Here is a 128,575-nt window from a genome sequence, read left to right on the forward strand (position 1 = left end):
GGACGGGAGGGCAGGCCGAAAAGGGAAGGAAAGGGGTCGGCTTTGGGGAGAGAGGGAAATGGGGGAAAGAGAGACAAAGAAGGGGAATACGGGGAGGAGGAACGAGGGGTAGAGAGAGGGACAGGTGGGGAAGCCTCATAGAGCCCCGGCTCCACCCCGAGCCCGCCCCGCCCTACCCGGGATGCCGCATTCGGCGGAGCTCGGCTATTACCGGCTGCATTCGCCTCTTCGGCACTGCTCGGCTCGCTTCGGCTCAACTCGGAGCCGCTCGCTCGGTTCGGCTCGGCTCGGCTCCCTGAGGGCTACGCCCCCTCATGTCCAAGGCGCGCAGCTCGCTGCGTTCCTGCTGCCGAGTCCCGCGGTGGGCTCGGCCGTCCCACGGACACCCCCCACGAAAGATTAGACAAAGCAGTTTCTATGTTAAACCCTTTTTATCCTGTAAGGAGAAAACTTCTCTACCTCCTTCGTTTTCTCATTTTTCTTCTTTGATGTCAATATCAGAGTTTCAAAAACCTACTCAAGTACAAGACTTAGTAAATAGTCAATAAAGTAGTCCCGTAAATTTCGTAAGCTCCAGAAAAAGTTATACTTCTGTTTCCACAGAATAGAAATCACAGGAGATTCCTACTCACTGAGTCAAACCTTATTTACAACCAAAAGAACCAACATAAATAGTTCTACAACCAAAACAAAACTAATAAGCAACTCTAACTAAAACCACACATCCAAATACTGTTTATTGGTCACCAATCCGAAAAATCTATTTTCTACATACCTTGTTAGTATACCTCTTAACAACTAACCTTATCCCTCACAAAATTTAAATTGCAAATCAAATAATCCAATACATAACAAACTCTTAAAAAACTATTTATACACTCTTACCCAAATTACAGCTAAACCACAAAAATTAAAATTACTAAAACCATCACCAAAAAATACTTGTATCATATTTAGTTACCAAAAAACTCAAACAAGAAAACACAAAAAGTTACCTCAAAGAATCAAAACTATAATTTAAAACAATTAACATGACTAAGACTCAACATAGTAACACATCCAAAAAATATATATAATGATTCACACACAAATTTACTTCTCAATAACAATTCCCACAACGAACAGGGAGCGACGAACCGGGTGTGTCGGCCAGTTGCTGAGGGGGTCTTGGCGTAATACCACTGGACCACCTAAAGCACACAAATGAGAACGGAGGCTAAGAGTCACACTAGAAATTGCACCAGAAATCGCACCCGAGCAATACCAACTGCTTCCATCCACTGGTCACTGCTCACCTTGCCCATTTACCCACTTACCAGATTCTGGTAGATAACCTGAGAGCTACACACACTGCTGCAAACAAGTGCAGTAATTAGGATAAACAGATTTTAGATATTCAATTATATAACATGTTTTCATGAGCTTCTAAAGCCATCCCCAACTACCCTGGTCAAATTGAAAAACAGCCACAGACATAAAAAGTAACGCTCAGTCTGTTTAAAAGTTTTAACTGCATCTTACCAAAAGGATGAAAGCATTCTGTGCCTTTTAATGATCAAATTGAAGCTCTTTCTCCCCATCTCTCCAAGTCCAATGTTCACATGTCTCTTACTGGTCAACAGCTGTAGTGCTACAGGAGAAGCCCACTATCACAGTAGCTGGCGTAAGAGAAGACACATTATAGTACCCAGGTCAACCTAACATATTACCCAGGACAACCTAACACGAACAGCAGAACTTTCAACTATCAACATTTACCAGTAGTATTATTGTCTAACATCATTCGTGTTTGGAGATATAAAAATGGGGTATGAAAAGCCCACAAAAGAAAAAGATATGCCTATATGCTTCTTAAAAAAAAAAAAAAAAAAAAGGATTAGAAAGCATACTTTGATAATGCTTTTTTGTATTTATGGAAGTGAAATATATACATTGAAAATACTTCTGTGTAATTTTTGTTATGACAGTGCCAAAAAATTATCACAAATTGAATCCTGGAAAGTGCTAGAGATTATGTATAAGCATCAGCCTCAGCTATTTAGAAGACAGAGTTTAATTCAAGACCATAAATCATTAGGCTATCAGTCAAGGCTGATCTTTGATTATAGCAGAGAAGCTTAACTATTCTTAAAGTTCTCGTTCTTTAGCTACATGTCACATTTCATCCTAGAGTCTTTGTGCACTTTAAAACATGCAATCTCTTTTCTAGGTTTAACTAGTACTTATTAGGGCTAAATTACAGTAATGTACACAGGTAAAAACATGGGATGTTTAGCTCAACAATCACACCACCAAGCCCTCTTCATAAATTTATTATCTACACTCAAAACTCTTCAGGATTCTAAAGTCTAGTGGGCCACAAAAAGAAAACATCTGAAATAAACAGGCACTTATACCAAAAAGTCACTAAATATGCTAGCCCTAGTTAACAGCACAGTTTGCTTTAGAAGGGGTCAATCCTAGTTAATAGTGTGGTTCAGAACGGGTCACAGACACTCTTCATGAGCCAGCCTTCAGCTGCTACACTCAACTTTAGTCCAACCCGACAGTGGTGAGCACCTTGGGGACAGCCCTTTTAAGGGCATCTGCCACAGCTCAGATCACCTTCAGTTGCCAACTACCAGTTTAGAGTCCACAAAGTTATTTTTCTTGGGGCTACCTGAGGTCTTGCTCAGATGCACAAAGTCCGGACACGCACGAGTGAAAGCCCTGAAGGAAAGAAAGGTCCATGACCACAAACCTCTTGACTACAAAGTCTCTGCCCACAGATCTCTTCTCCATGTTGTCTCATCTCTCCAGTCAGGGCCCATGAGCTACTCGGAAAGAGCAGTTCACAGTCACAGCAGAAATATCTATAACAGTTCATTTCACCAGCTTTACAGAAAGTCTTCAGTGGCATTTCTAGAAAACAAAAGGACACAAAGCAACAGGCCACATAGCGTACCACACCAGATACTGGGCTCCAAGTATGCTTGTACTAATTTTTAGCTCCTTATTTCTGAGAGGAATAGCAGATTTGTCTTAACAAACAAGCTGTGGGTCTGCTGGTAGATAAAACTAGCTCTGGAAGATAAAATAAACAATGGGAAGGATTCCACTGATTGATGAAGGAAAAAGATATTTGCTTTTACAAATAAACTTTAGGTTCGCGGATAAACAAAATTAGACATTGAAAGAGGAAAGAAACAATGGGAAAGAAAAACCTCCAAATTCCGTAAGAATTAAAAATTAAAAGGGAGGGTTATACATTAGAGGGAAATCTTTAGTATCAGGCATATCGGGGAGTCTGTACCTCTCAAGTACCTCAGCCAATTGGGAAAGACAGAAGGAAAATGTGGCCCGGAAATTAGGATAAAAAGGAGACCGAGTCCTCCAAAAATTTGAGAGATCCCAGGGGAATGCCCCAGGGCCTCTCCCTTTATTCGAATAAAGCCAGAAAGGACTCTTCTGTCTCCTTTTTGGACATAAACCTCTGGTGTTTGTGGATTAATTTTCTTAACATTTCTAAGGGGAAAAAAAAGAAAACCGAGCAATCATTTTTCCTCTAGTGCAATTAAAGCGCAAACCAGCCACCTAGTCGAAGACTATCCACACTTCCCCACGTAAACAGTCGCTTACGGAAAGGGTCTGCAGAGCAAAAGCTTGGGTGGACAAGGTCACTGGCCTTTGCAGCACTCCCCAGGTCAGACGGTATCCTACCTATTTCGGAGGCGTGTATGAAGAGCGACTCAGTCCAAATTAACGCAAACGAACAGTAACCAGCAGCGAGGAAGCGCTGACGGTCGGCCTGCGCTCTAGCAGCCTTAGGGAGCCCCATCCCACCGCTGACCCACCGCGGAGCGGCGTTCCGCTGCCCGCAGGCGCGTGACTCACCGCCGGTGCGGGCCCGCCCTCCGCCGGCGAGGGCCTCCCGAGGGGGGGGAGGGGGGCGGAGGGGGAGAAAGGGGAGGGGGAGCGGGGAGCGCGCTGCGGCATCATGGCGGCTGCGCGGCGCAGCCCCGGAACGCCTGAGCAGGAAACTCCTTTTTTGGGCCGCGGAAGTGCCATAAAAGGCATGGAGGAAATGCCATATATGGTCGATGCGGTTCCGGACGGGGACAGCGGGGACGGTGCTTCTGTTCAGCCGGGGCCGCCCCCGGCGCTGCCGCGGCACCGCGAGCGCTGGAGCCTGGCGGTGGAGGGGGGCTCTCCTCCGAGCCAAGCCGCGCGGCCGTTCCTGTCGCTAGTGGTCAGACCTGAACTGGGCTTTAAATCACAAACAGCTGCGGTTTAGTTCCTAGCAAATGGGTCTTCTGCGCGTAAGCGCAAAAGCGAGAGGTTTTCGCTTCCTTCCTCGCTGCTGCACTTCCTGCAGGGGGAGGGTTTTTCCCGCCAGTGACAGCACCTGCTGTTTCCTTGGGAACAAACTCCTTGAAACCGACTCATCCTACTAATTGGACTAGAAGCAAACTTTTTAAGAAACAGAAATCCTGTTTTCAGGCCAACAGCAAACGAAAGATCCTGCAGAAAATGTATGGGCAATGCTTTCTCATAAAGCATTTTTCTTCCCTGAAATATGTTTTCGTTTTGTGTGACAAAAGCTAGGAAAATAGGGAATGCAGAAGACCCATGCATTTATTTCCTTTATGTTACGCTAGCAAGGGTGCACCGGCCTTCATTCCCGTATAGCCAAAAACTACTGCCTTACTTGGACCGCTTTTCACACAATACACCAATGAGAATCTATTTTCTTTTTTCCTCTTTAGGCATGAAAATTACTAATTTCAAAATGCTCTGGAGAACCTGGGGCACCCTCAGCCTCATCAAGCAATGCTTGACAGCCTACTTGGTCAGTTTTTAGCACAATCAAAATTCCCGAAGGCTAGACCAGGAGACAGTAATTGTGGCTACCTCAAAAGAGGTGGTGATGCACCTAATGCAAGGACATGAGTCTACCATCCATGCTTTTTGCAAGCAACTGGACATAAGATTGATTTCGTCTCCTTTCTTTAAACAGGTTTTTTTTTTTTTTTTTTTCCCCAGGAGACAAGTGGTTATGTACTGGCTTTGAAGCAACTGAAAGAGTTGGGATTGCTGTGGTGCAGTCTTCCTAAGTAGTAATTTCAAGGAAAGTGTAAGTCTGCACAATGTGATGTTTTATTTATTTTTTTCTGAAGGGTATTGTACACCAAATATCCCAATGGCAGGAAAGCGCATTCAATGTGTTTAGAAGCCAAACAGTCACTTTCATTTTAACAAACACAATAACAAAGTAAAAATAAACCACAAAATAATGAACTGCATGTTCATAACATACAAAAATTGCTGCCTACTCAGTAGGTAACTACAACATTCCAACTCCTGAATATATATATATATAAATTTACATTTTTGTAACAAAAATAGACTTTGAGAGGTGGAGGGGGAGAGGGTCTGGGGTTGGTTTGTTGGTTTTTTTTTGTTGTTGTTTTTCTGATTGTTTGTTTTTGGCGTTTGTATTTTTTGTTTTTTTTTGTTTTGTTTTTGTTTTTTTTTTTTTTTTGCTTACATTCCATCCCCTGGCCCTTTCTCTTGCTCCTCTCCCCACCCATTCCCTGCTCTTCCTTACATTCTTTGAGTAACATCCCTTCCACTTTAAGGCAAGATGCAAAGCATCCACTCACACAAACGCATGACGTCAGCAAGGCTTCACAAAAAGGCACCAAGACTTGTAACTTTTAAAACAAAACTTCTGCCACATGTGAGTGTCTCATCAGATGATAATTACATAGCATCACTCCAACATGCTCAAATACAGTAAGTGCTGTTCCCAAAGAAGTTTGAAACGCATTATAGCATTGTCACTGAAATAGAATTAACATTTACAAAATATTGCCCTGCAAACTCCAAATTATACAATATGAATATGCAAAGATTTTTTCCACATCAATAGTACCTAAAGGAAAGCAAAACCATGGCACATGTACAATTTACATTAGCTAGATACTTAATCAAAAGTCCTTTCTTCCTAATAAAAGAATATTGTTTACAGGGAAAGTTATATTGAACTTATATCCACAGTCCATGCAAATTAAGTCATTCAACAGAGGTGGAAAACTTAAGCAGCAGTCGATTCAGGCAGCTGAAGTTTAAACTAAATAGCCTTGCAACGTATGGTGTTGTGGGAGTAATTGGAGACTCCGTGTCTGATAATACCAATGGAAAAGGTGAATTATCCTGTTCCAGAAGGTAGTCTCAGCAGATCTCAATTGTCCTTGGAGAAAAGGCTGAGTTCATGTCTGAAAGTGCTGAGGTTACCTGTGAGCTGAAATTGTTGGTGACTCCTGGAGATGAGAAGGAAGTGGCCACTTGGGTCTGAAAAGTGGCAGTGCCAGAGGGGTAAGTGGTTGCTATAGAAGGGGATGGGAATGTGGTGTGTGCAGGGGAGGGATAGGAAGAGGGAGCAGGAGAAGAATACGCTGTGCGCACCGGGGAGGGATAAGTGGTGGCAATGGAGGAAGGGTAGGATGTAGTCACAGAGGATGAATACGCAGGAATTGGGGAAGCAGTTGAGGCTGGAGCTGCCTTTTCCACTTTCTTGTCCTTCTGCCTAAGGTGGATTTTAGTGTGCCTCTTCCTCTCATCACTTCTGGCAAACTTTCTGCCACAAATGTCACAAGCAAACGGCTTCTCTCCCGTGTGTGTGCGGATGTGCGTAGTCAAATGGTCACTCCTGCTGAAGTTCCGCATGCAAATGCGGCACTGGAAAGGTTTCTGTCCTGTGTGGATGCGTATGTGCCGTGTTAGCTCATCAGATCGTGAAAACCTCCGGTCACAGGACTCCACTGGGCAGGCATAGGGACGCTCATGAGGAGGCGTCTTGCTGGGACGGTTGGGGTATTTCCTCATTCTGCTGGGCTTGATCAGCTGGGACTGATAATTAGCATTGAGGGTCTTCAGCTCTTGGGAGCCAGTCTGCGTAGCAAATGCCTTGATGGTGGACAGTGGTGTGAGGGAAGGCTGCTGTGCTCTGGTCTCAAGAGCTGGGAAGGGCTTCTGATCAGCTGGAACAAGACTGAGCTCACCCTGTTGCTGAGGGAACAAGTAATCCGGGATCATTGGCACCTGAAAGTTGGTTTTAGCAGTCGGATAAGCTGGAGGTGGATACTGGATTGGGGTTCCAGAGGGGTTGGGGAAAGACTGGGTCTGGGATTCAGGAAAAATGTCAGAGCTGGAATTGGGAAATGTTGGTGCAGCTGAATAAATTGGATTGTTGTCGCTGGCTTGGACAGAACAGCTCAGTGGGGAGCTCTGCGAGGAGGAGGATGGTGATGATGAAGTAGGCGTAGATGTGGGAGGTGCATTAGCCATGCCCACCAGCCCACTGACGAGGCTGAAGAGGGGCTCTGGCCATAGGGGGTTGCTGCTGTTGGGGGCCGGCTCTAAGGAGAAGCGCCCCGTATAGGTTATCGGTGGCAGTCTCGTCGTTTGGTTGGGATAGCTGGTTTCTGGCAGGGTTTTCTCGTTGTTCAGGGAGATTTCGGGAAAAGTGTCTGCAAAGAGAGGAATAGCGATTAATTCCAGCAGTTACTGCAGATGCTGCCGGCGCTTCGCGAGCCATCCCTCTTAACAGCGCAGCCCCAGATTCTGGTTAATTACTAAGTGAGCGTAACATATTGCAGCGTCGCTGGCAGGTCTCCAGCCGCAGCTAGTCCGGAGCCGCTGACGCACGCAGGAGAATCCCCCCGCGCGGCCGCCGGGACAGAGGCGACGCTGCAGCGCGGAATTCCCGCAGGCGTCGCTGCCCCCGCTGCAGACCGGGACTCCCCGCCCGCCTGGGCGAGGTCAGAGCGCTTACCTGCCGCAAGGTGCTCGAAGTGCTGCTCTCCGGGCTCCCCGGCGGCGCCGAAGCCCGCACTCTCGGGTGCCCCGGGCGGGGCAAGGAACTGCGGACCCCCGCCGCTGAGCAGCATCATCTCCTCCAGCTTGGGATAGTGAGTGTCCATGGCAGGGGGCGAGTGCGGGAAGGCGCCAAAGGGGTCGGAGATCTGCAGCGGGGGCAGGAGCTGCATCTCTGCCTTGGCCGCGGCCATGAGGGCGCCGGGCTCCGGCTCAGACGGGTGATGGCGCTGCCGCCGCGGGGCCGGCGGACGGGCCGGCTGCGGCGAGGCGGCCGTCCTGCGCCCGCTCTGCGCCCTGCGCCGCTGTTGCCCCGGCGCTGCCCGCTGAAAGCTCTCGGCTCCCCGCCCGCCCGCCCGGGGCTGCCCCCGGCTCTGCCCGCTGGAAGCGCTCGGCTCCCCGCCCGCTCCGGCACGGCCTCTATATATCGGATCTCACCGGCCGCAGCCCGCCCCAGCCCTGACGTACATGGCCATATATGGAAAGCAGGAAGCCCTTATATGGATGCGGGCCGGAGGACCCCTCCTGGCGTCAGAGCCTGGCACCGGGGAAAGCCGGGCCGGGGGGCCCCGCCCGCCCCGGGCTGAGGGCCCCACGCCCGGTGCAGGTCTGACCCCCGCCATGGGCAGCGCCGCCGTAGCGCTGCCGCACCATCGCCGATCCCGGGAGACGGGGTCCCAGGCCCCCGCCGGCTCAGGCCAGCCCGCCGGAAGCCCCCACCGTACCTTCCATATTAGGAAACAACCTTATAAGTCTCGATTCCGGCGGAGACTTCCCGTTCCTTATATGGCGATTCCGGCCCCGGGTTGGGGGGGGGGGGGGGGGGGGCGCAGAGGCCGTCTGCAGATGGGGGCGCGCCCGTCCCCTGGCAACAGAAGCGCGCGGAAAGCCCCGGGCCGCGAAAGAAGGAGGCTGCTGCCCGGGCGGGTGGCACAGGAGCCTCGGGGAGCACCCGACAGACCCCGGAGTCGCCGCCGTGTTTTCGCGGGCAGAGCTCCCCCTCGTCCCCACCCCGGTTGCTCAGCTCGCACTACTCGCCTCCCCGCCGTCTCCGCGGAGGAGCCAAGCGCCGCTCACGGCGGCTCCCGCGGCAGCCTCGATGTGGAGTTTTAGGGGTGCTGGCAGCGCGCCCAAGGCAGGAGCTGCCCACTCCCGGAAAAGAGGAATCTCCGGGATTCCAGCGGCCTGCCGGGGTCGCCCTGCTTCGCCCGCTCCCGACGGAGGTCTGCCCATAGCGCCAGACCGGGACAGACTCCGGCTCCATGCGCCTCCTTCACGTAGCGGAGAACAGGGCACTGATAAACAGAGAGCCCCAGGTAGTAAATGGCCACAGCCACCACTAACTTCAGCGCGATGAAATGTGACAGCGCTCGGGGACTCTACTCTCGCGGCCTTAGGACTGTCCCCTGACGCGGCTGCAGCTCTTTTCTGCCCTCCCCGCTAAAGCGCTGGCTGCACCCGGCACCGGCTCTGCATGGAACCCTCGGCCGTCTGCTCGACGCAACACGCACGCCGAGGAGCCGCGGAAGAACCCTGCCCGGGCCGGGGGAGCCTCCCGCGCTATAAATAGTCGCTCGCCGCGGCCGCCGCCCCGCCCCGCCCGGGCAGCCCCGCTGCCGGCGCGCGGGGCTCCCCTGGCACCGGGCCAGGCGTCTCCGGCGACGCAGTGAGGCCGCAGTGCGCGTGCGCGGACATCGCGGCGAGGGCTTCCCCGCAGTGCGCGGGGCTCCGGGGGCGGGGTCGGAGCCGTGCCTGCAGCCCGGCGCTTAGACGCGCCCGGCGCCGGTGACGGCGCCTGAAGCTCCGCGGCGCACGGTCGCCCCATCGTCGGGTGCAGCGCGGAATTTGCCGGACGGCCGACTCGCCGCTGTCTGCGGCTCCATGTTCTGCCGCGGACGGCACTCCCTCTGTCGCAGAGACGGAGCGTAAAGGCAGGCGACTTGGTTCCTCTTCTCGGTCGCAGAGCTGGCTCTTCCCTGCGGAAATCCTGGCGCCGAGCCGGCCGGGCCACACAGCGCTTTATGCCAGGCGGCCTTCTTTCGCCGTGGGAAGAAGGCAGCTGCATAAACCAGTAGCCTCTACAGCCTTTGAGATTTATATTCAAGTTGCGAGCCACGGCAGGCCTCTGTCTGCCCGCTTTTTTAGAATATTTAGACTTTTGCCATGAGTACGGTTTTTAACTGAGTTGCTATATTTAGGACAGTGCCTTGCCAGTAACACTGTGCAGTGCCTCCTACACCGGTGTTATTTCCACCTTAAAATCAGTGATGGTCTGTAGCAACACCATGCCTCCAGGCTTTGGAGGATAGCTTCTGCTTATATCCAGCTGCTGTTATTCAATGGCAGCTACTACACATCTGTTCTTTGGTACTTACTCTTTATGGAGAGAAATCATACTAGTTTTCAATGCACCAGGCCAAACCTCTTCTTTGAAAATGTGATTTGGAGCTTTTCCTTTTTTAACAGATACCTACTGCAGATTTTGTGTCGTCCCATACATAACGATTTCAACCACTCTGATCTTCATCAGCATGTCATGGATTGGAGCTCTGTTAGAAAGGGATGAGTAACAGAACTTGATGACTTTTTCTACAAACACTGCAGTTTGTTTTGGCTTCTGAACATTTTACTGACATTTCATCTTCCTTGTCCTCTTTTATCATTCTATTCCTTTTCAAGATCAGAAAGAGGTGCCAGATTCCTAGAGAATTTCATTCATACACTCTGTATGTTAGGCCCAATATGCCTTTACAGATATTGAAGTACATCACTCAGACAAATCTGGTTTTTTGTCAAAATCTGGAATCACAGATGGAAAAATCTAGTCATCTCTTCCTTTCAACTACCTTCATTTTTATCAATTTGTATAAGATAGAACAAGAGACCTGCTTTAAGAGTTGCAGACAGAGCAGTGTAACTACCTTGAGCTGCACCTAAGTTATAGCAATAAAGACTCTTTTGCAACATTGCACTGTTTTCGTGATGCTTGCTGGCTTCAGGGAAGTACTGGAGAGGCCGTGGATGACCTACAACCTGTGCACTGAGCTAGGAAATTGCCTGTTGTTACGAATTTTCCAAACTCCTCTTCTTTCTCTGAATACAACGTTAGGTACGTAGGAATTACATTAAAGGTGTTATAATTTTACTATTGAGATCCAAGATCTGTTTAGGTCGTCTAGCCAGACATTTGGGGTTTTTTCCAAGTAGTATGATTTGAAGGTCCAAAGAATTTGCTACTATTGACCAGTATTTGAAATGTCTTTCCAAAATGGCAGTATTTTAATAAATTTGTAACACTTCCCTTAATGTTCCTAGTGAAAGCACAGAAATGTAATAACATACTGCCACTGGAGCAGCCACAATTTTATTTGAAAATTTGACAGTTTTGGCTCTGACTGTCTAGTGAATAAACATGCGCAATACACTGGGTCCCCTTGAAAGTCCGTCGTTATCAAATATATTGTCTCTCCATTCATTTCAGTGACAAGAAATGTATTGACAGGACAGAGAGTGCAAAATGCTATGGGGTCAGGGAATAAGAAGAGAGAATGGTCTCAAAGTTAAAAATTACCTGAGACAAATCCTTGGTTTTGTTTTGCTTGCTTTATTAGTAGAGGCTGGTACAAACTATTTTATACTTAGCCTTAGCATACCTTTCAATGTTTAATTTTTCACTGGTTTTTTGATTCAAACTAATCTGTTGTGATATTGTGCCAATAAAAGAATCACTGTGCCTTTATGACGTATGTTTCCACACAGTGGAATTACAGTTTTATCTCTGTTACTTTTTGTTAACTGCTGCTTTCACGATGGCCTTACTTCTAGGTTTTTCCAGCTTGTACTTTAAATTATGCAAGTCACTTGTATTTCTTGTACACAGTTTTCTAGGTAAGGGGATGGTATTTTTTGTCTCTAAGTATTCCTCAAATGTCAATCTGTCTTGAAATCTTTAATTTGCAAATGCAGAATACAGAGCAGGGGGGACAGGGGGGCAAATCCTCCTTAGGAAGCAAGCTTTAGGGAAACTAAGCTTGCAGTTGCTGTGAGTGTCAGTGCTGCTGCTGGCTCAGTATCCATGGAAACTTGACTTCCCATCTTGCTGCAGGAATTAATTGAAGATCCCAATCCACTTGCTCAGGGAATCACCGTGATATTAACTCACATCCCGCTATAAAGCTCACTTTAATATCTCAGATTCTCTTGTCATCAGAACAAAAGGTTCAATTAGCTTTCACCAATAAAAAAAAAAAAAAAAAACCAACCAAAAAAAGGCCATCTAAATCTTTACTGCCTCAAAACCAGGGCAGGGAACATAGAGCTACATAGAGAGCTACATCTTGGAGATCTACATCTTTCAAATGGAACTTGCCAAAAACATCAACAATGGGAAAGGGCACCGAGTCAGAAACGCTCTATGCAAATCTCATGTACCGACATCATATAGTTACCTCTATTTTTCCACCTATGCCAGTAGCTGTATTATCTTGTGGGAAAAATTCACTGTCCATACCTCAGTATCAGAACATAACTTTGTCTTCCACAGTATGTTCTTAGGATATACTGTGCAAAGCTTCAAAGAGAATAAGCCAAAAGGGACTTTTGCTAGGGAATATTGTTTCCAGACTTCTCTTTGAAGACTTTTCAATAATTACAAACATAAGCAGGTCAAGTTCCTGCAAGGTCTGTTTCTGGATCAAACATCTCTGATTATCTACCTTTGAACTTTCTTTCCTCTAATATCCTGTTCAATTCCCTAGTTGATGCCACCATTCCCTTTCTTTTTTCCTGATCCCCAAATCATCTTATCTGCTCTGGTATCTTTTCTGTTATGACACTGATTTTCTCCATTTTCATCTTTCTGATACTTTGTATTTAGCACCTGGTCCTTCTGTAACCATGACAACTACATCATGATATCAGCAAACAATCTCACTATTATCTGAGGAACCCAATCTCATTAAATGCCAGCTTGAACTATGTTTAGTGTCCTTTACCCGGGGAACAGGTTTTGTTTGGAGTTTTCTGTATTTTATATGTGAGCCAGGAAAGGCCAATTTCTTCTGTTAACCAGTCTCCTTGACACAATTGTCATCCATCTTTCGTTTCCATTCTTGACAAACTGACCCTCTCACAAGTGTGGCCTACTGAAGAAATGTTACCACAGGAAAGATGGCAAGGATGTTATCATAGACTGAGCATAGTCTTTGGATTAGATCAAAGCAGTTGTGTTGTGTTGCTCTGTTACATCTCCAGCATCGACAGTTTATAAACAATTGGTCTCAAACTGTTAATTCCAGGTGCTGCAAAAACTGCATATACTTGTTACAGAACAGTTTTGGATTTGTGGACATAGCAAAACACCACTGTTTTCTCTGAATGGCAAATGTAGGCAGGGGAAAAGCGAAAGTAATATTTTGAACTGACTTGGTAGTAACTCAGGACGTATCAGATAAATAGTTAGGAGGATGAAGAAATACCATAGACCAGTGGAAGACTGCTGAAGTACAAGGACACCAGCATTCTTAAAGGAAATAATTTCCCCTTCTAGCTTGACTTACAAATTACATGTTGTGTTGTATTGTCACTCACCACCAGGACAGAGAAATCCATCTGTGGTTAATCACAATAACAATCCTATGAAATGCTGCGTTACGTAGAGTACAAATATGCAGCAATATGCATCTGTAGAGTACTACATGCACGCAGGACCAGGTCTGTAGCTCAGACCAGATAATGTTGCTTCTAGAATTTTTGCATTTTCCAGGTGAATAGAGAAGGGAGGAAAGAGCAGTAGTTGTTGTTGTCTTGGATTTTTTTATGCTTTACCGTAGTATTTTCAGTTACGATGTATGCTACGAAACAAATCAAATACTTGAATTGAAATCTAATAAACATGTTAATTTTAGACATGTTGCAACCACGAATCCTACAAGCTAGCAATTATGGTGTTACAGACTCGTGTCTTGGAGACAAACCTTCCAGCTCTTGCAATGAAAACAGGTCAATTCACTTTTACGTATTCCCAGACTAAGGAAGCCCAAGGAAATGATTTTTATGGAATATAAGAATTTGACAACACCTCCTCTTGTACTTGTTAAATAAGAGAAAACACAATGTGCCTATATTGAACTCATTCTGTTAACGTTCCCATTTGCACTTCCTTTTGTTTCTAGACATTCAACTTCAGTGGTACGTGAACGGAAGTTTTTTTTTGCATTGCATTCAATAAAGATTAAATCTTTTGACAAAAAAAAGTCACAGATATAACAACTACCTAATCTCCCACCCTACCTCTTCAGTAAGTTATCGTTCCTGAACATATATTTTTTTCCTTTTATTTCTCAAAGTTGATCTGTGACAAAAATTTCACACTAAAGCACAAATCTTGCTTCAAAGAAAATCTGAAGGCAAAATTTACTTCCAAGTATTGAAAGATAAACCAATGCTTAAGTATATAGTAAGCTAAAATTCACAATCTTCCAATAGGAAAAGTCTCACAGTAGTTAAAATAGTCGTAGACTTACAGGATTTTCTTCATCTTGATTGTAAAAGCTGAGGAAAGGAGTGTGATTGTAGTAACACACAAACACATCACTAGAGGCAAGGTTCCCCTCCTACTTCATGGCTGAAATAGCCCAAATCTGGACTGTGTATCCTTATCTAGATTTTGGATTTGCTAAAACTGTTCTATTATTGAATGCTAAAAACTTTTATTGGAAGCTGAGCAAGAACTTTAAAATCAGCATGACTAAAAACTCATTGCTACTTCCTCATTAATATGCCAGAAGGACTGTCTGACATTTCTATGGAATGTCTGTGCTCTTGGGACTGATGATTCAGTGCAGAGCTGTTTGGAATTTCTACAGAAGTTCAGCCCTCCTCCTTTCACAAATGGCTTAATTTTACCAATCTGTCAAGTAAAGCTAAAAATAATGAGTTTGTGTGCAATTACAAGGGGAAGGGTGGAAATTTACTGCGCAGTGTATTAGGTAACTCATTAGAAAGCAGAAACTGCATTTTCAAAAGCAGTGTGAAATATATCTCCCATGCTTAATTTTTTTGTTTTCTGCAGTTAGACAAACAAACTATGCTAAAATTTTAAGGCGCACAGTAATACACAAACTAAAGGAGGATGTAATTAAGATTTCTGTGAGGTCAATTTGATGAAGTGTTCCTTGGCTTGTCAGAGTTTTATGAAAGATAAGGAAAAAAGTGATTAGGTCTAGCAACTCACAAATTCAGTGGTCATTTCCACGGGAGCCTGCTAGCCCAGGAGAAGAAGAAGCTTAGCCTCAACAGCTGCCAATGATTATAATAAACAGGGAAACTCAAAGTCCAAACCCAGTGCAGCTGCTCCTGTAATCATTCTGCACAGGTCAACTGCTGTTGGAGCAAGCTGGCTGAAACAGAAGAAAATCTGCTTTCTTCACAAGGACATCCACAGAGTTGGAAGGATGGCAGTAGGGGTTGAACTAGATGATCTTTAAGGGTCCTTCTAACTCAATCCAATCTATGATTCTTTGATTCATTGCACTGGCAGGAAAAACTAACAGCAAGGGGGTAAAAAGAGAAATGCTCCACCTACCCAAGAGTCTACTTTGGGGAGAAAAAAAGCCTCTAAGCTGAATTTCAAAGCCAAAAAGGATTTCAACTCAATCAAAAACAGAGACTCAGTCCATTACTACTGCTATAAAGTTCCAGCTAGAGACCACAGTTCATTAACTTCAGACTTAGGTTACCAAAACACCAAATATAAAGATGCCACTAGAACCCTGCTAGCTGACTTCCCCTCTTATCCCAGCCACTACAACTGCTATCTCCCAACTACCCACTTTACCCGATAGCTTGGTCTGTGGAAGAACAACTGCTACTGGTAGCTACAGAAAATTCTTCTCCAGGCCCATTTTTACCTTGTAATTTCACATACCCTCTGCCTGTTGTCGGTACCACAGGTTTTCCAGTAAGTAAGCTGAGTTCTTGTTACCCGGCTCTGCAAGACAATTTTTATTTCCTGATCACTCTAATGTTTCATGCCTAGGTATAGTAGTTATGTAGTACTGATTAAACATTTGTGCTTCTGCACATAGACCGAGAAAAAGATATTCACCATTCTCTAACTTTGCACATATGAATGCTTTCCAACCTCTGTCCTCCCCAAAATTTATTTGCAATTACAATTCAGGTAGGTCTCCGAGATGCTCAACAGCAACAGTATTCTGCAAGAACAAAAAGGCCACCTAACAAATACACTTGTGATATGTATCCAAGTCCTCAGTTAACAGCTGGGAAGCGGACACAACCTGAGAGTGAGGAACATTTATGTTTCTGTATAATGCCAGGACAAATCAGATTCCCAAAATTTGCCTTATTTTTGCATAGCAGAAATAGCAGGACTTTGTGTTCATTTTCATATATTTATTAATTCAATAATGGAGAGGGGGAAAGGCAGAAGACTAAACACGTAAGACATGAAGATAAACTAAAATTATTTAGGAGCACAATTTCAAAAGATAACAAAACAGCATTTTTAAAAATAATATCCACAGGCATCAGTAGCAAGAAACTGGGGCATGAGGGGGAAGAAAGGTATGTAAACTCACTAGCAAAGAACAAAAAGCCATACCTTCAGCTAACAAATCTATAAGCCTATTCTGATGACACATATAGATTTAAATTCAAAGTATCTGAGACATTTATCTGTCAAAATAAACTGGAAATAAAAAGTCAATAAATAACCTCTAGAACCTTTCTCCCCTACCCACATCAATAACTAAACCTTACCACAGCAACTTTTTCTTTAGAGGTGCCATCATAGACTTGTGATCAGTTGTTCCTGGGAGTACCACTTACCAGAGAGACCCACATGAGACAGAAGCAAGAAGTAGTGTTCAAAATTTAGTCCTTAGATGATGCCTTTTTGGTCTCATCAGCAATCTTCAGCAAGTTGATACAGCCTAAATAGACACAGTAAAATGAGCTTTTCCAAATACTCTCTAACCCCAACAGAAGGGCTGTCTTTCCATGTGTATGACCCTGATACGTCAGAAGCGAACTTAGCCAGGAAAGCCGCTTCTAGTGGAAATGTCAAAATAATTTAGTAGAGAAACAATGACTAGTTGCCACCCTGTGGAATGAGAGCACATCTGCATTGATAAAACTTTTTGTATTATACTCTGGATAGAAATGGAAGATAAGCAATGGGCCCTTTAAAATAGACACTTCAAAAAAGAGACTATTAAAAGATATCTAAGAAGAGTATGGGTATTAAAGAAAGCACAACACAAGACTTAGGTTTTGTACATGTAAGTCATTAAACTGCAGCAAGTGACCAAACTTAATGACTACAAAAATTAGCGACAGAATTTCAACAACTCCTCCTCTTAGGAAAACTCCCTTAACCCAGTCATTTAACACCACTGCGCTTCAGCACATGGGTAAAAAGGCGACAGTGTCATAACGAGGCGTTTTCCAATGTGTGCTTAAATTCCAAACTACCCTCTGATCATCAAATAAACTGAGCAGTATCAGAGACAGGAGACTGCACTATTTTCAGTTTGTGTTGGCCTTTTCTCTGCTTTCCCTTTTTGGGGGTAAAAGCCTTCCTGCGCTACAATGGCTCCAGGCATCAGTTATCATATTCTTGTAGTAAATACAGAATGGTCACAACAGCTGGCTTTTACAAAAATTAAACTATTAAATGCCGCTTAATTCTATTTCATTCAATATATTCATCGCTTCAAATAAGCAAGCGATAGCAGCAATGTTATCATTTCCATTCAGTTGCCAGATTCCCCAACAGAACCTAGGAAAAAGGAAAAGCTTGGAAAAAAAATCTGTGCTTTAGTTTTGGCTAAACTTACATCAGCACACTTCCTATAAAACCAGCATTGAGTGTTGACAGTAGAGAGCCTTTATGTTAGCTCTATACAGGCAGAGATAAATACACTACATATAACGCTTAGCCACAAAAGCCCATTCCTACCTCCCTCAAAAAATAATAAGTTAATTTCTTATAACTCTTTAAATCATTGCTAAATGTTTCGTAGAATGCCCTACATGCTCTTGGGATAGGCCATGTCAGGGCAACCCACAACTTGTACTTGAAATTTAGCACCTGCCCAAAAGCACTGTGTTGGTTTACTTAAGGCTGATCATATGATGGGGAAATAGAAACACATTGAATATATTTTATTTTTCTTGTTTTTTCCCCCCCGAAGTCTGACATTGAAGAATCCCCAGGACTATTCTATATTCTGTTTCTCTTTCCTACAGAAAATTCCTGGTATGCCCTGGATCCTCCTTCAGTCTGCAAGTCTCCATCTATGCTGTTGCAAATAAAAGAATTTCTCAACATTGGAAAGAATCTCATACCGTTACATTATGTTCTAACATCAGCTTTTCCATGTAAGAATGTCAAAATCCCATGGACCCATATTATCCTGTATGGTTAACAAATATGAAAAGTCAAGGTCATTTTGTGAAACGCATGCACCATTAATTGACTAAAAAAAAACAACAACAACAACAACAACAAAAAAAAACCACCAACAAACCAACCAAATCTGTGTCTGTTCTTCAGAATGCTAACTCTCTGTTGCCATGGTCACAAATTACCATAGTAACATTAGATACATCTATATTTTTAGATTAAAATTGCTTCTCTTTTCAGAGAAAACAGACACAACTGAAAGAAAATACTCATCCTTACCAGGAAATACTACTAACATTCAGAGTATAAAGTAGAGCAACACACAGCAATTGGTTAATTGCAAAAGGTGGCAGGGGGAAAGAGGGCTGCGGGGAGGAGAGGAATCACAAACATTGCCATTTTCAGAGCTGCTTCCTACAGCTAGAAAATGGTTTGAATATACAACAAAAATCAAAAACTGAGGACAGTAATTCTGTAATGCTATTGTCTCAGCAAGCCTCACTGGATAGTGGCTCAATTAGAATGCCCAGAATAGCCTTTTCAGTCAGAGATTAATAGCAGTATTATTTCATATTTTTCCATTAGAGCCCCAGTTTGTTTTCCTCCTCACCCCCATGGAGGACCTTCACTCATGCGTAGGAAATATTGCTGTTCAACTGCCATAATTGAACTAACTGTTATGAGACGTGTCTCTGCTCTCTCATGTTCAGTGGTTTTACATTATCCTTATACCCTCTAGTGGACAAAAAGTAATTCACAACCCTTCTAGTGCCGTACTGCCTTTAGATCAGCACTGTGCTAATGGGGACTTGGATGGTAAAATGCTGAGTCAAACCCAAGCATCTCTAATTTGAGATTCATTTCAGAAATAATCTAAGAGAGGAGTCAGAAATGATGAGTTCATTAATGCAGTGCTTTCCCAAATAAGGCAGCAACACAAACACAGAAAGTTTATATTCAATACTAGGTTTGACAATCAGGAAAATTTCTCTTCATTTTATAATTTTAGTCAAATTTTCTGACTTCTTTCTTTTTGGTAACTTACTAAGCATTACTTGTGATAAAAACTTAGTTCCTTGGTATGTAAAACTTCATATGCTTGCCATCCAGACTAACTTTCCTCCCAAACCTGCTACAAAGACCATGACTGAATGCCCTACCTTTCTAAGTCAGTATAGCAATGCATTCCCACTGCTGCCAGAAATGCTTTAGTGTTTTACATAGTCTCAGACAGTTATATATTATAAAAGACTTGAGCTTTTGCTCCTTTAGTGTTCACTTATTTTTGCATTATTCCCATAAATGTTACTTCTAACATTATCTGATTAAACGCTGACAGAATGCTCTTGTCCAAAGGGTCTGCAGTAAGCACATTTCAGCCAGAATCCACTGCAAAAAAAGGGAAATTTGTCAAACTATGCTATATGCAATAGATGCTTACATTCCACCTGGGAATCTAGCCTTAGGCCTCGTTGTACCAGTAACATGTATCAATCTAGGTCATAGGTTTAAATAACAAAAAAAAAGGCTAAATTACAGCTCTAGTACAGTATATTTCAAGTCTCCACAGTCAGTAAAATGGAAGTCAGCCCTTGCTTACTAAGAGTAAACATAAAAAACATAACCAGTTCACAGAAGAACAGGAGCTCTGAAAGAGAGCAAGAAAGTAAGAGACAGCTTGCAAGGGGCTTTAGGCAAAGATTTTAGGCATATGAATAGCAATGACCTAAATTTACCTGCAAAGTTGCAAAAAAACCCAAAAAACCACCAATTTGCCACTGTTTCTTTTCACTTCGTATTATTTTAATTCCTGTTATCATCAGAAATAGAGCACTGGAAATTCTGACATTGAATTGTGGGATTCTACAGATAACTGTGTGTATGAGCATAGCTAAGTCCAGCATTTGGTTCACCCAAAAATGCAGGCTTTGGCAGGGGACAGAGGGTAGAATTTCCCAGGCAAACACATCCTCTGAAGCTTCCTGCTAGTGCTTCTCCAGTGTAACACATCTACAAAAGTGACAAGAGATACTTGATATTCATCTGGTCCTCCCTGCAGATCAGCTGCCTGCTGAGGTAAAACTTTATTGCTCTGAAGGGATGAATGTTTGAAGAATCTTAATGTATGTAGCTCAAGCCCAGTTTGAAAGGGATGGGGAGGTGGTGGGAAGCAAAGGGGAAGGGAGGGAGGGAGACAGACAGAGACTGACTCCAAGTGAGAAATCAGGCTCAAAAAAGAAATCAAGCTCTCATCTGTAGAATGCATGGTTTTAAGTGTTGCTTGAGGCTCAGAAAGTTAGCGGTATTTACTGGACAACTCTGTAACATACACAGCTCATTTTCTACTCTAATGCCATCTATCTATCTATCTATCTCACAGGAAAGGTTCTTAGCCGCTATGCAATTGTTGTCTACATTTACTGTTAAAACCAACCGTTTTCACAATTTACTCTGCATACCTCAAGATCTTTTTTGAGGGCTCTAGGCTTCTTAACAATAGCTATAAAGAACATAAGAATGAGTTATGTTTATAGTGTCTTACAACAGAGCCAAATTCCAGATGAAAAGTGACCAGGAAACATTTCTCCTCAGTAACACTAAAACACATTCCCATACAGCATATGCATTTCTGCACATATTATCAGCTCTTAAACATTAAACTCAGCAGATTCCAGACCAGAAACAGCACACAAGAACTGGAAGTGGGTGGCTCTGACTGAGTTGCGAGGTTGAACCAGATGACCCCCAGAGGCCCCTTCCAACTCTGACACCTCTATGGTTCTACAAGCTCATGTAACTTTGCAGTGATTTCCTGGTTTTTCACATCTCTGACTTTGCAAGACAACACACAAAGCAGCACCACACGATGCTTCAGCCAAACAGCACATTACAAATTCCTAGTGGCTAAAGCAAGAAAAGCTGTAGTACAGACCAGTTACATAGAGATGTCATTCAGCATCTGCACAGCAAGCAGTAATGTGACAACACAGTGTCCCCATTAGAATACAACTTTTTCCCCCAGATTTCTCTCTTAGGGAGCAATCCACACTTTCCAGCACTATATGCAACTTAGGAAGACAGAAAGGAAACAACTCAATTCAACAGCTGCTCTCAAACACACAATGACACCTCACAGTTAACTTGTGAGCCTCCTTAATACAATGCTCTGTGTAGATCAGAGAACCAGCACAGTTCTCCATAGATATCTTACTTTTCTCCTAAGGCACTAAATTTCCTGCTGATTAAGATGGCACAGAATAAATAACTATTTCTGGAAAGCTGTGGTTCTCTTGCTTTCCAAGGAAGTATATTGTGAGGGAGTCATACTTCCAAGAGCGATGTATTAAAAAAAAGCCCAGCACTGCAAAAGCACAATGAATGGAAATCAATTCACTAAAATGAGGGAAGGTGAAACTTCCCCAGAACAAGCTTTGAAATTTTAAGAACACCAGCACCCCTCTCTATATATACACTCTACCTACCAAGGAAATCATTCTAGTCTAAAGGAAATCAGTCCCAGAAATGTAAAGCTGGAGAATCACAAACTCAATTTTAAAAAAGTAGGTAACAATGATGTTTAGGTAAAGTGTAAAGGTTTAAAACCTGACAGTTGTCTCCCCTGTATTTTCATATTTCTTACCCACCACAGAGGATTACTGCCAAACAAGAAAACATTTTCCCTTTTATGCAACAAATCATTAAGTTTCTCACACAGGAAAACATATTTCAGTATTTTCTTTTCCAACAGCAGAACACTGACTTGTACTACTACAAAGCATGAAAGTAAAACATTTCTTTTCAAAAGGCAGTCATGGCTTCAACTTTGTTTGTCATGGTACAAGTATTTTAGGATAACCTTTAGGCACACAATGTTTGACACACACATACCACCCTCTTCAGCCCCCCTCTTCAAGTATCATTTTCTGTTACTGCACTTCTCTCTATGGCCAGACAGATTAGGAAAAGGCTCTAAACGTTTACCAAACACAACAGGGTTCTACTGCTAGGTGAAGATTTAACCATTTGCTTAATTGCATGATGAAGCCCACAGATGTACTGAAGAGAAACTACATTCCAGCATTTCCTGCTGAAAACACTGAACAGCAGCTGATAAAAGCATTTTATCAAAACAGCACATTCAGCGTTCTCATTAACAAGAGAATTTCTATGCAAGACAGTGCATCCAATGCAGAATTATATCTAGAAACTCACTAAGAGGTCACGTGGGTGGTGGTAGATCTGCAGTGGCTTTGATCAAGCAAAGCACAATCTAGCAGTCACATGTGTACTAGAAGAAGAAAACAGAATCCATGCTAAAGACATTGGTCTTGCTCTGGGTAAGTTCTGCTGCTTGACATCATCAGCTTCATATCACACACCAGATAGTCCCTGATTGTACTGTAGACTCCCTCTTGCAACCAAAAGCCAATTCCCCTGTATAAAGAAAACTCAGAGTAAAACTGACCTGTATTTACCCACAAGCTAATGACATCAAGCATCAATGCTAAGTAAAAGCTACTTAGCACAGACCCCAACTCAGGAAGACAAAGATAAATCCAAACACCAGAACTGAATCTTCAGAAATTCTTCCTGTGCTTCAAAGCAGAAAAGCCATTACAAATTAATGAATTCTAGAAAAGATTCTAGAAAAGATTCTGCTCTGTGGAAACCCAGTAATCATAGACTATCACAGTGCATGCACAAGGAAAGGGCAAGAAGAACAGCACACGGGGAGACTTGGCTTCCAAATCAAGTCAGTCACAATGATTTACACAAATAATTTGCTACGCACAATTTTAATTTTGAAAACAAAAAATTAAGAAACATGGTCATAGACATACTTGATATACAGAGAACAATGGTTCTCTCTTGCTCAGTACAGTTAAGTCTAGGATAGCAATTCCTCACAACTGGATCTTCCACATAACCATGAAAGATTTTTATGTGTTGTCTGGAGAGAGGAATTTCCTTTGGAAACAGCAAGTATTCCTGCTTCAGGACAAGCATTTGCATGTGCTAGTAAGACATGAATATGAAGTTTGCTAATAAACTAAAAAAGAACAAAACAATTGGGTTTTTTTTATGAAATGCAGAACCAAATCAAGGATTTTCTACTGGATTCTAGATAAGGCCTTGTGGATAATTCAGGACAAATATTCCTGACAAGACGCAAGTTTCTAACATGGACTGTAAAGTTTAAATTTTTTAAAGCTACAAAAAATAGTAAACTAAACTTAACTGGCCTCCTGAAATAACTGATGAATTCAACAGCAAACAATTTGCCACCAAGATAATGGAAAACAAAACAAAAATTCAGTCCTAATCTTCAACCTTACAAACTTTTGAAAGGCTATTCCCTAGGACATAAATACTTGTGGAGCATTAGCTGCAGAAGTGCTTCTATACCTTGTCAACAGCAAAATACTGGGCTCTGTGAAGAATTCATTGTAATTTCAAAAATGTGACAGCAAGTCACATTTGCATCCCAAAAGTATGGGATACAAACACTTGCATGTAGGAGCCAGGTTCCTTTGATAACTAATTTCAGTGAAAATTCAGACCATCAAGTATTCATTCAGACATCCATGTCTATAATGGTGCACCTTTATAGATCTTGATAACAAGAACCCTACTCCTTAATTTTCATAGGCTCAGCTGGCATGTGTACAGGGGTTCTCCCCTTAACAATGTTCAAGAGTCTAGTATGGCTTGTCATTATGCAAATTTTCTCTCCAGCACTACAATTTCCCTCCCACAATACATATTCTACATTCCTTGTAGTTTTCTGTCCCAAGTGTTAAGTATTGCTCGAGTCTCAGGACACCGATAAGCATGGCACATGTCAGACAGAAAATCTGTGCAAGGGCTGCAGCAGGATATAGCAAGAGGACAGACTAATCGGTATTCACCAGTACTGTGCCCTAGTGCCCGCTTTTTATCCCCCATAAACGAAATCCTGAAGTTAGAGGAGCTCAACTGTTAATAAATCAACTGTTTCAGTTCTTATGTCCTGAGGATTGACTCTCCTAAAGCTGAGAGGTGAGGGCTTCTGAAATTCTCAAGTATGTCTGCAGACTATTTTGAGACAGATTTTCCCCAGACATCTGCTAGAATAAAAGAATTTGTCTGAAGTAACAAGCAACACAATGACATGAGTTCAACCACTAAATGGCAAAGCCAGTATGCTTGCCATGGAACTGCATGAGATTTGCCTCATTCTGATGCTCTCAGAGGAGTCAAAGTGAGCATTAGAACCTGAAATAAAATTCAAGCAGTTTCAAAAAGAGCCAAAATCTTAGATGCCAAACTTTACTTCTCAACAGTAACTCCTACCTACTCCATCATATAATGTGCATGTAATAGCACATTTCCTTTATCACCTTTTCCAATTATCTCCCTTCCAGAAAAAATTATCACCTTCCAGAAAAAATAAAAAGAAACTCAATCTCTTAATCTTCCAGTATGAGCAGTGGGAATCTAGCATATACCTCCCCATGAGCCAGTCCTTTATGTTCAAAAGCACTCAGCATACATCCCTTCAGTCACTTTCTCAAAGGTGATGGACATATCAGGTATGGTCCATTATTAAGGAATATGACTCATGGTGGGCACTTCTTGACAACACACAGCTGCAGGAGAATACCCAGAGCAAGATAAGACATTTTAGAGAGCCACCCACCCTATGGAACTCCAGTGTCTAATATTTTTCCAGCTTCTGTGCAATGGATGTCTCTAACCCTAGTCAGTTTTTTCAGCAAAGATTCTCAACTAGAGTTATACAGTGGGAATTCCAAAGCAACTGGCTATGTACAGACATATCAGCATTCCCTCCAACAGAGAGATGAAAAGGAGAAAATTCCTGAGGATTTGTATCCTCTACTCTGCTTTCTGAATCCCAGCCTCCCCCTTGCCTTGGAATGAGCTCTGTAAAGCAGTATCGGTTATGTACAAGAATCTCAGCTCCCTTCCTTTGGAGAGTTTCCCCATAAAAGCGAAAGGCAAATCCCAGGACAGAGACAGGTGCTGAGGGGGGCAGGTCGCCTTAGGATGACTCGCCAGAAGCAAGAGAGCCAGCAGCTTTCTTCTTAGGGCGGGCTTTTACACTTCTCACTGGAAGCTGAGGAGAAATAAAAAGAGGCATCTTAGGCTAGTTTATTTTAAGATCTAAACGTGTAACAGAGAGATGCAAGAATGCAGAGTGAAAAATAGGACAAAACAACAACAACATGACCCTATTAATGTCATCTGTTGTCTCCAATGTCTATTTAACCGTTCTTTTTTTTTTTTTTCAATAAACAAATCACTCAACAGGAAAAGGCATTCTAAAACAAGGTATGTACAGTAGTAAAATCAAAGCCGACAGTCCAAACAAAAGGTCAAACACGGATATTTCTGACTGGTAACTTTCACATAACATTTCACTGCTCTAACTTTTCTGCTTCTTAACTTCCAGTGCAATTCTCTGAAAGCTGTAGAAACATCCTGAACTAATCTGCACACTTTACTTCTGTGTCTTTCATTCTAGATACCGGTAAGAAGAGCATATTTATTCATCTGTGATGCATTCAGCCCTGGCTGGCAATCTCAGAGATCTCAGTCAAAGACCTCCTACAAGTCCTGCATCTGACTCAAAGACCCAAGAATCTGAGCATAAATACCAATACACCTGCAAAGGGCTTTATCAGTACTTCCGTATTCACAACAAACAGCATAGAAGAGTTCTGTCTTTTCATAATTTCACTTTGAAAAGTCCTCACTAGGAAGCTTCCACTCAAACTCTGAGCCTCTTGTTTCCCTGCTCCTGTCTAATACAGAAGACAGGAAAGAAGAGGGGTCAATTCAGAAATAAGCCATATAAAGATCCTAGGTTAAATTAAAATGCATTTTTGGACAGAGATGTCCGTTCTTGGAGAAAATCAAAAGCCACCTGGACCTGGTCCTGGGAACTGGCTCTACACGAGCAGTGGGTTTGAACCAGGTGAACTCAGAAAACCCTCCAACCTCAACCATTCTGTGATTCTATTACAAGGAGCTCTTAAGCACATGCAAAGGTTTCCTGTACACTGTAAAATCAGGTTAACAGTACAACTTAAAATCATGCCCGAAGCAATTACTTTCCTTCAAACTATTTAATATTTAGCCTGAATAGCTCAACAATGTGAGTCAGTTATATAGCATTCTTTATCTTAGATAAAAATAATAACATTAGAAGCCCAAGTTGAATCAAGCAAATAGGACCCCAACTTCATAAAAAGGGAGAAGCACTTTATCATGTACAAATCAAACCATAAGAAACACTCAAGCAAGTGTCAAGACCTGGAAAGCAGCACCTCAAAAAGCATGTTCTACAAAACACACCTGAAAACACCTGGAAAAAAGATTGCTAAGCTCAAGTGATTCTTGGACACAACTGCATTTACTTTCATGTATGGTTTATTTTAATAATAAAAAATCAGGCATCTCATGTCCCATCTGAATGGCTGTAAATACCTTGGATCATTATGTGAACATAAGGAGACAACTGAGCAGTCACTAGTTACTCAGACTTCGAGAACAAACTCCAGGAATGGGGTAGGTGGGGACTGGTAATTTCCCATACCTAATGTGTAAAAGTCAAGGGAGGCCTAAGAGGGCACACAACTGCTGCACTCAGATTAAGAGAAAGTGGCTGTCCCAGGGATAAATGCCACTATTATGTATTTAGACTGTAGCAGACAGGAGAGAGGATATTGTCAACAAAACACGTTAAAAATACCTAATGCTCCACCCTTCAATACAAAATCCAAACGAAAGAAAAGCTGGGTTCTGACTTATGACAGAGGCTTACAGGCATGATAACAATGCAAAAGCTAGAGACAAGTATAGCAAGTAGACGACAAGTCCTCTGATGTAGGACTCAACTAGAAAAGACAGTCCAACAAAATTTATATATACAGCTTCTAAATGCTGAGACTATAATGCTACAGCCTTCCGACCAAGCTCACAAATCAATGTCAGTGCTGGAAATTATCTATATGCCAACTCACTTCAGCTTTCATCACCTTTTTAGGAGTTTTGAGACTCTGGGTACGTTTAGGAAGTTTGTCTCCTGCATCTTCATCTGATGGGTCTGTTCTAGTATCTGACGGGGTTCCATTAGACCGATGTGCCACACTGCTCTCCTCTCCTGAGGAGTAACAGGAAGCTAAGGAACAAGAGCAAAGCTTTAGCAAATACTTTTAAAGAATCTCATGAAGTTTAAAATGGCCCATCCTCAAGGAACACAGGACAAAGAGACCATCTTGAATAATGATTATGGGATGAGTATCGGATAAGTACAGAAATGAGAAGGCTCTAGGGAGGACAATGCAACTTCTCCCAGATAATTTACAATCTTGTAGTCCTTTCGGAGACCTAAGGCTCAGGGAAGCCTTCCTGGCTCACAATCCCAATTCATACAATGGCCCAGCAGGTGCTCTGTACCTGAGTCTTCAATAGTTTCCAAAAGACTCGCACCAGAGGCGTGCAGCTGTGGATCACGGCTTTGCATATGCACAGTATCTTCATCTCGGATCAGAGTGAGATCCTGCATGCTGAAACTTCGAAGCTTCTCAGACAAAACTCCCTGGCCCTAAGAGGACATAAAATTAGGGTGAAAGGCACCTCACCAAGATCATCTCACATGGAATTATTCATTCAGAAGAGGAGCAAAGGTGCCCTATTCCCCACTACGGTATTCTGAAAAAAACAGAGAAGGGAAAACAACAAGTAAGAGATTAAAGCAAAATCCACTCCATTCCCCCTCTACTTTTTCTAAGTCAAAGGATGGGATTATCTGCAGGGCGAACCGGAAGGAAGGAAAAGTAGGTTGCTGCCAAACAAGTACTAGTATCCCTAACAGACCCACAGCACCTAACTGCTGGTACACCAAAAAAAACTGCTGGAGCATTCATGAATATTACAGAAGGCACTGCATTACCTTTGCAGCTGCAGTAACTGCTGCATTGGCAGCAAGGTTTAACCCTCTCTTGCCAACTCGCATCATGGTTTCGTAGCTCTTGTCACAAGCCTGAGTAATGTATTCATCAATTTCCTAGGAATGCAACATGGAACATGGAAGTAAGTTGCTCATTACAAACATGATCAAAGTTTCCCCATCGTCACCCTTAAAAACACAAAGCTCATCTGGACACTCTTTTTTCAGACTACTAGCATCAGGTGTCATTGATCACATAACTTGAGTTTCTCTGCTAATTACAGAAAACATGTAAATGTAGCTTTAAAATACAGTATGCTATTTCCAAATTATAACTACTGAAACAAAGCAGTTGCTTATACCAACAATGTGAAAAAACAGACTGGCTACAGAACATGCTCCTCTGATCGTGATTCAAGAGGCTTAACTACTGACAGTGACTGTAAGGGCTCATGACACTGGGTTAGCCAAACATGCTTTCTAAGCATTAGGCAAACTATTGGCTACACTGCAATCTTCAGTAAGCTGCAGTATGACATCATTGTCAGACACAGAATCATTCTACATTCACTAAGGTCAGTACAAGCAAGATTCACTGATTTCAGTTTTTATTGTGGCATAACTGAATTAGAAGTCAATCAGGTCCCAGACAGGTCAGTCATCTTCCAACAACAAGCAAGTACCTTCTCCTTATTGGAGAGCGTTGGGTGCACAAACTTCCTGTAGAGGACACTGGAGCCCTTGGTGTAAGGGGAGAGCAGCCAAATCACAAATGCGATTTTCAGCTCGAAATAAAAGGGAAACCTGAGAGAAAGAGAGGAAAAAAAAAAAAAAAGAAAAAGAGAGAGAAAGATGGAGAACTGGAATCAAGATCAGCACAGAGACAGATGGAGATAACTAGCAAAGAGCAGCACAGGCAGAAAGAGTGTAGACAAGGTAAAGGCTCAGAAACAAGAGAATCAATTATTCAGGTAAGAACAGCAGAACCCTTTTTAGAATCCTAGAACATACCTTCTTCGAGTATCATTTAGTCTTTCATCCATAGCCATGAAAACTCCATAAACAGGGCATCTCTCAGCCCTGCAAACACACCAAATTACAATCTGATAGCTACTCTCATCATTCTGTCAGAGAGCATCCACCGGATGTTAATATCACATTCGTTTCCCTTCTCAATTTCCAACATTTTCAACTATGTATCTTAGTAATGTCACATTGCTGCTAAAGCTGATGGCTGTTTCTGAAACTTCCAACAGGTACTCCTCAGATAAGACTCAAAAGCAGGGCCAGTGTAAATGAAAAAGAGCAGGCAGAACGTACGCCTGTCCTCTCCAACCCTTACCCAATAAAGTCTGAGAAGATACAATAGCAGAGATTGAAACAAGTGAATGCAAATTCTCTACCGACTCAATTAGTAGAAAAAAACTTCTGTTTTCAGAAGTCCTTTATGTGAATAAGCTGAAGTTCTTATACTTTTTTGACCTTTGTCTGCTTTCCAGATTTTATGCAGGTAGAAACAAAGCTGCTGAGCACTTTTGTAAGGCATGTATAGTACTTCATGATTCTTAAGAAGATTAAACTCTTGACTAACATTGTTTCAGAGATGTATGCAAAGCTCAAACACTGAAGCAGTGAGGCAACTGAAGATATCCTGCTTCAAAGGTTCAGCTGAAGCCCTGTAACAATGAATTGTCATTTTTGGAGGCCTCCATACTACCAAACATGACACAGAGCACTGAATGGAGTAAGAATCTGCTTTCTTCTATTCCAGTCTGTCCCACCCTTCCTAGGGAAAGCGAAGTTCATCATGCAAACCACTCACAGCACCGAGATGCGTGTGATCTGTTGTTTCACATAAAAGGCTGTCAAAGCAAAATAGGTCCCTTCCTTCTACCATTTTTTTACGGTGTCTTTTAGACTATCATTTTTCAAACTGTACCAGTTCACATCAACAGCTTCTCAAAAGTATTTCAAGTTATGAATGAAGATCCTTTTACAGATACTGTGCATTTACCCTAACTTTGCAAGCAAAGGAGTTGAAACAGCTAAGATGGCAGCTGCTACCCGCAGTATCTCAAAACCTGCTAACTCTTCACAGGGACTGAAAACTCCTAAAGGAGACAGGAGTTTATTTTCTTAGCATCCTAACACTTCTCCTCTCTTCTTAAAAAAAGGCAAAAAAACAAAATAAAGACACAGCAATAACAAAAAAAAACCAAAACAACCCAAAAAACCCACAACGTGCCACTAAGGAACTCACCAAGAAAGAACAATGTCTGTGAGAGTTTCTGCAGTGGTGAAAAAGGCAAACACAATCCAGTACATCATCCACTTCACCTGCAAAAGAGCAGTCGGTCAATGGACATACATCAGAACCCAGAAAAAAAAGTAAAATGTCTTCTCAGTATAAATGACTCATCTCCACACATTAAGACGGATTCAAAAAGAAGGCATATATAATCTGTAATGGACACATACTAAACGGTACATTTTGGTCTGAGAAAACATGTAGGATTACTGTGCTCTAAATAAACACATACAGATACATTGATGAATGCATGCCCTGGAGCAACATTATGGTGCAACAGCGATAAGGTCCCAAATGACCTATCCAAAAGGATTTATCCATTCACTTTAAGAAGTTACATTCTTCCATATATCATGAATACCATAAAAAAATATATACACGCACATATGTAAAAGTTTAAGTTTCAGCTGCAGCCCCATATTTTCCTGATGTAAAGTTTTTCCTTAGGAAAAAACAAGAACAACAAACCAAGAAACATATTATTTTGTGCTAACTCACTAGTAAGCATTCTTTGCCTTAATCATTACTCCCAGAAATCACACAAGAAATTCATTTTTCTTTTTAAATAAAGGCTCACTGAGAGGTAAAAAAGCAAAGAACATGCCACATCAACCTAATCTTCTTGTTTAAGGTTTAGAGTAGATGCATGTACTATTCCGACATATTTGGACACCTTTTCTCTATCTCTCTACTTCCTAACACCCTTATCTGGAGCAGTATTTCTTTCTAAGCACAAAATAACTCCCTCATAACAAACACAGACACACACTGCTGTTTTGGTAACTCGTTTCTCAGCTACAAGCCAAGAACTCATTCAGCTGACTCCTCAAGAGGAGTCAGCTGAATTCTACAGGAAATTGCTAGTTTTCTATCCTGTTGAGAATTAAAAAAGAGCATAAGTAGCAGATAAATGAAGAGGACACCTCAATTAAAAGCAATTTAACACCCTTAGTGTCATCAAGAATAGGAAAAAAAGACTAAACTGAATCAGGGAAATGCCACATACTAAATCCATACATTAATCAATCTATTAAAATTACATGAACAATTATGTTCATATAATAATAACATGATGACAATCCTTGTTACAGAAAATACTGTAAAAGCAGGTATTTCCCCAACCTTGCATGTGCTGGAAAATTTGGTGATTTATTCTTGAAAGACCCTCCAGTTTCTCATAAAAGAAAATTAATCTGCCTCCAGCTGTTCTAACACAGTGAATGAGTGGTTAATAATCCAAATTATTTCCACTTTACTGCAAACTCTCTTTTGCAACAGAAAATAGCAAAAACTTGTATTGTATGGCTCTCTCCTGCCTTTTTTTTTTTTTTTCTTGTATCATCAGTTTGGACAAGACCAGGTGTCATTCAGCTGATCTAAAGCAACTTTTCGAAAAGAACGATTAAGTCATCGGTGCAGCAATGTGAATCAGCTCTTGTATGAAGAAATGTGTGAAAAATGATAAATCTAAGTTTGCAAAAAGGGATCCAAAAGGGTGAGAGATTTCAGAAAGCCTATACACCAGTAAATCTTACTTGAGCATTAGGCAAAATGAAAGCAATAGTAATAAAAACAATTAGCAAATACCTACATATATGTAACAAAACAAAGATTAAGGGTTTTTTCAGGAAAAAGAAATTCACAAGTACAGCAGAACTCTTAGGTTTCCATAAGACTGTGCTAGCTATAGTGCTTTCCTTACAGGGCAAGGGTATGTGAAGTTTCTAAATTAGCTTCTAACAGGTCTCTACAAACACTTAAAGAAACAAAATCATCAGGGATAAAAATGAAGGGACTATTGAGGATTAACAACTGGTTAAAAAAAAAGAAACAAAGGATAAAAGTAAATGGCCACTTTTCACAATGAGGAAAGTTACCAGTGGAATCCCACAGGAATCAGTGCTGAGATCTGTGCTGCTCATCTTCATGAAACATCTGGAAAAGGCTGTGAATAGTGAGATGACAAACTGTGCAGAAGACACTTTTCTACCCAAGAGATTAGATAGGAGTTGATGAAAGAATTCAAAAAAGGATCCTGATTGATCTCCAGCTGACATTTTGTCTCTAAATGGGGTTAAATACAAAGCAATGAATTGACAGCGTCTCCTTTTTCTTAGTGAAAACTATTGCATTTACATCTATCAGCAGATGTCACTCAAAAGGGGTCACTATAGGCAGCCTTAGTGTAAGCTTTGTGCTTATTTTTCACTCCGCTAACAGAATGCTCGGAGTATGAACTGAGAACAGAAAACATTGTTTTTTTACTGTTTAAATAAACTTCATGTTCACATCTTCGATACTGGACACAGGTCTCTTGCCTCCGTCTCCTTTTGGCACCCTTCACCCTATGCTCTAAAGCCAAATAAAAAAAAGAAGTATAGCTCCTAAACAAACTAGAAGGATCCTGCTTCTAGTTTTAGAAGTCCCTGCAGATGACCAGAAACTAAAAGAGCAGAAAGCAGATGAGAAGAAGCCCTATTTTTTTTTCTTATGACAGATTACAAACACCTTCCAAAACTGTGAGTTGAATGAGACTGCACTTTTTTCCCAATTTACTAAAAGGAGTCAGGAGTCATTTGCTGCTCACCCTGATGATGACCAGCTTCAGGCACACATATAGTCTCCCCAACTTGCACCAAGAATCTAAACAAATTCAGCAAATGCAAAAGCAAAACTGGAACGTAGACTTGACCAATGCTTAAGACGACATGTAAAAAGAAAGAAATTGCTTTTAGGACAATCTGAGCTACTAGAAGTAGTTTGCCACAACTGATCAAGGATTTATGCTGAATTTTTATCATGGTGGTAGAGAACAGTAAATTTGCACTGTACTTTGTTGTCACTGACAAACTGTTTGTGGTAGCTCTGTCTGTGTCAAGTCAAGCTTCAATACACCACCTAAGCACAGATACACCTCTAAGACCTTTCTCCACCACCAAACCTTAACCAATGCTGGTTCTTAAGCACTATGAGCAAGCAGTAGTACACAAAAGAGCTAGATTTGAAAATGGGCAGAACAGCATTCAAGTTTTCTGCTGACTTTTCACATGAAGAACATTTTGAACAGATATTGCCCCTTCTGCTATGTTTTCTCCCGTCTTTCCACTTGTGTTGAAAACAAAGAAGTGTTTCAAATGTAACTGAATTAGACAAATGGCAGTCCAAAATCTAATCACTTATTTCTGATGCAGTCCCCTCAAGAAAAAATAATTAATATGCAAGTTTTAGCAGTTCAAATAAATTTTCTTGAACCACTCTGCTGCAGCAATCCAGACTAACTACTTCAGGAAACCTATACCATTGAATCACTAAACAAAACCCAAAAATTAGTGCCATACTTTTCCACATCATAGGTCTTGTCTCAAGTGATCTACTTAGAACATCACTTGTGTAAGAAGGCAACACACTACCACAAGAAAAACATCTGGGGTTGTAAATATGGTAATTGCAGCAAGGGTGTAGACAGAGAGAGGGAAACAGTTCCAGAAGGGACAGAGAATGAAGTTTTAACCAACAAAAAACACTGATCACAAGCAAAATTGATAGGAAGCCACAAACCAAGCAGGATTATTCAACCCTTTGGAAGAAAACAAAAGCAGTACTGAAAAAGCAGTAAATGACACAAAGCAAGGATAAAGTTACAAGAAAGAACTTGTCCTGGACTTTTATATGCTTCCAGACTGCAGTGTTACCCCCACTTTCCCTTCCTCACTCAGCATCGCCTGAGAAAATACAGCCCACATTTACGGGTTGAAGCCTCCCATATCAGTAAGCACCCATCCTTGGCAGCTTTTCCAGAGACGACTGGAGCTGCTGCTCGGGCGGCCTGGCTGACCCGAGCCCCTGCGGAGCCGGAGTGCCATCGTCCCGGGGACAGGCCGGGGGCTTTCGAGGCGGCCGAGAAGGACGAGGCGGGCGCTGCGTCGGCACGGTGATCCCGTACTCACATATTCCTTTACGTTTTTCGTCTTCACGGCCTTGTAGGAGGAGTACGCGGGGTAAAGGGTGCCGAAGATCAGCCTACGAGAAGAACAGACCCCTCAGCGCCTCGCGACGCCCTGCACCGTCCCCGGCCGCAGTGGCGGGCGGTCCCCCTGGGATGCCGGTGCCGGCGTGATGCCGGGCTCCGGGCGGGGCTCAGCCGCCCTCACCGCGGCACCGCCCGTGGGCCGCAGCAGCCCGCGCGAACCCGCCCGTCTGCGGCCGCAGCCAGCCGCGAGGGTGCTCGCCCCCCAGCCGCCCCTTCCCGAGCATGGGGTCCCGCGGGGCAGCACTGACGCCACCGCCAGAGCCCCGCTCTGGGCCGCGGCCCCCGAGAGACCACCGAGGAAGGGCCCTGCACAGCGGCCCACACCTCCCTGCGCCCCGGCCGCACGCACTCACACCACGACGCGGGAGATTATCCAGGAGACCATGGCGGCACCGGGCGCGGCTCAGGGCTGAGCAGCGGCGCGGGGCGGCTCTTAAAGGACAGGTTCCTGCAGCAAGCGCAGCTCCGCCCCGTGTGCTCGCATGGGAGGAGCCGACGCGGCGGAGGGAGAGGCCGCAAGGCCCTCAGCATTCAGCCGCGCTGCGGAACAGCGCGAGTCGCGCTGCCCGCCCCCCGCTGGGGGAAAGCCCCGCGTTCACTCGCACCAGGCCGGGAGGCGCGGCGGGAACACGGGAACGGAGCCACGCCAGCGGAACGGCAGCAGCGAGGTAGACAAGTGGCGTTGTTGGAACGATGGCAGAGAAGCAACATGCGCAGCGTAAGGAAAATTACAGGAGAGTGCTGAATTGAGATCACGGGCACTTGAGAGGACGGAGTAAGACAGACCGCAGAAGAAGCCATCTTCCCTCCAGTTGCCTCCTCCACGGAAGTCAAGACAAGAGCTATTACTTGCTGCAAACAGGGTAGTTAAGTGTAAAAGCGTTTCAGAGTTCCACGGCTCCGAGTTTCGCCCAAAACAGGATGCAAAACAAAACTCAACTAGCCAATACTGACGTTTACGTTATCAAACCAGAAGAATAAAGGCTGTTACTTGGAGTTTCCAGGTAATTTCAGTGTTGCCAGATACTCTTTTTCGTAAGCTGAGAGGTCAAGAATTCCTTTGTTATCTACACAAACAAGGCTGAAGAGCGCATGTGTTAGAATATCCTTAGTGCAGGATGGGAAATGTGTATAAATGTGCATACTGAGGCATACTGGAGTACCGGAAACTGTTGAATTTTAACAGCTCACCCAGGAATACTTAAAAGATTAAAAGAATCTTCCTCCTCAATCAATGCCAGAGTTCATTAGTGGGTCCCTGGGAGCCTGTATGTATATTACAGTCATGGATTGATTAGGCCCTGTACACAGATCTCTGAATCACACCGAGATAACCATTACATAAGTTCGTTTTTAATGGAAAAAAATCGCTAGAAATCTACCATGGTTCTTCAGCTAACAAAAAACAAAACAAAACAACAAAACACCTCAAACAAACAACCCCCCCCCCACACTAAAAACCAAAAAAACCAAATCCAAAAAAATCCCCCCAAAAAAAACTCACAAAAAACTCAACCAAACAAACAAAACAAAACAAAAACTTAAGGAAGGCACTACGGCAGTCTCATTAGTTGCCGATGGTTGCTGAAGAGCCTTTATGAAAATAAATGAGACCAAGGAAAGAGTCATAACAAAAACAAAGAGCTGTTTGGGAAGAATTTTCTCATGAATGCATGAAACTCAGTATAATGAGCAATGATGACAAACACAAAACATTGACAACTTCCCATTACATGCAAGAGATGAAAACACAAATGTTTCTACAGACAGCGACAAAGAACATTTTGTCACAGTCTGCTTTTGGATATGAATGGCCACAAAATGATTGCATAAGGGACTCCACAATTCACACCACTGATGGCATAACTGACCTACTAATAGGATAAAAGGAATCTGCTTTCACACGTCCAAATAACACGCAAAACCTCCAACAAAATGACTACATTTCTAAATGCATCAGTTTCCTGTTGGTGACCAACACAGCAACAGGTCTGTTACTTCAGTAATTTGTTCATGCTTGGATGAGTGGAAGATGCAAACAGAAGAGGGAAAATGTAAAGATCTGGTGAATAACACATATGACTGTGTGAGAGCACTAAATAACTGCAGCATGGGTAAGTTACACCTAAATAAAATGTGCTTTAGTGTTTTAAGCTATTTAATGTGCCAAGGGGTATTATGAAAATCTACAGTGCATTGGACACAAATGGTGGTAAGAACAACAGAATCTCAACATCAGTAGAGAAGGTAGTGTTGTAAATGTAGTGCCAGCTCACTGTTAAGTAGCATGTTAAGCTTTAGAACAACTTCAGAAAAGGTATTTTAAGCTAGCAATTTACATTTAGCAATAAGTTGCTAATTTTTTTCCATATAATAAATAAAAATGAAAGATTAATTAATTAACTTACCTTTCCACAAGAAGAAACTACTGGTAGTTTAAGGGCTATTTTTGCAACAAAAGCCAGCTGCAGGTTAAGTGAAAATAAAAATATTTATTAGTAGTATTCTTTTTATTAATTTATTAGTAATATTGTATAATGCTTTGTAATTAAGACCTACCCAGGAAAGCAATTCATCACTTGTTTTCAAATTAAGGCTGTATGTTGTTTTTTTGGGTGTTTTTTTGTTTTTTGTTTTTTTTTTTTTTTTTGCAACTATGCTACTGCTGAAACAACTCATGATAAACTTGTGTTCTACAAACAGTCCAAATAGGTCACCAAATATCTATCAATCTGCTATGGCTAAACGAAATGATAAAGCATGGAAATCAAATAAGCTGTTACTCAAATAGAGCAGCTTAAGCAAAGCTACATGAAGAAAAATGTCAGGTCAGATCCAGAGATCCTGCTGAAGCTGAGGTTCAGGCAGAAACTGCTATGATGAAGAAGAAACAGCAATTCATCACGGCTCAAGAATCTAGGATTCCCTCTGGAAAAGTTTAGCAGACCATATATGGGTCTTAGGAATACAGGTGAAGTGGAAGAACACAATGGGAACCCTCTATGAAGCCCAAAAGTGCAGATTGTAGTGGAAGAGTATCAAAAGTTGAAAGAAGTAAGGAAAACAAAAAAAGTGCAAGCTGACAGCCAAAAATGACACTGTAAGAGCTGGAAATTGTTCTGAGAATATTTCTTTAACAGTTTTGCAACTGAAAGCTGTTCTTTTAGAAGATACCTTCCTAGAGGAAACAGCTGTATTTTGTTGTATCCAGCTCTTGAAACTTATATTACCTATTAGACTATATAAAGGAAGAGATAAATAAAAAGCTCCCCTGCCTTGCAGGGGAATGAGGGACGTAAGAGAGAAAAGATGATTTCTGCCTGGTTATTTTTCAAATACCTGGTGCAGGTGCAGCTCTTTTTCAAAAGTTGAGAGTAGGAATCTTTAAGATACTTCCAACTGAGAGGAAAGAAGCTATGGGCTGATTTTAGATTCTGAGATGCACTGGAAGATAGTAAACACAAGCAGGCATTGGCATGCATACCAGCTGTTGGGGTAAGTTTGGGGAAACACTGAAGTTGACAGTCAGAAGATTCCTTACCAGTAACCAGAACTGGGAAGATGCACTGGCAACATCTCCTTCTGTGCTATGCTTCACTCACATGCTTTGTAGTTTTACAATCATTTTCCACTGAATCAATGCTTACAGGGTGTGGTTGATGAATAAATCACTAGTATGTCATACACTTCAATCATTACCTCAACTGTAGAAGCTCAGAGTTATCAAAGGGCTATCAGGAGTGAGGAAGAAGGAAATTATACATACAGGGGAGCAATAGTTTTAAACAATATCCATGCCTCATAACTTCTTTAATTTTTTTTTGCATTGTAGGTAAATTTAAGTTACTGTTTAGCATCTAACTTCACTGCTTTTACAAAAGGCTGTCCAAGAATCTTTCACAGAAACAACACATGGAACATAACTTTAGATGTATTAGGTACTTATTTTTTTCCTATATTTATGTTGCCTGGTAGAGTTGCATCAGAATAAAGATTTAGGTTTTGTAAAATTAAACCTAGCATGCTGCTACATTTTTATTCAGTATCAAGAAAAGGGAGTGTTTTGGTTGAAAAGAAGTGAAATCTTCAGGCTGGGGACATTATGGAGACATTACACCTTTACATGGCTAAATACACACCAACTTGCAGTATTGTGAATGCAATCTAAATTCACTAGGGCAGGCCAACAGCCATATATTCCTGAATTCTTGCTTCATATTGTCTGTAGTTACAGAGGACATTGGCTAAGACATCAGAGTTTAAAGCCCATATTCAAAAATGGTGCTGCCCACTGCCTCATGCACCTGCATTTAATAATGGCAAGAGAGCATTAGATAGAATGTGTGATGACTGCAGCAAACTATATTAAGTCATGTAACTCAAGTTTTTATTCTCCCTCTGCTAAAACCCCTATGATTTATGTCTGCTTTATTCTGCTTACATTCTATGTAACATACCAGCTGCCCCTTAAAATCTTGATCTAGAAAATACTGTGATAAAAACTACTGGCTTTATTATCTTAGGTCAATTTTATAACCACTTTGGCTGGCTACTCGTGGTATAATCTCTGTATAATATATGTTAGAACAATTTGATGATCTTTAAGATCTCTTCCAACGTAGGCCATTTTATGATTCTATGATATTTTGTAATTTTAGTAATCACTCTGATTTTGGCTGAATATTCCTTCAGGTTGATTGTACTCCGCGATTAGTAAAAAAGAAAATTCAAGAGACAGAAGCAGTACTTGATAGACTCAAACTAAACAAAGGTTTAGAATGAGATGCAAAACTCTTATTGTAGATCACTGGATTCAAAATTACTCATGCTTGGCTTAGATATAGCCAAGTCTCTAACTTTTTGATCTTTATCCAATTCTAATGCTTATACACACATATACACACAAATGAGGGAAACATCTTAGCTATTATTTATCTTTATGCACAGAGTACAACAGATGTGCACAAGAAATTGTACACAACAGAATACAGTGAAGCTGAATGATTCATGCATCTGGAATAACCCTTTTTATCTCTAGCAGATAAATTAGCCCATATTCACAGGATAGCTGCAAGGGTATGAGGCAGCAAAAGCCTATGACAGGACTTTGCACCTAATACCCAAACTGAGAAGCTGCTAGAATGCCACATGTCAGTGAACAGAACTGCTGCTGCCATCACAACCTCCAAGGTCAGAGACCATAGAACTTTTACCAGCCCATCCATATCTCCAGTGGAGAGGGCATCTCTGGACCTGCTGGGAAGATAGAGACGGGGAAGCTGCTAGGAAGATAGAGATGGGAACCACAGTACAAGAGATGTTTTTTATGACAAGAAAAATCCTCTACCCAAACTACCTTGAAGTATCAAAAATTAGCAGGCAGCTTGGCAGCACATACTCCCAGCACATACTTGGGATGCCAGGCTAAACCACATGAGCCTTCCGGCCAAACACAGCAGGTCAAAATTAGCAGGCACCCTACACTAACAGGAGCAGAGGCTGAGACAACCTCAAGGCAGAAAGATCAGTGTACAGGTATGAAAAAAACTGCCCAGGCTGTTACAGTAAATGACTTTTATTTTTTAAAAAATGAAATAACCGTGAACATATTAACAGGCCTGCAAGTGGCACTACAGTACAGCTGGAGATAAGGTCAATACATTTCCCCATGTACCTGGACAATGAAATCCATTGCATCAACGCTGACATTAGTAAATTCTGAATACAGTTCTATCAAGCAGGAACATTTTACTTAAAATAGTTCTGGACAAAGCTGACACCAAAGTTAACTTTTCCTTCACTTTGGAAAGGATATATGTTTTATAGATGTTTTCAGGTAGCACTGGGTGAATATTGCCTGCAGTCACCAGTGCAGGGAGAGATGTACAACATCTCCTTGTGAGAACAGAGTTTATACTCCTATTTACTTTTCATTCCGAGGAAGCAGGGTAGTGTAGAGAGAGCAGGGAAGATAGGTGAGGTATTATGGGCAAGGGAGGTGGGATGTCAATTTCTATTCAATTCTCCTTTGGCTGTTTTTGTGCTATTTTGGACTGCTTTTTAAAAACCACTTCTTGATTTTATTGAAAGGAAGACTAAATGTAATACACCTTTCCTTGAAAATCCAGGAACGATTGTGGTACTTCAAAAATACTAAAAATATCTACTTTCATGAAATATTAACTGTTTCACTACAAACCTATTTTTTCACTAAATACACAATTCTCTTATTTCTGGAGTCTCCCTGGGGAAAAAAAAGTGGGTTCTCTCTTTAGTTCTGCAACTCTACAGTGTATAGAGAAATGGCTAGAAGAAGGGGAGTGCAGAGAATAGCTTTATCCTTTTCCTTGGCCAGTATCTCACACAGGGAGTTTGTTTGAATTTCTGCAGTTGGGCTACTGTTGGTCACATTCTTTCAGCAGTTATCAACCAAGTCTGCAGCAGGACAACCCACCTCCAGCACGTTCTGTCTAACTTTGTGGAGACTAAGTAGGCATGAGGGAAAAAACCATCCACATTCTTTCTACCACTTTTGATCATAATATGCAGGAACACCAAGTGGTTTCCATGTTCTTTCAATTTGCAAAAGGCCACAGGAAAGGGATATGGCACCTTTTAGAATCTGGAATTCTGCATTTAAGAGTGCGACCTTCCATTAGACCTTCGGTGTTGAGGCAGCGTAGAAAACAGTGGCTGAAGAGTGTAATACTGACCACACCAGCTCCCAGTGAGAAGCTTTTGCTCCTGCAGAGGCAGTCGTGTGCAGTTCCTATATATACCGTGAGCAAAAGGCCTACTTGACAGGGCATTTGGAATTAGCAATTCCTACGATCTAGCTAGTTTAGATTCATGAGCTTTCAGTGTGCCAACAGCATCTTTCACTGCATGGTAGATAATGTTCTTCACCTGCAACAGGAAAAAAAAAATCAACTTCTACAGACTAACAAGGAGAGTCTTACATAGCTATGCAATCAATTTTCACAGCTGAATTTGTAACAGTTGGCAAGTATACATAAAATATATATTATTTTGCTTTAGAATACCAACAGCACAAATTTTAACTGTCAGAGATGACAAGTATCTTAGACACCTGCACTGATCTATTAATTCATTTTCTGGTCACACAGCGACATATATTTACTCGTGTTGTTTTAAGATAATTCCTTCTCTTGTGAGAGCTAGGAGGAAGTGCAGTTATACAATGTTATACATATATGAGTTTATTTTGAAAAAGTCGTTGTGATCCAAGTCACTTAGAGACTCACGTGAATCGAATCTAAAAGATGCAAGAAAATATGGTTTAATCCTATGAAAATTAAGATGATGCAACAAATCATCCTGTTGTCTTTGCATGGAGGCTAGAAATACTTCAAATTTGTGAATCTTGCAGAAAGATAAGCCCAAGATGAGAAATCCACTAGTACTCACTGCTATCTTTTTCACAGTTACCTATTTAAGAATCAAAGTTCTGTCTAGTTTCTGATCTAAGTTTATTTGAATTCTGTTTCCAGGTGCTGAACAGAACAGTTTCACCTCCTAAGTGAGTGGCTCAATTGCACTTGCTCAACTAACTGCCAGCCACCATCATCTTTTCCTAATGTACATGTGACCTTATTTTTGGTATAATTTATGCAGCTGTTATTGTCTCTGAATATTTTAATAAAAAAATATAGACAGAGGTTTATATAAAAATATACATTAAAAATGACAGTTTTTTTAAAGAAAAGACTGAGACAAATACAACCAGTATTGCTTTTCACAGGATTACTGAGTTGCACTTTGTCTGTTTTTGTTTCTTGGGTTTTGTTTTTAATAATGAGCATTATTCATTTGCAACCTCTTGATTTACAGAAACACTTCCGCATTTTTATCATCACAGCTGAAGAGGCCAGAATGAGAGTTGATACTACTTCTGCTTTCCTTTATAATCCCATGAAAATTCACATAGAAATTTATAGCAAACTTTCACTGAATTGGTATGAGAGAATTAACACTGTAGATTCTGACATCCTTGGGTGACATTCTGGAGAGTGACCATATACTGAGTACTTTGATGAGGACAGCCATTCTGCAGATCTCCACCTTCCTTCCTTTCACATACATGTAATTACTGATACACAAAAAATGCTGACAACAAAATCTGCAAACTGAGCAGTTACTAAGGTTGCTTCAGAAGCATTAGACAAAATCCAACAAGATCTCCTATGGTCTCTCTGTAGAACTTACTGTCTTACATCCAGTGTCCTTGTGTATCTGTTATGTTCTGTGCATAATTAATTATTAGTTGAAGCAGTCACAGTTCCTCAAACCAAATCACATTTCATTTTAGGACTAACATATGTTGGATAAGGCCTTTAAGATCATCGAATCCAACCGCACACCTAACACTGCCAAGTCCATCACTAAACCATATCCCGGACTTAAATAAGCCATTCGCTTTCAGAGGAGTTTTCCTTTAGGCAATAAAGAAACAAATGTAAGTGTCCTTGGTCAAAAACACATCTCTCTTCAAAACCAAGCACTGCTCTTTCCTTTTTAAGATTTTTTTTTTTTCTTCTGGTCTGTTCTGCTGTCATTAGGATTCAGCCATTCAAAAACTTATTAATACCAATGTGTGCATTAATCTAATGGGAGAAAGTTCTCTGGAAATGCAGAAGTCTATTACTAAATTTTTTTACATAATACTGTAGACAGAAGTATTTAATTTAGTACTTAAGTAACGTACCTATCAAATGGGAACCTCCAGGTTTGTGGGAAGTCGTTACTCTTTCCTTAGACGTACATTTCTAGTACTGAAGTAAGTTGGCCAAACACAGGATGTATTTAATGTTTACTGACATAAAATGGTTACCTGCAGTTTATCCTCATGGTTTGTATGAGTATTGGACAGATGCCTGAATTCCTGTGTCAGACGGAAGCAGTGCTTCACATGTTCGGGAGATACAAAATCTTCTGCCACTTTAATGCAGCTGTACAAATTATGGACCTAAAAACCCATATCAAATGACTGATATATAAAGACAATGAACCATACAAAACAAAATAAAACCCCAAAACCCAAAAAAACCATCAACAACAACAAAAACTAAACCCCTAGAAACCCCCAATACCCCCCCACATATTTAGGCTCTGCTACATTTACTCATCAAAACCAGAAACTGACAGAGTTGTATCTAATAGTAAAATGAGAACTAAATACACGACATCTAAAAGGTTTCCTGTTCTCCCATATACATTAGTGTTCCCTAAAGCTAGTTCTCTTAACCTTTGAATTTGGTTTCCTTGGCTGAAGCTTCACTACACAGAAATGCTTTCCCTCCATTCACCCCAGCTTTTTTTTCCTCCTGTAATTTCATCACAGTTATGTACACATCATTCAGATATTTACATAACTTTTAGTAATATAAGAACTGCATATGTAGAAAAAGAAACCTTAAGTGTGCAATATTAATTACCAGTTATTTTAAAGCTGCAGCAGTTGTGCCTCCAATTCAATTAAATCTGTCAATATGGCCTAAAGTTGGTATAGTTACCTGATGGGGAGCACCTGCAGGAATGAACACGGCATCGCCAAGGAACTGCACTATTGCCCAGCCTTGCACACCATACTCATCATATAGTCTCTTACGTAAGGTCTGGTCCAAGTACCAACTTTGGTCATGAATGGGGTCATGATCTGGAGGATTTTCTTGGCCTTGTTCTTCTCCAACCTAGGGCCAAGATATGGGGTGGAAAGAAACCATGACACAGCACCTTGATATTGCTGGCTCACAAAATGGTCTGTACCTGAAAACTTAACAAACTGTTTCAAGGTAGAACATTATTTTCATTAAGGTCATTTAGGTCTTAAACAGCAACATGCATTAGTATGAAGATTCCAGACCAGGCTGGAAACCTGTGAACATACTAACTATCAGTCCCTCAAAGACAGAAGTGCAATACCTCTGCACTTGTCAGTAATTTGAATCATTCAGGTGCTATAAGCAAGCTAGCCAACGAACCCTGTAAGCTCAAGCTTTCTTTGCAACCAGCATACCTTCCGGAGAAGTTCCCGTATCTTTTCAGCATCCTTGGCAGCATAGATGTGCCACAATGCTCCAGGCTTCTCTCTTCCTTCATGGATTCGCTGCTTTGTTACATCATCAGCATCTCCCTCATCAATTGTTTTCAGAACCTCTGAAAGGGGAATCCATGTAAAAGCTGCTCATTTTTTGACACAGAAGAGAGGAAGGAGCATTTTGAGCTAGTAAATTCAGTCACACTGCAACTGTTGCATCATATAGTGCCCTTTCTAAGCCCATCAAGCTTCATTTTAACAGAATTCAGTGAATATGTCAATTGACAGCGAATCACAAAGCTCGGTCTTGAATTTAAACTAAACTACAATTATTCTAATAAAAGGAGAAGAAAGGGGAATAAGCTACTCTTTTCTCCTCTTTTCTTCAGGAATGTACCTAATTTCTTGCAAAACTCTGCTGCTCCCACAGTTAGAAACTAATGAAGCATTACTGCACTTTTAATTATGTGCTGCAAATGTATCAAACTGCCTGGTATATTTGAATTATGTATCATAGAAATGACAAGCTTAAACAATAAAAGCTACTCTTCTTACAAACACAATTGATTTTTAGTGTACAGAAAACAGCTTTCCTTAAGCATTACCATCATCATGGCTCCCTTCCCCAATGGGAATCCCAACATACACCATGACGTTAACAGCATCAGACACATCCAAGTGCAGGTTTGTGGTACCAACTCGTCTGTCTTCAGCAGTAATTAAGCCTACAACAGAGTGCAAAATAAAATTCTGTGACTAATCTCTTCTAGAAATAACCTAGCTGAAAAATCTGTCTGGAAAGCTAACTTTGTACAGCAATGAGAGCAGAAAACAAAGTCAAACAGCAACTGAAACAGGTATATTCATGTCATGTGTAGTGTAAGTAAAAAAGTTTACTGATAACCAGTATTTTTATTTTACAGGAAAACAGAAGCAAACCTAGTTTGCCCAATTCATGAGAAAACAAGCATTTTAACACCAAAGCCAGAACTTGTACTTTACAATTTTGTCTCTCTGAGAGTCTTTTATACAGCCTGTACTAGAGAACTTAGCTATCATAAGCACAAAGCAAGTCTTCCCCTGCTTGGAGGCATGAGAGAACTGCTTTAAGTGGTACTAGCATCCTACTGTGTGCAGCAAGTCAATGGTCTGTTAGAAGTATAAGCCTCCAGCCATTTTTTATTTTCTCATACTAGCTGCAAAATCCATGACCAGTTGAATTCACAGCAGTTAGTGATCAACTCATCATTAACAATTCAGATTACAATTCAGTAAGGAGAAACACCTCCAGACTCAAGTGCTTGTGCCTTTGCACTTATGTCTCTCAAGTGACTGTAAGTAATGATTTCAAATGTTTGCTTCTTAATTCTTTGACCTTCTTATTAACATGTTCCCTTTTTTTCCCTCTGGCCTTTCAATAGCACCCTCTCTTTCTACCTCTGCTTAACCATCTCTAGCAAGTAACATGTCAGGGAACCAGAATATTATTAAAAAAAAACAAAAAAAACCCCAAAACTTTGTATCAGCAAAACAGTAACAGAAGTGTGCACCCACAAGAGTTTTTAGGATCACGATCATATTTACCTATTTTCTGTTTAAAATACAAGCTTCTGAAGTTAGGAACTCAACTCACTGAACAGTACCTATCATAACAGACTAGAAACAGGTCGAAGTCCCCAGAAGGTGGGTAATTTTAACTACTTTGGTTGCTCTCAAAAACATACTAACTTTTCCTTGAACCCTGTAATGGTATTATGCCTGTTATATGTATTAATAATTGTTTGCAAACTTAAGTTACTGTATGTACATCTCTTGGATATACAAGGCAGAAAAAGGCACATCTGACAGAGAGAGGGCTAACGTAAGAATAGATTTGCAGGACTAAATGAAAAAAAAAAAAAAAAAAAAGAAACAGCAGGCTCTAGGATAAGCACTGAGTTTTGCCACAGCCACAGCCTGGTGTAATGCCACAGCCTTGTATGTGCCCTAAGTGTAATAAAAGAGTCACAAAAACCAGTATCTGCAGACCTATACGCACATACCATACGCATTGTACATTTTGGGACCCAAGTCAGGACGGACAAAGTAGCTTGGCAGCCTAGAAGCCAAATTCAGTCTGCCATCTCTCTTGGTATATTCAGGAAGAGGAAGATTTTCCATCAAGTCCTCAAACCTAGAGAACGAAGACAGACAAAGGTGGGTTATCCTCCTGTAGCACCTACAGAAGTCCTGTCAGCACTGATACTAAAGGTTACTTACCTTGTAGGCATCATATCTCTGAAGTCCTCCCCTGGAGGCCAATCCTTTAACTTTAGTACCATTGGCTGACCATCATCTGACCTGAGCCGTTCTGCAAGAAACAAATAAGATTTTTTCATGTACTATCTTTTTACCACAGCCCACTACTTTGTTAAAGCTGGAAGGGTTTTTGTACCTCTTACAATGCACAGCAAAATGGATCCTGGTTTTCTTTTGGGCTTCCAAGCAATATCATAGTATGACCAACAACACTTTAACAACTATGTAAGTATACATACACAGATATAATCACTGACAGCAGAAGTTTGACAGATCTTGCACAGCTGCTAAGTTTTAGAATAGTTTTTATTCAGCTTCAAAAGCCTTTCCAAAACATTCTTCCTTACTCCTTTTACCAAAGTCTATGGGAGTTTTATTATTAATTTCAAGAGAAGCGGTACTTCTATAAAATAATAAAGTTATTGGTTCTTGTTCTGAAATCAATCCTAACTTCAGTGTAAAGCAAGAAATCTTCGTACACTACATTTAAAAAAGCTAAAGGGCAGGTGGTCGCAAAGGAAGACAGCCTTTAGGTTTCTTTAATTCTTCTTTGTTAAAGGAACTCAAATTAGCAGGGTGCCAAAATCAAACATTTGTTCTTCACTCTAAGAGTTTTACACGAGTCCTGACTGGAAACAGAAAGCAAACAGCACAGAAAGATGGCATTACATATGCAACAGTGCATGTATGCTACAGCACTGACCATATCAACTGCTGTTCTACCTCAGATCTTAGGGCTAAGATAGCCTATCTGGAAGTGGTACACAAGTAGCTGAGAACCCACTGTAGCATTTAGAGAAAACCATAGTTCACTCTTCTACCAGATTTTTCACAACTCTACATGAAGCCACCAATTAAAAAACGAGGTGTACAGCAGTCTTAAGACTTTAGCATCCCCATTTCCTCAGAGAGTAACACCCTTCACTGCTTCCTACCTTACTGAGAATTGTCAGCCAAACTGATCTAGCAGAGCTCCTGACAGCATCAAAGAGAAAGCATATCTAAGAAATTAGGACTTGGGGACCTGTGAATCACATCTGTGTTACATATCGACAGGCTACAGAAGACAGCCTGAGTTTGCAATATAAAAAAAAATATTTTATTGAAATTAAAAGGAATTAAGAACCACAGATATGTAAACTGAAGTGACTGATTTTAGAGAGGCGAGTGAACTGAAAAGCTCAAGGACTTGAATTTCAAGATGTTTCACAACTTCCTATATTCAAGATTTTGAATTCATCAAGGATCTTTGTTCTAAAGAAGAAGCAGCTTGTAGGGAGGCTATTCAGAAAGAACAGAGTGAAGAACTACTTGGATGATAACATATAGATCTGACAAATTTCATGAAACTGGACAAACCCCAGAAAATATCTCATCAGTAAGAAGGATCAAAACAAAGTCAGACCTTTCAAAAGTCCATTTTGAGCCCAAAAATATTAAAAGAAACAGCAAAAGACTGAAATTATTTAAAATATCTTATAGAATAATCTCAATAATACCTCTAAAGTCAGTGGCTGTTCTACATCTCTTTGGTAACTTAATGCGAGGCTGGGAGCCAGCCACGTATTTCAAAAATTTAGAATTCATGTAATGCAGGGAAGTCAGAGACATTAGGTAGTTTACCAACAGTTTTCATAAGAATTAGAATGTGAAATATCTGGACTAGCAGCAAATAATATCCCTCTATACTAGGGATTGAACATGGCTGAAGAAACTCAAAATAAAATGTATTTAAAAGAAACTATCAAGAGCGATAAGGTTTTCCAACCTAGGTCGTTAATATTTCTCATGTATAGTGTGGTAAAGGCTTTGTCTAAAAGAAAAGCCAAAGGTGATTTTGCAGAAAGAAGCGTATCTGTCTGGAGACAAACTGCAAGTAACATTTCTCAAAGATAACTTGACCCATACAAATTCACTATTTTCATTCATGACCCCAGCACAAAAGTGAAGAGTTTGTGAACTTTCCCAATTACTGTCAAAACACAAAGACCACACCATGATATCCTCCAAGGCCACTTATTTCTGATTAATAGCAAAACCAGTCCGAAATTTAACAATACAAAATACAACACTCTGTACTAACCATATTAAAAAAAACAAGTCAAAAGCAGGGAGTTCATTGATTGGAAAATTACTAGGAAGAGAATATTCTTGCTCTGCAAATCTATAATGGAATGTTCATTCAACGGTCAACGAAATTAAGTCATCCAACAGTTCACTATTTCTGCAATATGCACACAGCAATAAATACAGAACACATTTTATACACAACTCTAAAATCAGCAACATTGCAATGAACTTTTACAGCTCTAACACCTGTAACTATAAGACCACTCAGATCTAGGTATATACAATCTAAAATGGAGCACTCAGCTTTTCAGAAGCTGTTTAACCTGACCTGTTATGTCCTCAGAAATTTTAGGTGCTTAGTTTCCCCATCCACACTTGACAGAAGGTTTTCTCAAAGAACTCGAGCATTAAATAATGTCTTATGTGAGGCACGCATATAGCATTGCTATTCATAATAGATATAAATTTGCATTTGTATGTCAAATTTACTTGACTGATGTATTTCACCAAATCCAAATTTTCATATCAAAAGTCTCCATCTGTTTTAGCAGAGCAGGTTCCCTTTAGTTTTACAATAAAAACTGAGGTTGAAAGGAGAGCGAAGGCAGACACATTACTTACTTTCTTAAAAATGGTAACTGAGGATTGATTTCACTGGGAAAAGTTAGAAAAACCAAACAAACTGGCAGTTTCCCATGAAACGGAGCATTTTTTGACACATGAAAGTTACACATACCAACACACTGCAGTACAGACAGTTCTCTGGGACAGTCCTGCCCTAATCTTCACCAATAAAGTATTTACCAGGGTGTGAGCAATGGCTTCTTTGGATGAGACTGATAGGTATTAAGATTTTTTCTTAATTTATTTTTTTGGAAAATAGGTGGAAAATGAAGAGTTGAAGACAGCAAGACAGACTGCTCAGTAAACTAGTCAGCCATAAATATTACTTACTAGATATTATCTCAAAGCCATCCCAGAAGTCACGCACTTTCACGTCTGAAATTATGGCACAGTTCCTGCAGTTCACCAAATCTACATCTTGATCTCCAAATTCCAGGCTGAAAGCTTCTGGTTTCCAAAGCTCTGACTTCAACTTCTTATGGACACCAGATACCAGCACGGGCTGAGAATACAAAGATGAATGCTTACTCCACCATAACCAATTATCTTACATATGCAGCCAAACTTTCTTAAGAGAGCCAAGACTCCTGGCTACCACCATACAAAAGACACCACAAATCTATTTTCATCATATCTGGCTTTTGTGCATCAAGCAAATAACCAGAGTCAAAGCAAACTTTAGTTCCACGCCATGTGCAGTTGCCTTAGAAGTGGCGTTGGATTAGACTTGCCGAGGCAAGTGCATTAGGTCTCCATGGCAAGGTGTTGGCAGCAGGTATAAGCTCTGTCAGAGGAGGCTGGGAGCTGCCCCATGGTGGACACAGATGGTTCCACCTGACTCAACAGACCCATCACTGGACAAAGCTGAACCCATAATTGATGCTGGTAGCATTCTCTGTAATAATGAGAGAGTAAAAAGTTCTCCATAGCTGATGCTCGTGCACATGTGAGAGAGAGAGAGAGAGAGAGAGAGAGAGAGAGAGAGATACAGGGGGACACTCAACACATGGATGGTGGGCAGGAGGAAGGGAGAGAAGCAGCTCTGCATACACCAAGGAATATCATGAGGCAGGCTGTCCCCTGCAACCTGTGGAGGACCACAGTGAAGTAGAGATCCACCTGCAGTCCACAGAGGATCCACTGCAGCAGAGGGATATTTGCTGGAGGAAGTCCATGGAGAGCCCATGATGGAGCAGGCTCTGGCAGAAGCTGTAGGGAGAATCCCACTTAAAAGCAAACTTTCTGGCAAAAACTGCCCACTGGGGACCCACACTGGAGCAGCCCATGGACACAACTCATGTTGGAGCCATTTGTGAAGGACACTATCCTGTGAGAGGACGCAGCAGGAAAGTGTGAAGAGGAAAGGGCAGCAGACACTGTGTTGTGAACTGACCACAACCCCCATCATCCCCGCTGTGTCACTCCAGCAGTTGTTGCAGGAAGGAGGTAGAATAGTCAGAGGTGAGAGAGTAAAGCTGAGCCTTTAGGAAAAAGTTGAAGTGGGCGGGGAGAGGTAAGGTGTTTACTGATTTGTTTTTCTTCTCTCCTAGCCTACTCTATTTTTAATTGGCAATAAATTCAACTCCTTTACCACAAATTAAACCTCTTTTGCCCATGACAGCAATCCCTAAGGGATCTCCCTGGCTTTATCTTGATCCAGAAACTTCTTTACCTGATTTTCTTCCCGTGTTCTGTTGAGAAGAGGGAGTGAGAAAGCAGCTGAGTAGAGGGGTCTGGCAGCCAGACAGGGTCAATCCACATGTGGCAGGAGAGTAGGTTTAGAATCCCACCACTAGTCCCTTTTCTTAAGTTCACATGCAACTACCACTAGAAACAGCATTTGTACTAAAGCCTTCTCATGTGAGATTTTTGTATTTTAAAATGAATTGTTTAACTATTTCACTTGTTATATATGTATAATCACAGATCAACATTAACTCTGTAGGACAAAACCAAGTAGTGGAAAAAAGGCTGCTCACTTGCAAAAGGGGTTTTAAGATGCTTAGGCTAATGATGTACATATATTCCAAACAGATATTTCAGTGGCCTATCCCCATAAAAGCATTTAAAATGCTTTAATTAATTAAATTAATTAATTTATTTAATTAACCTCAAAGCATTTGCTAAACTGACAACAATTGGGAAAGCTATACCAGACAATCCTCCCAACACTGCCAAAACCTTTTCAGTTCTTCTCACCCTGCCAACTCAAAAGAGAGTCACTAAACTTGAGAACACAAAGAGGGTATGAAGTGAACTTGCACATGGACTATTCCCACCTGAACAGCTTTAGCTTTTGTAAATGCTACCTACGTTAAAATGGCACCTCCCATGGCTACACAAGTTTGAATTAATTCCAAGCTGTGCCCTAACATTAAAAATGATCTGATGGTGGGTCTTGGTTTATTCACATGAAGAGCTTAGCACAACCCTGAGGAGCACACATCCGTAGATGTAATATCAGTGTGCTAGGCAAGGATACCTACAGAGCTTATACAAGCAACTTCAAAGTTACGCTGCCTAATCACGCTCCAGTAACTAACAGCTGCTTTTTGTATTGTCCAATAGCCTCTAAAAGGCCTAGTTTTGATTTTAGTCCCTAAGTGAGGACAACTATCGACTCAGAAATGAATGTAAAAATCCCAAGTCTGGGGATAACAGAAATGGCATTGGTTTTCAAATACAACACAACACAGCCATTAAGTTCTAGAAGGCAGCAATGAAACCTCAACTTCAGAAGAGTGAGATTTAAGAAAACAAAAAGGGGTTGTTTACTTTACTCCTGTGAATTTCAGGGGAATTTTAAAAAAGCAAAAATCCCCACAGAAACATTTAGACTGGAAATGACTACCCTCACACCAAAAAAGAGTATTTTCTTGTGTTGAGGCTGAACTGTCTGCACCCATTCCCACTTCTCCTGTCAGTGGGCACTGACAAGAAGAGCTTGGCTCCTTCTTAAGATTTCCTCCCCACACTCTCCTGAGCCTCCTTTTCCCTAGGCCGAACAGTCCCAGCTTGCTCAGCCTCTCTTCAGCTAAGTGATGCTCTAGTCCCTTCATCATCTTTGTGACCCTTTTCTGGGGGTCCCCTCCCCTCCTTTAAACTGGGGAGCCTGGAACTGAACACAGTAAGGGGAACCACCACTTCTTTTGACTTGCTGACAACTCTCTTTGTCGTGAGGACACATTCTTGGCTCATGGTCACTCCCTTGCCCACTGGGATCCCAAGATTCTTCTAGGCAAAACTACCTTCCAAATGGTTGCTTCTCAGCAACTGCTGTAGGATGTTATTCTTCCTTGATGCACAGGACATTACATTTTCCCCTGCTGAACATCACCAGATTCTTCTTGGTCCAATTCTCCAGCCTGTTCAGACCCTCTGAATAACAGCAGAACCCATCTGCTGTATCAGTCATTCCTCCTAGTTTTGTATTGCCTGTAAACTTGCTAAGGGTGTATGAACCCTATCCCATCTAGGTCACTAATGACATGATAAGTACTACTCATTGCAGAAGTAACCCCCTATGATACACCACTAGTGACAGTGCTGTCACACATGGTATTTCAGTCAGTTTTAAGTCCATCACACTGCTCACTTACCAAGTCCCTTTGATGACATTATGACAGAGTAAAAAGCCTTTATTAAAGTTAAGACAAAAAACATCCACTACTTTCCCTTCATGTACCAAGCCAGTCATATTATCACAGAAGGCTACAAGGCAGGTTAAGCATGATTCAACCAGTATTCCTGAGCTCCTGTTCTCTTCATGACCATATCCCCACGGGATTCTTCCAAGCAAGTATCTGAAAAGGCAAAAGCCTGCTCTCCTAAAGCCCAAATTTGTGATCATGATTTTTTGTTTTGCTCCCTCCTCTCAGAATCTTGACCTGAATGCCACCATCTAACAGTCACTGCAGCCAAAGGTGCCCCGTATCTCCACATCAACCACCAGATCTTCCTTGTGTAAAAGCACAAGGTCCAGAACAAGCACCCTTCCCTAGCTGTTTCCTTGATCAGCTGCCTCAGAACATTGACATCAATGCACTTCAGAAAACTTCAGGACTGCTTGTAACCTGTTGTGTTGCCCCTCCAGCAGGTATCAGGGTGGTCCCATGCAGCCCAGGAAATGTGAACACAGGGCTTCCTCCAGTTTTCTGAGGCCTTATCACATTTTTATGGTGCGTTGGTCTGTAGTAGATACTTGCCATAATGTTGTCCATAATTGCTGCTCAATAATCCTGGCCCCTAAGTTCTTGGATGGCTCATCATCAGTTCCTACACAATTTCAAGCATTCTAGGTTCTTCCTCACAAAAACAGCAATGCTCCCTGCTGTCGTGGCTTGTCATTCCTGTGTTGTCCTTCCTGAACAGCCTCTACCTATTCCTTCCCATACTACAGCTGCATGAGCTATTGTACCACTTTGTTAAACCAATGAGAACACGGCTGTGCTCTCATGCACACTAATTCCTCCTCTTTGTTCAATGTTCTGCATGCACTAGTGTACAGGTACTTCAGAAAGACATCTAGTCATGCTGATTTCCCAGAAACAGTGTGAGAGCTTTCTTCACAATGCTGTGATGCACACAGATCCTTACTTACATGCATATCCTTTAGGTGGACATCCTTCATCCTTGGTTTCTTGAGTACGGGATTATTCCTGTTCACATCACCTCACACTGCTTGCTTGCCAAATCAATCAATTCCTTCCTTGATCACTGGTCATACTCTCCCTCCCTTGTTCCTGCTTATAGCTTTCCTCATAAGGTTAGCCAGCCTGTTGGCAAAGATGCCTTTATTTTTTTTTTTCTTTTTGCTTAGTGGATCCTATCTTCCACACAACCCTCAGTCCTCAAAGAGGTTCCCATGATCACAAAACCCTCTTGGTTAAAACCAGCCGTGCAAACTATGGTTCACATGCAGGATCTGTCCAGTCCCCTATCCTTCACTGGCAGGAGTAAGAAAACCATGAGGGCTTCACTGCCTTGATTAACACTTCCAGAGCCATAGAGCCACTTTTGATACTGTCCCGGTCTCCCCAGTACTATTCTGAGTGCCAATATGGAAAAGCAGCAGAGGGTATATGTTTGAGGGACAGATAAGCTTTGGTAGTCTTCCCACTATGTCCCAAATGTGACACCCTGACAAGCAGCAAACCTCCCTAAGATAACAAAGCAAATACAGCAATCTCAAATCTGAATATACTCCCTTATCCCAGCAGAAATGGTACATTAAGGCAATTTAAAAGCTTAAGCATATTCTACAACAAACACTAGGGACCACCTATGAGTAAAATAACCTTTCACAGTACCTCTCACAGGATATGTAGAAAGCATTGCCTGGTAGACTTTAAGCTGATAGCTAAACCAACTGTCTCCAGTACAGAAAAATGACATTTTGATCCTTGCTGTATTCACTTGACCACTTGTAAACAGCAATTAAAAGAAACCCCAAAACAACCAAACTACTTAACTTAGTAGAACCCTTCTGGCTATTAAGCAGCAAATTTGCAATGGAAGAAAGAAAATATTCTCTCTAGTGAATAACACAGATAGGGCTCCAAGATAAAATGACAGTGGACTTGCCTGGTAGACATCTCCTGCCAAATTCGCTCTCAAACTACAGGGAAATAAAAATAACAAAAAACACACACAAAAAAGCTCTAGTACTATACCATATTTTCATTGTCTCAAAAAAGAGAAATCCTAACATGAAAAGTCAGAAAATACCAGGCTGTTATAGGATGAGAATCCTAACAGTATACCCAGATGAGCAACAACCATTTTCAGGAGAACAAAATGCTCTTTAGAAACAACTTCAAGAATTACTCTTACGGTCTCAGTGAATTCTGGGATAAGACAAAGTTTAACTTATTTCTGACAATTTCTAAGATGGACTCAAAAAATGTTGCTTTTATTGAGTGACACTGAAAGAGTGGCATTTATTATCTAAGGATTAAGGGAAAAGAATTTTCTCTTTTCACAATTTAAGATGCCATCATATCCAACATCTTCATATGGCACAGACCTAGTGTCCAGTGTGCATTTATTGTGCTGGGGAGGGTGGCTAAGGGTTTTTTTCCAAATAACATTTCCCAAAACACAAAACAGGAAGGGGATCTGGGGAATAGTGGTAGAATTAATGTTCTTTCACTTCACTTTTAAAGATGCAGCTGGGATGTACAGGAGGATGTAAGCCAAGGAAGAACAGTGACAGAGAACAGTTTCTTCAGAGAGTCTCTGCTTGAAGAAATTCTGTTTAAAATAACCTTGTTGAGACAGTAACACCTGCCTAGGTCACATGCTCTCTCTTATGCAGGAACAAGGGAGGCTGTTCAATTCCTTTTCACATTTCAACAGGAAACTCCAATGACTGCAACATCACCTTGAGGATTGCTGAATGAGCAAAGGACTTGCCCAGTCTGTTCCTATTCAAGGGGTCCTCTGAATGATAAAATAATCTGGAAGCATCAATAGCATACCTTGGGGCAAAGGCTAAAATAGCAAGTCACAAAGAGTACATGAGCATGGCAATTGCAGCCAGAGCCTCAGGGTGTACACCAGCTTGGATGGCACTGCACACTGCAAGCTACACATCAGACACAAGATCCATAATCACGTCTCTAGATGTGATTAGACAGTCTCTCAAGACTCATTGCCAGTCAAGAACCCCACGGTCACAAGCAGCATCTTGCACATGGTGATTAACCAGTTTCATTGGCAAAGAAACTGACAAGCACATTTTTTGTAGGCATTCCCAAGATGTTTAGGATCCTCCTAGGAGAGGCAGTTGTATTTCCTGACAGAAAGTGTTGAGAAAATTATCAAAGTATGCTAACCAGAAACTAAGACGCTCTTAGCAAAGAAAAGCAGATTATGGACAACACAGCACTGCAAAAGAATGATCTGAAATCTCTCGTAAATCAGAAAAATATAACAGGATGAAAAATAAAATTAAAAAAAAAAATATATTCTTATGCAACCCAAAAAAGTCAGGACAGGAAGGCAACTGCACTTAGTGGGAAGCTGGCAGTGAAGTTTCTAGTCAGACAAGTGAGGGTGTGCTGCACAGTACCTTCCTCCAACTATTAGGAGCTGGCCAGAGGAATCATGAACAGAAATGAGGCTTGCGGCACAACATCCATCTTTGCAGTTCTCACGGCTATGTGCTAGCTGTGCTTGTGCCCAGGCAACCCAGAGAATGTGCAGTTCCATGGGACAGGCTACATTTAAATGAAAAGTACTTCTGTCAGGAGTAGGCTCTGAGTGCCAAAAGAGGTATATGCAGCCTGTTCCTCCACCACACCTCAGCATCTTGTGAAAAACCACAAATAAGTATGGAATATGACTGCCAAGTGCATTAGCACTGTAACAATAAACTATCTGACAACAAGCACTTCTCCAGAAAAGATGATGATGGACCTAATGGTCTAGCACTAATGGCCTCAATTCTCAGTAGTTAGTGAAGGTAACTGTGTCAGATGCTAAGGTGCACTCAGGAAATCAGAGTGGATTCACTACTGGGCTGTAGTAGAGCAGAGGAGGTTCAGCACAAAGCACACTACAACTAAAAGGGCTGTCACAGCAAACACTCTCATGATGGTAAGAGAAAAGCTCAACATGCAGGAGCACATGGACCCAAATAAATATAGCATAAAGTGAACAGGGCTGTTGTGTCCCCTCTTTATAAACCTACAGTTGAAATATTAATTCACCATATTCACTCAGGAGCCAAAGTTTGAATAGTCTGTTTTTACCAACATACAGACTGCAACTCCAGGACACTAATAAGCAGCAAGGGTTGGATACTTATCACCCACCTGGCCTTGCTTCCAGCATTCCCTGAAGATCTTCCAGTTGTTTTTGTTGCTGGGATCATGAAGGCAAAGAAGTCTACCATCACAAAGCCAAGAGTGGGAAGTGTGTGGATCCAGCACATTTAATCCCATTACCATTTCCTTCACCTCTCTCTGTGTGTCAGCTAAATTACTAGCTCGTTTTGCAGCATCAGATGTCTTCTTATTTTCCACCACAGAAGCAATGATATGGTCCAAGAAGTTTGGCAGGCTGGCTTTACTCTTGACCCCCTAGAAGACGTAAATCCAGAGGTAAGTTTAGTCTTGCAACAGTATAAGTACTAAGGTATATCTGCTCTCCTTCAGACTTTAGCACAGACACCTTGCTACTAGGAAAACATGCATCAGAAACAAAGTGGGTCAGAGACAGACATGTATCCAACTAAGAACAGAAATGGCTATGGCTCTGTTTTACAATCGTAGAATTTAAAATAACCAGCTAAAGGCTACCTAGAAAAATTTTATGCAGACATAAAATAGAAAACTTAGATGATCTAAATTCAGTTACTTTATATTAAAAATAGTTCATAGTTTTTTCGACTTCATTAATATCTCAACTCTATTTCCCCCTTTTTCCTCATCCCATTACTAAGGAAGTGAATTCAACCTTGGGGCACATAAGCTGACGGATATGTGAATACTAAGTAAACACGGACAGAGAAAGGAGAAAGTGCTTCCTACATGTTAGTGGAACCACTAGTAGAGAGACTCTCTGGTTCTGGTTGCCATGCTCCTCGAGGGACATTTAAAATTCAAGGGGTGTTTAAAATTCATAACAGGTTATCAACACAATCTTAAAATTTCATTTTAACTTTAAAAAAATAAAAAGCCTGCCTATAGGCCTTGTTTATAGCAAAATACTTAAGACACTAAATAGATTTCATATATTCAACAGAAGTTAAACACTTATTGGACCTTGTGGGAGAAGGCAGGGCAGTGATAGATTTCTGGTAGAAAAAACCTTCCCATTCAAGTGAAAAACAAAACAAACATAGCAAACCAATCAACACCACTCTCTCCTCCCTCCCAAAAATTCCCATCATCTTAAAAACTAAAGTTCAATAGATAAAAAATTCACCATATATAGAGCTATCAATCTAAAACATAACATTATTCATTAATGGTCTTAAAAATGTACCATTACTCTGACTCGCTAGAGGCTGTAAGATAGATAATATGCAGCTTAACTATTAAAGACAATGCTAATTATTCTTCACAAAAGACTATCAATGCTCCAGAAAGATCAAAATTATTCTCTCTATGAGCAGCAGTCTTGCTTCTCTCTATTTGAGTAACACACCTGTTTCTCAGGTTTGTTTTGTTCATTTTATATGAAGCATCCAGACATTTAAGTCAGGATATGGACCAGAGTTCTCCATAAGTTCTTTAAATCTAAATTACTCAGTGAAGATCAGAAGTCAGGAAAGTGAAAAAACACATTACACAATACATCTGATTAGATGTGGTGAGACAATGTATAGAGTTGCCAGGACAGGGACACAAGTTCAGACAGGCTATCTCAAGACTTGAAGGAAGAAGTTGCTTTGAAACAGAGACCACAATTTCTTTGCCCGTACTCAGTGATGAGAGGCAGAAGTATTCTTGGATTCACTTTCCTGTAGCAGCACCATATTTTCACATACAGTTCCCTCTCCCAAAACCAACCAACATGAACTATTATCGAGGTGCCAGCCAGCCAGCCTGCCTGGCAGAGAGTTAAAAAAAAAAAATCCACTATGAGACAAGCCATTTCATCTTCCTTCTTACTCTATCTGCCTAAGCTTTTGGAGAAAGTATTCACCAAAAAGAGTTAAGTGTTGATAAATTCCACAGAATTTATTCTTCTCCTTAAACGAAATGCTTCTAACCACTCCAAATAGCACTGATTTGTTCAGGGCTTTTTTTCGAAGTTATTTCTTCCAAAATGGATTAAAGTATCCTTATTCCAGAAAAGGCATTCAGAAATAGCAACTACACCTTAAACTCACAGAATCACAGAACCATAGAATATGCTGAGTTGGAAGCGACCCATTGGAATCATCGAGTCCAACTCCTGGCCCTGCATAGGACACACTAAGAATCCCTGTGCCTGAACACATTGTCCAAATGTGACTATTCAGCTGTCTGCTGGACATTTTGTCCAGAAGGATATTTAGAGAGACATCATCAAAAATTTACTTCCAGAAAGATGACATCTACTGGCTTTCCAGACGTATGAGGTGGCCCTCTCACAGAAGGAAATCACATTCAACAAGTAGGACTTTCCACCCACACAAAGCCATGCTGGCAGTGACCAATGACTGCATTGTATTCCAGGTGTTTTCAAATACTTCCCAGAATAATATTTTCCATTATTTTACTGGACACTTAAGTGAGACTGACACACCTGTGGTTTCCATGGTACTGCTCTTTGCCCTTTTAGGAAATCAGAACAATGTTTGCCAGCTTCCAGTCAGCTGGGACCACCCCAGACTTGCAAGATCGCTTGAAACTCATTGAGAGAGGCTTTGTGATGACATCAGCAGCTCTCTGAAGATTCCTGGCTTAATCCCATCAGGCCCCATAGATTTGTAGCGATGCAGCCGGAGCAGCAGATCCTGCCCAAGTATATTCTAGCTCAAATGCCTTTCAAGTATACGTAAGTTTAAGGAACTGGTTTACTCTAAAGTTTTTGTCTTTTTTTCTGTGGTATGCTCTTAAAGATGTGAAATTTAAAGTGAACTTTGCAGGGATGCTGATTATCAACTAAACAAGTTATAGGTTGCATTTTATCCACTTTCTTGGTCTCTTGAAGAGAATAGCCTCTCCTCAGCAGTAGTAAACTAAAACTAAAATTAGCATGAAAATTCTCTACAAATTTGTGGGGTGGTGAGTTTTGGTGAGGCATTACATTTGTTTCAACATTCAAGAGTAGACGACTATAAAAACATTTAGATGAAAATTCTTCCCTAGAACAGATATCATTGAAGGAATACAAAATTATTTACCGTAGAAGCTGCAGAAAAGACTGGAGGAAAGGGGATTCCTGTGTCTGATGGGACCTGAGGAAGCTTTCCTGGCCCTGTGTGTAGCAGATCTCTGAGGCTGGAGCCTTCAGCTTTGTTGCTAGATGTCACTGGGCCCAACAAGAGGCTATTAAACAGCTTTGGGGTTAGCGGGGAAACCTTTGTACTGGAGTTGAAGGAATCTAATCCAAAGGGTGAATGGGATTCTTTATTAAGCACTGATCTCAGTGATCCTGATTCTGTAAGATAAATATAAACATTACAGGGAGGGGAGAGAAAAAAAATCCCCAAGAGGCAAAGTTAAAACGATCACAAAGTTTTCTGAAATTATTTGCTCTTGCATAAAATAGGATATTAACAGAATCTTGTGGTAACGGTAAATTATCACTGTAACAGTGAATGAGGCACCTAAATGAGCAAAGATACTTCACATAGATTTTGCCCTTCATATGCTGCTAAGGTTTCGAACAGCACAATAGATCTGATCCAAAAAGATCTGACACATGTAAACACAACTTTTTAATGGATTCAGTTAAAAAAACATTTCCCTGATTTTCTGAATTAATGTTTTGATATTAAATATTTCAAATTTTAATGGTAGTCAAAATATTACAGTGACCTGCAAAACTTGCAAGTGATTCATCAACATTTAACATCAATATGTAAAGTAGTCCCTTCTAAACATATGGACAGGAATAAATCCTGTGTTAGTCATGCTACCTCTGACTTCTAGGAAGTGTATTCATTCCAGCTACTGAGTATTAAAGATGCTCTAAGCTTTCATCTAACTCTCCAACTGGACTCTAGTCTCAGTTCCCTGGAAACACATTCTTCACGTAGCACACAAAAGAGCTGTATTCACTTCAAAAGTCATAAAGTGACAAAGCCGCATCTGAAATTAATTACTATAATTTTACATCAGGATATCAGCTTCTGAGAAAATAAATACACAACCTGGCACAGAAATAAACTGTGAGACAGTATTGTCTGCAGCTGCATCATCTTTCCAGCTTTGCGTTTTTCTAAGCCTGTAGAACAAAACTGGTTCTAAGATGCAAAGGAAGAAAACTTACCTTTTTCTTTTCTATTTAGGGCTAGACATTCTCACAAAGTATAGCAATCAAACAGTATGTTATCACTCATCTTTTAATTGCAACCCCAGAGGGCATTTCTTCTGCTCACCTTTTGTTTCCTCTTTCGCTTTTTGCGTTGCTAAGTCTGCAAGCCAGTGTAAAGCTGATGATGGAGCCGTTTCTGGACAAAGTGGTCTGTTAGTCTTTACTTCCCCAGTGTTATTGGTTGGTAATGTCTCTGCTTTTGCAGATTCTTCTATCCTACTGTCAGTTACTTCAGATTTTGGTACAGTGTCCATTTCTACTTGCCCCACTCCTGCTGTCCCTGTTCCAGTGGAAAAGGTGTTCTCATTTCCAGAGACTGATGCACTAGGATTTACAGTTGGAAGCTAAAACAAAAAATATTAAAAAACTGCTAAATGTTGAATGAAGGGAAGAGTTCAACTTGGAAGACATTTTCAATATCCAATGCATTTGGTTTTGTCAGTTTTTCTTTTTCCATTTGCTATAAGCTCACAGTAAAATTCATTTATGCTTAGCAGAATACAGGAGCTTCTTTATCTGTGTGTATTCACCTTTGTACTGTGGTATGAATTCTTACCATGTCATTTTTTAGTCATCTTTTAACATAAGCCAAATCTTTTTGATTTCTTTCCTTTTCTTTCTGTTTTTTTTTTCATATTGCAGGAGGATTTTTTCTGTTGATAGTTACAGAACTGCTCTAGATTCCTTCAGGAAGCACAACAAGATAATAACACATGCTGCAAGCTACTCATAATGGTTTGGTTTAAAATACGGCATCAATATTAATGGCTTCCTTCCTAATTTCTACATAAGAGTACTAGCCCAAATAATATCTAACTTGGTAGATAACAGATGCAGTTCATGTCCCCAAAAAGTGACCCAGAAGACTTTTGCTACCCTCAGAGTACATATGGAGAAGGCAAAACTCCTGTTTCACAACAGATTAGCTTAATGGATCTAACATCATAATAGATCTTAAAAATGTAAATGTCAAACAAGGTAATTTCAGCTTCAAATTACATACCTGTGATATTCCATTAGTGACAGCTGGTCTCAACACTGATTTGTTCTGTCTGTTAATACATGGACAATTGGCTTTAATACCCCATTTGCCTCGTGCTGCATGAACCATGTCTCCAATATTGTAAAGTGCTGTAAATAAAGTTAGATCTTTAATACCACATGCAAAGAAATCTAAAAAAAGGCCAAAACTATATCTTCAAAGAGGTGGGGTTTTTTTAGTATTACTGCAACTTTTCTTTAAGGTCACATGCTATATAACAAGACATTGTCCCTGAACAGTAGTGTGGCAAACAGTGCTAACACCGCCTTCACAATGTCACTGAGGCTGTCAAGCCTGGCAAATCCTACAGATTATCATCTGCTTCTACTATTATAATGTAGGGTCCAACGATGCTGCAATGAGGTGACCTTAAACCACCACAAGAAGCTATATAACCCTTGAAGCAATGCTGAAAGGATCTGGAACACAGGTGTTCACCTCTATCCTCCTGGTACACAGACAGATGTAATGAATTGACCAGATGAACACCTGGCAGCGTGGCCAGTGCAATATTCAACAATTTTGCCTTCTATGACCACAAATCTACTTCCGAAAAGTCATGTCTCTTGGGAGTAGATGGGATTCACCAGCCCAAGCAGAGGAAGAAAGCCTCTGTCAACAAGTTGACCAGTCTTTTACGGAGAACTTTAAAACTAGATTTAGTGGAGAAAGGAGATACAGATTTGAGTAACAGCAAAAGCCCGGGGCTACCAACATATTAGGAAGCAACAGGGAAACATCTGTGAAATAACTTGAAGGAATTTGGGCATGTTCCTATCAAGAGGGGTAAGGCTGATAGCCCAGCTGGAGGGCCTCTTCTTACTAATGCATGCAGCTCAGGTGATGAGCAGGAGGAGACAGAAGTCATTGTGCAACTAGAAAGCAACTATCTAATCTTTATCACTGAAGCATGATACAATTAATTGTGGAACTGGTGAACTGTGGGGAGATGCTCTCCATGTAGAACAACATACTGACCACAGAGAGCTATCCTTGAAAAACAGTGATGAACATGTCAAGAATTTATGGGCAAAAATGGGGGATGAAGCCAACAAAGAAAACCTCACTGTTGGGGTTTACTCCAGTCCACCCAGCCAAAGGGAGCCTGTTTGAAAAAGTTACTTCAACTACAGAAAGCATCATGCTCACATGATGATTAGGGAAATTCAATCACCTTGATATCTGCTGGAAAAGCAACATAGCAAGCTGCAAGCAATCAAGGATAATTCTGGAGTGCTCTGAGGATAACTTAATCCATGACACAGAGACCAACCACAAAAGAAGCATTATTGGACCTGTATAGTATACCAACATGAAAGAACTAATCAGACATGTCAAGACTAGTGGCACCCTGGGCTGCAGTGATCAGGTCCTGGGGGAATTTACAACCTTGAGAGGTGTAGGCCAGATCGAGAGTAGTCTCAGAAGACCATATTTTAGGAGAGCAGACTTTGACTTGCTAAATAAATTAGTGTATGGGACTCTCTGGGAAACTGCCTCAGGGACAAAGGAACAGAACAGAGCTTGCAGTTCTTTAAGAACATTTTTCTTGGAGTGCGAGCGCTGTCAATTCCCCCATGTAAAAAATCAAATAAGGAAGGCAAGGGAAGAATATGGGTCAAGAAGGACCTCCTGATCAAGCTAAAATGTAAGAATGAAATGCAGAGGCAGTAGAACCAGGACACGTAATCCTGGTTGCTGCCTGGATGTGCAGAGATGTCATCAGGAAACCTAACGCAAAGACGAAAATGGATTTGACAAGGGATGCAGAGAATAATACGGGTTTCAACAGTTATCCTGGCCAGAAAAAAAAGATTAAAGAAAATGCATATGACACACACCATCTGCACTAAATAAGATCTCCAAGCAAGTGACAGCTGACATGGAGAAAGCTGACATACTCAACATTTTTATTTCCCATCAGTTTTCAGTTGTATTCCCTTTTCTCACCTCTCTCGAGTCCCTGAACCTCAAAGGAGAAACTGGGGGGATAAAGTTCCTCTTCTCATTGGAGAACCATACAGAATCTCAAGCAGGAAATGGACCATGAGGATCACTGAGAACAACTCCCTGCTCCTCATAGGAGCACCTAACACTAAGCCATACAACTAAGAGCATCATCCAGACACTCCTTGAACCTGACAGACATGGTGCCCTGAGCACTTCCCTGGAAAGCCTGTTCCAATGCCCAACCACCCACTCAGTGAAGCAGAGTCTGAACCTCCCCTGGTGCACATTCATTCCATTTCCTTGTGCCCTGCTGCTGGTCACCAGAGAGAGGAGATCAGCACCTTCCCATATGCTGACCCCCTTGAGGAAGCTGTAGACTGTGATGGGGTCACCCCTCAGCCTTTTCTTCTCCAAGCTGAACAAAACAAGTGACTTCAGCTGCTCCTCCTAAGCCTTGTCCTTGACACCTCTCCCCATCTTGGTCACCCTGCTCTGGACACACTCACACAGTTTGATATCCTTCTTGTACTGAGATGCCCAAAATTGCAGACTCTATTAGAGGTGGGGCTGCACCTGAGGAACCGGAACATATGAAAGTCCATGAAACCTGGTAAGATGCAACCCAGGGTCCTGAGGGATTGGGCTGATGTAGCTGCCAAATCACTCTCCATCACACTTGGAAAGTCCTGGCAGTCCGATAAGGTCCCTAGGGACTGGGAACAAGGAAACATTACGCACATTTTTAAAATGGTTCAAAAGAAGGACCCTGAGAATTACTGATCCGTCAGCCTCACAACAGTAACCAGGTAAGATCATGTAGCAGATTCTCCTAGAAGACATGTCAAAATGTACGGAAGTCAGAGGAGATTAGAGACAGGTAGCACAGCTTCACCAAGGGCAAATCACACTTGACTAATCTAGTGGCTTTCTTCAATGGAGCGATTGCATCATTAAACAACGAAAGACAAATAGCTGCAATCTACCTATGCTTCTGCAAGGCCTTCAATATAGACCTCACAATGTTCTTGTCACTAAATTGGAGAGACACATTTTAATGAATGGACTATTCTGTGGTTAAGGAAGTGGCTGGATGATCACATCCAAAGGTTACCATCAATGTCTCTATGCCCAAAAGGAGAACAGTAACAGGAGGTGTCCCTCAAAGGTCCTTACTGGGACCAATACTATTTTGTGTCTTCATCAATGATATTGACAGTAAGATTGAGCATGCCCTCAACAAACTTGTGGATGACACCAAGCTAAGGTGTGCAACTGATTCCAGCACATCCTTGACAAGCCTAAGGAGTGGGCCCACCCAAGCCTCATTAAGCGCAACAAGTCCGAGCACAAGGTCCCACATCTGGTTTGGGGCAACCCTCAATATCAGTACAGAGTGGGGGAGTGAAATGGATTGAGAGTAGCCCTGCAGCAAAGAACTTGGATACATGGCTGGATGGAAAACTAGACATGACTTGATAAAATGCACTTGCAGCCCAGAAAGCCATCCTGCAGCCTGGGCTACATAAAAAGAAGCATGGCCAGCAGGCTGAGAGGGAATTCTTCCCCCCTACCCCAGCCCACCTCCCCACCCGGAGTTCAGCCTTCCAACTCTGGGGTGCCCAGTACATGACAGATGTGGACCTGTTCAAGCAGGTTCAGACGAGGCCATGAAAATTATGAGAGGGCTAGAACTCCTCTCCTATGAAGAAAGGCTGAGACAGTTGATGTGGTTTGGCCTGGAGAAGTGAATGCTCTGTGGAGACCTTGTTGTGCCTTTTCAATACATCGGGGGGACAATAAGCACTGAGAGAAACTTTTTTTCCAGGGTCTCTAGGGACAGGATATGGAACAACATTTTTAAACTGAAAGAGGGTATGTTTAGATTGACTATTAGGAAAAAATTATTCCCTGTGAGGGTGGTGATGTACTGGCATAGATTGTCCAGAGAAGCTGTGTTTGCCCCATTCCTTCAAGTGTTCAAGGCCAGGTTGAATGGGGTTTTCAGCAACCTGGTCTAGTGGAAGGTAGTCCCTGCCTGTGGCATGGGATTTGGACTAGCTGATCTTTAAAGGTTGCTACAAACCCAAACCATGTTATGATTCTGTGATTTTTTAGAACCAGTTATGTAAATAGTCAGCTTGGACCATTTAGTTTCCCTCCCGGTCATCAGAGAAGAAAAAAAAAACAAAACCATCCCCAAAAAACTCTTTCTTGCTATTTAAACAAATTTACTTAAAATACGGCTTAAAACCAGCTGACCACAAGTCACAGCTAATACTAGAAGGATGCACACTTCAAATCCACAGCTTACTTGCATTACTTTCCCTTCAACACTTCTGTTGTTACAAGTGGAATTTTTTTCTATATCCATGCTAGAAGAGGTATCAGCTACAACATCACCTCTCTTTATATTTTTTCCATTTGCTTGCTCAAAATTAATACAAAATTTGCTATTTTCCTTTTGTGTTTCAAGCATTACCTGTACCAGGGATGATCTGTGTTGGCATGAGATTCTCTGGTTCATGAGACTGGCCCTTTGCACACTTTAGCCATGAGAATACTTCTTCATCACCAATCTCCTCTGTTTCTGGAATAAGAAAAAAAATTAGATTTTTGTACTAAAACTTTACAATACAGAATATTTGTGCATTGATATTGTTTATTTAGATTCTCTGCAGTGCAGGAAATTAACCTGGTGATCTCAGAAATAAACTATAAATACAGAAATTAGGATTGGATATACATCAACTTCTGTATATCCTCAGATTATACAGCTACCACAGTAATTTCCCCTCAGTCATCTCTAGCAGCTTGTTTTCAATCACCTAAAGATCTTGACTTCTAACCTCAATTTTTAAAATATGATACTTTTGTTCTCATTATGCTTTTCTAAGTTATCATAATGAATAGACAGGAGTATTCACACTTATTAACATCCATTTAACGTAACTGTCACTAATCTCACTGAGATTGCCATTTGTTTGCATCCATGCTACCAAAGTGGTCTCAATACAGCCAGGATTCTACTTTCTCATGCATCTGCCAAAAAACCCAGTCAGGATTCTACTTTCTCATGCATCTGCTTCTTCAAATTGAACTTACTGAACTTCTTCCTGAATTAGAAGCCCTGGTGTATCACAGAATTTAAAAAAAAAAAAAAAAAAAAAAAAAAAAAAGAAGAAGAAGAAAACCTTCCAATCTAACTCTTTATCAAAGACAGCAGCTCTCTGCAGTGTCTGCTTACTAGTTCCCCATACAACAATTCTGAACTGTTAAGATAGTACATAAGTTTTCTTTTATACTTTTTGAGGAAAAGAACTATACAGTCTGAGACAGTCAACTGTCTCAGTAGACACTCTATGCATGTGCCTGCTGATGCTGCGATTTTAATAATCCCACCCTGTGCAAATAGATAAAAGACAGGTACATAAGGAAATGAAGAAGGGAACAGAAGCATGTAAGACAAGTTCCAAATATGCAGCCTTCCAAGCTGATACTCGGTAACTCTCCCACAAAACCCTCTACAACTTCCCAGAAACTATTTCCTGACTAGACTCAGCTCAAAGATGACAGTGGGGGAAAAATGCCCAGTACTCACCACTACGTGGACGATTCTTCCTCAGCCGGTAACAGTCCAGACAGACACCAAAACCACACTTCCGACAAACCCAATGAATATTGAAGAGTGTTGTCTCACATACATCACACATTTCCCTCACACCACGTACTGCTCGCTTCCATGCCACCTTCTCTATAGAGAGAAGGCATACTACGAATTATTGCTTTGACATTTTGCATTTCTCCCACCTAATTTGAGAGTATCACAGCAACACTGATAAATTCATAGCAACATGACCTGAAGGCAGAGTATAGAAACACATACTTTTACATTCATAGCCCCATTCTTTGAGTTGCTAGTGCCAGTAACACTATTAAAATTCCCATTTCTAAGAACGTATAAGGTCAGGTATCAAATTGCACACTACTACAAGGAAACGCAGCACCTTACAGTGTTCTGTAATAACTGAATTTAATGGAGCACTAATGGAACTTACAGCAAAATCACAAATCTTCTGCTAAGTGATATCAATATATAAATAGAACCATAAAGAATGTGTATTTAGTTTTACTAATCAGATCTCTGTCAGATTCTAAACCAACATATTTGCCAAGGAAGGGGTTCTCCAAATGGCTGCCCTTGTACATTCCAGAAACTAATGGGAAAAAATTAGATAATCTGTTATCTCCATGAGATAAGCTAAACTGGTTACCTTTCCCCCCCACCCCCCCCAAACCCTTCCCTCCTGAAATGGAAAGCTGACAACTAGATGATCAGCTAAGTCCTTGTGGGCTCCCTACTTAGAAAACCCTGAGCTTTTACAGGAGGTCCCTGGAGCATAAAAGGATAGGAAAACATCAGAAAATCTGTTCATTAAAGCACAGCTGATCAGTGTGGTAGGTGCTTGAGCTTATTTCTATTTCTTAGGAGCATGAGCCAGCTGATTTCTGCATTTAGTTATTGAAAGAATAACTTAATGCCTGGGAAAGTTACCATTAGCTTCCTTGGTGGTAATGTTGCATTGATCCAAAAGAAAGTCTCAAATTCTGGTCCCTCAGTTACACTCCCCACCCAAGAGTGAATATGGCCTCTCTTTGGAATAGCAGGAGAAGCATTTCAACAAGAAATTTTAAGACATTTTCAATTCTATTCCACTGTGTTGTACATGCATTAAACAGAAAGGGTGGGAAAAACCATGACAAAAGCCCAACGTACGATGTGGCTCCACCATCATCATTGCCTCCTTCTCTGACATTACAAGCTGGCAGAACTGGTCCCCAACATTGGCCAGGATATATTTGGAAGTTTCCAGATCGATCCCCTCTGCAGGGGAGGAAGAAGGAATCCATAGGCTCATAGCATCAGGGTCACTTTGTTGTGGGTTCAAAAAACCTTCTACTCGTAGTATACCTTTCCGGGTAAATACCAGCCTGCAGGAAATAGGATGGAATAATTGAGAAATTGCTCAGCCACCTTTAATTAACTTATAATGACATCTATATCAGAACATAAGCCCAGAAAGGGGGGAAAAAGACTTCAGCTAGAGTGCTATATTCTACAGACAGTACACTTATAATGCAAATCCCAGTAACACAGAGAATAAGGCATACAAAGCTGTAGCTACAACACCCATTAGAATGAATCCCAAGGTCCTAGTAAACATTGGTGGGAAATTCCACCTAAAAGAAATTGCTACGGCTTGCTAAATCCCACTTCTCTATCTCATTAATAGAAAGAGATGACAAAATTCAATTTGGCCTGCTGCATGATGCTGCTTGCAAAATTCTTAATGGCTGTCATTCTCAGTTTTAATTAATGAGAAAGTTTTTCCCAACTTTTGAGAAAACAGTATTTCAGTTCTGGCTAGGGCTGCCAACACTTCACAATTCTTCCAACAGCTCACAAGACAATATATGCAAAAATCCTTGTTGCACTGGTCTCCACATACTGTTTTACCAATAGCTGTTAATCCTCCTTTTACCTTGTGTGGCAAAAGGTGTAAAAACGTTTGACAGAACACTAAGCTCTCCTGTCAATATCAAAGATAACTTAATTTTTATGCAGAAACCGTCTTATCTTTAACCTCAAGCTACATTAATTTTTAACAAGTTTTGGAAAAGAAGCAGCATGCTTACTGGATGGGTGACACCTGCTAAAAATTCAGTTCATCCTTTACATGCCAGGAAATCAACTAACTGCTTTTGGAAAAAGATGCATAGCGCTTGCTAGAATAGACAGTTAAGGAAGACGAAAAGAAACACAACATGTCGAAAAAGTGTAAGACATATAATGTAACACAGAGGGAACACAGACATAGCATTCCACTCCTAAAAATTAGTCCTGTACTCAACAGAATATGGTCGAACATTAGCCTCATGCTCGCAAAGTTTAGTTACTTGTTGGGTGGATTAAAATTTTACCTTTGTTCTGAATGCCTTATGAAGGAGGGAGAGTTGTTGTATACCAATTGCCACCCAGAAGTAAAATTCTACCCAATAAAGCAAATTCAGTTTCCCGAGGCTGTACCCAGAGGCTCACTTAGTATCTTATAGCTTTATCTTTGAAAAGCAGCTCTTTCTGGCCCAGTGAGGGAATTTCCATCAGGTGATGCAGGAAAACGCAAGACACTCAAAATCTTCGTTATTGTACCCAAGCATATTTAATAAGTAAAACATTAATTACTTTGTGCTTGGACATGGCCCAAGTTCTGCACACAGACTACATATGAAGAAAGGAAGAATTTGAGCACCTCCGGAAATGGAAGAAGCGACATGCCACTGTTGAGTCATCCTGCTCTTGCTCCTTAAATTTGCGGTACCGCTCCAGACGGCACTCCCGACACTTGTGCAGATGTGGAGCTACATTGATGCAAGAGCCATCCTGGAGAAAAGGCTCACCTGACTGCTTCAGCTTCCTCACCTTACTCATATCTTTCAGCACAGACTGGCCAACTGGGTGAGGCAAAGCAGAAGTAAAAATCTATTAGTTAACTTCAACAGCAAAAGGATACTGGCTCCAACAGTCATCTCTTCAGAGATCTGTATGTTCATACCCATATAAAACCAGTAAGTTTGCTCAAGCCTACAGCATACCACACTTCTGTCCTGACACACAGGCTTAAACATTTATCAAAGTGAACACCAAATTCACATACATGAAGCATTAAGCTTCAGCCTTGTAAGCATCCTGTGTGCTGCCTACCGAATATGAATGAGGTTTACAACTGTGGTTAGTTTACGCAGTTCACTACACAGGAGATAACCCAGTATCCCACCTCCTTGTGCTTCCAAAACATCATCTGCATTCAAGTCATCACCTTTTAGGGGAGCTGTGCGGGGCCGGCCCTTTGGGGCTTGCTTCCCCTTTCCTTTACCCAGCAGTAATTCTGCATTGCGCTCCACACTGGGGCCTAGCTTCGCCATCAAATGGTCTGGGATACCCTTCATACAAGCCTTAGCCTGCAACTGGTCTTCAGAGTCACTCAAATCTGACAGATCACTATTTGTACTGGAGTCAGAGTCCTGTTTGGACGTTAAGCTCCGCTCATCTAGCGAGAACCTTTTCACAGCTTCAAAAGGGGCTTTCTTCTCCTGTGGAAACTCTGCCTGTGAAGAGAAAAGGGTAGGTGGATGTCTGCCAAACACATTAGAAAAAGTTTTCAGAAGCGGATTGTCCTGCTGCCCAGGTCCAACAGCTGGTTTTTCTTCTGTTGGACTGGAGGACAGTGTGGGCATCTCAATAGGCTGTGTCAGGCTGCTGCTCGGTGAGCTGGAACGGCCATTCCCTATGGTGGAAGGACTCTGAACACCAGCAGCAGCTATTGAACCAGCAGCACTAGACATCATCTTTGAGGAGTCAGTTGTTATAAACAAGGTTTTCTTCTTAGCTAAAGAGTCTGTACAGGTGAGTGATTCCGGCCAGCAAGAAGTGGCCTTATGACCCACAGGTGTTGACGGAGCACAAACGCCTGTCTGAGATGAAGATGCAAAGCCACTGAAAGGACTGAGTTCTGCTTTCTCAGCAAATGCCAGGAAAGGGTTTGAGGGTTCCTCTCGTGATAGCTTTGGGGGCTGCAAAAATAGGTTTTCATGGCTATCAGAGGGACGAGTATTCAACAGATTTCGTGAAAAGGCTGGAGTAAGGGTAGGCATAGATTCCACAGGCAGCTTCCGCTCTACAGAACTACCAGACTGGGCTCCTGGCTTACTGTCCGCTGAAAGAATTTTGCCTTTACAAGTCCCAGCACTCACACTCTCTGTACACTGCTTGAATGAGTCTCGACTAGAGACATCTTCAGTCAAGCTCTCTGAAATGACCGTGAAATAGTTACTGGAAGGAAGATTCTGGGACATGCACTGGAAAAACAAGTTCTTGGATGAATCAGAATCTTTTTGAGCCTCTTGTCCAGTACCACAGCCAAAAGGAAATCCAGAAGGCTTGCTTTCTGGAGCCATCACTCCATTTGATTGGCTCCTACCAGCCCCAAATACCAAGGACTGGGAAGCACTTGGGAGAGAGACTCCAAATCCAGGAGAAGCCAAAAGTGAATTTCGGGAATTCTGAAACAAAATTGGTAAGCATTAGTCTATTATAAGATTGTTATTTGAAACAAGACTACTTTAGTTCATCTCCTAGTACTATTAGCATTCTCCTTACCCGTCAGGAATAAAAATTTCCAGCAGACTTACAATTACTTCTTTAAACATTCCTACCTACAAGCTATTGAAATTGAAGACACACAGAGAAAACTAATACTTAATGTCTCATCACACTTTAGAACAAAGGTGAGGCACCAGACAGGTAAACTAATTAATAGAAAAGTAACTTAGTAAAACTGCTGATCATTTGAATTCAAATCAAACAAAAAGGGAACCTTAATTGAAACTGTTTTTGAATGCCCTCCAATCTTTCACCCTCCCTCAAGAGAATTCTGATAAGCCTCATCTACTTAAGTAGCACCCCTGAAATAAGTATCTTAGTTTGCAAGTTAACTAAACAAAGCAAGCCCCTAGTGGTTAGCAGACAAACTATTCCGGGTCCCCACAACCCACATCTGCTGACAGGTAGATAGATGCCTAGGACGTGGAGCCTTCCAGGGAACAACTTAGTAGAGGTTAAGCACAAAAGGCCTAATTTTTATGACCATTAAATACAGGAAAGTTTTGCGAATGACATATTTCTACTAGAACCATAACAGTGAAATGACATATTCACTTGCTCTCTTCTCAACTGGTACTTGTTCAGATTTTCCAATTCTTACAGTCCAACTGTAACTGATTATATAATGTGACTAATACCTCATAGGATCATTTAGATCAGCTCTACTCCTTTTCTTTGAGTTTCCACTTAGAAATCTGCTCATCATTAACACAATTTTATTTCAAGGTCATGTTAAATACAACTACAGACTCTGTTCAACACATCCTACTGGTCACTAGTGTCCCTGCATACCAATGTTTAGCTTGTTCCTCATTATCAATCTACAGCTGTAATAACTTTAATAACCTATTAACAGTTCTTCCAGATATTAGAATTTTAGATATTTCTTTTTAGAGATAAAAATAATTTTAGAAAACTGTGTTCTAATAGTTTTTAAAGAATATGAATTTGAATAGAAACCAAGGTTGTGAAGTCATCTCAAGGACCCAGTCACACTATGATACAGCACAGTCTGAAACAGTAACACATGTGAGCTATCTACAACACTGTTACTGATTTATGTCTGGCTCCCTCCCTCAAAAAAGAATAGTTTAAAATGGACTAATGGTCTGCCTGCCAACTCTGAAGCCAAATTATTAATGTTTTAAAAAAGTGATGTGGGGTTGGAGAGAGGGAAAGAAGGGGAGGTAGTACCAAAATTTCTCAGTACAATGTACAATTACACAATCTGTAGTTCTTCCAACTCTGAATTTATTTATTGGGGGGTGGGGGGGTGGAGGGGTGGAGGATAGAAGAGTTCATATTACATTACATTATGGTCATTATGCAACACTCCTGTTTTCCACAATTCTATTCCTCCTTTACACCTTCCCATCCAGGAATCTTTATCCCAAGGTAAATATCTAACCTTTCCACCCATTCCATTATCTAATACAAAAGACAGGGATGATAACAATGCCTTCAACTCACTGGCAACCACACTGGACTCTCATAACTTATCTCCCACTTTCTTCACTTTTTTTATATAGTAGATTGCTAGATTCTTTATTTTTGTTGTACTTAACTGAGGTGGGTTTCATTTTTGTTTTGTTTTTACAAACCTTCATTTGATTTATTTTAGAAGTCTTCTATTTTGCTTTTAACAGGGTTTCCCTTTTTCTGTTCCACTCTTTTCCTTGTAAACAAAGGCATAACTAAAAGGCCTTAAAGTTTCTTCCGGACTGACCTCTCATCTCAAATATTTTATTATTTCTTTGGTTTTAGTCCTAGATAGTATACAATGCAACTGGCTCCTTTTTCTACTGTATAGGTAACACAGCTCTATCACACAAGACAGGCATCTTTTAAAGGTCCTCTAAATGCAGGCTCATTGTTTTTCTGGTTTTGAGGCTTTTTTTTCTTTAAGTAACTTGAATGTTCCATTCAGTGTACCTGCACATGCAGATTTGTTTCTATAAAGGCAAGAGATTTTAAGAAGGCTATCTTCTGTATGACACAACAAAATTAATTAAGCGCAGTGCTTAGTGTTATTTTAAAGCTGCATTTCTCAGATTAAGGCTGAATAAGCACAAGAGTGCTGCAGTTATCTCTTACTACTCCTTCACCAATTATCTCAATTTTCTTTTGAGTAATTTCTTAGGTCAGACAACAGGTTTTCCTTGGGAGGAGATGGACTCACAAGAGAAAAAGTAGTTTTTTCAGTTCCATGGACACACATTTTAACAGGAGTATGTTGCAGAACATCTGTTGCAAACATGTAAATCTTTCTAGAACCAGTGGGATCGTGAGCTACTCACCTCTCCCTGGGCTTGTGATCGGACTGTTTTCAGTTTCTCCTGTCCAGTAACAGCTGGCAAACTGGTATCAGAGATTCTCACAGTTGTCGGCGTCAAAGCAGTTGTAGTAACTGCAGATGCAGAAGTCACTGTGCCTTGGCCAACCTGTTCCAGTGATTTTCCTGCCTCTTTACACCCAGATCCAACTAGTAATGGCTGTCCAGCCACAGAAGAAAATGGAGTGAAGGGCAATGGTGCGTCACCACCAACTGGCTCATCCTGGACTACTAGTGTTCGGCCATTCTCTTTGGTGTAAGTAGCAAAACGAATATTGCGATTAATCTGAGGAATAAATGAAGGCAACTGCTTGGCCCTTGGATCCAGTCCTGTTTCACTACTGGAGATTCCTTTCCAGGGACCTCTGCTTGCCTCACCTCCATCACTACCATTGCTATCGGCCTCACCCCTCTCCTTTAGCTTCTTTGTTGCAGGATCACAACCAGGATCTGATATATTTTTCCTCCTCCTTCCATCCTTTCCCTCCAGGCTTTCCTTCTTCTTTTTCCCTTTAGACGAGGATTTAGCTGCTTTTAGGCCCCCTCCCTACAATAGACAAAGCCATGCAATCACTAAACAGAACAGTCCAGATACCCATTCAAAGAACTTTTTTCTGTCAGAACAGAATATATTACACTGCTCTGAAGTTCAGGAACACTTTATCACAAATTGAGCCATCTAAAGTGAGATGATATGTAAGCACAAAACACAAGCATTAAGCACAGTCCTGTCTTTTGTGCACTAGAGTAAGATCTGCACAAGTAATTTTTTTAGCTGAGCTACCTTGCTGTAGCACGAACCACATCCTGGCAAATTTTGAGAAATACACAATACTCCAACAAAGCTCTTTGTAATGTATGAATACCACCTGCACACTAATTTTTGGTCCAAGCATATACCCCATAATTCTTTTGAAGGGCACGCTTTCTGTCCACAACACAAAGTCTACAATATCTTACTGCAGGAGATAGCTTGCCCTTTAGCCTAGGGTAAAAATTCAGGTTCAAACATTATCATGGAACATCTCAACCGAGGCAGTGAAATGCCACAAACATACAAGCCTGCTTACAAGGCACAGCAGCCAGATGGCAATTTAGAAATGCCTTAAAAGGTCTGTGAAGCAGCACAGAGTGATCCTATTAGAAAAAGGCAGCAACACTACACCTTAAAATGGAGTACAACCACCATGGTTACATCCCTACTGATCATCTCTCCAAGATCCATGCTAAATTTAGTAAACAGGCCTGAACAAAAATAGAAGATTGCTTAAAGAAAGCTATGATCTTCAAAATGGTAAACAAAATGTTCCTGTTCAAACTTTAAGAGGAAAATTACTAAAACTATCCAAAGTCCACAGTTAACACTGCATCCTTTTTTAGTCCTTTCCAGATTTTACTTATTTCACATCAAAAATTTTACAAAGTTGCATACTGTATATACAAGACCTGAATGAACTGCTGTACTACCTCGCCTGGAGAAGTGTTATCCATCACCACGTGAATCAGTCGAGGATCCACCGACTTTATCTCACCACTCTAATTTTTAGACAGATTGATAATGAGGAAGTAGGAGAAAGAAAAGCAGAGGTTAATTTTTAAGTCAAAGTATATAGTATCAACATAAGAGACTTAAACACACTGTTACTGCGCAGGCCCTCTCCCATTTACCTTTTCTTACTATCTCACTTCCTTAGTAATACTACAGACTTCTAGTTTATCTTCTATCCCTTTGCTCCTTCTCTATTTCAGTGGTAGGAATCAGACTTGATTCCTACCACTGTCTGTATATTTGTTCCTGGATATTTGTTCTACTGAGCATTTCTAAAGCTATTCATTGCATTAAATGTAGCTCTCGCATTTCATTTAACATTGTTACATGCACGTTCACTCGGCTAGATGTAGAAAGGACTACTGGAAGAAGCATATCGGTTTAGCCTAAGGATCCTCATCAGTGTCTCCCCAAAAGAAGCAACGATTATCCAATCTCTCTAACTGTTCCTGGAGGTTCCTGTCTATTTCACAGTAAGTACACTGGAAACTCTCTGCTTCCTAGCATGTATCTGCTGAATGCACATACTCCACAATTTCTATGCTTCTCCAAAGTACCATGCTGATTTACCATACAAAGTATCCTTTTTTCCCCTGAGTGCCAGCAATAGCAGTAGTCAGAGTGCAGGATTACTGCTTATTCAGTGCATTCCATCTACACATGGAAGAGGCTATAAGGGCAGTGGGTGCAAGACACAAGATGAGATCTAAAAACCAAGATGCCTGCTGCTGCTACAGAGCACCGTGGACCTGCTCCCAGTTGCTCTGGAAAAAGGAAGCTATCAGGAGCAGGCCACTGGCAAGACGGGGCTACCCATCAGACTGCACAGAAGCACATAATAAAAGCCAGTAACTAGCAGTGCAGATTCTCCGTGCTGTACACAGGTCTACTGATAGGAACAGGGGCCCAGGGCAAAAGTAAATAGTCTGAGCTAAAATATATAAATCAAATTTATTTATATTAAGACTTCATCTGCTTTGCTACAATTGTTTCAAACCACTTGTACAGTCTGTCAGATGGAAACCAAGAGAAGCAACAGGAAAACCACAATGTAAGGAACCCAGAAGGTAGCTTTCTATGCATCAGCATGCTTTCCCTTCTGGAGAGTAATTTCCAATATTTTTTCTTACAGCACTCATTTCCAATGAAACTCTTCCAGCTTTTTTTTTTAATAGAAGTGGTCTGTGTGACATAATTTTTTTCTATAAAGTCATCCTACCACGAAAAAAAACCCTGTGAATCGCAACACAAATAATTATTCGTCTTTTAAAGCAGAAAAACAACCCAAAATAATAAGTGTTGGTGAAGCTGTCATTCTCCACATATACATATTGAGGAATGCTGCACCAAAGCACCACTTCATATTTTTACCTCAGTCACAGACACATCCATAAGACGAGTTATTGGGTCTTGGTGGCTCACAACACCACAGAGCCAGCTATTTTCATCCTCTGGTTGATAAACTTTAACTCGCTGGCCTTGGACGCTGTAAGGACCTGGAAAAGAAGGACTTTGAGGACATTTTCCAAACAAGTTTTGTGTCATACAATACAATGGTTTTGTGCGGTTAATTAGGGCTTGAAGTGTCATCTTCCGGGTGGAAAGAAATTAAAACACCAGGGCTTCTGCTGCAAATCCTGTGTAAGCAGGCACTTTATCCTAAAAAGTCAAAAGGTCCTCATTGCTGTAACTTGTGAATACAGTTTACACGTAAGAAAAACCAAACATGAAAGACCAAAATTAACTCACTCCTTTGACAAAATCAAGCTACATGGGGGCTGCTTGCTAACTAAATTCTTTTGCTTTCTAACCTACAGGTTAGTAATTATGCACCATCAATCCAGTGAACAGTCCCAGTATATTCTGACTTAGTCCAGATGTGTCAAATACCAGATGAAAAGCTATGGGTTTCAGAGTAAAAACACGTATTTGGATATCCAATGTCTCTAAACCAACCAGTCTTAGTTCTTTCACACAGATAACAGATCATCTACACAAAGGTTTCCTCTCACCCTGCCCTTGCTCTCCAGATCAGCATGCTGAGCTTTCCTCCCACCCTAAGCCTAGACAAAATAAAACCTCTGCTTATCTTGGATCATCACAATCTACATGATGCAACAATCTGTATGTGACACAGCCAGAATTAGGCACTTTAGAAGAAAGCTTCAAACTGGACAATTCTTAAGCTACTTACTCATCAAAGAAGTATTGTCCTCAGAATTTCTATGAACACACATTTTATTTGACCAAAAGGCACCAAATTGCCATGAAGAACTACATCTTCCTTCAAATGTAAGACAGTGGTCTGTCTGTAGAGTGGCTCCCTGGCACATGAACTCTGGATAGAAATTATTTTAGTACTTGACCAAGATGACCCAAATCTGACGACCAAAGCCACAATCAGGCTTAACCCTAATTCACAATCCAGACAACAGATATTAACTCTATGCTGACCAGCCACATCCACACATATATTCAACTTAAACAATTGATGTATTATTTATCAAAATGTCAAAATTTGAATTGCCATTACAAGGAAAGTTTCTGAGGATCAGCAGTTACAAAGGAACTTCACTTTTAAGTTCCCAAAGTTACAGAACAGAACCATAGAAAAGGACCAACACTTTAAAAATTCAAAACTAAAACTTAAAATAGGGAAATTGTAAATACACAGACATTGCCCTACTTTAACTACACCTTACGTGACCATTCCCAGTAGGTATTTCCAGGTTGTATGTAAGCAACTGCTTATCCTTATCGGTGATAAAATAATGTTACTTTGTAAAGGACTTGCAAAATACAGAAAATTGAGCTCCAAATGAAACAGTAACAGACTCTATTAATATCGCCCTTCACAAATTCCTGCATAGCTTTACAGCGGTTGCACAACAAAGTAGCTCTGAGAAAGAAAACACACCTCACCTCTACTAAATATCTCCTGAAGCTTCTGGTCGCTGATCAGCGCATTGACAGATTCTCTTAGTGAAGGCTGCTCCTGTAGAATCTGATTTTGACTCTCTGTTCCCATCTGCCAAAAACAAACAGTTTTAACAAAGTATAGTCTTCTTGGATAATAGAAACATTAGTTTTTACAAAACAGCTCTTCTAACTGCAGTCAGATTGACAAAAAAAAAGAAAAAAAAAAGTAAAATTAAGAAAAATATTACTGAACATGCCAGGAGGAATAAAGGAATTAACTATGCAAAAGCTGTATATATAAAATGTGTATTCATAGAAATTCTGAGGACAAAACTTCCACTGTAATTAACAGCCACACAATGACAGCTAGCTCTCCAATTGAACAATGTAGAGAGTGTCAGTACTTTTTGAATGCAAATGGAGGTCAGTGTAAGGACCTGGAAAGGCAGGGAAACATACAAATATGTGACAAAGCAGTGAAAGGAGAAAGATGGCTATGCTGTTGAAACAGTAAATAAAACCCAAAACTAATCTGACAAGCACAGCACAAGGCTAAATTTACATTTCAACTGAACATAGTTGAAATACCTGAAATAAACGTAATCCACTGGCATCAGACAGGAAACGTAAATGTCTGTCCAGAAGAAACTCCACTGGGACCACAGAGCCTAACCCCAGCTTATCTACTAGAGGAGTAAAGGTCTGTGATGAACAACAAAAAAAAAGAAGTTACCAAAATGACTGAGCACACATACAGGCTAACAACAGTTGATTTCATAGTACTCAGGGTTTTAAAAAATTAAAAATTTTCATTTCTCAACTTGTACTGTCCAGTGCTTGAGTTTTAATGTAAAATACTAGTCATTATGCCTAAGCCAGTAATTCTTGCATTACAAGCAGGAATTACAGACAACTGGATCCACTTTTTCAGCAGATCTTAAAGAGGAAATGAAAACACATGTGGCAGTGTTTGGTTTTTCACAGGTAAGCATCTTCTGATGTTCAGGTTTAAAAAAAAAAAAAGCTTTGTTTAAGGTTAAAAAAAAGCTTTGGTTAATAGTTCAAACACTCTAACATATTTCAGATACAGCCTCGTGAAAGGAGTGGTTTTATTCTTCTACAGAAGCTAGCTGTAAGGAATTTATACACTTATCAAATGAGAGCATTTTTGGCTAGTGTTTTGTGAAAAGCTAAAGTTCATAGCAAGTGTATTACTGACGTTCAAGATGCAGAGCAAATCACTAAAAAAATACCTAGTGAATTCAGAAACCTTGTAATAGTAGAATCAGACAACCATATAACACAACTTGCTGATGGAAGAGGAAGTTGCCAACCAGAGTCTTTGAAATGTGTTACTTGTCTCAGGCTCACACTCACTTGATTTTAACACAAGTATTCATGACATTTTTCCCTTAACAGCTCTCATCAAGTTTGTTTACATTCCATTCTCCCGTACACAACAGAACAAATATAAAAATTTAGTCACTCAGTTTATGCAAAACTATCTCCTGAAAGCAAACAGGATTACAAAAAAGAGACAATGAAGAATGAAAACACATTCATAAGTGATATATATCTTAAACAACAACAACAAAAAAAGAAACAAAACCCACCATCCCCCACACTCCTGAAACATACCATTCCCTTTGTAATGGTAAATAGTTGGTTTCCCATTGCAAGTATGTACTCTGGTTCTTTGACTAACTCCAATCTGCATTCCCATGCAGTTATCTGAGTAGGCCTGTAGTATCTAGAGATAGCTTCAATGCTCACATGGCTGTCCAGAGTACAGAGGATGGAAACATTTTTTCAGCAAGCCTACAGATAAAGCTTGAGTTGTAGTGGAAATAGTCTGGGATTACTACACCGTCAGCATGCAGACTATGGTAACACCCCCAAATCACTCAGATTTTGACCAATTTGGAAATTAACTGAAAGGCACTGATCCTGTGTAAAAACAGTTTCCCAGATGAAACTAACTGGAGTTCATTCCTGGAGACAAGCTGGAAATACACAAAAAGGAAAACTTCACCTATAGAAAAAACACTCTCTACAGAGTCACTGCTGTAAAGGCCTGGTCTTCTTCTGCCTTAAACCAAGCGCAATAAAAGAAACCCTCAGAGAAAGATGCAGTGATGAACTTACTGCTTTGAGCCTGAATATCCATTTAAAACACTAAATTCAAATTCTACCAAGGCACATGATCCTTGACAGGAAAAAATGTTTCAATATATCCATGTACAAAATGTATTAAAAAGCAGAGAGTAGGATCCCAAGCAGACCAAGGCCTGTGGGAGGACAAAAGAATCAAAAGAAGGGGCAAATAATAAAAACAGCATAAAAAATGAGGGAAGGATTCCCACATATAATGATCTTTCCTATTCAGAAGTCACTAAGAGAAGAAATACATAAGAAATGCTCTTCACTATATTCTACTCATCAAGATGTTTGCAGAATGGGTATATTCAGATATGCTAGCTAAAGTAAACTGGCTTTGAGGTGTCATGACGTGTAACTGCCATGTAAATAGCAATATGGTTAACCTCATCAAGAAACATGAGAAAATTTTGCATGTCATGTTAGTTAATGCTGACAACAAAACAGAAATAATTTGTTTAGATTAGGAGTGGCCAATTTATGGTTTATATATCAGGCACAGCATGCATTCTCTTCCTGAAGATTGCCTTCTGGTATACCTATTTAATTCATGCAACAGCCTTTACCATACAGAGCTCTGGAAAGTCCTTCGTAAGACCAAAAGGCTTATTCTCACAATTCAGAAAAGCCTGACATACACAAGGTTTTAAAATAGGGAAAAATAATCTTTTCAGATACATAACACTTTTCTTCAGAGACTAACTTCAAATAGTAAATATCACTTTTCTGTACAATATGTCATAGCAATTTCTGGGGTAGGAACTGGAAGCATACTGCCTCTCCAATGCCTTCCCAAAGGCACTATTAAGTACCAGTTAAGGAACTTGTATTAGTTAAAGTCCATGCTCCAAGCAATTTTTGAACCTACAAAATGGTGCCCTTTACAATATCCAAGCCCTGAGCTTCACAGTGGAGCTGATGAAAACCTCTGAGGATCTAAGGGCTTCTGGTCAAATACTCACCAGCGCAGGCCACTGTGCCTGCGAGATTCTAGTCCCCTGAAGCATAACTGGATCATTTCGAGGTGCCCAAACCAATGATCCTTCCAGCAGCAACACTATAACTTCTTCAGCATGGACTTTCACCCACGCATGTTGTTTCCAGTTACAGCCATCAAATTCCACAAAGATCTGATTTAAAAAAAAAAAAAAAAAAAAAAAAAAAAAATCTCTTTTCAGACACTTAATAGAAAGTAAGATTCCTACAATCCTTATGGAAAACAAGACTGCAATTTTAGTTAGAAAAATCAGGGTAAGTATTGCAATGTTATTACTGAGAATATATCTACATAGCTATAGGAATCGAATTAACAATCACTAACCTATGAAAAATTATTTAACCCCAAACATACATCACTGGCTCCAAATGCTGTTTTTTCCTATACAAAATTAAAGACATGAAAATTGTTCATCCCAAGATACAGATGATGACCCAGTGCAAGCCTCTTTCACAGTAGGATTTTTTTAGAGAATCTCAACAGTCTTACTTGGCACTTCAACAGACAGCCTGTATCACCAATACATGTATCAGTATGGTTAACTGATATTCACAGAACTAAACGCTTCAGCCTGCAAGGTTTGTGTTTGCAAAACCCATTCTAAATCAGAAGCTTTGTCTTGTCTTGTACATAACATTATTAAACTCCCTGAACAAATGCAAATATTTTGGATGGCATGAGATTATCCAGAATTACCTACTTGCTAGATTTTTAATAACCTTATTTACAAGTGTAACAATATAAACCACACTACACACACTACAAATCTAAATCACTATTCTGAGATATCATCCTCTTTTTTTTTCCTATCACAAAGGAAAACTGTTAAAATAATTTGAAATTACATGGCAAGATGCTAAGGTTACAAATCTCATTCCATGTCCTAAGAACTGGAGCTATTATGTGTTAGAAAAGTCACATTCCAATCTCTCATCTACAGAACTTACACACTTGACAAATATAATCAAACATATCAGATGAATAGCAAAAAATGACTAATCAGTTGAGGAACACCGTAAGCTGGATATCGAAACAGGGTTTTTTAACCATTACAAGATCACTGGGAAGCAACAAGGCTAACCAGAGACATACAACTCTCTGCTTTACCAAAACACCGCATTAAAAGAAGTATTAGAGACCACTTAACTCCTCTACCCCACTCCTCTCCCCAGACTCAAAAGCTCAAACCCCAAGGGAAGAATATGAAGTAATTCTCTTGATGAATTCTTGAACTCCATTACTGCTTAAGCTGCCCTGCTGAGAAAGCGTCAGACCTTCCAAGATATCCTTCCACCAATTAAACAATTTTCAGCAATATAGTGGAAATTAGACTGAACATCTTTCCGTTTTCAGGGCTCAGGCCCATAGCTTTCTTAATATTATATTTGTGCTACTTTGCCAGTAGTTCCTACTCAAAACACTTTGTGTCCCAGGCCTCCTAACATTTATGGTATTGTAGAGCTTGCCTATCCATTAAAAAAATCATGTCTCATACTTCTATTCCACATAAGAAAAGCAGTACTGTCCTTCATGTGACACATTGAGTTATTTTCCCACTAGCATGCACTTTTACAATATTAGAAAAAAAATTAGGAAAAAGTACCATGTACTTTTACAATATTAGGAACAGTGAGATAAAGCTCAACAGGTCTTTAATGAGCTTTTGAGAAAGACAGTAACACCTGTTTCCATTTAGAAGAGGTAAAGCTGTTTTCTAATAGCAGCATAGTTTTTCCTCAGGATTTCTTCTTGATGCTCTGAATATGGGGCAACAACTATGACTGACCTTTATACGTATTCTTTTGTGGACTAACCACAATTAGGTTACTCCACATTATATCAAAGTAAGAATGTCTAAGAGCTACTCTCTGTGACCAAAATTTTACAGGGAAAAAACCCCAAAAATCTTTCAGAGGCTTTACTCTACCAGGAAAAAAAAAAACAACCAACCACAAACCCCATACTTTTAAGTTTTATACTTCCTGTCTGTTCCCAAGATTTCTGCCCTAGAAAGGTGCAGATAGTCAACTGCACCTTTGTACTTCTATAAGCCCAACATGAGACTACAGGCTAGCAATTGATACCATCCTTACAGGAGGAGAAAGGACAGACTTACATAGACCAAAGAGTAGAAAATATACTTTTCCTAGCCTTTATCACATCTAGTCCACACTGTTACCTTAGAAGAGTATTTATTTCCTAAACAGTGGTTGACTGCTTGGTACCTGCCAACTCATCACTTCAGACAGAATTACTTTAAAGAGAACTCTTTTCCAATAGTATATCATCGCCATTGTCACAGCAGCATTCATTATGCACGGAAGAGTACATGAAAACACTGAATGTCTCACATTACCCTAAATTCTGCCTCGACTATTTTACACAGTTCACATTTTACAGTTCTTGCATAGATTTTTGAGAATACACTGTTTAGAGACAGCTACACCCCTGAAACAGTATTAAGCGAAGGGTACTGATGAAAGGAGCTGGGGAGAGAACTGCAGTGCTGAAGAAAGGTAATGAATTCACACACCAATGAAAATGCAAGACTACTGATGACACGTGTCCAATGCAGTCTGCTACAAGAGTGGCTCTTCAACTGGATCTTAGCCCTGACACACTTTCACAATTCAGATAGTCTCAAACACCTGACACATTTCCCTTTTGAAGAAACCTTTTCTGCATGGGTTTTTCCTTCCTCCTCCTTGAATAAGTTAGGCAGCAGCTAGAGTACACAACCGCGGCTCTCAACTGCAGACATAGGGTGCCAGGCCCACCAGGTTTGCAGAGCCAAACATAGCACACCGCTTCCTGCTGACAGCCATAGGTGCAGTTCTACAACAAGGACAAGAAAGCAGTATCACTAGAGGATGGATGTCAAGGAAACAGCTCAAAATTGGAACTCTGCAAACAAGCCCAAAGAACCTATGGTAACTACTAGTTTTTTAAAAACTGATCATAAAGAGAACTAAAACTCTTCACAAACACAGAACCTCATTCCTACTACCATGGGACACTAAATCAGTCACAGCCCTCCAAAGCATGCCAGCACTTAAAGCAAGTGCCTGCAGAACAGACACATGCAAAGAGACACACCACCAATACATTTCAAGAGGTCTTTTTAGGATCTCCACCCAAGCATTTCACTGAGCTATACTAGAAATAAACGAGACAAATGCTTAAGAGTGCTTAAATACATTACATGAAGCCCAAATTCCTACAACTAAAATCAAAACCTGAGAAAAAAAATCAAATGCATGAGCCTCACTCAAAAGTCAGCCCTCAATTTATATTTTCATATGTACTTGACATCTTCCCGGCGAAAAAACAAAACAAAACAACCCAAAAATCCCCAAAACAACGCTTTGAGGTTATATACATACATATCCATCAGCACCAGAAATATCCCAGACGTATTTGTTTCACACGTATGTTACTTCCAACCACCGCACCGGCGGTACCGGACCCCTCACATATCTGCCCGGTCGCTCCGCTGTTGCGATCGCCGCAGGCTGGACCCGCCGCTTCCAGCCCCGGAACGTGTCCGGCGGGCCCGGCGCTGCAGGAGGGCTCGGGCCGCCGGCACAGTTCGGTCGCGGCACTCCGCCCGCCCCCAGTCTAGCCCAGCCCGTCCGCGGCCCTCGCGGGAGGCTCGACCCGCGGCTCCCCACACGGCCCTCGCGGGAGGCTCGACCTGCGGCCCCGTCCACCGTACTGTGCGCCCCACTCCCGTGCCGGGCCTCACCGCCAGGTCCTGGGGCACCGCTCCACTCATGGCCCTCACGGTGCCGCTCCGCCAGGCCCGTGCGGGTAGCGCAGGCCCCGGCTCCGACCCCGCCGTCTCGCCTTCGCCCGGCGCCGCCGCCAGCAGCAGCAGAAGCCGCTTTCCCACGGGAGAGGCCGTCGCGTCCGCCATCCCCGCCGGGCAGAGCCGCCGCCGTCGCCCGAGCGCTCCGGCCGCAGCCGCCGCCCGAGGCACCGAGAGGCTGCTGCCCCGCGCTGGGCCCGAGCGCCGCCCGCCGCTGTCCCGGCGTGCACTGCGCGATCGACCCGGCCCCACAAGGCCCCGCGCGGGACGGGCGGGATCCGGGCGGTCCGAGGGGCCGTCGGGAGGGACGGGCCTCGCGGCAGAGCGGGAGGGCCGGTCGGCGGGCGTGGGCCTTGCCTAGGCAGAATCGCTCACGACCGCCAAGTTCAAAACCTGGAATTATCGCAGAAATGAAGGAGTTTTAACCTAAATTTTGATGTAAACACACAGAAGAACCAGTGCCCGCGTCTCAGGCTGCATCCCACAGAGAGCATGAGGAACTGCTGCCAGCCTCAGAGGACCGGCAGCACCGCAGTGTGAGGTGCTTCACTTTCCAGTGAGGCAGATTTTGGAAAGCAGGTGCATTTAGGAAGTAATTACAAAATTACTGATACAAAATCAGTAGATGAATGAATTCAGCTGTCATGATTAGCTAATAAATCTGAACAGTTATCATGTAGCACAGCATAATGTTCTAAACCTGCCTCTTTTCAACATCGACCCCAAATACTTATGCATCCTATAGTTAGAATAATGACGTGATTTTATGTCTGTTTCTGCTTTTGCAGTAAAGGTACAGTAGCAGTGCTAGAACCTAGAATGAGGAGCAGATGCTATGCTCCATACCACCATAAGGATATTCTTGTGAAAGTAGGTTGTTCTTTTGCACATATTGCTTCTTCACTCTGGCAGGGTCCCATTTAACACTGAATTAGCAATAGCAAAGACAACTTGCTTGCTTTCACTTCAATTTATTAAAATGATTGTGCCCAGTTGTTTTACGCGGATGATATTTCCTGTTACCTTCTAGTTAAAGGGATGCAATGCACTGATTGGAACATGGGTAAGGCAATGCCCAATACCAGTTGAACTACACAAAACTTCAAAGTATCAGTGGCACCAGCACTCTGTGCTCTCCTCCTGTCCTATACAGCATCTCTGAGTTTTGACTTACTACACACCACTAGATTTACTAACTCCCCTCCCCTGCTTTGTTTTATTTTTAACGTACAATACCTACATGAAACATTACTGAATGGTAGCAGAGCCATTATGTCTTGCATCTAAGTGAGTGCCATGGTAAATCCAAGATCAGTACTACATCCTTTGAAGACCAGTCTTTGTCTTCATGTCTTAAGTTTCTTTACTGAAACAGAAATATTATCAGCTGCGCAGCAGAAATAGTACCACCATGGGAAACATTCCAAGTGCTCCTATGCTCCTTCCCATTCCACCAGTTCAGACTCCCATTGCTGTGATAAAGCAGACCAGCATTTCTCATCTCCCAGGCATGGTGCTGGATATTCCAAAGGCATACAGCACCAGGTGGGCCAACAGTGATAAAATTCACCAATACTAGGGGTTTCCTAAGTGTCATTAATAATTGACCCAGACAGCCTAGGTCATAAAACATGAATTAAATTAAATGTAAAAAATACCGAACAACTTTTCTATGCTAATTCTGTTGCACCAACCTCTACTACAAGCTAGAAAAATTAATTTCATAAACTGTGTGTTAATTTCAAATACTGTTTTACTGTGAAAGGGTAAAGACAGCTACTGCTGCTAAACTACATACTTAAATGGCTGCAAAACAGGTATCACAATTTCAGTTTGTGAGAAATCAGGTAAGTAACCACTACCCTACATCCAAATGTGTCCCTTAAGCACTGAACATTGCTTCTTCTCCAGACTGCCACCTGCACAGCCTTGAGCGATGGTCAGTGCTACAGCATACAAAGAAAGCAATTTGCCAGAGTGGCTGATCCAGGGACCGATTTTGTGGAATTTAAATAATTTGAAATGCAGACACTCACCTGTACAGGTTTTCAACCCTCCCTTTCAATATTTATCTAAGGCTACCCCTTCCATAGACAGCAGCCATGTTCTTTGGAGAACTTTATTAAAATATATCCAAGAAGTAATCAAACATTTTCTAATGAGCCAGGAGAGAACTGAAGTGAGGAAAACATCTGTACAGAGGACAGTGCTGTAAATTTTTGTTTACATGCTTTATTTCAATGTTTCACAGTTTAATCATTGTCTACAAAAATATATTTCTGAAACTCTGAGTCCTCTATAAAAAAAGCTGGTCAGCAGCAGTGACCCTGACAAACAGAATGTACCTTGGGATAGTGCGAGCACCTCCTGTAAGCAGATTAGTGCGGCTAGGGAACGCCTGCCTCACCCTGGGAGATTTCTGTTCTTTGGGATTAAAGCTCTGCACTAGTTCTGAAAGAAGGCATTAAAAAAAAAAAAAAAAGTCACCCCATTTCTGTATACTGCACTAAGCTTGGAAGGGGGAGCTGCAAGTTCAGTGTATCACACAACAAAGAGTGCTAAAAAAGTACTTGGCACTCAGGGAAAGAAGAACTCAGGATGCTTTAGTTCCGGTAATTTTTTCTTTGAGCTATCCATTCAGAACAGCCTTTGTCTGATGATATAAGGTTCAGGCTGTCAGGAGAGGTACAAACAGCACACAAGCAGAGTAATCCTATAAATGCAAAGAGAATCCTTCTTTGAGGACAAGATGAGGGTTCTGTTCATTTTTACCTCAACATTTTCTGCTGTGGCCTTAACCAAGAGGAAAATTACCATCATATACAATAACAAGTGTACATTGTGTTGGACAGAACAGAGCCATTATCAATGCTGTCAGCTTCAACTCCTTGGTACCCATAACTGGAAATATTTCTTACATCATCAATCATTCAATTCCTATGCTTACTAGTCACTAGTGTATCTAGCCACCAAAAATATGAACTGAGAAACTCATGTTTCCCCCAAATGAAATTTTTCTACTCTTCCTCTGCTCAGTTATTTGACTGTCTATAGAGATACTTGTAGTAACAAAGAAAAAAAAATAAATTGCCTCTTCTAAAAAAATAAATCTATCTTGCATTGTGCTCTAGAAAAGACTAGGTCAATGTACTCTGATCCTCAAAGTTCATAACTAGAAGCCCCTTACCACGAAATAATCTTAGTCCTGAACCCCAATGTAGGGCAGGAATTTTCAGCAGCAAATAAAAAGTAGTTATTGACAGACTGCTTCCCTAATGTGGTAATAGAAGATGAGCTCTCTGAAAACTTTTCCACACCTGCCTGTCAGAAGATATTTCTGAGCCAGCAGCTGGTGAAATCTCAATTTCCTAGAGATTAGAGAATTCAGGAGAGTGCTGATGGTTATTTTAGGTACACCTGCAATCAATGGGCTTCTGAGCTCCAGGCTTTTGTTCAGAAAAAGTTCTCCTGTTAACTCATGCCTACCACCAGTCTCAGTCTGATCTGCTAGACCTGAGCAGCCAAGGAGGTATATGAATTTGAAGTAGAATCAGAATCATCCACAAAAACATAGAAGCCAAGAATCTTCACTGAGACAAATACTTTACCAAAAAAAGACACTCAGCACTAGAAAACTAGTATTATCTCACTAATACTAAACAGCTCAAGTGTAAAATTTGTAAGAAAACACCTGAAGTTTACTTCTTGACTATTTTCCTTTCTTGAATTGCTGAGGGGAGTGGAGAAGGGGTGGAGAAAGGAATGAATCACTGTATTACTAGCAAGCCACTACAGAGAAGGCAGTATTGGAAAAAAAATTTAAACCAGAAAAAAAAATCTGAGAACGTAATTATTCTGAAAGCTTTCCTTACCTTCCTAAACTAAACAGCCTAAACAGAAGATTTTGTCCACACTTCAAATTGTTTCTCCAGTCTGTTCTCATCTGTTCAGCTTCCAGTCACAGACACACAACAGAGAGAATAATCAAGGGAGGCAGAGAAACCCGCACATAGGGTATGCCTCCCATACAGCACCTACTTTAATATATCCAAACAACATTAACAAATCAATCAGATATTGTTACATCTTGTGCATGGAAAGACTATAACTGAAGTGTAACAAGATGAAATAAAAGGAAGATGTGAAATTAAAGAAACATCTTCTCCTGTGTAACTCTTTGCTGAAGACTCCATCCCCCTTAAAGAAGTGATTCATATTCAGTCATTTGTGAAATGGAGAAGACTTGCCAGCAACAATCCTGCCTTGGCTTCAGGTGAAAAACTGCAAGTATTAATTCTCCTTTTAGTATCACAAAGCCTATTCACGTAAAACAAACTGCTGTCTTGCGTTGCCCTGCTGCCCTGCCCTGCTATAGAGATGCAGTATATCACAAAATCATAGACTATGCTGAGTTGGAAGGGAGCCATCAGGATCATGGAGTCTGTCTCCTGGCCTAGCACAGGACACCCCAAGAATCCCACAATGTACCCACAAGCATTGTCCAAACACTTCTTGAACTCAGATAGGCTTGGTGCTGTGCTAGCCTCCCTGGGGAGTCTATTCCAGTGCTCAGCCACCTTCTGGGTGATAAACTTTTTCCTGACTGTTAAAAGCAGCCTCCTCCACCAGCACAGACAAGTGGGACGTTACTTCTAGCTGATGTAATTATGCAAAAAGGAAAAAAAAAAAAATCTGTATCTTAAAGCTTAGAATTCTAGTGTGATGGATCCCTTGTGGATAAACACTGCCATAGACTACGAGGTACTTATGTGTGAGTAACCAGCAACTGCAGCTGCACATTATTGCTACTTGCTGTCTCTCAGTGCATGCTTTTCCTATATCAGCATTTTCTTACCTTCTCCAAGTTATAGACTCCAGGGTGAACAATTCTGAAGCCTCACAAACATGGTTGCCACCAAAATGCATTTGATGACATTTTAATACCTTCCAAACTATTTCAAAGGCTGGCTTTGACAGTGCTACTTTTAGCATCAGGCCTAGAACTGCATAGAGAAAACTGTGTATGGTCAAGAATTAACAGTGCCTGTGCTACGCCTGTTATCACAGGAAACGTTAACTAAAACAAGCAAAGTAACACACAGAGCTTAGCCTGGCTGCCTTTTATCAAGGGCATAATGAAGACAATAGTCACAACTTCTCCAATTCACTAATATTTTTTCTCATATTCCCCATGGCTACACTTAAAAGACGTTCAGCCAAATTAAATTTAAGCTACAAGTCACAACTGAAAAATGTGCACTTAAGTTTGTACCACCAAGGACCATCCCTGATCAGGTAGCTTCACTTCCATTTTCAAGCACACAAAGACAGTTCCCTGTCACAGACAACTGAAGCAGATACATGGGAGAACTGATTCATTAAGCCAAGGGGAGGCAAGGTCACTGCTGCCATGCCTCAGAAAAGGAGAAAGATTCATCAAGAAATTATAACTAAAAGGTTACAAAATAAAGGCAAGAGCTAAAGTCTGTCAGCAAGGAAATGCATTCTCCTGTCATGTGAACAGGAAAGAGTGTCTGTAGGGTGTTAAAGAAGGTCCTAGGAGGAGATGCCCTCCTACTTTTTTCTGCTGCCAAAGGAGAGGAGAGAAACACGCTGCTATTGGTCAGCAGGAATCTCTCTGTCTGCATCCAGTTTGCTTGTCTCTCCTGGGGAAGGAGTACGTGGTGCAGAGTGAGAAACAGGAGGGATTCCATGAGCTACAATCCCTTCTACTACTGGTGGTTCTGGTAGCCCAGGGTTGGCTACTCCCACTACTCCTGGAGGAAACCTAAAACCAACAAAAACATAGAAATTACAAGCTTGTCCAACAGAGTTATTCAAAGGAAAAGGAGCCATGCCCTCAGACGTGCTGAAAACAAATCCCTCTTTCTAACAGAAACGCTCTGAGATAGATCACAGGAAAAGTCTCCAAAGCTGAGGAGTAGCAGTGCTATCCTAATGCCAAATGACACCTGTTTGCAGGCAGACCCAGACAGTCTGAGGTCACATACTAAGCATTTGAAAACAGATACAAAATTTATCTCCAGTTGAAACTATTGTGAGGCACTCTATGAAGGCACCTGGAGGCTTAGGAATTACCTCCCCATCAGCAGGACGGGTGTAAGCTGCAGTTATCCTTCATAGGGCTCCAAGGCAGAAAAACTAAGAAGCTGAACTAATAAAACTGCTAAATGTAAGAAAAATAGGAGAGTGACAGTCATGAATTGCTAATGAACGATTCTTCCATCACTTCCATTCTGCTTCCCTATGCCCTCTCCATAAACACATCTCAACTTCTCTAGATCTCTCATAGAAGGAAGGAAAATATATTTCCTACTTTGCAGATGGGAGACAAACAGAAGGGAAGCAACCGGTCCATAATCACTTTACAGGTTTGTAACAGATAAACTCAAATGCACTCTGTTTAGACTGCTGAACAAATCCACCGGACAGTGACTCAGTAATAGTCGGTATCTGGGCTACATGTAAGAACTGTGCTTTGTTTTTATACAGCCCTAAAGCTATGCACAACTTCTAATGTAGAGCTGCAGATCATTTTTAGGACATTCAGCAGACCTTCCTATATTAAGGTATCTCTTGGGCATGTCTTCCAAGGATTTGGAAATATTGACCAGTATGCAGCTGGAACTTAATATGACCAAGTACATGTTAAATACTTGTACACCTTTAGAAGTGCTGCTGTTAAGTTTCGGGAAAGAACTCATATAGAGTGTATAGGAACAGAGACATATCTGTTTGCAGGTACAAGCAGTTCTCAAACCCCCTGGCCTACTTCAGCAGGAAGATATGCTTGGATAACCTATGTATCTCACCTGTAAGCTGCAGCTCCGTTGAGTTCTGGGTGGACAGTTGCAGGATCAATATTGGACCACTGAGCTGCTAACAGCAAGTACTCCTTATTAACACAGTTTCTCAAAGCGTCAGGTATATGACCTGCAAGGGCACCAAGAATGACAAAAAACCCAGAAAACAGGTAGGAGAGACTTGTTCCCTGCAGCATTTACAAAGGAGAGTAGAAAGGAAAAGGGCAAAATCTTTTCATCCACTTCCACAGGAAAACACTGGATACAAGAGACTCTTCTCTAATCATCTGGTGTCTGGGGATGGCAAGAAACCGATCTTTTCCTCCCACTTCTATGATCAGGTAAAAATTATTGCTACAAACTGCAACTGCCAAGCCTCACCTTTTTCAAGAGACAACATGTACTACTCAAGGAAAAAAAGGTACAGTAAAACTCTCAAAGGAATTCTTGCAAAGGATTTGGAAGATGTAGGTAAAAAGGCTTTCCCAGGGAAAAAGCCACTCTGGCATTAGGTACAAGAATTCTCAGGAGGCAAAGATACAATTATCAACTTAAACTCCAATCCCAGAAACCACTTAATGAGTCTAAGTTTTCAGAACAACCAGCATAATCCTTGCAGTGAACTAATAAAATTCAGCAGCAGGGGCAAATCTTCTTCATTACCTGTAATAGCTCTGCGGATCTCTTTAGCTGCATCTTCTCTGGATTCAATGGAAGCCTGTTCACTGTACCAAGCAGTGTGAGGGGTGCAGATAACATTGGGTGCATCTTTTAATGGCCCCTGAGCAAAACTGGGGGGAAGAAGAAGGTTTTTTTCCAGAAGTGATAATCCCATCTGTAACCCAAATAACAACAAAAACAACAACAAAAACCACAAAAAAACCCAAACCCACCAAACCGCCAAAAAACACATCCAGTTTAGGTGAACCACCAGATAGCAGCAGGCATGCAGGTACAATATTACCTGAAAGGTTCAGACTCATGCACATCCAGTGCTGTTCCTCTGATTCTCCCCTCTTTCAAGGCTTGTGCTAAGGCTTTCTCATCAACCAGCCCTCCTCGGGCTGTGTTCACTAAGAAGCAGCCTTGACGCATCTGGAAGAAGAAAAATAGTACATGCATTGAGAATGAGACTTTTCATGGAAGCTAAGTGAATCTTGGGAAGTCTACTGGAAATGAGCAGGAGTCTGCAGTGACTAGATGAGGTCTGGAGGAACTAGGAGTGCTTTCACTGCAAAGCTTACCACAGGGGAAATGCCTGCAAGCAATGCTTGAGAAATTTGCTTTAAAAATCAACAAACAAAACCGTAAGACAACAAGGGCAAAAGTGGAACTCTCAAGTTCTGCACTCCATATTCATCCTACTACATTAAAAAAAACAAAACAAAACAAAACAAAACAAAACAAAACAAAAAAAAAGACAGGAACCATGACTCAACTACCCAGCTACACAAAACTGGACTACAATGTCCAAATGTCTCTCATAATAGCACTGGAAAGCATTCATAGACTGGTTTAGCCTGAGACTGGCTTTGCAGTGGGCTTGGGCAGGGAGGCTTTGGCAGTGCTGTGTAAAACAATGTACACAGTCCTAGCCATGCCACACCTAGCTCTAACCAGTGCAGTAAATTATTTTAAAGATAATTTGAAATTATGGAATCACCTAAAGTATTCTTTATAAAGGAAACTACTTTGCAAGAAGAGCCAATCCTATTCTTCTCGTAACATAAAATTCTATACAGCACAAAGCACAGGCACCCGGATCCACACGCTCCCAGCCTCCAAAGGCAGCAGGAGGCACACAACAGAGGCAGCAGGATTCACACGCTCTCAGTCTCCGTGAAAGCAGCAGTTTTGGTTTGCATTCATTTCCACAGTGCTCTGTGGGGGAAATCAAGCTCCTGCTGCACCTGTTTAATAGTGAAGTCATTGATGAGGTGATGGTTATGTTCATTCAGGCTGCAGTGCAATGTGATGCAATCGCTGTGCATTAGTAGATCCTGCAGGGTTCCTACTCGTTGTAAACCCAAGGATCGCTCCACTCCATCCGGCAGATAGGGATCATAGAAAATCACGTTGAAGCCAAAGGACTTGGCTCGCAGAGCCACTGCCTGTCCAACTCGGCCTTCACAAAAGAAAACCCACAATCATCAAGGAAAGGTAAAACAAACTTTAAAGACAAGATACTGGGGTAGACTGGGAGCCTACAGTGAAGTTTACTACCAGAGCCCAAGGTATTGCAGCCCTGGAAACCCCTAGGATTCGCATAGGGATCCAGAGGAGGCTATTCAGTGCTGCTCCTATGTAGCTAATTCTAGCTCTTCCCCATGCAATAGCCACAGCGTAGTCAAGAAGCCGTTCTGTTTGCAAACCAAATCTACACTCTGAGACAGAGATAATAATCTGGCAACAAGAACTTGGAGAAGGAATTGGTAGCCACCTTTCAGGCAGCTTTGCTACTAATAAAGTACCTAGCACAGAGGGAAACAGACACTGAGAAGAGCTGTATAAATGTTTCAATTCTTCTAACCATTTGGAATCAAAAAAAGAGCACCCAATCCCCTGACATATACCCAGCTCTTGAAGATATCCAGAATAGGGCACTAGCATTCCTTAGGAGACAGTGTGTTTCACAAAGAACAGTTGTAGAATTATCACTTTTCTCAGTATGTGACTCTTAGCTTTCCAAAAACGTTCACAGTTCTCTTTTCAGCCTAACAATTCCCATCACTTACCTAGTCCAATGATGCCCAAAGTCTCCCCACGGATACGCACAGCACCTCCAGCTACCTCTCGAATCTGTTCTACGCTTGAGGCTCGATTCCCTTCCCGCAGAGCCTGATGTAGCCAAGTAACACGGCGATAGAGGTTCAAGATGTGGCAGAGGGTAGAGTCAGCAGTCTCCTCTACTGAGGAGGAAGGGATGTTGCAAACGGCAATGCCTGCAAAGCCATAGATATCATATAAGATTTTTACCATCACAATCCTAAAACAACATAAAGCTCTTTAAGCACAAATGCTGAAAGATAATGGAGTACTCCAGAACTCAAGAAACATAGGATTCATTTCAGAACCTCATTCTACAACAACACAGATGCAACCAGCCATCTTTTCAATCCCCCAGGATTTCCCCCAGGAAATACCATTCCTTCCTTATAAATATCTATTTGATTGACACACTCACCAGAAAAACAAACAAGTTGAAATGAGAAAACTGGGCCATACAAGTGATAAAAGCAACTAACTTTTTTAAAAGACCTGCATTCAAAAAGATGCGCTCCTTCCACAGATACTCCTGACAAATTAACAGGCATTCTGTAGAAGAATTGAGACAGATGGCTGAGCTCCTCATGCCTCATGGTCCAGATGCTCACTGCGAGCATCAGCCTCCCCAGGAGCAACAATAAGTAACTAACTCATTAAATGCAGACAGAAGTCCCAGGAGCTTCTCAAAATCCATTTGAAGTTAAACTTAAAAATAACAACACATGACACTCCCACTCTAGAATAACATACAAACACAAGGACCATAAAACCCATGGCTACAACTATCAAGTAAATTACTAATGTAAACAGAGTTGAAGTCCTAGAAGCACAAATTACTGTCAGAAAAGGGAAAGATGGAACACTGTATGAAAATCTGGTTGAAGGTCTGAGCAATCTATGAAAAAAAAAAGTAGGAGGGGGGAGGCTGGAAATATACCATTTCATTCCTGCTATCCTTCGTTTGACAAACCAGGGAAGAGATAAAAATAATTAGATGGAAAAATGGTCTCTTCCCAAACATAACCCTAGTCATTTGCCAAAAAAAGGCAACTCTTCTACCTCAAAAGTCTACCACCTAGCCAAAAACTGGAAACAAAATCTAGGCAATGGTTGAAGGTGGCATTGTTTTGTAAGCCTACTCAGAGGAGATATTTGGGTAAACTCAGACCATGCTTTCCCATGAGTATTAGGAGAGCAATGGCCACAGATAATCCCAGACATCCAATTGTTTTTCTCTATCAAACTATTTCAAATTTTGCCATAATGGCACACAGACAACTCAGAGGACATGAGTAAGGGTGATAGAAAAAACCAGTTTCTCTTAATCTCGCTGGTTATCATCTCATTCAACTCTAAACAAGCCCCATGCATTCATCTGTTACACAGCCAGACACAGATTTGTGTTAACATACAGTATTATATCTAAATGTAATAAACCACAAACACAGACAACAGCCCTTTGGTCTGAAGATTCAGAACACACAAGGAACAGTATCTTACCTCTGAATGAATTAAAAGGCCTGGCTAAGGATGAAAATAGCCATTAATTGCCCATTAAAAAGCAAATCTGACCACAAGTAAGGGTCATCACACTGTCTCTCCACGGCAAAAGTGGCAAGCAACGGTCTGATGGTGGAGGAATTTTGACTCATTTCACCTTGGATTAATGAGTGTGCAGTGGAGGAAAAGGGAAAACTTTGAATCTGAATGAATCAAAGATATGGATGGTGGCCTTAAGTAGAGAAGCGTTAAGACTAGCTTAGGTTCCTAATTCAGCACAAATATGGCTGGATGAAAGGCAAGAACCTTGACAGGAACTCTTTAGACTATTCCTTTGAATCATCCAAATGAAAGGGCTCTTTTGACTTATTTCAAGCAATAGCCCAATACACACTCTTAATTTATTAGAAATTCACCTGTTCTTACAGATCTGAAAATTGCAATGTTTGCCTATTTCAATTTTATACACTAATACCTGTATTTGATTTAACCTTAACAAGACCTGCATTACATTAAGGAAGCTTTAGAATCCCTTACACTTGTAAAACTTAAAAAAGAAGGGGAAGGATACTTAAGTGATCCATCTCACCTATGAGACTAAAAGGTCCAGAAGTCTCACTACCATCTGTTTAATAAATAACATCTCTTTGTCACATGATCCAGACACTTTTCACATGCCTAGGATTCTAAAGGGATAACTAATAAAGTTTTGTATCAGAACCTATTTGCATATATAAAATTAAGAAGAAAACTCATGAAGCATTTACAAGGAGTCTATCCTGCATCAGCATTTGCGGGCAGCTTTCAGACATCAGCTTGCTCAAGGGTCACAAAAAGACCAAAGTCACCTCACCAAAAGTTAGCTAGATGCCATATTCAGATTCCTGAATTCCAAACAACAACAAAGACACCAACATCATTAGCAGAGCAATCAGAAAACAGAGAATCTTTCTTTTAAGCCGCCTACCAGCCCCTCTATTGGTCAGTTTCCTAAAGATACCTGATACTGAGCAGCTCCAAATCTCTGTACATAGAAGTTTTTAAAAGCACTCAGCTCATAAAGCACAAAAAGACGTGCAGTGTTCCATTTCACATTCAGTTTTGATCCCAACAGACACCTAACGGCGTCATCGTACCTAATTCTGCAGCGGATTTGATGTCAACATTGTCATAGCCACTGCCAATACGCACAATGACCCTGAGGGCTTTGAATTTCTCCAGATCCTGACGAGAAAGGGTAATGGTGTGATACATCAGAGCTCCTACTGCCTCATTCAGCACCTATAACAAAAACCAGTCCAAATCAATATCTGGTTTGGTTACCTAAGAAGCAAAGCTCTACTTCTGAATCTTGCACATCTTCTTGCCCACCTTTTCATGGATTTCCTGAGTTGACTGAGCATCACAAAATGCCACTGTAGCAACATCCTTCAAAATGGGCATCTCCACAGTGCAATCTCGTCCATCCAGGAGTGCAACCAGTGGCCGTGCTGGCATTGGGCCATTCACAATAGGAGGCCGTATGCCTATTAAGAAAGTCAGCAGGAGTGACTACATGAAAGACAAGAATTCTGGAACCCTCATCTGCTAGTCCAACAAGTTGATAATTGCATTTAGGAACAGATTAGGCAAAGCAAAAGACATGAATACAAAACACAGGGAAAAGACGCTGGGAAAAAAAGCACAACCACCTCTGCCACCACTTAGATGAAGGAAAATAAAGCATGCATTATCAATAATAATGTATGAGAGGTGATCTGCTCAGAAGCATGCCATCTTACTGCTGGCTCCTGAAACGAGTGACAAAGTCGCTTCACACCTCCTCCCCAATGACCGCCCCCCCCCCCCATCCTAGCATGCCCAGATAATATTTCCCCCTTAAGTGAGAACTTGTACGTCCACAGAGCCTCCGACAGTCAATAGCATCCGGCCCTTTCCAGAAGGCCGTAGGCAGCGCCTTCTCGTGCGGCGGGGCCCTGCTCGCCGCCGGCCAGGCGGACGCTCAGTCCCACAGGCGCGCAGCGGGTCCCCGCGGGGGCAGGTGCCGCCGCCCGCTGCTGCCACAGCTGCCGAGGGGCGCCCGCCCCGCCTCACCTTCACAGATCCGGTCCAGACGCTGCCGCTTCACTTTGTGCCGGTCCATAGGCCGGGCGGGGCCGCGCCGCCCTCGGCGCCACGGAAGGACCCGGGACCCGTCACTCGCCGCCCGCGCCGCTCCGGCGGAACCGGAAAGACGCGACTGGGCCCACGCGAGCGGCATTGCCGCCACCGAGGCGCTGCGCACTTCCGCTTCCGGTCCGCGGACCATGGGCGTGGGACGGGAGCGGAGCCTGGCCGGGCCGCTCCGGGCTCGCTCGGTACTCCCGGGTCACGGCCGGCTTCGGGCCGGCTGGGGCTGCAGGGAGTGGATCAGGAGGGTGGTTACAAAAAGCTGGGAGGTGGATCCTGGGATGTGGCAGGTCTTCCTAGAAAGCTCTCTGTGCATGAGACAAAACAGGGAGTCATTCACATCGGTTCTGCTTCTGTTTTACCACTATTGCAGCCGGGTCTCCTACACCTGTCCCGTGCTTCTGGGAGTGGATCAGCGCTGCAATACCCGCTCATCCTGAGAATCCACTACATAAATCACGACAAGGACGTCACTAAGCAAGTTCTGTACAGTTCAGCTTAAGCTTGCCCTCCAGTCCCGTCTCTACCCTCGTGGCCTCCTTTGGATGGTCTCTAGTAGCTTAATGTCTTCTTAATATTGTGGTGCCCTAAACTGCACGCAATACTCAAGGTGGGGTTGCACCAGTGCAGAGTAAAGCAGGACAATCACCTCCCTTGACTGGCTGGCAATGTTTTGCTTGATGCACCCCAAGACATGGTTGGCCCTCCTCGCTGCCTGGGCATACTGTTGACTCAGTAGGAGCAGCTTGTACCTCAGTCTTTCCTGTTAGTCTCTAAAGCACATAATGCTGCTGATAAGATGTAAAGTAAACAGCCCTTGTGCTGCTGCCCTGCCATGTGTCCATCTATCTCACAAGCAAAGAGGACAAAATTTACAGGAGTGATTAAAATAAGAGCCTACTGGTTCGTGTTCTGTGTTCCACAGCACTGAAAGCCAGTGAAGGTGTCAGCAGAGTGAGATCACTGATCTTTGTGGCCTAATGAGGCTTTGAGTCCCCTATCTTGTGGCTTGAATGAATAGAAGTCCAGTCCATTTCACTGTGGAAAGCAGCTGCAGGACTGCTGCTGAAACAAGGGGAAATAATCTAATCCATGTTCTTTAACTTAATTGCTTTAATACCTGTTTAAGTACCTTCCCAGCCTACAGGAAAGTAAAATTTTTGATTTGGTTCCTGTTCTGGTTTTGGCACAGATCAGTGAGAGTGGGCATGGCCAATACCCTAATATTATTTGATACCACCTCAAATCATTGCTGAGGGCAGAGAAAAGAAAACTCACTTCTGAGGAGAAGAGGTTCCTTCTGGTGGGGGAAAGCATGGTTGGGAAGAGCCAGTGAGTATTGTCAGACTTTCTGCGCAAATAATTTCTTTGTCTTACACCTTTTGTTATTAATATGCTGTTACTATTCCTTATCTCATTCCTGTTTCTTATCTCCACCATGATCTTTGCCTTTTGTTCTTCCAATTGAAGGAAGGCAGGGGAGCAAGCAGCAAAGTTTAGTGGGAGAACTAAATTGAGAAATACCCTTCCAAAACCATGACATTATTTTTCTGACTGCATTGAACAGCTACAACCCTTAAGGCCTGGGTCTGTCTTGCCACTGCCCGATCCACTGTCCTGCAAACTAATTAAGCTTCACTTGAGACAAGGAGAGACAATATGCATCATGGATATACCTGGATCAGAAAAATGGGCTCACAATGCATTACTTAAATGTCTTTGGATCAAAATATAGTGCAATGCACTATTAAAACTACTTATTTTGTCTACATTCTTGCCTCTGAAAAAATTTAAACTTAAGGTAGTACAGCAGCGCTGTTATAAGGTGCTCTTCCTTTCTTCTCTTGAAAAAGTAGTTTTGCTTTCCTTTTACAAATAATTTTTCTTCTGAGCTGCTCATGCCTTAAATTGCTTCTGTCATCCAATCATGTGCACACTAACCATTGCCTTAAGTAGTTGGTGAAAAAGGACTTAGAGAGTCTCTGATCCAACATCTTTGACTAGTCAGTAGAGACTCTTATAGATAACCTGTTCTAGCACTGCACCAACGTCTTAGTGAAAAAGTTTTTCATATCTCTCAGCCTGAACAACCCAAGATGAAATTTTTGGCCATCCTAATTTCTTGTATCACCTGCCATTTGGGTTTATCACCTTTGCAGCTCATCTTTAAATAGCTGTAGGGTGGTAGTAGATGGTCTCTCAAACAAGCCCAGGTCTGATAATTAATTTGTAAAGAGCACATGTAGGTCATGTGCTACCATCTTGGTAGCCCTCCACTGGATCCTCTCTTGTTCCTCCACATCGCCCGTGAACTCAGGGGCAGGAAACGGCACACAGCAGTCCAGGTGTGGCCACTCCACTGCTAAGCAGACATGAATAACTTCTTTCAGTCTCTGGCCATGTTCTTCCTAATATAGTGTGGTATGTGGGTTGTTTTATTCAAAATCACATCTTACTGGTATCCATGGCAACTTCCAGGTCCTTCCAGCAGGACTGCTTCTCATCCACTCAGTCCTCAGCCAGAAAAGATGCATGGGGTCGCTGTGCCCTGTTTCAGAACATGACGGTCCTTCCTAAACATCATAAGGCACCTGTTAACTCAGTTCTTTCATTTCTCAAAGTCCCTCTGGACTGAAGCTATGTTGTTCAGCGTGTCCATTGCTTACCCTGAATTTTTATCATCATAAATTTCTTAGTTCCCTTTTCCTGTAGAATGTCTTACAATTATTCTCACCAAAGATACAGTCTACCCATTGAGCTGTATGACTGTACTTAATCAGACAGACACCTAAATGTCTCTGATCTTCCTGCCGTGACCCACACTGAGGGTAAAATACAAGGACAGCTTTGAATTCTTTACTCATAGGAACAAAAAAATTAAACTGTCTGAGCCAGAAGTGGCCAAGTATCCCAGGGTAGCTGCTATGGATGTCATACCCCTGAACCTTCTTTGGCATTGAGCAGCCAGAGCTGTTTAGGGCACTAGCACTCATGCTAGGAAATGGAGGAGGTTTTTATTTGGTTTTTCATAAATATAGACATCAACTTCTGCTGGGTTGTTTGCATTAGGTTAATATTTCTGTAGTGTACAGGTGTTACTATTAGCTGTGAATGTCTGCTGTCTGTCTCTAGCCCTGTAAAGAGCAGAATGTGGTGCTGTAAATATTAGCCCAGGCATAGAAGTGTTTGCTCAGCCCTCCTCTGTGCTACCTCCCCCAGCAGTTCTCTGATAGGACTCCTGACAAATGGCCAAGACTCAGCATCCTTTGCACTTCCCAGTAATGTGCTCTGGTTTTGACTGAAGAAGGGTTGTAGTGGTGAAATCCTGAAAAAAAGCAGCAGAAGCACCAGCATGCTGTAATCTTCCTAAGATTAATACTATACAAAATAAGGTACAACTAAGTTACTCATCACCTACAGCAAACAAAATACTTCCTTGGTAAAAAAGCCTCACTTCACTGGCTGTGGCAGTCATGGATGTCAAGATGAAATGTCTAGCATATCACTGGAACTGCTACTTGCTTTAATATGGTGATATACAGTAAATTCCACGCAGAAAAATTCTCTCACACCAGTTCCTTGCAGTAAGCAGGAGGACTAATCTCTCTTAAAAACTCAAGAAGAGAAGGGCACCACTGAATTAGGTATTCATATACATTGAATACTTAATATATCTGCACACTTATTACCCTTTCTGTTGGGGTTTTCAGGCAGATGGGGTAGGTCTCTCTATTTATGCAAACAAAAGACTTACAAAAACATTTGTCCCATTTTCATATACTAATGTTTGATGTGCATGTGTTGGACTGTAACTTTTTCACACTGGTTAATTTGATTTTAGGATGCAAATTAAAATGAAGTATCTGTTCAAAAGAAGCACAGCTGCCTAAATGCCATATGGGCTCTCAGAAATGTAATCTTTTGTGTGGCTGCAGACAAGCAGCTCAATCGAGACAGAGCCAGCACCAGATGAGGAACTGAAATAACAGCCTTCACAACAAAGCCAAAAGGAAGAAGCCACAAGCTCAGTCATCCCATCCCAAGAATTACTTGGGGAATCTACCCAAAAGCCAGTCTGCCTCTGTATCCTCCAAGAGCAATCCCTCCAGAGTGAAGGAGACTCTTCTAAGTTGGAGACTGTCCTTTACCCAAATATGCCCCCGAGGGTGCGCAGTCACAGCTCTGCTCTAGGTACTGAAGCGTGCTATCAATCAATAAACAAACGTCTTGCGCAGCCCCTTCCAAAACGCCCCTTTCGAAGCGTCCCTACACTGCCCGGCCCCAGGCCCAGCGGCTTCCCGGTCGCCCTGGGGACAGCGGCCGCTGGATGAGCCCCGTCACTCGCCCCATCTCACAGCTGTCCGACGACGGCCTGGCCGTTCCGCCCGCTGCGGTCCCCACGGGCGGCCCGCGGACCCGCGCTGGGGCGGGCCGGGGGCGGTGCTCGCTGCCCGCACCTCGACGGGGCGGGCCGGGCTCAGCAGCGCCGAGGCGGGGCCGCGCAGCATGCGAGCTGCAGCCCCGGCGTTCGGAGCCACTGACCGCCAGCATGGGGCCGGCGCTGCTCCTGGGGCTGCTTCTCTCCCGAGCCGGTAACAGCGCCCGGGGCGCGGGGCGGGCTGGGCAGGGCGGCACGACCACGTCCTTCTCCCGGCGGGCAGACAGCGGCATCGCTCGCACCCCGGCCCCGCCGCGGGTTGCAGGGGCGGTGCCGGCGTCGCGGTCGCCTGGGCTGACCGCTGCTCTCCCGATGCCCGCGGGCGCGGAGCGCGTCCCGAGCGCGGCTCTCCCGTCCACCGGCTCCCGCTGCGGGGAGGAATTCGCGATTCAAAGGAAAGGCTGCTGCTGCTTTGGCCCGAACGGGGAACCCCAGGTGTAGTTGCGGTCAAACTGGAGGGACGCTCTGGGGAGGGGACCGTCTGCCCTGGAGGCAAGGCGTGAGAAGGCGAGAGGAGATGCCGGGAGCCGATCCCCTAACGGGCACAACGCGGAGATTCGTTCGCCTGAGCTGGTCCCGGCTGCGCCGTGCTCTCGCTGGCTTCGCCCAGAGTAGTTTTTGATACCTACCCCCCATTCATTCGCCCTCTGAAATGCTTAAGGCCCATAGTTTTCGGAGACTAGGCTCGGTTTGTGAAGACCAATCCAAGGAACTCCTGCAGAGATGCAGTTGATTGTTCTACTCTGCCTCCTACTACTGCCGAATGACAAGAGCTCAGGATTGAAATTATTCCTTTACCCAGTTCATCTCTTGTTCAGTCTTCAGGGTTGATGTGACTAGGAATAGGAAAATTAGAGACTGCTCTGAAGCATTCCTAGTCTCTCTCTAGGGGTGCTTTGCACGCAGAAAAAGCTGCAGCTTTTTGACTGCTAAAAGATGGGCTGCTGCACTTACACTACAGTAGCCACTAGCAGCCACAAGATTGCAAAAGATTTCCCACAATTTTCCCATGTCCAAATGCCAATGCTTCTTTGGTAACTGTGTTTGATAAAGGAAAGGTTCCCTTCTGTAACTGTCATCTCTTTAAATGGCATGATGCATCCGGGGAAACAAGACAGACGTATCTATATGACAGGACATTGAAAAGGGAGAATAAAGGTGTATTGTACAACCTATCAATTTTTTTCTAAGGTATTAATAATCATCACATGTTAATTGGTAATTACCTTTTAACTTTTTTTTTTAAACTACAGATGGGATTCTCATACACATACATTTTCTGCAACCTAGACCACAGATCTAGGAAAGAATTAGCTTTCTCATTCTTTCCAATTTTTACTGGACTACTAAGACAAAATTTAAAAAAATCTTAAACAACTTGCCAAACTTCAGGGCTTATAACAATGCACAGACAGTAAATGATGTGTATAGAGGAGAACTGTTTTAAAGTTGAGGTTTAGAGCACCTTCACCTGAACCCACTGTGCTGGATACAAAGGATTCCTGATGAGAAATTTTTCAGGGAGTTTGAAAAGTCATTAAGTCTCTATGTAAGAGCCAGATGAATTACAAAGTACAGTAAGTTGCTGGAAGAACAAAGAAACTTGTACAAGTGAGACAGAGGTACCTAGATAATATTACTGAGCTGTAGGGAAAGTAGAAACTTTGAGAAGCAGGCTGGCATTCTACTGCTTGCAGCAAATAAACTGATGATGCTAGCAAAAATGAAGTAAGTGGGAGAACAAATTACATGGGGAAGATGGTACACTGGGTAATATGAGTTGTACCAAGATTTCCCCCTAATTTATAGTGATGGCAGACTGAAATAGTACTACCGTGTCTGCAGAACAAGGGAATGATAAGTAACGTGATGAACCCAAAGAACACTAAAGGTAGATGTAAGGCTCAGCACAGCCATTTCCAAAAGTCAGCCTTCCTTCTTGAAGGGAAGGAACATACCAGCCTATATATATTTTATTTTGAAACTGTCTTGTTTGAAGAGTTCATTGTGATTGTACTGTAAACATAGATTCATATACTGCAGAAATGAAGATTACAGACTGAATTAATCTACCCATGACAACATAATCATAAAACTATAGAAAGACTTGGGCAGGAAGGGACCTTAAAGACCATCTTGGTCTACACCCCTACCATGGACAGGGACACCTTCCACTAGACCAGACTGCCCCAAGTCTCATCCAACCCGGCCTTGGACATTTCCAGGGATGGGGCAGCCTCAGCTGCTCAGGGCAACCTGTGCCAGGCCCTTACCACCCTTTGAGTAAATAACTTCTTCCTCACATCTAATCTAAATCTCATATTTTTATTTTAAAACTGTTCCCCCTTGTCCTATCACTATCTGCCTGTATAAAAAGTTGCTATCCCTCCTTTTTTATAAGTCCCCTTTAAGTACTGAAAGGGGATCCAGTGGAGGTCTCCCTGCAGCCTTCTTCAGGCTGAATAACACCAGCTCTCTCAATCTGTCTCAAAGCAGGAGGTGCTTCAGCCCTCGGAATGTCTTTGGGCCTCCTCTGGACCTATGCTAACAAGTTAGTGTCCTTTCTGTGCTTAGAGCCCCAGGGCTGGATGCAGCACTGCAGGTAGAGTCTCATGAGGGCAGAACCTACTCAATCTGCTGGCCATGCTGATTTTGATGCAGCTCAGGACCTATTTGCTTTTTGGGCTGCAAGTGCACATGACCAGCTCACCCCTGAGAATCCCCAAGTCCTCCTCTGGAAGGCTGCTCTCAGTTCATCTCCCAGTCTGGATTTGGGTCTGGGATTGCCCCGACCCAGGTGCAGCACCTGTACTTGGACTGGTTGAATTTCATGAGGTTCTTATCGGCCAAGCCTTCATCTGCATTTTTGGCAGGGATTTTAGGGACTGGGCTCTATGTCCCCTAACTGACTGCATATCATCCCTTCTGTATGAAGCTACTTGCATCCTTTGGTAAGGATTCATTTTATTATGCAAAGAATACACATTCTTAAGTCTTCAGGCTCATTAACATAGTTGTTTTTATGCCCTATAAATTGTTTTCTTGGTACATCTCTTAATGACTAGCATATACTCTAGTAATTGCAGCAGTACTGACTCATAGTACACAGTATGGTGTTACTATGTGCTTATTGCTCTATGGTTTTCAGCAGGCAGATAGAAGAGCTTCTTCAAAGCAGGCCTCAGCACCCCCAAGGTTTCACAGGGATTTACTAGTCCCCAAAATACAGAGCAATCCCTGATCCCAGCCAAGTTGAACAAAATTATTATGGAGGCTTTTATTTAACCTTTTGCTCCCTCTTTCATTTATACTCATCCTTTTTTTTTCTAAATGGAGACAACTCTTGTCTCCACATGAAAGATCCCAACGAGCTCTGTTTCTTGCGAGGAGTCCTTGTTGAAGACTGAATCCCTGCAGAACAATGGCAAGATGCTTGTGTGGCATTTGTGGCATTTGACATTTGGCCGTTTTGACTGGGGTCCTAACAGTCCTTTCTCTACTTGATCAGGAGACCTCATGGCTCTGCCCAGCAGTGACTGTGTCATGGCAGAGCAGCTATGTCTCTCTGACTCCACCTGCAATGCCACATACAGGACCCTGGAAAACTGTGCCCTGGCCAAGACTCGCCTCCTTTCACTGGATCATGATAGCAGGGTCAGATGTCTGAATGCAGAGCTTGACCTCGGGAACAGCTCTTTGCTGCACTGCAAGTGTCACCGGCGCATGAAGAGACAGGAGCACTGCTTACGCATTTTCTGGACCGTTCACTCCAGCATGACAGATGGTGAGATGAAGTCATATAAATTTACAAGGTACTAGTAAGGCTTACCTCCACCCCCTAGGTGAAAACAACCGTGAAAGTCCACTTCTCAGCACTGTAGGTAATTGCTCCGGAACCATATCTTCTAGTAAAGAGAATTCATTACTACTCTGTTTGATAAGCAGAGAAAACTTATCTGGTATGGGACCAACCCTTCAAATACACCAGCAAACCTGGGAGACAAAGATAGCTACACTGAGATAGTTAGATTTAGTGCTGTGAAAAATACCTCAAAATGGTCCTGTCTGTCCATCACTGAAAACACATGTGATTATGACACATATTGCCATAGCATTCCTATGTGTTTTGCTGCTTTCTTTTGTGGGATGCTTCTACTTGACCTCCTAGAGCCTGCCTGTGTTGCTCAGCTCCTCACACTTACTGAAGCTGAAAAATCCAAATGACTACATAGACCAAATTCCAGCTGGACAAAATGTAATGAGGTTTTTATATAGTAATAGCTTCTCATTTCTAGAAGAACCATTCTTAGCATTTGGCTTTGAGTGAGACAGAGCATTTTGGAAATCCAGCCTGAGGAAAGAACCAGGCATAAATAAGAAAAATATCAATTTAAGAATAAATAAACAAACAAATAAAGAAATAAAGCTAGTCATAAAGCATTCTCCCATTTCCCACTGCATTAAATATCTTGTATCTTGCCTAGGTTATCTCAATTTGGAGACCTCTCCCTATGAGAATTCAGCAAATGAAGAGCACTGGAAGACAGATTATAATAAACTGGCAGCTCTGGTATCAGGTAAGAATTGTAATGGTTACATGATATAATGCTGCCTTCTCTTATATTTTCATGGGTTGAAGATTATTAAGAACAATTTGGGGTAAAATGGCCCCTTTCATTAGAGGAACGCCTGCTCTAGCTACTTGCCTAAATTTGTCACTCCTACCACACGCAAATAAAGCCGCAGATCCAGGCCCATGAAACCAGTAATGACCCACAATGATCCATACTCTGAAAAAAGCACCCTACTATGAACCAATAGTGTCATACTGCAGGCACATGGAAGGACTGGTTTGCTTTGTTGTTTTTGATTTTTCGAATCTGACCATCAAGAAAGGAGTACTCCTGCTTCCATACAAAATCTCTTCTGGAGACTCGCTTCATGATTTTTGTGTTTCTTTCGGCTTTATAGGCTCACAGTTAGCAGGAGATGCAACAAATCCATGTCTGAGAGCAACACACGTCTGTAATCTGAGCAAGAAGTGTTTTCGTCTGCGCACAGACTATGCCTCCATCTGCACCAAGGGAGCAGGAAGTGAGGATGTGTGTGACCGGCGCAAGTGCCACAGAGGGCTAAGGAATTTCTTTGAGAAAGTTCCTGAGGATTTCACCAGAAGGATCCTGTTCTGTCCATGTCAAGATGAATTTTGCGGAGAAAGACGCCGCAAGACTATTGTTCCTGATTGTTCTTTCCAGTATAACACCAAACCAAATTGTCTCTGGCTTCTGGACTCCTGCTTAGAAGACCATATCTGCAAGTAGGTCAGGCAGCAGAGGATGTTTTCCAAGAGAACAACCTCGACACTGATGGTCTCATTTTCTTTCCTACAGATCCCGACTGGCTGACTTCCAACAAAATTGTCAACCTGTAGACATGTCTCCAGATGGCTGCTCTCTGCACAACCATGCTGCATGCCTGCAGGCTTACATGGGGATGATTGGTAAGTGATATCCACAGGAAGATACAGGGTAGATGCCTTCAGGCCACAAACTTGCAAGAACTCTCTGATGCTGTGAAGGACCATTCTGGTCTCCTGCAGGAGGTAGCACTCAGTATACCAGTGAATATGCCTTACTAAAGGATGCTAGTGCTCTCCCTTGCCTCGTAGGTAAATGCAATCCAAAGAGAGCTCTTCCATGGCATTTTTTGCTTTACTTTGCCCCATCCTTGCCAGAGATTTCTGTGTGCCACTTTGCATCATCAGCTGGTGCAAAGCACTCCAAGTGACTCAGCAACAGCGCTCTGTGGGCTTGTGTGAACTAAGTCATTGTCATTTCTAATGCTGGAGTTATATCCCATCACAGCAGTGATTAAACACAGCATTCCATCACTGTCTGACTTTTAGACTCCTGATGGCTTGCTAGTATTGTGCGCACTATGTTCTCAGAGCCAGCCGGAACATAGGACTACCAACTGTTAGAAGGAAGGTCATCTTTGGTTTTAGTTATTTACTATCTACCAACCTACTAAAACATTTTCAGAGTAGCTCAAAAGAGGATGTAAAGAGCAGCAGTACCTCAGAAGCTGTAAATCTAGACTATACCTTCAATTTTTCCAGATGGCTCTGCTAATTTTGAGCTAAATAAGCACTGCCTGAGTGGCACACTACAGGTGTGCAGTGTTTGTCAAAAGACACCTGGCTACACAGTGTTTCCAGTTACACAAGAAGCAAGAGTACCTTTTGCTGCCATATGTCAGCTGAGTCCATGCAAGTCCTTCACATCCTAAAACAAAAATCCTTCATAATTTAATGCTTGCCCCATTAAATTGCTTTCCCCCCATCAGTTTGCACTGAGCTATGCAGGTACAGTTCTCACCATTGCTTCTGCTGTGTACACATCACAATTTAATGCTTGCACCAGCTTCAGTTCTCAATACATCTCAGAGTGCCTGTGTCAGGGGTAGCAATCTCAACACTTTCTCACAGCTCAGCAGACTTCAAGTAGGTTCATTGAGCCTGGGCCACCTAGTGGCACTCCTGACCTCACCAGGGTACCACGCTTATCACAGTGGGAGGCTTCTGCCTCCGGGGCAGCATTTCCTTAAGTATAACATGATTCATAATGCTTCTTTCATCTGGGGGTTTGGGACAGGCACACCCATGACACCCAACTATGTCAGTAACTCCAGTGTGGAGGTTTCCTTGTGGTGTACATGTGAGAACAGCGGCAACCAGAAGGAGAAGTGTGACCAGATACTCGGCATGTTTGAGAGCAACAAATGCCTTGGTAAGCATCAGTCACGTCACAGAGAAACAGCTCAGCAGAGAGCAATTTAAATCCTGTGGTTTCAAGATTCTGTGTTGCACTGCTCTTGTGTATAGTTCTATCTTCTGCAATGTCTCCATGATCTCCTCTGCAACCTATGGGACCAGCCTGGATCTGCTCTAAGAACTGTTTGTGTATCTTTTGGCAACATTTCTGCTCATCTCGAACACCCTTGAAGCTATTTCCAAACATCATTCAAATTAAGGGCACTGCAAAAACATCACCAAGGCGAGGTGAGACATGCTGTATCCATAGGTTGCTGAGTAACCACATCTGTGCAGGATTATGGGGTCAGGATTCCCCTCCTTGTCCTCTGTTTCTGTACTCACCTCTGGCCCTCATTTACTCAGTCAAGATAAGTAGGCTCCTGATGCAGCCTGTTACTAGATTCAGCATAGCAGTTGCAAAAGTCCTGTTATATGCAACTGTGTAATCCTAAGTCTGTATTTCTTTTATTTCCCTAGCATTTTAGCAACATACCTTAATGAGATTTAAATATTTTATGTTTTTAAAAGCTTTAAAAGGATATAAAAGAAAACAGCATCATTACATAAATGATTAATATTTAAACCTGCCTCCTACAGTATATAAAAGCCTTACACCCAGCACTATAGACACATCTACAATTTAATCATCTCATCCGAGATACTACAAACCTGCCCCATACAAAATACAGAGTTGGGAAAGTCACAGAGGAGCCCAAAAGTCTTCAAGTACAGTTCAAACTGTTTTTGCAGTTTGCTCAATCTCATAAGTAAACCCACAAACTGACAGGCCGTTCACAAAACAGAGAATACATATTTTTTAAATCAAGGCCACACAGCCGGTGAGTGCCTTTCCTAAAACAGCTTCTCTAGACTTCTGCTCACTAGACTCCAAGGTGTGCACAAAAAAAACACAGTAAGACTCTTACTTTACTTCTGTTTGCAGAAAATACCATTTGGTCTCAAATGCACCTGAAGCAGACAGCTCTAGAAAGACAGGAAGACTTATTTTATTCGTCTTCCCTAAGCTTCCAAGGAGACAGTGCCAGCGCATCTCTCTCTTCAGCAATGTCCCAGGTACGCAATGCTTTGTTGCCTTCACAAAGCAGCAAGTCAAGTAGCCTAGAGACAGTAGTTGAAAAACCTTGCATCTGGAAATATGTGACTTTGGACATCAAACCAAGGGATGCCATGTGCATGCAGAGCACTGGACTACACTACCTGAAGTTAATCCTTCCACAGACAAGCAAAAATAGGAGGATGTATATCTGGCCACAGGAGTTTCAATAGTCACACATTAGTGCTCAGAACCAGAGGTTCTGCAGCCAGAAGTTTGAGCATAAATGTGCCTAACTGGGATTCATCCCTCCTTTTTATTTCCTAGGTGGCTGAAGGGAAGACACAACGAGACAGCTCCAAACAGAGCAGTATGCCTATGGCCTCCTCTGTATTTTCTGGAGCTGCTACTTCCTGGCCTTCTCTGGCTCTGTTCCTGCCCCTGTTGCTTAGCCCACATTAATGTGGCATAAATGGAATCTTTCCTTCCCATATTATTAATATTATTCCATATCCAGGCATGTTCCAATACACATTTACCTTTGGGAAACAGAAGGCTTTCAGACAAGAGGAATGGCCTTAACCCAGAATGGCAATCACTGGAAACCTCCCACATACTTGCACCCCGCTTTCCCTCTGTCAGTTTGCACTGAGCTCTGCAGGTACAGTTCTCACCATTGCTTCTGCTGCGTACACATTCTGAGTAGCAGGCTAATGTTGCAGCTTAATAGGTTAAATCAAGGGTCTGATTTCTTTCAGAATTTGTGCAGAGTTTGGTTTCTGACTCTAGGGATGATCTGACAGTGCCTTCAACCACCCCACCATCTAAAGCTCCTCCTCAGGCATAAAATCATTGAATGGTTTGGGTTTGAAGGGACCTTAAAAAATCATTTAGCCCCAACCCCCATGCCATGGGCAGGGACTACCTTCCACTAGACCAGGTTGCTGAAAACCCCATTCAACCTGGCCTTGAACACTTGAAGGAATGGGGCAAACACAGCTTCTCTGGACAATCTATGCCAGTACATCACCACCCTCACAGGGAATAATTTTTTCCTAATAGTCAATCTAAACATACCCTCTTTCAGTTTAAAAATGTTGTTCCATATCCTGTCCCTAGAGACCCTGGAAAAAAAGTTTCTCTCAGTGCTTATTGTCCCCCCGATGTATTGAAAAGGCACAACAAGGTCTCCACAGAGCATTCACTTCTCCAGGCCAAACCACATCAACTGTCTCAGCCTTTCTTCATAGGAGAGGAGTTCTAGCCCTCTCATAATTTTCATGGCCTCGTCTGAACCTGCTTGAACAGGTCCACATCTGTCATGTACTGGGCACCCCAGAGTTGGAAGGCTGAACTCCGGGTGGGGAGGTGGGCTGAGGTAGGGGGGAAGAATTCCCTCTCAGCCTGCTGGCCATGCTTCTTTTTATGTAGCCCAGGCTGCAGGATGGCTTTCTGGGCTGCAAGTGCATTTTATCAAGTCATGTCTAGTTTTCCACCCAGCCATGTATCCAAGTTCTTTGCTGCAGGGCTACTCTCAATCCATTTCACTCCCCCACTCTGTACTGATATTGAGGGTTGCCCCAAACCAGATGTGGGACCTTGTGCTCGGACTTGTTGCACTTAATGAGTTTTGTTGGTATCCATTTCTCAAGCCTATGAAGGCATAGAGAATATCATCCTAAAGACTAGAAGCCTGTGCTTCAGGGTGTTTTGCAAGTAAAGCTCAATAAATATACATGTGAAGTCCCCGGTAAACACCATCTCTGGATTACTTTCAGTTCCCTTTTCAAATTCATTCTTTTAAGCATAAGAAAAATACCAGTCCAGATCAAGAGCACTATACTAGAGTTTATGCTCCATTCTGTTGTTCTTTCAACATACACGTAATCCATTATCTCAGCTAGCAACACACTTGTGTTTTGTTGTTCAAGATGAATGGCGCTCAATTCCAGTAGATTTAGGCTTATCTAGCAAAAGAAGATCTTGCCTGGCCTCAGGACAAACCTTCTCTGTAACCCTTAGAGAATACATTTGGCTCCTTGAAGGCACATTGACCACGAACCCTGGCACATACAGTTGCAAGAATCTCCTTATATCTGTCCGCATATTCAAGTTACCATTGTCATCTTCCAGCCACTTGCCCCATCTTCCTCTTCTGCCAAGCACCATCTCATAACCTGTTTATTCTGAATGTAAATGTGTGCGCTGTGTAACTGCTGTTAGTTTGTACTGCATTTGTCTGTAAAAATGTGGTGTTAAGTGAATATTGATTTCTGAGCATAGGTTAACAGTCTACAATCAATTGTGTGCAAGAGTTGCCTCACCAGCCAGCCAACATTTTCAAATAGCCAGAACTCAGCTCAAAACAGCTCCTCCATGCACACATGTAGAGCCCATTGCTCATACTCAGAGAGAGGCAACAGATCTGAACAATACCATACACATCCACACAAGATTATAATCCTGAACAGAGGCAGAGTAACTGAGTATTTCTTTTTATCCTGTGTTTATCTGTTGCCAGGAAAGCACAGTCACTGTCAGACACCTTATTACAGAATCTTATATTGTCATGTGTATCAAAGTAATTATCCTTCTGCAGTGGTAATATTTCCATTTCCCCTTCCAGGCTTTTGTTTATTTCCTAGGCAGGTAGAGCAAAGAAAACATGCATGCAGCAGCATTGTCTCCTCTGTCACGCAGAGAAGCAATGTATTATTTACATGCAGTAGGAATGAATATGTTTTCTTAATAAACAGGCGTACTAATGCTGATATTTCTCATTACCTACTGAAATATGGCTATTTGGAGCAAGAGACAGCACTGTTTCCACCTGTTTGCCACCATTAGTTAATAAAAATAACCCTAATATGGCAAACCTATGTAACCCTAATATAGTATGTACATTAGGCCATCCTCCATATGGTGGGACTTGGAAATGTATCAAGATGTAATGTAATATCATCTGTCATCTCTAGAAGTTAATGGAGAGTGACAGGGAAGAAGAAAATGTTATTCTTTTCACTATTCCACACAACAGAGAGACTATTTTGAGAATAATGGAGTAGCTTTCTGAGCGATATGTACCACACACACTGGTACAAAATGCACTGCATTGATCTCCCACTCATCTGTGCTGTGGTCTTTCCTCTTTCCCAAATTTAGTGCTGTAAAACAGATTGATATGGAGAAAGGATTAGCATTTTCTTGTTCAAGTTTAGGGCACTAAATTCCTACTAAGAGGGTTATTGATTGCAATTGCAGTCTTCTGTCATATCCTGGCTTGTATAGGAAAATGCTTGACACTTGGACAAATCATACTCTTGACTGAAATTGAAACAAAACATTTCAGTTTGTTGTGGTTTTTTTTTCCAAGTGTCCTGTGTCCTTTTTTCATGCACCTTTATATACACCGCTTCCTCTTAGCTTGTTCATCAATAACTGCAAGCAAAATTCACTTCTAACTACACCTTCATTCACAGGTACTCACACTGTTGTGAGTACAAACCCATTTCCACTTAGGCTTTTCTAACACCTGATCTCCATATATCACAGTTTTTCATCTACCCAGCATATTCATGCACAACTGAACTGCTACTAGAAATGTCATGCCAGTACCACTGTCAATTCAGTTCTGTCAGCACCATCAATGTTCCTAGACTGGTACATTTCCTAAACCCATTCAGAACAGCTTACTAACCATACTACAGGGCAATTAAGAACCCCCCCTTCAGTTCTGTTCCCAGAAAGTGGAAAACAACATCCTGTAAGAGCACCTATGATCTCTCAAAAGATAATCCACAAAACACAAAATTAATCCAATAAAAATTCTCTATCCAGACAGTCTTAAAAATGAGCATTCAGTGAGCATATAGGAGGAGGGAACCTTCTAATTACTGTAATGTAGATTATTTTTTAAAGAGTAAAATAATGTGAAGTCTGACTAATAAAATTTATCTTGCAACTCTAGAAGTCTCCTGCCTTCCTTTGCATTTAATAGAAGCTACACTCCTTATCTCCACTGCTGGAGGCATTATGGAACAGAAGTGTAAAAATCAGAGTTAGAATCTCTTACAAAGCAATCTTAACTTTTACAGATATCACTCACTGTCAGGTACTTCAGGTGTGGCTTCCAGAACTCTGATAGAGCCTTAGGTCTCTTAACATCATCTAAAGTAGCATTTACAAAGGCCATTCATATAGTCCCCCAGCAGTGAGCTCAGCCAGCTGTTAGATAAGTGGTTTCTTTTGCCAAGTGGGAGAACCAATTCACATTTCTTGCCTGAGGTCATAAGCAAGATGATGCCAGAGATAAACCTTGATTTTGCAAGTCCAAAATAGTAATAGTGTCCTTGCCTCATTCAAATAATTCCCACTGCCTCCAAGAAATGCCTATGTTTTAGTAAGAATCAAATGGCTGCAGTTTTCCTTTTAGAAGGGGGAACAATATGCTATTGCAGATGACGAAAAGCTAAAGCACTGTTGGTTTCAAACAGTGATTCCTGGCTACAGGTCTCCTGCCCAGCTCTCAAAATCGGCTGACAATAATTTCAATTGATAGGAAAGGACTACAGGTTCAGCATCTATAAAGAATGAAAGTATCTTTTTCAGTACATCCTAAAAATCATGTCACTCTATTTGCCAAAATGATAGGCAACTTTACAAGAATAAACAACACAGAATAAAAAGGAGAATTGTCAAAGTAATCTTTGAGGTGTCCACAAACCAGGCAAAGCTTTTGGGGACAACAGTGGAGAAAGAGGATGCCAATCAGCACTGCTGAGCTCCACAGGATAGTTCAGCACAGCTATGGAATCACAGCTCGCAGCTATTCCACATCTGCCTCCTCCACTGAAACAGATCCTGGTAAATACAATCAGAGGCTAATCACTTCTACCCCAGGGACTTTGTGGCTGAACCTTTTTTCATTTGAGGCAGGGTCGGTTGAGCCTGAGCTTGGTTAGTCTCTAATGGAAGCTCTTCTGATAGGTGATTAGCTCTCCTCCAGGAAGTGACTTGGTGTTTGGGTTTCTTGCAAACCCCAGGGTTAGCAGGGGTCAGGGGATGCTGCACTTTCTCCAAGTGCCTCCATGAAAATAGCCACACATACTTTCCATTTACAGCTGATCACCTCCATTATCCCCAAGCTAGGAGGAGATGATCAGCAATTGTTAAGTGCTTGAATCAGACTAATAGCTTGCTGCTAATTCCGCCAGTAATGGGAATCTAAATTCCTGGTAAACAAACGGACTGCTTTTCACACACAGGGATGAATGCCAAAAGCCTAATATTAGAGCTCTGGAACTAAAGCTTTTAGAGCAATCCTGTCCACTAGAAGATGTTTAATGACATTACGTACTAAATAATTAGAAAATGAAGGCCCGCTTGGAATCAATGGCTTACTGTCTAATTAAGATGACAAAGGGGCTCTACCCTTTTTTAAACAAGTTTATACGAAAATGGTATACTTGATAAATGGCTCTGATAACCACATCTTTACCTTTGGGCAGAACAAGCAGACATTAGGCTAGCATAAAATGTTTGTGTGATTTTTGGCTCATCTTTCTTCCCATTGGTCCCACCTGTTTTTCTGTAAGGCATGTGATTCAGCTGTTCCTGCCCCCATCAGATGACAAAATTTATTAAGCAACACTCCAATCACTTACCCTGATGTAGAGAAAATAATCTTTGCCTTTGCTTTACTGTATGGCCAGAATCACAGAGTTCACACCATGAGATGCTTGAAGAGCTAAGTGGTATGGACTGGACCCTCTAGAAGCAATTTGCAAAAAGAGTTGCTAGTGAGCCTGAGAACACAGGAGAAGATTATTTATATACAGAGATAACTACAAAAAGACTGAGAAATGTTCTACTGATAATACGGCTGAATCAAACTTGATTAGTAAATCACATGACATCCTTATCTCCAAATTGAAGAGATAGAGGTTTGAAGGGAGGACAAATTGGTGGATAAGGAACTGGCTGGATGGATGCAACCAGAGAGTTGTGGTCAATGCCTCTATGTCCATACAGGCTGAGCAAAGTGTCACTGTACTCCCTTTCACCCTTTTTTCCCCACCAGTCTAGTACTTGTAGGACTTTATCTTCAATATAAGTTTGCCCACTAGATACTGATATTAAAGGTCACTGAGCTTCACCACAAGAAACTGGAATTTCTTTAAACATCTGCACAGTTACTTGTTCTTCAGCTTTCCAAACCACCAGCTTCTTCCTTCCCCCCTCCCCCCCCAAAGAATCTTTTGATTAATTGAAGTCAATTTTGCTAAGTGCTAGTGGCTCTAAGAAGCTTGTTTTGTCAATGATCCCCAGGGCTCCATTATGCTTTCAGGGCTACAAAACAGGAATTGCTCAGTCTTTCTGTAGAAATGTGAGATTAGCAGCTAATTCTTCCAGCCACAAGCTCTTTGGATTTCACACCCATCATTCCAAATCAAAGTATGTGATATGTTATGATGGTTCTACCAGAAACCAGCTAAGATTTCCCATCTTTTTTTCTCAATTTCCATCCATTATTGTGCAAAAATTTTAATGCACAAGGAATCCAGTTCCACCAATACACTACACAACCAATTGCTATGCTACTCCCAACTGGGAGCTGCAGAGGTATCACAACAGAAGCTCTGTTGTGCACTGAACACTTCATTTTTAATATGCAAATAGAAATCACAGTGTAAATGGAACTAATACAGAACTACAAATGACAGTGAAAATATCAGTTTTATATACATTTTGAATGCAGAAAGGCCCTGAGAGAAGGACTATAGCTTGGCATGAAGCAATTTACTAAAATATTTGGAGTACTATCAGAGCTGTTTTATTCATACTGTGTAGGACATAAGAGTCCCTCTACAAGCTTGAAATGCTAACAGTAAGAGCTCAAGGTTGGCCAGTCTTCTCAAACATCACTGAGTTACATCTTCCACCTGGTAAATCAGATACAATAAAATGGTAATGAAATGGACAAGATGATGAGTTGATTGATTTACTAGTCTATTTTTCATTTGTTTTTGACTGATCTCAGTTAACAGATGTCACCAGGAGTCCTGCTATTACTCATGATAGCATAGTATTGCTCAGGTAACTCCCCAAGTCTGTATTTAATTCAGATTTTCAAGCACGAACTTTTCAATTCAGATTCCAGTTGCCTATGTTAAGGTATTTCCAAGACTGAGTCTAACACCCTGTTTTAATTTTTCTTCCTCAGATGTTATCAGAGAGATGCTCCAGTCCCCACAACAAGAGAAAGCAAGAAAAGAGCTTCCTGCAGCACCTGTAACTTGGTTTGAAGCCTCTACAAAGGTAAAAATGTGAGAGAATCGTGACTTCACATAATTTTTCCTGAGACTCCCAACCTTCTCCTAAAGAAAAATGGGCAAACACATATGTGGCAACAGCACACATAATGAACTCAAACAGCTGCTCATGATGAACTTTCTGCAAACTAGTGTCTTTAACTTATAAAGTGATCTAAAAAACCATGTATTTTATTTTTTCATGTTAATATCAAAATTTCCCAAACTGAGAACTAATTTAATTTTGGAAACATGGTTTCATAAGCAGATTGCCTATTCCAACCTAGTAAAGTTTTTAGCTTGATTTAAGTCCCTTACATCTCAGTTGTTTCATAACCTAAACCATACAAAATGGCCCATTATCCTCAGGTCTTCATAGCCCATCTTTATCTCAATTTACACCTTTCTTGGCAGCCTCAAATCAGTCAAGGGAGCTAATAGTCCATGGGGAAGGAAGGTTTAGAAAAGCACCCAGTCAGTGAACAGCTCTGGACAGGCTTCCCAGCAACACATGCCCTGGAAAAACAGGCAGAAATGGACACAGCAGAAAGATAAACTTGCTTTACAAGGTTTTTAAAAAGAAAGCCAATCCTTTAGATGGTCTATTTTGCACAGACTGACCTAATCTGGGTAAAATATAAGAAGGACACATTTCATAACACAAACAAGTGGACAGTTTCAAGTAGGGGGCTCTTATTCAGCCTAATACAGATGTCAGTTAATTAGAGTAGAAGGTTATATCATTAGCAGCCAAATCAATATAAAAGGAATTAAGAGTCTGAAAAGCAAGCTTTCCTGCTTTCCAGCACAGCACCCGGGGCTGTATTTAGCTAAAATTCAATACACATTAGTGGACAATCAGTGTAGTCTTGTATGGGGATGTCTTCTTGAAATATTTTAATTGGACTCTCTAGCTTTATCAGTGCTAAACAAGATGTCATATTATTGTAGATGCCTTCCCAAATGGGACCAGCAGCCCACAGGCTGGAGAAGCACATTTACTTCTATTAAAACCTCGCTGGTTTTCCAACATGTATTAATAGTACTATTTTCACAGCTACCTTAAGAGCGGCTGAAAAGCATCTTTACACACAGCTGCTCCATCCTGTAAAACTCAGCGGCCCCCATACTGGCAACAACCCTTTTGCCATTTCAGTGCCAGGCTTCCTTACTCAAGAGCCCATCAGTCGTACCAGACCAACTGTTTTTACTCTGTATTTAACACCTCTGAAAAGACTACAAATCTAAATTGAAATCAGCAAACGTAAAATACTCAACTGAGAACTCCTGTAACTGGTGTGAGATTCGACATGGCAACATTACATGTTTCAGCATACACTTCTCACCACAAAAATTGAAACCACTTCCCATTCAGCAGCAACAGTATCTTGTGCCTAACCAGGAAGTCATTTTCACTGTGCTGAATTTTATTTTTAAAGGCAGCATACAGCAGCTACACTACAAATTTTCTGCACCGTAGAGCGGATGTTGCAAATTTGAAAGTCAAATCTTTCCTCTGATATATTTTATCTAACAAGATCAGAAACAAGTAGATCTACAGAAGATAGTACTCAGCTTAGCAAAAATTCTCAAGTTTATATCAGTGCAATCTGTGTAGCTTTAAAGTGTCATTTCACTTTCATTCTGTGTCTTGGAAAAAAACATGAAGCCATTATTTCTCCCCAGTAATAAATTGTCAAAGCTATCTAGTACTTTCTGTAATGGAAGAACTATACACTGTATCTTCCATTACCTTCCAGTTTAATTAAATATTCCTCGAATAAATGTTGTGCTTACACTCTTGTGACATGCTACCAGTGCTTCTCCATTTATAAACCGGCTGGATTCAGTCCAATCTGGACACTGTCACTCACTTATTGTACCTGTCACTCACTGAAAACTCCAGACTCAGTCCTCCTTGGACCCTTCTTTGCTAGTTACTGATTTGATATGGGTGTAGAACTGAATTAATCATATAAGCTAGGTACCAACATATCTCTTGTAGCTCACTTCTTTGGAGTGGCCAAGACACCAAGATTTTTTGAAGTGAAACTAGTAGAAGAAATTCAATTTATGAGCAGCAACACAGGCACCTGATTTAGGTTCCATTTTCAGTTAGGCAGAAAGCGTTGATTCAGTGAGCATGAAAAGCCTCCTCTTTGCCTTTGAATATAGAAACTTCTTACTCATCTCCCTTAACAGTGCAATGGCAGTGCAAGATGATGACTTCTGACAAATATTAACCAATTTTAAGACATGAATATCCTTCAAATGGCTATACATTTCTAGCCCACTGAAACACCATGGTGATGTAAGCTAACCTGCTTTCCCTTCAGTGATAACAGATGAGAGGAGAATTTATGTTCAGCTGCCTTCCTTCAGCAGATAAAGGGATATCTTTCAGAGAGGATGTAGTAGCAATAGTAGTATAAATCACTATTAACTTCACGATTTCAGTCATCTGACCAAATGACACCATGCAACCTTGAAAGAGATGGCCTCAAGTGCCATAGAAGTTGCTCCAGATCACGTCAACACAGAATGAGGATAAATCATGTGCCACTGGGAGCAAACCTACATAAAGTGGTATTTTTCTTTCCTGAACCAAAGCAGTTACCAGGAATTGCTGTAATGCTGTATTTTGATATACGCTTATGGTTACTGGGATTCATCCTAACTTTTAATGGTGATAAAAACGTAATCTACTTTTATCAAAAACATCCCTACAAATTCCCTTATATTGCACCTCCATTATGGAGATGCAGTTTAGTGGGCTTTTTGGGGATTTTATATTTCCTGCTCTTAAAAGGGAGGGGAAAAGACATAATCCATACACGTTTACCTGGGCATCTAGACAAAATTCACAAAACTCTCTCAGAAATAGTTTAAAAGCATGAATTATAGAAAAAAAAAAAAATACTTCAATGGCTAGAGATAGCACTGAACGTATCAGTGTCAGAGTTAAACTGGAAGTCTTTATTACCTCAATTTCTGTTGACCTCTGGAAAATTCATAGGAAACGAGCTGTCACTGAAGTGGCTATTGGGTTTTTTGGACTTTCTAATCCATCATAATGCAGCTAGCAACAGACAATTTAGATATACTAAATTATGTTTCAGAACAGCATCAGCCTCAAATAAATAAAATAAAGTCAATTATATGCAGAACATACTTTAGAAATACTTAACGTAATTTTCCTCAGGATGTCTAGTATGGTACACTGATACACCAAGGAAATAAATTTTGCACTTGTATCAGATCCAGTGACAACAGAAAATATTTTTGCAGTAACTTATCAACATGGTAGAAGCCTACACACGCCCTACTTTATCTTCCATCCAAATCAGTGCACTCAGTTAACAAACTAGGAACTTTAATCTAATTAGCACAGGTTAAAAAAACCTTGTAGTCTAGCACTGCTATTTACTTGGATACTCACTGTGTCCTCAAAAATTCTTCTTGAGAAAGGCTTGCAAATCATTATGTTCCAAAAGAACTGGTGAAATTTCATGAGTCATCACAACTATACTGAAAAGTTTATTAAAATTCATTTTATCACCACAACAGTAGAAAATAACCTGCTAAAAACCATTTTAAATTTCATTCTTATAACAGACCTATGAAGCAGAAAGAAAATTACTTACTTAATACACGTACCAATTTATGCCGGGGGCACCCAGCTAGGAAGCTGTGGCAGCATCTCTCTGGCCACGGAGAGCAGCAGGCACAGCTTTCCCAGGCCCTGTCCTGGGGCAGGCTGGGAGAAGAACAGAGACAAGAATAAGAAGCAATTCTTCTCTCCACTTGCTGTACCTGTTGTTGTGAACATGTGGAATGTGTTAGGGAGACTTGTTCACCAAAGGGTGAGTTCTTGGCTGGCCACTGGTGATGGCTTTGGGTCCAAGGACCAGTGGGGTCCACCTGTGTCAGACTGCCTGTAAGGGTGATGGGTTTCTTAAAGAGTACAGGATAATAAAGTGATTGATCAGCCCTCTGGAATCTGGAGTCAGTGCTGATTGTTACCCCTTTGGGGATGCCTGGTTACAACAGGAAGCTGCTTTGCAGGAAAGGATCTGGATATCCTGGAGGCACCAGGCTGCACATAAGCTGCAGATGGAGGAGGATGCGTTAGGAAGAGCATTGTCAACAGACTGGGGAGGTGATCCTGTCCCTCTACTCAGCGCTGCTGAAGCCACACCTGGAGTGCTTTGTCTAGTTTTGGTCTCCCCAGAACAGGAGAGATACAGGCCTACTGCAAAGAGTCCCACAGAGGGCCACAAAGATGATGAACCAGAAATATTTCATGAATGAAGAAGGTTTTTGTAGTAGTCCAAAAAGCCTTCTAAAATACCATGTCTTATACAAGTTTCTTCCTATCACATACTAGTTTTTTTCCCCGTAGGAGTAAAGGACAACACACAACCCAAGAGTTCTGTTTCATAAACTCCTCAATTATCCTTCATTTGCTCACCTGCTGAACTTCTGCTTACTCTGGCTATTAAAAAAACCCTCAAACATACAAAACCAAAAGCAACCAACCAAAGAAAAAAGCAAATAAAAAGCAAACCTAGGTGACTCTCTTCACTTCATCATCTTGCTCAGACATTAGTTAGGATTTCTGCTCTTGAGCAGTGATGATGATGCTCATCAACTTTCATAAGCTGTCCATAGCTGCCAAGACAAGCTATTCTTCAAGGTAAATTCTACAAAGCTGTCCAGAGTACCAACACCTTCAGAATATTCATGAAGATGTTAGCCACACCCTTTTGACAACTATCCACCTTTGTTTTGTTTTTGTTCTCCAGTACATAGAGCTCTACTTTGTACTGTGCCTTCATTTGCCTCACAGGAATTGTTATGCAGAAAACAGAACATTCTTTTCTGAAGATTCACTGGTTTTATAGCAGGTATTTAAATAATTGCTTTTTCATTGATGCAGTATGCAGAAAATATTAAAAGAACATTAAAGAAACACTGTGTTTTATTTGAAAAGATCAAGTTGATGATTAAATATTGACTATAAATATATATCCTCTCAGTAACACTCATGCTAAATGGAAATGCTACCAAGCATTCTGATTTTGTGTTGCATTGAGCAACTGTAAGTCCCCTCCTACAATCACCAGGCATTTAGTTATTTTGCAAGGTCAAAACTGTATAAAATGGTACTGCCTTAAAACATAGCAATGGGTTGCTGTTCACGATAAAATATCCTCCTCTTCTCTCAAATGGAGAGTAAGTATCATGAAAAGGGGCGGGGCGGGAAGTGCCTGGACACACCAAATATAAATAAGGATTTGCAGAAAGAATTTGTAAGTTTCCTGACTTTAGAAATCTGTTCTGACTTCCTCAGTAACAAAGCTCACACATAAAGAAACTAGCAGCTGCTTTTTTATTTATTGTTTTTTTTTTACCAGCAGCATTGTTTACTTCCCTCCTAGGGGGAGGGTAGGGAAAAAAAAAAACATTGCATATCAATGACTTCTATTTATTCCAGCATAAGCTTTCACCAATAACAAAAGGGGCAGTTCTGCCTTCCCAAATTCACTTGCCTCACTCTTGACTTCAGGGGCCCCAAGAAAAAACAGCAATGGATTTGAAACCAAGTTAGTTTTTCATTACTGCCTAGGCACACAGTCATTAGTACTGAAGGGGGGATGACAGATGTAGGACCAACCTTCTCAGCACACACTGCACACGTCTGTCAGACAGCACTGCCAGCAGAGCCACAGGCTGCAGGATCTTGGCACTGCCCAGGCTGCTCAGCAATTGCAGACTCCAGCTGCACATGTGGCAAAGTGATCACTACTCCTTGTGTCCTATCCAGACTCCCTTCTCCTCCGTGACTTCAAGGATGCATGGCAGCACACTAAATACAACCCAATCAAACAAATTCCTAGTTCCTAATGTTCAGCCTAACCATAATTTTGACAACTGGTTAAAACAAATTTCTTGGTCTCCTGAAAAGGGAGGAGTCCACGTTCCATTAAATAGGGAACTGCAGTTTAGCAACATGAAGTGTCTTGAATAACAGCATATTAAGTACCTGCATGATTCTTTAGAATCTCACTGTGATACTCAGAGGTCTTAGTGGGCAATAGGCTAAGCAAATGGTGCATGCTGGTTTTCTCAGAGCACGTGAGCTAGATATGCACGCCTAACTGCTACTACTTCCAAGCTCATCAAAAGCTGCAATTAAACCAAATCTCCTAAAACTAGAAAATACATGGCATGAGTCAATGAGTTTTTCAGATATGGAGAAGTGATTCAGGCACAATAAACACTTTTGCTGCATTAGTCCACAGCTCTCGGAGGCATTTTATATCACTTCATCTCAATTAACCTCCCAAGAAAACAACTGAGATCTGAACAAGAGACAGAGAGGGGAAAAATGGCATTACTGACTGCACAATAGCCTACTCTGATGTCACAATGCTATTTAACTGAGTCATAGGCAGATTTCCTGGAATTCAGGTCTCCTACCCTTTGAAACTATCCCCAGTTGGCGCAAATTTATTCTTTCGTCTCAATTTAAATCAAGTATAAATGGTTTCCCTCATACTTTAGGGTCACATGGTTTCCAAGTTTTAACATTAATGATGTCCCAACAGGCTACAAAAAGCAAAAGTGGGAGTTGAGTTAACTATGCTAAATGGAAAATACAACCAATAGCAGAAAGTAAGTTCTTATAACATCAGACTTCTCTGTGTAAAATTATATAGGAAACTATAATCACAGTTGATCCTTAAAAAAGTTTAAAAGCATCATAATAAAGAAGTTCAATTCTCTAACTGTCAACAGATGAAACTAACTGCATTGGCAAGACACTTCACTTGCTAAAGACCACTTACACAGGATTTCATCGAGCATTAGCTGTACATTTGAAGAACTCCACTTTGAAAAAAAAAGTTATTTTTAAAGCACCTACACACCCCGTTGGGACGATGGACACATTCCCACCCTTCCATCACCGACCTTCCTTGTTTTTGTCAATATGTTTCTCTGAGGGACTAGAGACAATCTCATCCAGGTAGCTGCGGAGTAACAAGGGGCACGAGATCCCCTCTTCCTAGAGCACCCAATCACTACTGCTCAGTTAATCTGTATTTCCCCAAGATACTATCTGTTTTTAAGCACGGAGGATTTAATTAGTCTCCTGGCTGTAAATGCTGTCACTTCAGAGCCGTCTGTTAAAGGATGGACTGACAGGAGAGCCGCGAGTTCGCGCTGCGGAGCAGCAGCGGAGCCGACCCCGAGCCCGCCCGCCCGCGGCTCGCCAGCGCGCAGCGCCCTCTGCTGCCGCGCGGCGGAACCGCAGGGACCGGCTCCGGCCGGGCCGAGCGCTGCGGGACCCGAACCCGCCCGGGCAGGGACCCCAAGGCGATTGTCACTGGGCAGCGCGCTGTGCCACCTCTGCCGAGCGCTGCGGGACCCGAACCCGCCCGGGCAGGGACCCAAAGGCGATTGTCACTGGGCAGCGCGCTGTGCCACCTCTGCCGAGCGCTGCGGGACCCGAACCCGCCCGGGCAGGGACCCAAAGGCGATTGTCACTGGGCAGCGCGCTGTGCCACCTCTGCCGAGCGCTGCGGGACCCGAACCCGCCCGGGCAGGGACCCCAAGGCGATTGTCACTGGGCAGCGCGCTGTGCCACCTCTGCCGAGCGCTGCGGGACCCGAACCCGCCCGGGCAGGGACCCAAAGGCGATTGTCACTGGGCAGCGCGCTGTGCCACCTCTGCCGAGCGCTGCGGGACCCGAACCCGCCCGGGCAGGGACCCCAAGGCGATTGTCACTGGGCAGCGCGCTGTGCCACCTCTGCCGAGCGCTGCGGGACCCGAACCCGCCCGGGCAGGGACCCCAAGGCGATTGTCACTGGGCAGCGCGCTGTGCCACCTCTGCCGAGCGCTGCGGGACCCGAACCCGCCCGGGCAGGGACCCCAAGGCGATTGTCACTGGGCAGCGCGCTGTGCCACCTCTGCTGAGCGCTGCGGGACCCGAACCCGCCCGGGCAGGGACCCCAAGGCGATTGTCACTGGGCAGCGCGCTGTGCCACCTCTGCCGAGCGCTGCGGACCCGAACCCGCCCGGGCAGGGACCCCAACGCGATTGTCACTGGGCAGCGCGCTGTGCCACCTCTGCCGAGCGCTGCGGACCCGAACCCGCCCGGGCAGGGACCCCAACGCGATTGTCACTGGGCAGCGCGCTGTGCCACCGCTGCCAGAAACGCTGGTCTTGCACAGGAGGAGGCATGTGAAAAGCTGGGTCACAGCTGCCCAGGGCTCACACACAGGAACGTGACTCAAAGATTTCAGCAAGAAGAGAAGTAGCACTTCGTGCATTTTTGCAGCAGGTTCAGTATTTTGTATTGAAATCTCACTTCAAACATATTGTCTCAGTTTCCATTGGGAAAGCAGCACATGATACCCAGTGGGCCCAAAACTGAAGATAAACAGACCTTAATAAAATTACTTCACGCATACAAATTTTTTAAAATATCACTCTTTGTATTCATGTAAAAACTGAACATCCTTATATTAAAACCAGCAGAGAATCACAGAATCATTTAGATTGGATAAGATCATTGAGTCCAACTAATGGACTCAAACAAATACCAAATACAATGTTTAGGAGCATAGAGCACTAACAGCTGATCCCTACATATGGAGAACATAAAAGAGATGGTAAGTACAACAAAAATGTATAATCAGAAAATAATTCGGAGGCTCTTTTCATGTGTTCTGAGATGGGGCAAAGAGAGAGAGAAATAGGTATGAGTTAGGCTTTGTGTTGACTAGACCCACCTGTGTAGTAACAATAATAACGAAGTTTTTATTTGTGTTTTGGATATATGGGCTGGCAGAGTAATAAAAGTATTTTCTGTCAAAGCTACAACTGAACTTGCAAAACATTTGGCTAAAATTAAGAGAGGGATAACCCCATGTAACGCTAAAATTATACTTCAAATAATGGTCTAATTTGCTTTGTTTATTTGAAAAACCATTGAAGACTATAAATAACTCATCATTTCCCACTTTAACGACAAAGTGGACATTTCCTATCTCTGTAAACCTTTGTAGAACAATCTCAATTTCAGCAGGTGGCTCCAGATGGAACGGTGCCAGATCAA

At 41.8% G+C, this 128,575-nt stretch overlaps 5 protein-coding genes and 1 long non-coding RNA gene across 21 annotated transcripts; 2 read left to right on the forward strand and 4 right to left on the reverse strand.

Moving 5' to 3' along the window:
• Window positions 1-5,118: 5,118 nt before the first annotated feature.
• EGR1 (early growth response 1) lies at window positions 5,119-8,154 on the reverse strand. Its single transcript, XM_059859877.1, has 2 exons — window positions 7,817-8,154; window positions 5,119-7,511 (listed from the first exon to the last, which is right to left on the reverse strand). Exons 1-2 carry the CDS (start codon window positions 8,049-8,051, stop codon window positions 6,214-6,216), a joined length of 1,533 nt encoding a protein of 510 aa, XP_059715860.1. The 5' UTR covers window positions 8,052-8,154; the 3' UTR covers window positions 5,119-6,213.
• An 8,097-nt stretch (window positions 8,155-16,251) lies between these two features.
• On the reverse strand, window positions 16,252-39,990 carry REEP2 (receptor accessory protein 2). Of its 8 annotated transcripts, none has more exons than XM_059859886.1 (9): window positions 37,919-39,990; window positions 36,988-37,044; window positions 30,502-30,578; window positions 29,253-29,321; window positions 28,925-29,045; window positions 28,245-28,358; window positions 27,749-27,896; window positions 27,313-27,470; window positions 16,252-25,403 (listed from the first exon to the last, which is right to left on the reverse strand). In XM_059859886.1, exons 3-9 carry the CDS (start codon window positions 30,567-30,569, stop codon window positions 25,329-25,331), a joined length of 753 nt encoding a protein of 250 aa, XP_059715869.1. In that variant the 5' UTR covers window positions 30,570-30,578; window positions 36,988-37,044; window positions 37,919-39,990; the 3' UTR covers window positions 16,252-25,328. The 8 variants fall into 8 exon arrangements, with proteins under 8 accessions (XP_059715869.1, XP_059715865.1, XP_059715867.1 ...); XM_059859882.1 differs by lacking the exons at window positions 36,988-37,044; window positions 37,919-39,990 and adding exons at window positions 34,497-34,569; window positions 34,933-35,099; XM_059859884.1 differs by lacking the exons at window positions 36,988-37,044; window positions 37,919-39,990 and adding exons at window positions 34,497-34,569; window positions 34,929-35,087.
• Window positions 39,991-40,138: 148 nt separating this feature from the next.
• Window positions 40,139-86,778, reverse strand: KDM3B (lysine demethylase 3B). Of its 7 annotated transcripts, none has more exons than XM_059859872.1 (24): window positions 86,514-86,778; window positions 82,734-82,901; window positions 80,203-80,316; window positions 79,618-79,723; window positions 78,067-78,191; window positions 76,593-76,682; window positions 75,112-75,693; window positions 71,472-72,714; window positions 70,905-71,106; window positions 69,371-69,585; window positions 68,195-68,347; window positions 67,076-67,177; window positions 62,608-62,735; window positions 61,669-61,948; window positions 60,469-60,725; window positions 57,446-57,712; window positions 49,959-50,130; window positions 46,896-46,986; window positions 46,679-46,809; window positions 45,242-45,361; window positions 44,616-44,779; window positions 44,113-44,289; window positions 43,431-43,565; window positions 40,139-41,485 (listed from the first exon to the last, which is right to left on the reverse strand). In XM_059859872.1, the coding sequence occupies exons 1-24, from the start codon at window positions 86,682-86,684 to the stop codon at window positions 41,405-41,407; spliced, it is 5,274 nt and encodes a 1,757-aa protein (XP_059715855.1). In that variant the 5' UTR covers window positions 86,685-86,778; the 3' UTR covers window positions 40,139-41,404. The 7 variants fall into 7 exon arrangements, 6 of the variants coding, with proteins under 6 accessions (XP_059715855.1, XP_059715859.1, XP_059715854.1 ...); XM_059859876.1 differs by having other exon boundaries at window positions 44,616-44,755; window positions 86,514-86,777; XM_059859871.1 differs by having other exon boundaries at window positions 67,076-67,183; window positions 86,514-86,777.
• A 1,903-nt stretch (window positions 86,779-88,681) lies between these two features.
• Window positions 88,682-99,929, reverse strand: LOC132334062 (C-terminal-binding protein 2). Of its 2 annotated transcripts, none has more exons than XM_059859768.1 (9): window positions 99,761-99,929; window positions 99,038-99,192; window positions 98,803-98,947; window positions 96,136-96,342; window positions 95,311-95,525; window positions 94,365-94,495; window positions 94,064-94,191; window positions 93,410-93,473; window positions 88,682-92,364 (listed from the first exon to the last, which is right to left on the reverse strand). In XM_059859768.1, the coding sequence occupies exons 1-9, from the start codon at window positions 99,924-99,926 to the stop codon at window positions 92,193-92,195; spliced, it is 1,383 nt and encodes a 460-aa protein (XP_059715751.1). In that variant the 5' UTR covers window positions 99,927-99,929; the 3' UTR covers window positions 88,682-92,192. The 2 variants fall into 2 exon arrangements, with proteins under 2 accessions (XP_059715751.1, XP_059715749.1); XM_059859766.1 differs by having other exon boundaries at window positions 93,410-93,530.
• A 42-nt stretch (window positions 99,930-99,971) lies between these two features.
• Window positions 99,972-104,069, forward strand: LOC132334064 (uncharacterized). 2 transcript variants are annotated; one of them, XR_009488333.1, is made up of 3 exons: window positions 99,972-100,316; window positions 101,028-101,167; window positions 103,677-104,069. It is a non-coding gene; the product is annotated as an uncharacterized LOC132334064 (long non-coding RNA). The 2 variants fall into 2 exon arrangements; XR_009488332.1 differs by having other exon boundaries at window positions 99,972-101,167.
• A 254-nt stretch (window positions 104,070-104,323) lies between these two features.
• Window positions 104,324-113,957, forward strand: GFRA3 (GDNF family receptor alpha 3). Its single transcript, XM_059860268.1, has 8 exons — window positions 104,324-104,427; window positions 107,782-108,057; window positions 108,758-108,850; window positions 109,245-109,590; window positions 109,664-109,773; window positions 110,927-111,061; window positions 112,031-112,161; window positions 112,469-113,957. Exons 1-8 carry the CDS (start codon window positions 104,385-104,387, stop codon window positions 112,601-112,603), a joined length of 1,269 nt encoding a protein of 422 aa, XP_059716251.1. The 5' UTR covers window positions 104,324-104,384; the 3' UTR covers window positions 112,604-113,957.
• Window positions 113,958-128,575: the final 14,618 nt, after the last annotated feature.

This window comes from Haemorhous mexicanus, chromosome 15 (assembly GCF_027477595.1).
Source record: "Haemorhous mexicanus isolate bHaeMex1 chromosome 15, bHaeMex1.pri, whole genome shotgun sequence".
NCBI lineage: Eukaryota > Metazoa > Chordata > Aves > Passeriformes > Fringillidae > Haemorhous > Haemorhous mexicanus.

Excerpts from the sequence above, each read along its gene's own strand:
- GFRA3 (XM_059860268.1), top strand. The coding sequence starts at position 104,385 with ATGGGGCCGGCGCTGCTCCTGGGGCTGCTTCTCTCCCGAGCCG. Across the intron at positions 109,591-109,663 it reads TTAGAAGACCATATCTGCAA|ATCCCGACTGGCTGACTTCC; the intron begins GTAGGTCAGGCA and ends TCTTTCCTACAG. Across the intron at positions 109,774-110,926 it reads GGCTTACATGGGGATGATTG|GCACACCCATGACACCCAAC; the intron begins GTAAGTGATATC and ends GGTTTGGGACAG.
- EGR1 (XM_059859877.1), bottom strand. The coding sequence starts at position 8,051 with ATGGCCGCGGCCAAGGCAGAGATGCAGCTCCTGCCCCCGCTGCAGATC. Across the intron at positions 7,512-7,816 it reads CTTCGAGCACCTTGCGGCAG|ACACTTTTCCCGAAATCTCC; the intron begins GTAAGCGCTCTG and ends CTCTCTTTGCAG.
- REEP2 (XM_059859879.1), bottom strand. The coding sequence starts at position 32,606 with ATGTCAGCTGGAGATCAATCAGGATCCTTTTTTGAATTCTTTCATCAA. Across the intron at positions 30,579-32,426 it reads ATTCCTGTGGGATTCCACTG|GTGAAGTGGATGATGTACTG; the intron begins GTAACTTTCCTC and ends GCTCTTTTGCAG. Across the intron at positions 29,046-29,252 it reads CTAAATGATACTCGAAGAAG|GTTTCCCTTTTATTTCGAGC; the intron begins GTATGTTCTAGG and ends TCTTTCTCTCAG.
- LOC132334062 (XM_059859766.1), bottom strand. The coding sequence starts at position 99,926 with ATGCCGCTCGCGTGGGCCCAGTCGCGTCTTTCCGGTTCCGCCGGAGCG. Across the intron at positions 99,193-99,760 it reads TCTGGACCGGATCTGTGAAG|GCATACGGCCTCCTATTGTG; the intron begins GTGAGGCGGGGC and ends CTTTCTTAATAG. Across the intron at positions 92,365-93,409 it reads AACGGAGCTGCAGCTTACAG|GTTTCCTCCAGGAGTAGTGG; the intron begins GTGAGATACATA and ends TGTTGGTTTTAG.
- KDM3B (XM_059859871.1), bottom strand. The coding sequence starts at position 86,684 with ATGGCGGACGCGACGGCCTCTCCCGTGGGAAAGCGGCTTCTGCTGCTG. Across the intron at positions 67,184-68,194 it reads GAAGAATCGTCCACGTAGTG|AAACAGAGGAGATTGGTGAT; the intron begins GTGAGTACTGGG and ends TTCTTATTCCAG. Across the intron at positions 60,726-61,668 it reads AGCGAAAGAGGAAACAAAAG|AATCAGGATCACTGAGATCA; the intron begins GTGAGCAGAAGA and ends TTTATCTTACAG.